A 132,688-nucleotide genomic window follows, 5' to 3' on the forward strand; every position below is an offset into this window, starting at 1 on the left:
CTAAGACCAACAATTAATAAATGGGAATCCATGAAAATGAAAAGTTTCTGTAAGGCAAATGACACTGTCAATCAGACAAAGAGACCAGTCATAATGCTTATTATATAGTATTTTTTGACAAAGGATACTGCCATTCAGACAACATAGATGCCTACAGAATGGGAAAATATTTTTACCAACTCCACCCATATCTAACAGAGGGCTAATAACCAAAATATATAAAGAACTCAAGAAAATAGACATCAACAAACCAAATAATGCAATTAAAAATGAGGTACAGATCTAAACAGAGAATTCTCAATACAGGAATTTCAAATGTCTGAGACATACTTAAAGAAATGTCCAACATCCTTAGCTATCAGGGAAATGCAAATCAGAATGACTTTGAGATTCCATCTTACACCTGTCAGAACTGCTTAGATTAACAACATAAGTGATAGCTCATACTGGAGAGAATGTTGAGCATGGGGAACACTCCTCCATTGGTAGCGGGATTGCAAACTTGTACAGCCACTATGGAAATCAATATGACAGTTCCTCAAAAATTTGGGAATCGTTCTACCTCAAGATCCAGCTGTACCACTCTTAAGCATATATCCAAAGGACACTCCATCCTACAAGGACACTTGCTCAACTATGTTCATTTTGGCTTTATTCATAATAGTCAGAAATTGGAAACAATGGATGTCCCTCAGCTGAAGAGTGGGTAAAGAAAATGTGGCACATTTACACAATGAATATTACTCAGCTGTTTAACAAAAAAGATGACATCATGAAATTTGCAGGCAAATGGATGCAACTAGAAAAAAATCATCCTGAGTGAGGTAACTCAGACTCAGAAAGACAAATATGGTATGTACTCATTCATAAGTGGATATCAGCTGTTAAGTAAATGAAAAGCTACAATCCACAGACCCAAAGAGGTTGGGTAAAGAGGACAGCTCTATGTGGAAAGCATGGATCTCTCTGGGAAGGGGAAATAGAATAGATTCTGCAGGTGAACTAGGGGTGGGGTGGAGACAGGAGCTGGAGGGATCAGATGGGGAGGGATGGAGGGAGAGATGGCTGGAATTAGGGAACCTTTGGGGGGAGGTGTGGAAACCTAGTGCAGTGGAAACTTCCTGGAATCTCTGAAGGTGAGCCTAATGAGGACACCTAGTCATGGGGATATGGAGTTTCAACAGGTCATCTCTTATCACCAGGTGAGACTTCCAGTGGCTAGAATGAGTTGTGTTCAGTTGAATTGCTGGCCAAGGGTGCCCCATGGAAAAACCCAAATAACTCAGGCTGTTGCTAAGACAAAAGAATGGTGCCCCATTGCCAAGTATATTGACGCAACTCATTGAACATGGAGAAGTTGAGGTGATACCTGCATGGAGCCCCTACATTCTAGTCTCTTTGGTGTGGAAAGGTACTATGCAGACTACAGAAAGGGAAACATGAAAACCAATCCAGCCACAAAACCTTTGACCTACAATATGTCCTGCCTACAAAATAAGTTAAGGCAATGATGGCACAGAACTTTTGGAAGTAGCAAACCAGTCTGATTGACTTAAGACCCACTCCAGGAGAAGGAATCCATCTCAGAAACTGCTTGTATAACCAAGAACCTGAGACTTGTAGTCCAAAAACCTAGGGTAAAATCCAACATGACTGGAAAAAAAAAGTGTCAGTAAAATGACTCTTAATGGTGTTTTTGCTATACTCATAGATCAGCACCTTATCCAGTCATCACCAGAGAGGTAGTAGATGGGAACAGATACAGAGACCCACAGCCAGACATTTTGTGGAAAGAGTCCAAATGAGAAGTCCCTATCAAATCCTTCCTTTCAGAGCTCAGGGAATCCCTTGAAAGGGGAAGTGGAAAGATTGTAAGAGCCAGGAGAACAAGGCCCTCTGAATCAGCTAAACAAGGTGCATATGAGCTCACAAAGACAGAAGCAGCAAGCACAGGGCCTACACGGGTCTGCACCAGGGACTCTGTAAATATCTTAGGGCTATTAACTTAGTATTTTTATGGGACTCTTGACTGTGCAAAGTGGGTCTCTGATTCTTGTGCCTGCTCTTGGGACTCTTTTTCTTCTGTTGGGTTGCCGTGTCCAACTTAGCTATGATCTTTGTTTGATATGATCTTTAATATAATCTTTGTTTCATCTTATATTTTATTTTGTCATGTTTGGTTGTTGTCTCTTTGAAGCCTGTTCTTTTCTAATGAGAGATGGAAAAGGAGCGGATCCAGAGGAAGGGAAGGTTGGGATTAACTGAGAGGAGTGGAGTGAGGGGAAACTATAATCAGGATATATTATATGAGTAAATAATCTATTTTCAATAAGAGGGGAAAAAGAATAACTGTCTAGAAACCACTGTCCAATGGAATACCACACATTTGAGAATATTTGAGCAGCACAAACTGATGTTAAGAATTTTTTTTAAAAGCACACAAAGTTGGGGGAATAGAGAAGATGTAGTAGATCTGGAAAGAATTAGGATGAGTGATTGTGATCAAAACACACTGTACTAAAATTCTCAAGAAATTAAAAAATCTTTTTCAGAAGAATAAGGACCTGGGAGTGAGAAAATCCAGTATACAAATCACAACTATTCCACTTGTGAACTAGGTGTCTTCTATAAGTTAACTTCTTTTACTTTCACTTCTTTTGTTTTGTTGTTGTCCTTTTGTTTTTCACTTATCCAGTGTTTGTGTGTGTGTGTGTGTGTGTGTGTGTGTGTGTGTGTGTGTGTGTGTGTTCATGTATGTGGAGGCCAGAGATTGACATTAGGTGCCCTTCTCAACTAGTTTCCCATCTTACTTTTGGGACAGTATCTCTCATTGAACCTGGAGCTCACCAAATATCTACACTGGCTGAACACCACACCCTAAGGATCTACTTGTCTCTACCTCCCCATAATGAGGATGGGCACTTCACCATGCCCAATTTCTTACATGGATGGTGGAGAGATTAACTCAGGTCTTCATGTTTGTACAACTGAACAATCTCAACAACCCCTGTGCCTTCATCAATCCATTCCCACGAGTACCTACTTCATGTGTCAGCTACGAATTTTAAATGCATATGTTATACAGTTTTGCTGCATCATAAATTCTCAATAAATCTTATAAATGTGTTCAAAAGAGAGGGTCCAAGAAGAATGAGAAAAATTACTCCACTACTATATTTAAACAGATGCCTCATCAAGATCAATGAAAATGAGAGAACTGTTGCTGCCAAGTTGATTATCTTAACTCCCAACTGGGGATGCCAACAATGTTGCCAGTAGCAACAACCAGTTCTTTTCCAAGCTGTCTAGAGTCTAGTAAGAGCTGATGTCACTATCCCCTTATGACTGCTCACAATTAAAGGGGCCTTTGAGTCACCTCCTCAGACAAACCAGTGAGTAAAGAATTGTAGATGCAGACTCCCAGTTATTCAGAAATCCTAAATCACAACTACAGATGGGACAAGGTCAGAACTCAGAGGTGTATGGACATAACTACCTTTTGATCAAATGCCCTGGATATGAGATGACTCCATGTACAAGAACTACAAAAATAATAAAAATTCTTGTTCTTTTTATTCTCATTAGAAATATTTTCTAGATGTTTTAGTAACCTATTGAGCAATAAATAACTAAAGAAGAAGGCTTAAGAGATGGTTTGACATTTAAGACTCTTAAGAACCTAGGCATGATTCACTATGTGCTCACAACATCTGTAACTCCAATTGCATGGGATTTGTTGACTCTTCTGACCTCCGTGGATTCCTGTATACATTAAGGCATAGAGAGACACATTAAAAAAATAAGTAAGTAAATAAATATTTTTAGAAGAATTTATAGGGAGGATCATACAAGCCAACTCTGACCAAAGCTGAGAAATGCAAATACAAGCAGAACAAAGAACGACCATGCCTCTTACCTTGGAAACAAAAGAAAGAGCTGCTGTTCACATGGGACAATGCCCATTCACCCAAAGTGGACATCAGGGGAAGCCAGCTCCTCTTGCTAACTGTTCTTCCCAGCCCTTCTGCTCATAGAGTGTAGCTTTCCAAAGTACTAAGAACTTGATTCTCGAGTGGGAGAAGTAAGTGTTGAGGAGAAATATGTACCTCAATCCCTGCAGTCTAACCAGCTCTGTCTTCACCCTGGTTTTCAGGTGATCCAGCCACTTTCAGCCTTGGGTACTTAATTCAGGCCCATATTTACCTTGCTTTCACCAGAAGATCTACAGATTGTGGAGACAAGGCTCATCTGAAAGAAAATGCAGCAATTTTAACCTGCAGTTCTTATGAATAATAAATACCCAGGCTCATGCTGTGGTAGGGTCCTGAGTAGAAACCTGAGCCAAGAGGCAGGCATAGTTTCCTTTATAGCTTTTAAATATTTAGATACATGGTATGTGGACCTCCATTTGTTTAGTCTTGCCCTGTAAATGTTAAAGGAAAGTACTCACTGAAGACACCCTTTCTTGGATGCACTGTTAAGGACTGATTCTGGACCACCAATGACTGTATACCTGAAACAAGAAGAAAACGAGTGTGAGATGCTGATGGTTTTCTCAGGCCAATATGAGCCATCTCCATTTAAAGGCTACCCTTTGAAACAATCATCTTGCTATTTACAGCAGTAAGCCTTCCCTTTGTTGGCAGACAGATTAGAGTTGCTGTCTTTGTCTTTATTGACCCTGTATGAGGACATGTGGATGCGTATCATCTGCAGAGGAAGTAAGTCAACTATCAAGATCAAAATCTACTTGGAGGTAGCCAGGACATAAATTCATACTGAAACAATTTCGACAGCTTTGTTTACATGATCAAATCTATTTTCTTTCTAAGTATAAGTTAGCTTTAGGAGAAATACCAGGGGATATTAATATACACGCTCAAAAACAAATGCTGACAGCGGGCAGTGGGGGAAGAGAGAAACAAATCAATACATCTAAAATAAATACCTACCTTGAAGCTGCAAAAAGTCTGTGACTGTCAGTGTAATTGTTTGGTCAATGCAGCACAATCCAGACAACTTAACTGTCGGAAATTATTCTTCAAGAAGGTCATTCCGAAAATGAGATCCTGCCAGTAGGCTGAACAACCCTTCAAGCTGCAGTTACTTAGGTGAGTTCCAAAAGAAGATCAGAGTGGAACCAGATATGAGAAGGTAATTGGCCAAGATCCAGAGATGTAATTGGCCAAGACAGAAAGAACACTTGTAGAGAAAAAAAAATGTGAATTTGAGAACATTGTTCAAAATAATTTTCATGAGTTTTGTCCTAATAAAGGGCTTTTAATGATTATTTTAATGAGGCTGTTTTGCTTTAGTTTTCCTCAGTTTGACAGCTTTTTTAATCCAAAATAAAAGATTAGTGAATGTGCTGGGTTCTGGTATCAGACATAAATAACATGAGCCCCTAACTTCAGGGACTCCCTAGTCTATTCAGAAATGAAGCTAACACATCCATAAGCAATTAGACTCTAATTATTAGAGAGATAAGAGTCTGTTTTACTCCAAAGTAAGGGCATTGTATTAGTTCCTTTACATGTGGCTATGAGAAAATACCAAAAGGACACAACTGAGGAAAAGTTTATTTTGGCTCACAGAAGATACAATCCATCATAGTTGGGAAGGCATGCCAGCAGGAGCTTCAGGAAGTTGCTTATTGTCATAAAGCAGAGAAAGAGAGATACATGGAGGTCCTCGGTTCCTTTCCTCCTTTTTATTCCATTTAGGATTCCAGACCATGGAACAGTGCCACCCACAGTTAAGGCGGGACTTCTCATTTCAATTAACCTAATCTAAAAATGCTCTCAGATATACCAAGATATTTGTCTCCTAAGAGAACATGTCAAGTTGATAGTCAATATTAACTACCACAGGGTTCTGAATTGATCTAGAGTCTCATCATATTATAATATGATCATATTATATATTATATAATCATATTATATAATATTATACCATTAGTATATTATTATATTTTCATATATAATATATAAGTATATTATATTCTCATCATATTATAATATGGTTACCATATTATAATACCATATTGATCTAAGTATTTTTATGTTGCAGTATGATCAACCAGCCCTCCTCTCTCCATCTCAAACAAGAGCTTTTATCAGAAAGAGACAGAGAAATTAAAACTTTAATCAGAACTAACAAATCAAGTTGATACCACCCCTTTCCCTTAGGTATGGAAGAGACTGTTTAGTAGTAATCAGTAAGGAGAGGCAAGAAAAGCCAAATGTGGCTGAGCCCAGTCCTAAGGGAGCCTATAATTCAGAAGATCCATGATCAAACCCAGTTAACAAAGGAAATATTCTTCTTCAATGAAGAATTTGCAAAATTCTGGGTAAGTGGGTAAAAAAAATAATGTTTATGTTTGTAAGTTCTGCTTCTTCTTTGGTGACTTTGTAAGGAAAACTAGAAAGGTCCAGGTATTATCTTTATAGACACCACCTCCTGTTCAAAACGCTTTTATGACCACAGTGTCAATATACATCCAATTTGTAAACTACAAGAAAATACAAACTTGGAAATTCCAAGGTATTATCCTCCATTGTCAGAGTTTTCTAAGGTAGGGGAGCTTATGAGCCTGAGAAACTTAAAAAGGTGCTATTTGAAACAGCAGGTCACAGAAAGGTGAGTCAGTTCAGAAGCAAACATCAGGGAAAGGTTCACTTTGCTCACCTAGGCATGGTTCCCTGGGAAGGGATACCTGTGTTATCTGGAATGTCAGTCTTTATCCTCCCCTTCACTCTGATGAATCTTGGAGATGTGCTTGATTCATTAGTAAGGAATTTGTGCATGTGCCCTGAGATTCTTTTTATTATTATTTTGTTTATCTATTTTTGTTTGTTTGTTTAAAATAAATTTCCCCCTCCCTCCCCTTCTTTCAACCCCCATCTCCACCCCCATCCACTCTTCAGAGAGGGTAAGGCCTCCCTTGGGCAGTCAACAAAGTCTGGCATACCAAGTTGGGGCAGGGCCTAGCCCCTCCCCCCTACATAAAGGCTGAGCAAGATATCCCTCCATAGGAAATGGGCTCCAAAAAGCCAGTTCATTAACCTAGGGTAAGTCCTGGTCTCACTGCCAGGGGCTCCACAAACAGATCAAGCCACACAACCGTCACCCCCATTCAGAGGGCCTAGTTTGGTCCCATACAGGTTCCCCAGCTGTCAGTCCAGAGTCCATGAACTCCCCCTAGCTTAGGTCAGCTGTCTGTGGTTTTTCCCATCATGATCTTGACACCCACCCTCCTTGCTCATTTGATCTCTCCTTCCTCTCTTCAAATGATCTCAAGGAGCTAAGCCCAGTGCTTGGCTCTGGATCACTGTATCTGCTTCCATCAGTTACTGGATATAGGTTTTATGATTCCTTAAAGTTCTAAGTGTTTGGGATGGCAACAGTAGACAGGGCAAGTGGCCAATCCTCCCTGTTGTCATGAAAGCTTGAGAGGGCTGTGGTCACATGATGATTGTGATGGCTATTCTTGATTGTCAACTTTACTACATCTGAACTTAACCAAAGTTCCAAGCAGCTGGGCACCTCTGTGAGGGATTTTTTTTTTCTTGATTGTATCATCTGAGGTAAGAAGATCCACCTTAGATCTGAGCCACACTACCTGGTGTCAGTCTACATAAAGGACATGAAAGAAGGAAGAACTTGTTCTTTGCCTGCTTGTCCTCACTCCACTGGCAAATTCATTCCTTTACTGGTATTAAAGCATATGTCTTCTGATTCTGGAATATACAGAAAACCACTTGAGAGGTTCATCCTTGTGGACCAAACAACTATTGGATTCTTGGACTTTCCATCAAGATACCATTGTTGGAATAGTTAGACCACAGCCTACAAGCCCCTCTAATAAATCTGATAGATAGATAGATAGATAGATAGATAGATAGATAGATAGATAGATAGATAGATAGATAGACAGAGAGATAGACAGAGACATAGGTGGATTGATGAATGGGTGGACAGATAGCTTCATTTTATCAGTTCTGTTTCTCTAGAGAACCCTGACTACTACCAATGTTTATTGACTGGATGCTTTGTCAATTGAGACTAATTGGATAATAACAGTAGAAAATGATACTTTATTATATTAGTTAAAACTCAAGATGGTCAAAGCATGGATTGGAAATCTTCAGAACAATCTCCTTTTGTGACTGAAAAGTGAGAATCTCCTGACTCATCAATTTTTCACTGAGGTTTATGCAAATGTCAACATTTAGGATATATTCATGAAAATATCTCTTTTAACACTCCATTTACCCAATTACTAGATATGGAGATACTAGCAAGCAATCCCTGAATATGCTGGATTTGACTGTCACAAGTCATGTCATAATCAGGAGCCGTGTTATCTTGGTATCTCCCAACTGCTCACTTGTCACCACCCTAATCCCATGCTAGAAGCCACAGAAATTTGTAAGTTCTCAATTGCTAAATACTGTAGATTAGTCTGTGACTGTATTCTGCCCTTCCCTAAACTCCAGGCTTTGGTCTACTTTAAAAAATTATTTAGTATTGCTCTTCTCTGTAACCCTAGAAATCAGTGAATGAACTTTCTGAGGACCTTATATGCTTCCCACTAGTTACTGCAGGTTTCAGGAATCAGTAATTTATCAGCAGGCCATTTTCTGACTATTTCACATGCCACAAGGACATAGCCAGTTCCTGTTAGTGCTCAAGATCTCAGGATCTTGGTCAGTCCTGACCAAGTGATTTCCCAGCTAATCGACAAGTGGTAGTTTCTGCTTTTTTGCAAGAAATAATTGGCTTACTAAAATGTCAGGCAATCTGCTTCCTTAAAGACAGCAATCATGATAAGTATTCTATGTCTAGCAGTCCATTTAATGCTCATGTAAGTGAGAGGGTGTGTATATGATGTGTGTGTGTGTGTGTGTGTGTGTGTGTGTGTGTGTGTGTGTGTGTGTGCATGTGTGTGAGGTGCTGGACACTGAACATACCAGACAAGTACTCTAACAACTGTGCTTTACTCCCAGTCCTTTAGTACTATTGTTTCTATTTTATAGAGATGAAAACTCTGAGGTTCAGAGAGGTATGACATCATAATTGAAATATAAGCCTCCTAGACTTTTACAATTTTTAAATAGATGTCTAATCAATTGCTCTACTATAAATATAAAGTTTTGTGCATTTGTAAGTCTGTCTTAATCATCACAAAGAATTAATAATTAAAAATATAGATTACTTTCAATTAGGAAAAATGATAAATGTTCTTACTGCTAAAATTTCTACAAACTACTGGCATATTTATTGATGAACTATTTAAGAGTTTAGAATGTAGGTAGGGGACAGAGGTAATGGCATATTAACTGCAAACACACTCTGCCCTGAGTGATGCATGAAGAATGACTTAGAAAGGGGTAATGCTATGAAACAACAACTTTTGGGGGTGAACCACAGCTGCATTCATGCTACCTCTGAGGGAAGATTTGACAAGATAGTTATTTTGCCTTTTCTCTTTCCTAAACCTTCTACTGCACTAACCTTTTCTATATTCAAGAGACTTGTCTCTGACACAAATCGAGACAAACACAAAACCTAAATTTCAAACACAAGAGCATAAGACAAGGAGTGTGCAGAGGCATTTTCCTGGGACTGGAATGTCGTGATTATGAGATTCAGTCTTTAAGATGTAATGTGTCAGAGATGAGCACTGTATTCTATGTGGGAAGGATATCCAGGTACCCCATATTGAGTTTTATTTTGATGTGTTTGTTACTTGTGGGATCTACAAAGTACAGGCTCCTGCATAGGGATCTCCTTTGCCTAGTTTAAGGGTGATTCTCTTCCTGAGGTAATAGTTGGCCACTAAAGGTATTATTACTTTTGATGTTCTTCCTGGGGATGACACCATTGTCAAGTCATGGAAGCATCTCTGCAGCGATGTACAATTGAAACCTAAATCATGTGACCCACCACACACACACACACACACACACACACACACACACACACACTACACATATACATATGCTTCTTTCCAAATTCTATAAACAACTCTTAAATCAAAATATATTAATTTGTTTTTCTCCTAATTTAATCAAGACTTGCATTATTTAAAGAGGTTAAAAGGTGACTGCTCTGTTGATCAATGAAGGCCAATTGCAACATTACTTCTAGTGCCACCACTCTGTCATTTGGATCATCCTAATTACAAGTAGAGTTCAGAAGCTCTGTGTGACTAGAAAAATAAAATCACAACAGAAACATAAAGCTTGAATAAAAGATCCATTAGAAAAATGTGCTTTCAAATTGATGATAAATGTCTCACTCATCACTTTTATTGCCAGATTCAAATGATTAACAGATGGTTTTAGCAATTAATTTGCATTCAGCACTTAAGTACCAAGCAGTTAACATGCATCCAGTGCATTCTCTGGTACTTTCTCAATCAAATAAATGTGGGTTTAAATAATCGACACTGTTTTCCTCCCAAAGATCTGCCTTAAATTAATGTTTTTCTTCATCATACATTTCTACTTCTCCTTCTTCATCTCCTCTTTCTTCTTTACTTTTGAAATAATGTTTTAAATAGTCAAAATCCTTTTGGGCTCTCTTCCAGCACAGGGAAGTGAACAGTGAATAATTATAGCATACTGCTTTAGATATGATATGCCAAAGCCTTTGTAGATGCATGTATAGTAGTATTTCTTGAATGTACATAGTAATATTCAGTCAAGTTCAAACAGGAGAAGTAAAATGCTATGGAATGCACTTGATTTTTATATCAAAATAGCCATGGCATGAAATTCTACCTAAGCAATGGTTATGTGGTATTAAAGACCCTCATTAAATTTCTGAAACTTGGTGCTTCATTGAAAAGATATAGACAATTAATACATGTGTGTTAGGTTATTTTAATGAGTAAAGAAGGCAAAAAATACAAATTATACAGCACAACAACTTTCCCATTTCAAATGTCAATTTATATTTCAATCTGAGTGAGACCATAACTGGTGAAATATTATGGTTGGCTGTGTCTATGGGGGGCATTTTTGGAAAAGACTTGGATTTGTTCACTAGTTCAAGTAAAGAATGTGGGAGAGCATCATCTAATCCATTGAGAGGCAAAAAAAAAACAGAAAATAAAGGCAAAGAGTTCCTACTGCAATGCATCCATCTTCCTCCTCAGTCATCAGAGCTCTGAAGGACTCCAGAGATTACACCACAGGCCCCTCTGTTTCTCTGGTTCTCTGGTATCAAACTTCAAAGATTAACCTGTTAACCCCATCCCATCCCCCACCCCCTACCCCCATGCATCCTTTCTCAGGCCTCAGACTCCAGAAATTATACCACTGGCCCCTCTGATTCTCAAGCCTTCCTTCAGGCTGAATTACACTATCTACTCCCCTGGTTCTCTAGTTTGCAGACAAAAATCATGGGGCTTAAGCTCTATAATTATATGAGTCATTTTCCACAATAATCTTATCTATCTATGCCTATTGGTCTCTTGTACAGAGAACCACGACTAATACACTTATGGTGAATATTTTAAAGGCCACTGGAGTTACTTACTATGACAAGTGGCTACACCCTGCCACTTGTGTAATTCCCTCAACTAATGTTTCATACCTCTGTATGAAGAAGGTTCTAGAAGGCATCTGATACAGCTACCCATTAAAGCCATGAAAATTGATGTGGAGAGGGAGCATCTAAACTCAGTGTCCTGCTTCTTGGGCATTGATATGAATACTAGCTCACCACTGGAAGTAACATTCATTTCCATTCAAAAAAATTTTTGTAACTAATTTTTTAATTTTATGTGTATGAGTATTTTGCCTATATGTATGTCTCTGTGCCCTTGCATATCTGATGGCCAAGGGAGGCCAAAATAGGAATGAGATTCCCTGAAATTAGAATTATAAATGATTTTGAGCTACCAGGTGAATGCTGGGAGTAGAACTAGAGACCGCTGTTGTAGATTAATCTTTTTGTAAACTGTGAAGATGTATTACTCTGATTGGTTTAATAAAAAGCTGAACAGCCAACAGCTAGGCAGAATTTTCAGGGCAGAGAGGACTCTGGGAAGAAGAAGGGCAGAGATGCCATGAGATGCAAAGTCTACAGACACTATGGAGATGAAGCAATAAAGCCAGGAGACAGAAGTAAGTTAATAGAAATGGGTTAATTTTAGTTATAAAAGTTAGTTAGAAACAAGCCTAAGCTATAGAGATTAATAATAAACCTCTGATTTGGGAGTTGGTGGGTCAGAAAAATCTGCCTACAAATAGCATCCAATGTATTGCCACATAAGACATGAGAAAGCTTTTTTAAAAATGTTCCAAACACACAAAAATGGAGGCAGACTTGGCTTCCTAGTCATGCAGTCTCTCATGCGATCTGTGATACAGAAATGCATCTCCCGGCTACTGCCTTCAGGCAGCATGCCATGAGCTAAGCTGCAAGGTGGTTTTAGGTTGTGCTGGTGCAGGCAGAAAAGGTTACAGATACACAGTAAAGCAGGTTCAGATGAAAATCAAAAAACAAAACAAAACCTCTAAACAGGTTACAGTCTGTTTAACAACATGCATAGGCTTAAGGAAAAAAATGAGAAAATGGGTATAGATAGTCATAGAAAAAAATAGTTGATAAATAATAAGATAAAGTCTTTAAAGAGAAAATAAAATAATATAAAGGGGATAAGCCACGTAGAGATGGAAAATACACAGGAAGTCTGGATCCTGTATGGTATTATACTTACTTTAAATTTTTTGATTGTTGATGAGCAAACAATAGCTGCTGAGAGACACAGGATAATGGAAACTACTCAATTAAACCAACCTATATATTTTTTAAATGTCTTAACTTCAAAATTGAAGTCAAAAAATCTATTGCTTTGTAAAAGAGGTTATGCTTTTTTTTCCACACAAAAAAAGGCTGTGGATTCATTTAAGTTTAAAAAGGATCAGGTTTGACTGAGGGGGACCCCCTGAAAATCCTGGCTACAGACATAAAGAAATAAGCCTAGAAAAAATTACAAGACAGGTGATGTATGTTTTACCTGCTCAAACAGAAAACAGAACAATCATCTTTGGCTGGCTTGTGCACAAGTACACAGTCCATACTTGTGGTAATGCAAATGTGCATGTTACCTTTGGAAGTTTATGTGTTTTCAGAGCAAGGGTACCAGACACTAATGAAAACAGGTGGCCTGGGTGATCCAGCCTCTCAGAATGCCTCTGTTGCAGTTTCCTCAGAGTTCTGCATCCAGAACAGCTTCAAGGCTGCTGGCTGAGATGGGAGACCTCACAGACTATTCTAACCAGAACTTGACCATTATCCTAATTTTCTCAGTGTCCCCCAAAGATTCCAGAACTCCCAAACAACAGGAAGCAGTCTAGGAAACACAATGCCCACATTTCCAAGAGACGGGCTGAGTGGTTTTTGCTTATTCTATGGTTTGTGGATGTTTGTCATTGTTTAGGGGGCATATAGGAATATAGGATAAAAAGACAACGATTAACTTTAAGTATTTTACATTAGTATAGATTTTGGCATATTGATACAAATTGAAAGTTATTTTTGTTATACTCAATGTATGTTTCTACATTTGTTTGGGGTACTGTGTTTATGCATCTCATTTTAAAATGTAATATATAATTAAGAAATGCAGGTTAGTAGTCATCTATAACAATCAAACATAGTCATATTAGATATGTTTTCAAGGCCATACAAAGATATATTTTAGATAGATAGATGATCTTCAAACACTTCAAAGACCTACAGAATATGGCATTTAAAATGTTTTAATAACATAAGTCTTTGAATGACAATGAGATATGTCTGCTCCTGGTTGCACCAATTTACTTTAAAAAAGGATGATGGGCATTGAAGAACCTCTAATTGGAGTTTACCTTCTTTATGGCAAAAGCTATCCATTCATGCAAAAAAAACTGCTCTTGTCTTGACTGTTGACAATATGCTGTCCGAACTGGACAAGCAGGACACAAAGGGAAAAGACTGTTAAACTTTGCCAAGATAAGGTGGGATAGTCCTTCAAAATTTCTGCTTCACATAAGAGTCTGCCAGATATTATATACCTGTAGACTGAAGATTGGATGCCCCAATGTTGCAGAAGAACTTTGGGTGACTGTCCAGGAAGCCAGATGCTTCTGTCATTTCTATAGTTTTGGAAGTTGCTTATACTGCACTTCCTGTTTACTCAGGTAATATTATCTCCTTCTGGGGTCTTTGATGGAGTTGAAGACTAGGTAGGTATAGTTGTAGTTTTCCTTAGTTATGATAGAAGGTAAATTCAATACAGAGCTTTGGACTCATCAAAATAGAATAAATAATGTAGTATTTTCTCAAAATATGCCAAATACAAATGGACTCAACATTATAAATGCAATTTTTACCTGAAAATTTTCTTATTGTATATAGTTTTACTGTTAGAGTTAAAGTCTTTCCTTTTTATTTAAAGAAAAAGAGGGAAATGTAGACTAATCTTTTTGTACACTGTGAAGATGCAATACTCTGGTTTAATAAAAAGCTGATCAGCCAATGGTTAGGCAGGATTTTCAGGACAGGGAGGACTCTGGGAAGAAGAAGGGCAGAGATGCCATGTGACACAGAACAAGCTATATGGGCACTATAGAGATGAGGTAATAAAGCCATGGGCAGAAAGTAAATTAATAGAAATTGGTTAATTTAAGTTATAAGAGCTAGTTAGAAACAAGCCTAAGCTGTTGGCTGAGCTTTCATAATTAATAATAAGTCTCTGTGTTGTGATTTGGGAGCTGACTGGCAGGACAGAGAAAGACTTGCTATAGCCCTCTCCAAGAGAACTATTGAGCCATCCCTCCAGCTCCTCAAAATATTTTAAAATTTTTAAAATTTATTTGGTGTCCAGGCACATACACTCATGTGGAGGTTAGACATCAACATATAGGGAGTCAGTGTCCTCCACTATGTGAGTCTCAGCAATCAAACTCAGGTGGTAGAGCCTGGCAATGCATATCTGTACCCATTGAGCCATCTAACTGGTCCCTCAAAACAGTTTTTTTTTCTTTATCTTGGAACTCTCTGCACATGGAAAATATTGTGACTGCCTAGTCTGTTTTGCCTTTGGGTCTGCAGAATGCTAAAAAGGCAGCTTTTAACACACCATTACACAATGTCTCGTGCTAGCGCTTCCATCTTCAAGAATAAAGAACTTGCCCCCAAATGTCAGAGGTCTGTTGATAGTCTTCAACTATCAAGAGATGCCTCAACTGATGAATCCCCCACTTTACAACCCTTGTCCAAACAACTCCAGTCACCCTACAGGAGACAGACTTATTCAATGACCTCCTGTGAAGCCACTAAGTTTTAGTTGTGTGTCCCTTATGTTAAATAATTTACTACATGTATTCTTCTACTTTAAATGGTCTCTAGATTACAAATCATACCTAACACAACATAATGGTATGTAAGCAGTTGTGTTATTTAAGGAATGATGACAATAAAAGGTCAGTATGGATATAGTTTTTAAAATATTTTTAATCTACAGTTCAGTAAACCCACAACTTAGATACAGAGACCATGTACATCCAACTGTGTGTACAATGTCTGATTAGCATGAAGATAAAGGCCCAGCATCCTTCATCCCAAGGCCGACAATTTAGGAGGCCATCTCAACTTTAGACCTCCCAGGGGTGTGAAGAGACCTTTATCAACTGTGCTTCATAGTCAAAGTTCTCTTTCTGTTATCTCATTTCTTTTTGTTCCGTTCCCTAAATGACCCACAGGGCAGTCTTTAATGGCCTAGCCTGCTGGCATCTGGTACAACAGATGGAAGATTCTCTAATGAGAATCTCACCGACAAAAGGAAAAGCCTAAAGATAGTGATAGCAAGGGCCCCTTGATGAAAGTTTAAGTAGACATCTTTCTAATAAAGCTCACAGGAAGCCCTACCCAAATGCACAGAGTTTGTAATTAGAGGTTGTTTTTAATTGCTCACTCTTACATGTTAATGATCAACAACAATCATCAAACATATGAAACAGAAAAATAAAAGACAGACACTAAGGCTTATAAAAATCAACAGCTTATTATGGAAATGATCCATACCTGAAGATAAAACCAGAATAAAAAAATCAGTATATGTGAAAAGATAAAAGAAGTCACTGCATCCATTAAAAAGGGATATTAAAAATAAAGGAGGTGGACATGTGGTGCATGCCTTTAATCCCAACACTTGGGAGGCAGAGGAAGGAAGAGCTTTGTGAGTTCCAGGACATCTGTGACTACATAGAAAAACCCTGTCTCCAAAAAATAAAAAAAATGAAGAAGACAATGATGACCATGAAAATGGCAAATAATTTTGCTAAAAATATACATGTATAATAAAAATGAAAGTAAAGGGAAGGTTGGAGCAATGGCCCAGCAGGTAAAAATACTGATTTATTTTTTAGAAGACCTAGGTTCAATCACCAGCACCCACATGGCAGCTCACAACTGTCTGTAACTCCAGCCCAAGGGACCACACCTTCTTCTGGCTTCTGCAGGCACTGCACGTAACATGGTGCACAGATATACATGCAGAGAAAACACCCATACACACTAAATAACAAAATATTTTTAAATAAAATGAAATGGAATGATTAAACATTATAACAATTAGAAATTTTGAAAGATGGTGACAGTAATTTTAACATCTCAGTTCAGGATTAGAACACAAAGTTGGGGGTCTATGTCAAAAGGCAAGAGAGAAAGAGAATAATCAAAAATCAAAAGCCTTTCTGATTTAGCATAAGCACAAATATTAGGAGTTCTGGAGTGGGAGAATAACATGCATGAAGGACACTCTAGAACTAGAGAACATTTCAAAAACATAGTTTTTATATTTTTAAGGTGTCACTAAAATGGTTAAAAATGGACCAATACCAAATAAAATCAACAAGAAATCTCAGAGCTCTGAGAATAAAGAAGCACTAAAGGTCCTTCCCAAGTTTCATATATAAATACCCTAAAGGGCATGTACACGTTTCTTTCAAGGAAAAACAGTGTGCTGGAGAGTTTTATGTCAACTTGACACAAGCTAAAGTCATCTGAGAGCCAGGACCCTCGATTAAGAAAAAAAAACCCATCCAACGACTCAGGGATCTGGATGCAGAGATCCATGGCTAGGCCCCGGGTGGAGCTCTGGGAGTCCAATTAGCGAGAAAGAAGAGGGTTTATATGAGGGAGAATTGTTGAGACCAAGGTTGGATAAAGCACAGGGACAAATAGTCAAATGAATGGAAACACATGAACTATGAACCAATGGCTGAGGGGTCCCCAACTGGATCAGGCCCTCTGAATGGGTGAGACAGTTGATTGGCTTGATCTGTTTGGGAGGCACCCAAGCAGTGGGACCGGGTCCTGTGCTCATTGCATGAGTTGGCTGTTTGAAACCTAAGGCCTATGCAGGGTCGCTTGGCTCGGCCTGGGAGGAGGGGACTGGACCTGCCTGGACTGAGTCTACCAGGTTGATCTCAGTCCTCGGGGGAGGCTTCGCCCTGGAGGAGGTGGAAATGGGGGGTGGGCTGGGGGAAGGTGAGGGGGGCCGGAAGGGGGAGAACAAGGGAATCCGTGGCTGATATGTAGAACTGAATTGTATTGCAAAATTTAAAAAAAAAAAAGTGATTAAAAAAAAAAGAAAATGCTTACATAAAATTAGGCAGTAGGCAAGCCTGCAAAGTATTGTCTTAACTAGTGATTGATGGGGTCCAGCCCATTGTAGGCTTTTCAGTCCCTGAGCTCAAGAACTTGGGTCTCTGAGGCTTCCTCCATGATGAAATACCTTTTGTTCTTGAACTGGAAGTTGAAGCGCCCATTGTGGGTGGTACTATTCCTGGACTAATAGTCCTTGGTTCTATAAGAAAGCAGGCTGAGAAAACCATGGGGAACAAGCCAGTAAGCAGCACTCCACCATAGCCACTGAAACAGCTCCTGTCTCCAGGGTCTTGCCCTGCTTGAATTGCTGTCCTGACTTCCTTTAATAATGAACTATGATGTGGAAGCATAAACTAATTAAACCCTTTCTTCCCCCAGGTTGCTTTACTCATGGTGTTTCATCAAAGCTACGACAATCCTAAGATAGAAAGACCTCTCAGGAAAGCTATAACAGAGCATCAGCTTGAGTCTATTGGGAGAGTTATTTCCCATGGAGAATTCTACACCCTACCTACCATTAAAATAAACCTTGAACAAGCTGTGTCAGACCCTGGCTATCTTAGTTAGGATTTTATTGATGTGAAGAGACACTATGACCATGGCAACTCTTATAAAGGAAAAGCATATCATTGGAGCTAGCTTACAGTTTAAAGATTTAATCCATTATTGTCATGGTGGGTGGCATGGCTGCATGCAGGCAGACACGGTGCTGGAGAAGGAGTTGAGAATTCTACATCTTGATCTGCAGGCAGCAGAAGCAACTGTGGATTACACTGAGCATAGCTTGAGCAAAGGACACCTCAAAGCCCACCCCCACAGTGACACACTTCCTCCAACAAGGCCACAACAACTCCAAAGAGGCCACACCTCCTAATAACACCACTTCCTTTGGGGGCTATTTTCTTTCAAACCACCACACTGACCAAGGAATTGTTGGTTTCCCTGAGGCTTGCTGAAACCCTAAGCTCCTTCCTGGGTTGAAACTCTAGGCCCATCCCTTTCACTGCCATTGCCTAACTCAAGTCACTCATTATCATCCGAATCCTGATACCCAAAGCAAGGCAGTTTCTAAAGATGAAACAGCCTGTCTGAACAAACAATTCCAAGATGCAGCTGCATTTAACTTCCCCATTCTCCAAAGCCCATATACAAATTCCAAGTATTCCCTCTAGTAAGTTTCGCTTTTACAGTGGGAGTGTCTGCCCCTCACTGTTTGAAATAAACAGTCTCTTCCCTTGAGGTCAGACTAGTCTCTTCCTGCCTTCTGTCTCTTTATGCAGCCTTGGAAATCTAACACTTACCAAGTCCCCTCTAGCACAGGCTGTAATTAATACTAATCTACTTTCATCTATTATGTGTGAAGTTGGAAAAAACTTATTTGGCATTCAATGCTTCAAATTATTTCCTTCCGATACACTTTTCTTTATGCAGCCTTTACAGAACATATGAGTTTTGAAGAATACAATAACAAGAAGAGAAATCAATGCATGATTACATATATGCCTCCCATACCTAGAAACCAAGGAGATCTCCAGGGTGGTAGAGGAAGAAATCCCAGATGACTACTCATAGCAAGCATGGACTTCATAAGATGAGAGTCTGAAGTGAACATCTTTAAGACAAAAACTGATAGAAACACCTGATGTATTTTAATATGTCAGGAAGGATATTTACTCAGTTTGGTGTGATTGAGAGATGAAATTATAAATATTTAAAATTTAAACAAGTAAAAACTAAAACTAAAACCTTTACTAACTACACACAAAACAATAACCAGTTTGACAGGAAAGGAAGGTTATTTTTGTTCTTTACCTCTGAAGAAAAGTTGGCATAGTAATAATTTAAAAAAAGACTGAAGGGCTAAAGGGGGGTGTGTGTGTGTGTGTGTGTGTGTGTGTGTGTGTGTGTGTGTGTGTGTGTGTGCCAGAAAAGAGATATGTAAAAGAGACCTAAAGTCTCATGCTATAAGAAACCTCAGAAGTTATCTTCAGGCAGGAGATCCTGGGATGTTGACAGTATGGTTCATGACAAGACCAAAGGCATGCGCTTCAACTTCCGGTTCAAGTGCAAAAGCTATTTCATCATGGAGGAAGCCTCAGAGACCCAAGTCCTTGAGCTCAGGGCCTGAAAAGTCTACAGTTCTAAATTGAAGACAGGAAATTAGTGTTCCCCAGTTTCCAGAGGGAAGATTTGTTCTCTCTGAGTCACCAGCAATTGGGTGGCACCCACTCACATTAGAGGTAACTCTTCCCCATGTAGCCACTCCAAAGCAAATGCTGCCTGGTGTGTGAACACCGTCAAAGACATAGCCAAAGTGCGTTTGGGTTTTGATCCTTAATCCAGTCAAGTTCTCACTTAAATTTAGCCATTACAAATGGTTTCCGCCCAAACCTAGCATGTTTTCAGGGTCAACATCTCAATCCATGTCATTGTCATGCACCCAAAAGATGAAATCAGAAATCTGTGACTCATCCTCTGTACCTCCAACTCTCTTCCTGTCAATCCACATCCTGCCAATAGCAGAGTCTTTTGATTTAGCCATCTGTATTGATAGAAAGTACTTCTCTCCATTCACACTAGTATAATCCACAGGTCTTTTTACAGGCTGCTGTGTTCTTTTCTTTCCTCATCTTTTTTGCTGATTTCTAATCACCATGGAGGTCTGTTTATTCATCACAACTACAAACACATACTGTTTGGTGAAGGAAATGCAAATCAAGAGAGCAAAAACATAATGCCTCATATCTACTACATGGGCTACTATCAAAAGTGCAATACAAGACCAGGTGGTGATGGTACACACCTTTAATTCCAGCACTCAGGAGGCAGAGGTGGGCAGATCTCTATGAGTCTGAAGCCAGTCTGGTCTACAGAGTGGGTTCCAGAGCAGCCAATGATACACCCAGAGAAACCCTGCCTCAAAAAAAAAAAAAAAAAAAAGTACAGTACATACATGCTAGTGGGGTCATGAAGAAATGAGAGAACATTGTATAGTGCTAGTGGCAAGGTTAATTTGTGCACCTATTATGGTTCAAAAAACTAAAAATAAGCTATCATACTATCATAATGATCCAGCCATTCCACTACTGGATATAAATACAGAGAAAATGAAATTGAGTCTGTAAAAGAGACACCAGCTCTCCCATGTTCATTGAAGCTTTATTCATGGCAGGCAAGGTCTAGAAACACTTTAAGTGTCCATTGATAGATGAATGGATAAAGAATGTATAATTACACAACTGAATAATAATCAGCCACAAAAAGGAAACCCTGCCACTTGTGATATAATAGATAAACTTGGAGGAGTTTATGTCAGGTAAAATAAGCTTGGTAGAAAAAGACAAATGCCTTGTGGTCACTCTCATATGTGGACTCTTAAAAAGTTGATTTCATGGAAGCAGACAGCAGAATGATGGTTACTAGGAATCAGGTAGCTGGTGAGGGGGTTTCTAAAGATGTTAATCAAAAGATAAAATTTCCATTAGGAGGAATAAGTTCTACACAGCTGTTGTACAATGTGATCTATGGCTAGTAGTTAGTAATTATATTGTGTTCTTCAAAAAGGCTAAGAGAGTGGATGCGAAATATTCTTAGCACAAAAATGGTAACTATTTAAGGTAATGCACACATTAATTGTCTAGATATAATCATTCTATATGTATACATATTTCAAAACATCCTGTTATATACATTGGACACACAGTTTTACCTATAATTTTTTTAACAAAATACAATGAAATATCATAAACTAGTGATAAAAAGAAATATTAGCAAAACATCTCTAGAAGTATCAACAAAAAGTCTTTTTTGGTCCACTCCAGGCTAGGTTTAGAATACTCTAGGATATTCTTATTACTGCAATTGCCATTTAAACCATTATGTTTAAATATTAATTGCTATATTATTAGCTATATAATGACTAGCTCCCAAATGCAAATATGAGCCTCCAAAGGACATGAATAAAATGTTTTATTTAACACTATAGATACATATACAAAACAAATATTTATTTAATGAATAAATGAACAAATTAATAAAATAATTTGGTGTTCTTACTTCCCATCATCTTATTTTGTTAATTTTTTGTTGAGAAATAAGGCCTTTTGCCATAATAATACAACAAAAGTAGTCATGAGATAGTGACATTACCAAGAAAAAGCTTAGCTTGCCTCTGGGGTGAGGGAGTAAATCCAAGAGGTAGAGCATTTTAGTAACCTCAAACACATCCTTTAAAAATGTAAAAAGATGAGCTATACAAAAGAGATTTCTGGGGAACCATGGAAGACTGAGATGAACCCAAAGAGAAACAAACGAATATTTGACACCATGCACCAGACTGAGGACAGGAATTATGGTGGGCTACAGATAAGACTGGGCTATTTAAGTAATGAACTATACAACCCAAGCCTTTCCAAATGTTCTGTGCATTATTCCAGAAGCATATATGATTTTTATAGCCTCCTTAGCCAGGAGAACTTCAAGTCTGGGTCCAGTTTCCCTATCTCATAATTCCAGAAATGCTAAATAATTGTTCCCCCCAGGTGAACAGCATTTTGCCTCCAAAACTGAATATACTACCCTTTGGACAACAATGCCTGCTCTCTGTAGATCTAAATTCAAACATCATTCAGAGCCAGCTCAAACACTGGACCTCTTCTGAGGATTCCCCCCAGGTCTTCCAGGCAAAGCCAGTTTTGCTCTGGTTCCAAGACCACACAGTGTCAAACTGATTCTTTTTCCAGTGATTGGTGCCAGTTTGTGCTAGTTATAATAGTGTGGTTATTTTTTCACATTTTAACGTTTAATTAGCATACAAAGTATTAGATACATTATGTCATTTTCAAGTACAATTTGTTTTCCTCTGTCTTCAGTTCCCCCTCCACCTTTCTCCTTTACCTCCCTGAGTCCTACCTCCTCCTGCAATGTCTCTTCACTTTCACGTCACATGTGTCCTTTTGCCCCTGCCCCCCATCTTGTGGTGTGGTGTGGTGTGTGTGTGTGTGTGTGTGTGTGTGTGTGTGTGTGTGTGTGTGTGTGTGATTTGTGTGCATGCAGGGGGGGCCAGATGAAAATGCCCTGGAGCTGGAGTTACAGGTGGTTGTAAGCTGCCCAATGTAGTTGCTAGGAATCTCTGAAAGAACAGCTTTCTAACCACTGGCCAGACTCTGTAGCACCTCATTTCACTTTTTAAATTAAGGTATTTGGCCCACTTTTAGTTGGCTTTTGTGCAGGATGAAAGAAATAATTCCAATTTTTGTTCTTCTGTAGGGGGATACCCAGTTTTGCCAGTGCCATTTGTTAAGTAGGTGGTCTACTGTATGCTTTGCACACATTTGACGATATAAGGTAGCCATGCATTATGCGTTTACTTCTGAGACCTCTCCTTTATTCTATTGGTCTACCTGTCTTTGCTAAACCCATAGGAAGCTGCCTTTGTTACTGTAGTTCTCTAGTGTAATTTGGGGTCAGTTATTGTGATGCCTCCACCTGTGTTCTTTCCCCTTAAAATGGGTTTGTCTATTAATGATCTGTGTGTGTGTGTGTGTGTGTGTGTGTGTTCTTGGATTGTATTTCTAGTTCTTTGAATAACATCATTAGAATTTTTCTGGGAATTGTATTGACTCTATATATTTATTTTGGTAATAGAGCCATTTTAATGATGTAAATTCTACCAATCACATTTGTTTCTCTTTTATGTCACAATGTTTTCACTGTAGATATCTTTCACTTCCTTTGTTAGGTCTGTTCCTAGGTTCTCTGGGGCCTGTTTTTGTTTGGGGGATTGTTGTCTGGTTGCCTGCATTTATGTTTTGTTTGTTACTTATGGTGAATGGGATTTCTTTCTGTTTTCTTTCTCTGTGAGTTTATTATTAGCATATATGAAAGCTACTGATTGTAGTATGTTTGTTTTGTACCTTGCAACTTTACTGAAAATGTTCATTGTATCTAAGAGTTTCCTGGAAAATTCCACATATTACTTTAAAGACAGAATCATGCCATCTAGAAATAAGGGTAATTTGACCTCTTCATCTCCTATTCTTATCCCTTTTAGTTTTTTCTCTTTTTTATTATTTTAGCTAGGACTTCAAATATTTTATTTAATAAGAGTGATGAGAGTGGACATCTTTGTCTCATTCTCAGTTTTAGAAGAAATGCTCTCAGTTTTCCCCATAGTTTAGTGTTAGCTATAGATTTCATATATATGGCCATTATCACTTTGCTGTATCTCTATTTATTCCTAACTTCTCAAGAACGTTTATCATAGAAGCATGCTGAGCTTTGTCAAATGCCTTTTCTTCATCTATATGACCATGTGTGTGATTTCTGCCCTTAAATTTCTATACATAGTGTATTATATTCATGCATTTGCATACTAAACCAACTTTGCATCTCTAGATGAAACCTACTTTTTCATGCTGTATGATCTTCTTAATGTTTTCATAAATTCAGTCTGTGAATATTTGAGGACTTTTGCAACTTTGTTCATTAATTTTCTTTGCTAATATATTTACTAATGGCACATGTTTATGAGATACAGAAAGGTTTGGGTTTACAGTTGCACTATTCACAGAAGCTAAGAAATTGAACCAGCCTACATATCCATCACCAGATGAGTGGATAAAGAAAAGGTAGTAAATATAAGCCATGAGTCTTATTTAGCCATAAACAAGAATGAAATCATGACATTTGTAGGAAAATAGATAAAACTGAATGTCATTATGTTGAGTAAAATAAGCTAGCCTCAGAAATACCTCCATCTTTTATGTAATATGCAGTATCTAGGTGTGTAGGGGATGCTGTAACTAAAAAGAGGGTCATGAAAGGAAAAGAAGAGATCTTGGTGGGTTAATATAATACATGTGTCATAAAGGCAAAAATGGGGCTATTGGGGGATAAAGAAGGGAACCTGCATGAAGTAGACTGGAAGATAGAGAGGGCAGCTGGAGAAGGGAATAAATCAGAACAAAGAATTATGAAGATACCATTTTCTGTATGAAGATGCTATTGCTTTTTTGTTAGCTTTAAAACTGATTTTAAAAAGAAAACAGGATAATAAAATTCATTGCTTTGTATGTTAAATTGATTTAAAAATAAGTTTTAAATAGAACAAATTTGGATGATTAATTATAGAGCCAATTGTAGTAGTGGATATTGAAAAGAGGCTCATTTGAAAAGATGGTTTCTGTTGGATGCTTCCCTGATTCTCCAAGGTGCAGCTCCACAGAATATGAAATCACCCTGATTAACTGAATTGAATCAAAATGACTTTTAATATTTTTTATTCTGTGAAATAAAAATATAATTAAACCATTTTCCCTCTTGCCTTTCTTCCCTCCAACCCTTTCCATGCACCACCACCCACTCTTTGTTCTTTCTCCCTCTCAAATTCATGGCCTCTTTTTATTTAATGATTGTTACACACACAGGCACACACACACACACACACACACACACACACACACACACACTCCTAAACATATAGTTACAACCTGCTCTCAGCATTCCTCAGTTGCCTGTAGTTCTTTCTGTAGTGTTGAGGCCCTGGGAGATTTCCTCCTTCTGTGTTAGCATGTCTACTGATGAAACTGACTTCTTTTTAAAGATTTATTTATTTATTTATTTATTTATTTATTTATTTATTTATTTGTATGTATGTATTTTTTCTGAATGAGTTTATGTGCAGTGCATTCATGCAGGAACCCAAGGAAGCCAGAAAAGGGCATCAGATCCCCTAGAACTAGGATTACAGTTATTTATGAGCCACCTGAACCGGGATTGTCTGCAAAACCATTAAGTGCTCATAAGAGCTGAGCTGTCTCTGAAGCCCCTACCTAAATTTAGCTCTTAATGCAACTGACTCTACAACACTCAGGCAACTCCAGTAAAGATACCAATAAAACAGGTGACAGTGGCATAGAGATAAAGGAAAACTAGCTAATGCTCTGTCTTTCTACAAAGAATTATTAAACATATACATTGAGCTGGGGCTATGGAGATGTTAAGCTTGGTTCCTTCCCTCAAGCCGTATCTAACAAAAACACATGATTCTCCAGTCACCCACAATTCATGCAATGATAATCCACATGGGTTTGTATTTCCAACTCTTTGCTTTCATTCATCCAGAATTCCACTGTTCAAACATCTACTCACCTTCTGAGCTACCATGTGGTGATATTTTATTTGTGCTGAAATGTGGTGATATTTTATTTATGCTTTAATAAATAAAGCTTGCCTAGAGATCAGAGGAAAAAGCAAGCCATTTTAAGTAAACAAAGAAGTCAGGCAATGGTAGCACACACCCTTACTACTATCACTTGACAGACAGGGATCTGTCTGGATCTCTGTGAGTTCAAGGCCACACTGGAAACAAAGCCAGGCGTGGTGGCACATGCCTTAAATTCCAAAACTAGTTAACCATGGAGGTATGGAGGTCTAATGTAGCTGGGCGGAGAGAGCAAATCAGATGGCAGAACAGTAATGCCTGTGAGTACACAGGAAGCCGTGGCATTTAGAAGCTGCAGAGTTGGTGAGGTAAGGTTGGCTGGTGGCTTTCCCTATTTCCCTGATCTCTCTAAGGTTATCTTTTGAAATGCACTTAGATTCTGGGGAGTGATATCAGCAACATAATAGCTTTCTATCACAATCCTTCCATTTTAAAAATCAATACAAACAATTATCAACATATAAGAATTCCTTCGCAGGGATGTAAGGCTCCAGATGACATGTTATAGCACACCATTAGATAATACAGTTTGAGAACAGATGAGTGGAAATTGGCAAGAAAAAATATTTCACTTTATCTACATGACTGCTCCTCCAAGACAGAATAGCTCACTGCCAAGAAAGGTCTCTCAACCTGTGAATTTTCTTATAGAGGAAGAAATAGTTTAGTGTGTGAGTGTTTAGCTGCCCCATCCAGGAGGGGTAATGCCAAGGGACTCCATTCTTTTTCATTCCACAAAGAATGATCACAGCTGAGTGACTGAAAAAGGCTAGAAACAGGGGGAAGAGAATGTGCAGAACACACTAACCACTCCATAGATTCCATTGGGAGTCTCAGTACATGCCCTTTGGAATAGCTTTTCTGCAGAATCCCCACTTGTCTCTGAACACTCCAAAGCTCCATGCACCACTCTTTCTTCAAGGCGGCTTCATGACTGTGCCTCTGACCAGCTGTGTTTCACAATCAACTCAACAATCTCACTCACGGGAATTGAGTCCCTTGATAACAAGGACTATAATTTGCTGTTGATGTAGCTCGATGGTTGAATGCTACTGAGAATGCACAAGACCAAGGGTTCGATCCTCAGCAAGAAGGAAGGATGGATGGGTGGAAGGAAGGAAGAGAGGAAGAGAGGAAGGGAGGAAGGGAGGAAGGAAGGAAGGAAGGAAGGGAGGAAGGAAGGAAGGAAGGTAATTTCTGTATTAAAGTATAGATGTAATATTTATCAGCAGCAGCCAGTACAGACTGACTCCCACACCCACAGTAAATAGCTTAGTGTGTGTGTTTAGCTCCTTTTAACAGACAAAATTTAGAACTTCACATAATGATATCAAGCTTTCATATTGCATGTCAGATTTGATTAGATAGGCTACTTGGTGTGCCATCTTGGAATGATTCTACAGCTGGATCCATGCTGAGTAAGAAACCAAGTCATGGTGGATTTTCTCTATCTGGGAAGCCAACAAGAAAAAAAAAAGGAAATGTATGCTTGCATTTTCCATGTCTCCCACTGCGTTCTCTCCTGCTACAGCAGTGGGAAATTATCTACATACCTCCACTAATATGCAAATGCACATACACATGTGCCTACATACACACATGCAAACAGAGGGAAAAGGGACAGTTTTCCCAGCACCCTCAAATCAAAACTCAGCAAAGGTTACAAATAGCTCTCAGGAGCCCTCAAGAATGAGGAAAGTGATTTTTTTTCCCAATTTTACTCCTTGTTGTACCACCCAGCTAGTGTACAGCTGGCCCACTATACCAATTGCCCAGTAAACACTTTATAAATGAAAGAATGCAGTTGGCATTGTACCTTTCTATTGATATTTTGTGTATATGGTCTAAATTTAGATGTTTTAAGTAACTTGAGAAACTCCAGAAACATAAGCAGTGTTTGTCATACTGTCTGGGGGTGGGGGGCACAGACAGAGTGAGTACCCAACTAAAAGACAGACCTACCCACAGAATTCTGAGAACACTTTTGTGCCTTTGTTCATGTTTTCTCCCTAGACTGGGAAAGCAGTCCACTTCATCTTCGTGGAGAAAACTCAGATCCACCCCGTTTCATGATGGAATCTTTCTCAATTTGCAAGCCGAGTATTCTATGTCCTCATAGCTTGGTGAGGACTTGTGAACTTCGCAAGGAGCTCCTGTCTCCAACCCCAAGTCAGATAAAATCTGTTTAAATGAAGGCAATTCTTCTTTAAAATGGTTCCTTTTTTTTTTTTCCTTTCAAAGGTACAAGATGCATTAGATACATTCCCGAACATGATTAGGACAAAAGAAAGCCAACTAAAAGCTTTTACACGATGCCTTTTCATCACAGCATGGCAGAGAATAAAATCAGTTCTCGCTATTCCTCAGACAGACAGCCCTTTTCTGCCTCCTGGGTTCTGTAACTTTCAGTTCCTCCCGTTGTTATAAACCATGACACAGCATGTTACTCACAAAAGAAAATTACTTTTTCGAAGGAGACACTGAAGCTGCCCTTGAGAAGGCGATGCCTCCCATTTGTGAAGGTCAGCCTGCTGAGGGCAAAATCGTAAGGATGTCTTCTCAAATAAGGCAATCTTTGCAAGCATCCCAGGGAGCATCTATCACCTGTGTTCAGACTGTGCATAAAACCCTTCATTAGAACTGCTGCATCCAACCAGAGCCCATCAATGATCAGGAAAGAGGAGAGGGAGTAGCTATGGTCTAATTAGAGCCAAACCAGTCAGTGAGTAGTTCTCAGAGTTCTAAAACTCCCATAAGAAGATAGGAACCTGGTGCTGTCCAAAAGAAGAATGAGAAATGCTAGCTTTGTAATTTCTTGAGTGGCTTGATTTCACCACTATTATATTGACATCTCTATCTCCCTAGAGTACATAACTCATTACACTACAAAATACAAAGCAGAATTTTTGTTTTCATCCAAAAGGAGTTGTTCAAGTATTGAAGGGCTCTCTCAAACTCTCTTGTTCCTCTGTCATCATCTAATGACCCTAGTCATAGGACATACTCGACCTTAATACAATCCAAAAAGAAGAAGACCACATGAGAACAGGAAGAAGCAAAGTGCTAGAGAGGCCCACAGAAATCCACAAAGATACCCCCACAACAGACTGCTGGCAGTGGTCGAGAGACAGCCCGAACTGACCTACTCTGGTGATGGGATGGCCAAACACCCTAATTGTCGTGCTAGAAACCCCATCCAACTACTGAGGGATCTGGATGCAGAGATCCATGGCTAGGCCCCGGGTGGAGCTCTGGGAGTCCAATTAGCGAGAATGAGGAGGGTTTATATGAGCGAGAATTGTTGAGACCAAGGTTGGATAAAGCACAGGGACAAACAGCCAAATGGATGGAAACACATGAACTATGAACCGATGGCTGAGGGGTCACCAACTGAATCAGGCCCTATGAATGGGTGAGACAGGTGATTGACTTGATCTGTTTGGGAGGCACCCAAGCAGTGGGACCGGGTCCTGTGCTCATTGCATGAGTTGGCTGTTTGAAACCTGGAGCCTATCTATGCAGGGTCGCTTGGCTTGGCCTGGGAGGAGGGGACTGGACCTGCCTGGACTGAGTCTACCAGGCTGATCTCAGTCCGCAGGGGAGACTTTGCCCTGGAGGAGGTGGGAATGGGGGGTGGGCTGGGGGGAAGGTGAGCGGGGCCAGAGGGGGGAGAACAAGGGAATCCGTGGCTGATATGTAGAACTGAATTGTACTGCAAAATAAAAATAAAAAATAAATAAATAAATAAATAAAAAAGAATATTAGTTTTCTATATTAGCCTTAAATTTTAAAAATAAATCTTCAGAGAAGTGTGTGGTTTCATGGGCTGGGACGCAGTAACAGGATCCTATAGACATTTATGTATCCATTGTCTCTGCTTATCTAGAATATATCTGGGTTGAAGCTAAACGGCTGTCCATTTTATGAGTACAGAAGTTCATTCACTACTGGCCATGTGAGTTGCTCAGTGTTAGAGAATTAAGCATTCACCCTTTCAGCAGTTAAAGTAGCTACATGAGAAATAATACCTAAACAAAATGTACATAGCATGGGCATATAAAGCCTAAGTATACATGCATAGTAGTGAGGAAGACTCAAATGGTCAACAGACATGCCCAGTCTAATAACATAGATGTGGATGAGGACACCAAGTCCAGGGAAGTTCAACACTCCAGCAAATGTGAGGCTCATGACTTCACACCCAAGAAGGATTAAGTCTGGGAACTGAAGACCTTTAGTACATGAACCCCAGCTGTATTAGAAAAGTACAGACTGACCCCCTTAATCCTCTCTCGATGGTGAACCTATTCACTCCACCTGATGAGCTTGTCAAAATGATACCATCAGGGGCTAGGAAAATGGATCAACAGTTAAGAGCACTTGTTGATCTTGCATAGAACCTAAATTCAGTTCCCAGCACTCACAAAGCAAATTACAACTATCTGTAATTCCACTTCCACATCAGGAATCTGATGCCCTCTTCTGACCTCCATGGGCAGTAGGCATGCACATGGTACATATATATACATGCAGGCAAACACTCATACACATAAAAATAAACCTTTTTTAAAAAGTATCATAAATAGATTTAAGTGTGTACTTAGTGTTATCCCATACTCATGAGTATTCGCTGAGTTCCTATAACTGTAAGACATTCTGCTAATCTCTTAAATTCTAGAGACAGTAGCCACCTTGAAAGAATTCACAGATTAAGTGAAAACACAGAAAGCAAAGAAATGCTTAAGATGGGTGATGAATGCAATCTTAGGGTATGTAGAACACCAGTAATTGTCAGCATTCTCTAACCCAACGTGCAGATTTAAAGGGATTGTCATGGAGGAATTAGTTCAAAGATTCTCTTTTCTATTTGAATGTTACATTTGAGTGTGTTACCTGGATACTAAACAATGTGTATGAATGAATGAAAAGTGTGGGGAATGCTTGACAGAAATTATTAGCATGAGAAAGGGCAAAGCTGAGAAAAGGACACTGGAAATGATGATCAGTTCTGTGTGATTGGAAAACAATATATAAATGTGTAAAAAGAAAGGGAAGGCCATAAGGCAAGAAAGGAAGGTGTGTGTCAGTACACAGAAGGCCTTGCATGCCTATGTTAGTGATACTGGACTTCAGTTAATGGAAATTGAGAAGAATTTGATCCCCAATGGTTAGTGCAATAATCAGGTATTTAAATAAAACATTATGTATTCTTACCTCTTTAGACTCATACCACACTACATAGTATATTAATTTAGAAAATGAATGGACTTTTCTAATGCATTTTACCATCCCTAGAGTGGGAATCATAGTATCTTATGAAATTTTGTGAGAATTAAATGAGATAAAACATTTAAATGTGATGTGGTCTTAACTCAAACTCAGTACAAATATATAGGGCTCTAAACAATTGTAACTGCTACCTATTCTATTATGTTTATTACATAATAAGGCAGCTTTGAGAGGAAGGTTTATTAACAAAGAACCCCTTTTTCATCATCCTGTGATATTGGATGAAAACATAAATCAACACACCATTCTTTCCTACAGTTTCATCTGTAGGTCATCTTTATGTGCTAAAGCAGGGTATCAAATACTTGTTGCATACACATGCTGGCTAGTTTTATGTCAGCACGACACAAGCTAGAGTCATTTAGGAAAACGGAGTCTCACTGAGAAAATGCCCCAATCAGACTGTCCAGTAGGAAAGCCTGTGGTATATTTTCATGACTGATGATTGATGTACGAGAGCCTAGTTCACTACAAGCAGTACCACACCTGGGCTGGTGGTCCTAGATGCTATAAGTAAGCAGGCCAAATAAGCCATGAGAAGCAAGCCAGTAAGAAGCATTCCTCCATAGCCTCTGCATCAGCTCCTGCCTCCAGGTATCTGTCTTGAGTTCCTGCCTTGACTTTCTTTGATGATGAACTGTGATGTATAAACCAAATAAACCCTTTCCTCCCCAAGTTGTTTATGATCCTGGTATTTTATCATAACAATAAAACCCTACCTGAGATGATATGAGAATTGACTGAATGAAAGACTTAATTTGATTGAAAATTCAAAGAAAAGGGCATCAAGGTCACAAAGATAGTATCACCAAAGACATTTCTGATTCTTTACCCTTTCTCCATGTCTTCCATCATTACATCACAGTTGCCAATTCTTTAGCAGTCTTAATTACAGACATAGCCATTTGTCTTCAAATATCACAGCTCCGTGAAATCTGTGCATCAATAAATACAGCTCAAAAGCCGTCTGCCACACTGGCAGGGAGTTAATTGCTTCTGTGGTTAAATCAAATGTGGCCATTGTTTACCTTTAGGGGGAATGAAATCTCAAGGTCCCCAACTGTCTAGGGGTTTCCTATAAAGTCATAATTAAGATACCATAGTTTGAGGACTTGGAGTCATGCCCTAAAATATCCACACTTTGATTAGCTCTCTGTGTCCAGAGAGTAGCAAATCAAATTTCCAAGGTGAGACAGAAAATCAATTCTACATTTCAAAAGAGACATTTTCTTTGTGTCAACCATCATTCCTTTATCTATTTCTCTTTTTAGAAAACACTTTTGGGATTTGATATATTGGTCAGATATTTGGTCAGAGGAGGGATGGAATGGGAGGAAATAGAGGGGGGAGAAATAGCATCTACTCTCAAGAATAACAGAAGAAGCAAACAGTTTGAAAGATTCAAAGCATATGTAAGAGCATTACGACAAATATATGATTCTGTACATGTGGTCTCAAAGAATGGTGGATTAATTCAGCTACAAGACAAAGGTCAGGAGAAGCACAAAGAGGTGAAACTTGAGCTGAATCTTAAGGTAGAAATCTATGTGTGTGGCAGTCATGAATGGGAATTAAGGCAGGAAAATCTTGTCACACATATATAGCAGAAAAGAATAAATGGGCAGAAGCATGTTGAAAGAAAAGATTTCTCAAGAGACCATTGTACATTTTGGTAAGGATGGTAGATGAGGTAAGGATGTCTGGGGAGGAAGGGAGTCCAATTCACAGAATATCTTGTGTTGGGATCACTGATGATCTTCAAACACAAAAATGCCAAGCTCAAGCCCTTTTTGGGAAAAGTCATCTTGTCTGCTCATGGATAATTTGAAAGGAAAGAAACTTAGGGAAGAAAGACTCACTAAGGGACAGACTTGCTGAGAAGCAGAGGTAGAGACTCACAGACTGGGCAGGCACTAATGAGAATGGCGATTCCAAGTGCATCCAAGCGCATCTCTGTGGGACAATAATAAGGCTTTAGGTTACTTCTGACAATTAACAACACGTTAAACAGTTATAAAGATGGGGTCATGAATTTGAGAGGAAGTTCTGATTTTCACTGACCATCCAGATTATGGCTGGAATTATGATATTTCACAGCTTGTCCTGTGCGGAGAGGAACAAGCTCGGGAAATCCGAGCCTTAGGACCTGGTTTCTGTTCTTACTGGTGCTTTTCCTCCTGGTTTTGCCTTGAGTTGGAAACATCAGCAGGCATCTTTGGATACATTCCACCTTTTCATCATGTTAAAGCAGTTGTACTCAGTTTTTTTGATAAATGATCAGCTTATGAGACTGGCATGTTGGGGATCCGTGGGGATGGGAATGGGAGGGATCTAGTCGGGGAGGGAAAGAGGGATGGTGGGACCTCTGGGTCTAGAGGAGAGAGACCACTAGAATTGAGGGGAGAGTTTGAGAGGGGGTGGAAACCTAGTGCAGTGGAAACTTCCTGGAATCTATGAGAGTAAACCTAGCTAGGACTCCTAGTAATGGAAGATATGAAGTCTGAACTGTTCACCTTTTGTAACCAGGCAAGACACAAAGCGGTCGAACTGGGCCACCAACCCAGCCACAAAACTTTCAACCTACAACTTGTCCTGCTTACAAGATGTCCTGAGGCAATGGTGGCTCAGAACTTGTGGGAGTGTCCAACCGATGGCTGCTCTAACTTAAGGCCCACACAAGAGGGAGCCCAAGCCCAATACTGCCTGGATGGCCAGGAACTGGAAGCTGGATTGCCTAGAAACCTAGGGTAGAACCAAACACAACTGGGGGAAAAAAAGCCAATGAAATGATTCCTAATGATATTCTGCTATACTCATAGATTGGTGCCTAGCCCAGTTGTCATCAGAGAAGCTTCATCAAGCAGCTGATGGGATCAGATTCAGGGACCCAGAGCCGAATATTAAGCAGATCTCAGGGAACCCTGCGGAAGATGGGGAGGAAGGATTGTAGGATCCAGAGGGGTCAAGGACACTACAGGAACAAAGCCCACAGAATCAACCAAGCAGGACTCATAGGGGCTCACAGAGACTGAAACAGCCACTATGGAGCCTGCATGGGTCTGAGCTAGGCCTTCTGAATATATGTTATTGTTGTTTAGCTTGGGGTTTTTTGTGGGACTTAGTGGGATCAAGGGTATCTCTGACACTTTTGCCTGCTCTTGGGACTCTTTTCCTCCTACTGGGTTGCCTCATCCAGCCTTGATAAGAGGGCTTGTGCCTATTTTTTTTTCTTGCATCTTGTTATGCTATGCTGGGTTGATATCCCTGGGAGGCCTGTTTTTTCTGAAGTTGGAAATGGAGGAGCAGTGATCTGGGGAAGAGGGGAGGAGAGGGGAGGAACTTGGAGGAGTGGAGGGAGGGGAAACTGCAGTCAGGATATAATGTATGAGAGAAGAATAAATAAAAAGGAAAATGGCCATCCCAAATAACATACACACAAATAACATTATGTGGACTGAGTAGGTTATATTTAGGAATATATATGATATACATATATGCATCAATAACACTTAATGAAAACAGAGACCATCATTTGAAAGAGAGTGGGGAGAGATATATGGGCAGGTTCAGAGGGAAGAAAGGAAGGGAGAATGTTGTAATTATATTATTATCTCAAATTTGCTTTTAAATATGAAAAAGAAAATTGTGAGTTTCTACAGTCAAGTAAGAGTACTGGGTTTCAGCAATGTATCATTGTATAATTATGTAAGGAAAAATAAGGTGTTGAAATAAAACTAACAAACACCCACCCATACATACATACACACACAAATGACCAGAGGTCCAAGAGTGGAACCTACTCTCCTACTTTACCCTTTACTTTTTTGTTATGAGGTTTTGTTCATTTCTCCCTACTTTCAACTCAGTATAAACTCTGTGAGGTTATGATGTCATTAATTTAATTCATTCAGCATCTACAACAGTATTGGGCATGCACTAAGTGATTATATATATAGAGAGAGAGACAGATAAATAGATACAGATATGTAGATAGATATAGGTATACATATGAATTTATACAGATAAATTCATATAGATAGATGACAGATGAATAGATAGATAAATTTATATCTATCCATTAGATAAATTTATCTATCTATCCATTCATCAATCTATCTATATATCCTGATCAGGACCCACATATCCTCTCATTTTATAGATTCCATATTTAACCTTGGAAAATGATCAGCCATTATTTTTTCTTCTAAATGCCTCAATTTTAATATTGCCATCAGTTTGATTATATTGGAATCTCTTATTAACATTTCTCAACCTCTTTTTCTCCAACTCTGTCTTGTAATTCATTATTTCTTTCTTTGTCTGTCAACCAAATAAACGCCTTATTTACAGGAGATCTTTTTTCAGTTTCTAAATATTTATTTTGATTCTGTTTCAAATCTACCATAATCAACCTGTTTGTGTCTTGGTCTCTTTACCTCTTAAATCTTTTGTATCTTTGATCTTTTTAATCTATCTATTTTAGCATCCTTTCAGATTGTTCTGTTATTTCTATTTCTAGAAGTAACATTTCGTTTATTTGTTAATGCTTGTATCACTTTCTGCTTTCCCTCGTGGCAATGACATTTTCTTAAACAGTTTCTCACTCTATAGCTCAAACTGTCCTGGAATTCACTAAGGTAGCCCAAGCTAACCTCAAATTCATGGGGATCCCTCCAGCTCAGTCTCCCAGCTGCAAGAATTATGGATGTAAGCCATCACACCTGGCTTCTTTGTGGGATTTTTTTATATGTGACTGTCAGACCATCTTCTACAGGAGTCCAGCTGCACTTGAACAATCTCCGCAGTATGTGTTACACTTGCCTCTTTTAGCTTCAAAGGCACTGGCTCTAGACTCACTGTTGTTTTAACTCTTTTGATCTGTCTGTCTGTCTTTCTAAATAAACCCAGAACATTTATTGTATCAGTGACCATCAGTGATCATCAACAGGCCGGGCAGTGGTGGCGCATGCCTTTAATCCCAGCACTCGGGAGGCAGAGCCAGGCGGATCTCTGTGAGTTCGAGGCCAGCCTGGGCTACTAAGTGAGTTTCAGGAAAGGCACAAAGCTACACAGAGAAACCCTGTCTCAAAAAACCAAAAAAAAAAAAAAAAAATTCATCAACAGGATGCAGCATCAACAGGATGCTTCAACAGCTGCCCTCTTGGATTTAGGTGTTGTTTCTGAATGAAATCTGTGCCTGAATCTGTGACAGCCGTGGCACTCTAGTCAGACTTTCTCTTGGAGCATGATAAAGTGTCTGGAAACTGTAACTGAAGGAAATATTGAATAATGAAATGATGCTTCATTTAGAGAAGACTCCAAGCACTGCCATCAAATACTTAAACTCCAATAAATAAACTCAGATTCATCATGGATCAACCTTAGATTTTTTAAAAAATAGCATCATCCACCCCCAACTTCTCATCTGTACAGTGAGGAAATAGAATTGCATGAATGGTCCACGAAAATTTCTGTTCTTTTCTTACCTATGGCAATGAGGTTGGTTTTCTCAGGCGATCGATCTGTGGGAATATTTGGATAACATTCACCTCCCTCATCTCATCTGCACTCAAAATAATGTGTTGTTTGTTTTCCTCCACTAAGAAAGCAGATCTCATACCCAGGCTTCCATGACCCAATTTTAAATCACAAATTATATGACAGAAATGTCTAAATGACAAAACATTAAGAAATGATAATAGTTTGGGAGTCACAACAAGCCCACCTTCCTGACTGTCTTTTTGCACATCATTTAAGAAGCCTAAACAAGTTTCCTTATCTATAAAATGGAATGATCATACATGCCTTATGTATTTCATTATTATTCAGTTTTAAAGCCAATATAAACATATCTGACATATGGCAGGCATTCAATAAATGTTATTTAAATCCAAAATTAAGCAAATATTCTCTGTTGACAAAGGATGAAATGGTGTCTATGACAACAGGATATAATTTAATCCTTCCAACATGTTATACTGTTATGACTTAACATTGAAAAATGTTTTCTAATCCCATCACAATCTGCATGCATTCCAAAGTCTGGTGATGAATTATTTTTATGCAAGATACAGTTATCTGAATTACTCCAACACCTTGGACATCTCTCAGAGATTATTTTTCCTTGATTTGCTAAAAATCATGGGTAATCAACTCCCAGCCTCATAAATATTTAACAAAAAAAAAATTGGTATCCTTTGTGGTAACCAGTGTTTCTTCCAACAGATCCCTGGCCTCCCTCATTATCTCTCAGCCCAGAGGGATCTCAGCCCCTCACAGTTCTGCTATCACACCAGAGATATATTTTATGAGCTGACATCTAGGCATCCATCTCCGGACATCTGAAATGATCTTAGGTTGGTAAACAATACAACGAGATTCATTAAAAGTTTCTGACTCACAAATACTCCAAGAAAACTTCTTCTATTTTTCTGGTAAGTTTTATTTCCTGGGTTCTTTTGTCCTGAGTATTTCAATCTGATAAAGTTACTTTTGTTCTGAACAAAAGAAAATTAAAATCATGGACACTCTTCAGGTCCTAGAGGTAACTGTTAATAGAATACTGAGGAATAGATCAGAAGTATTAAAGAGAAACAAATTGTCCCAGTATAGAATACAATAGTTATTTAAAAGTGAGTAGGAACTTGGGTTTTGAAATTAGACTCAGTTCAATCCCAGAGTCTTCCACTCTGGAGTACAGTGAATTACAACAAGCTGAGTATGTACCTAACCTTCAATTTTACACCTCAAATGAACAAGAAACAGAGTCTTTCTATATACGGCCAGAAGGGAGAAAGGAAATTCTAGAACCCCTTCAGTAGTGTAAAGTACATTAAAGTCTGACTCTAGAGACATCAAAAACAGCCTCAGGAAAAAATAGAAGGGGTAAAGTAATATGTCCTTTTGTCAGAGATAGGGTAGATAGAGAGAAGCATGGGTTCTTATTTTTTGTAACTTATGCTGAACTTACCTGGAAAACAAAAGTACGTTACAATAATAAAATATATTATAACTGAGATGCTGATATAGGCCACAGAACTAATGATATAAGCCTGTGACAGACAAAGGAGCCATGTGATAATACATTTTACGCCATAAGCATTGACACTGGGTGGGAGACCATGATATGTTTTGCATATGAACATGTGTGTCCTTGTCTCATTTCATCTTTATTATGCTATAAGCATGTACAGTTCATTTAAAACCCACCAGGAAGATTTTATAATATGATGACCATTTCATAGATGACATCTTAGCCTGAAAGTATAAACTGAGATGAGGGCTTATGAAACCATCCACAATAGTTACAGCTAGAATAAAGAAGTGACCAAAAGAACATGAAGCAGTAAGTATGTAAGGATTCCATAGATGTGAGGTCAGTACTTTTGACAAAGAGTGTCATGCCAAAGTGACCCAAACTGAGAAGGGAAGATGGCAACTAGGCAAATATTGATTCCACACCAGGTCTTTATTTGTTTCTTAAATAAGAAAGAAGTTGAAGACAAAAAAGGCAAGTTATTCAGATACACATTCATAGATGCATGAATCTTCCAGCCTCCTCAGCCTCAGCTATTATCATCTCCTCATCCCTCATGCTTGCTTTCCTCAGGGTATTTGGGCAGCATGCCCAAGTTCACCAGCTGGTAACTCCAGCAAGAGGGACATCAAATCCCAGGTTCTCAACAACATTTCATACTGCATTTCTGCTGCTTGCATTCCAGAAAGCTAAGAATTCATGTGTGAACTCATAGCTTTGTGCCTCCTGGTTAGCAGGAATCCAAGAAGAAGCATTTCCAAGTATGCAATTGGTGGTGGTCCTGGCCTAGGATCCAGCCTGGATTCTAGTCCTGAATATCTCTAATTCACTGTGAAGTTGGACCTTCCATGTACTCTTTTGCTCCAGGATTTAGTTTCCTAGTGTTTTGATTATATAACTGAAACAAATATTTTCCAATATCCCTTCCAAATATAACAATCTATGCATTTAAGATTATTATTTAAAAAAAAAACAGACCACATTGTTTCCATTTTCTTTCCTTATTGTCCTTTGAGTACATTGCCTTTTGTAACAAAATACTCAGTAAATCAACTTAAGGGAAAAAGGCTTTCTTTTGTTTACAGGTTCACAGATTTGAGCCACAGTCATCACCTGGCACCATTCATTACTTTCATGCCTGTGGTAAGGCATGAACATTATGGTATAAGGGCATGGTGCTAATTTCACAACTAGATACCACCACTTACTTTGAACTGCCTTCCTACAATCCCATCCAATAATGAATCTATCAATAGAGTAAGCTATTAGTGTGTTAGTTTCATCGTGCGTCAACTGTTAAGTCCATCAGTGACAACCAAGCATTTAAAACCCAAGACTTTGACAGGAGGTACATGTGATAACCAATCTATAACATTTTCTTTCAGAATAAGGACAAGTAGAATCTAGATTAAACAGAAAACCATGAGACCAAGCTCCAAATGTCTGGTTTGCCATGTTCAGAATATCTGTGTACATTGCAAATAAAGGTAACTTGGATGAGGCCAATAGATCCTGGTAATTAGATCATTCCAAATCTGAAACTAGTCCCATAAGCTCATTTCCAAATATAGAGAGTTGTCCAAGGATAGCACATTGTCATAATCTTCCACAGGCACATGGGTTTTATTTATTTATTTATTTATTTATTTTTTGGTTTTTTGAGACAGGGTTTCTCTGTGTAGCTTTGCGCCTTTCCTGGGACTCACTTGGTAGCCCAGGCTGGCCTCGAACTCACAGAGATCCACCTGGCTCTGCCTCCCGAGTGCTGGGATTAAAGGCGTGCGCCACCACCGCCCGGCGGCACATGGGTTTTAAACACAGAGAAAACCATGCCTAAGGTCCTCATCTTACAAATGAGATCCATGAGACTCAAAAGGGTCTACTTAGTGAAATTTGAATCCCTGTTCCAGGACCCTGACTGGTGATTTTTTTATATTATATTATTTCATTGAGGAACAAGATTGTTGAAAAAAAGACTAAACTTGGAATTGAAACTTTGGATTTGAGTCCTGGTTACTGTTATTTTTGAATTACCTATTCTTTATCACATGTGAAATAGTGCATGGAATATTTGTATGGAAGTACAAATAACTAAAACTTATACATAGTGAAGCCAGTGATAAATGCTGTCACATCTTACTCCTCAGGAGAGTGAATTAGATTTGTTTTAAGCAACTCATGTGAACATATTATATAAAATGAGTGATATGGAAATAGAATTGCTTTATCTTTCAATATCAAAATAAAGACCTTTCAGATAAGCTTGCAATAGATGACAGACACTATTACTTTCCATCTAGTGGACAATTTGTGGCACTATTTATGTTCTTAAACTACAAGCACCTCTGAATCCAGAATGGAAGTCCTGGATATACACATTCATTGGGGCTTGAAAACAAATCTATTCTACCTAGACTACCAGAAAATACACTACATATATAGTAAATATCCTGAAATAAACAGCCTACATGACAGCTATTACCTCTGAATATATTCAACTGAGCCAGCTATCTCCTGAAAATGTCCTAGAAATATGAAGGCTGCCTAAAATACTGCTAAGTATTTCACAGAAATCAAACTAAACTACATTGATTCTACAGAAAAGTCATACTCCTGTAATGTTTCTGAAAAACAATTATGAAAATATTTACTAATTAATATTGAATTAGGTAGAAAGGGAAAATTAAACACTCTTGATGGCTGAATGACAAGCACTGGTGGATATCTGAATGCTAAGCAATGGTATATCTGAATGCTAAGCACTGGTAGATATCTGAATGCTAAGCACTGGTAGATATCTGAATGCTAAGCACTGGTAGATATCTGAATACTAAGCACTGGTATGTATCTGAATGCTAAGCACTGGTAGCTATCTGAATGCTAAGCACTGGTAGATATCTGAATGCTAAACACTGGTAGATATCTGAATGCTAAACACTGGTAGGTATCTGAATGCTAAGTACTGGTAGGTATCTGAATGCTAAGCACTGGTAGATATCTGAATGCTAAGCACTGGTAGATATCTGAATGCTAAACACTGGTAGATATCTGAATGCTAAACACTGGTAGGTATCCAATGGGGATTACTTTCCTTAAGTAATTAATTTCCATTTAACCCTATTATTATCCCCATTTCAGACAAGACATAAAGTACCGCCTAAGTCATTGCTTAAAAATTTTAGAGTCAAGTTCAGGTTCATTTTACTATTGCATATAATCATCCCATTAGAAAACACACAATCTGACAGGCACTGTAGGAAATATCTTACTAAAGAGTCCAGTCTAAAAGCCACAGTTATAGATGCAAACCCTCAGAACAGCTTCTAGGAATTCAGGAGTAAATTTGGGTAATTAGATTGTTTTTCTTCTTTTACAATAAAAAGTTAATCACACATTGATGTTAAAAGAACAGTTTTAAAAAAAAAAACTTTTTTTTTTACAAATAGCATACCTAAGATTAAAATACAAATTTTCTGAGCCCTTTGCTTATCTCAGCAAATTCTGTCTCAAGAGAATCTAAACCAGAATTCAGATACCTGGATAGTAATAATAGATTTTTTTTCATCTATTACAACAAAACATCATAGACTGGGGTTGGAGAAGCTCAACGCCAAGGCACTGGCAATATCTGATGAGAGTCGTTTTCTCTTTCCTGGATGGTAGCACCCTCTCACCCCATGCGGTGGAAGAGGCTAGCTAGCTCTCTGAGGTTTCTTTCATGAGGATACTGGATTACCTTCTGTGGATGTGACAGAATACCCTGACAAAAAGCAGCTAAGGAAAAAGTTACATTTTGTCTTACCATTCCAGAGGGGACACAGTCCATCATGGAGCAGAAGGCATGACAACAGACAGGAAAACATCCTCAAGTACAGGAATCTGCCTCATCACATTTGTCTTCATCCAAGTACAGGAAGCAGAGATAGAGCAAGAACAAGAAGTGGAGCCAAGCTATAAACCCTCAAAGCCTGGCCCCAGTGACATACCTCCTCCAGCAGGCTCCGCCTCCTAAAGGTTCCATAACCTTCTGAGACAGCACCATCAACTGGGGACCAAGCATCCAACTACATGAGCTTACCCAAAACACTTTTTCATTCAAGCCAGCACAGACACTAATTCCATTCATGAAGGCTCCTCATGAGCAATTTAATTACCTCCCAAAAGTCCCAAAGCCTAATGCCAACACCTTCGAATTAGGATTTCAATGTATGACTTTTTTGGGGGACACAAATATTCACACTACATATCTCCAAAAAAAGAAAGCTCCTTACTTATTGAGAAAGACTAAAACATTTCCAATGTATCAAACCCAGAATGGAACCCTCAAATAAGCTGATATCATGATGAGAAGAAGAAAGAAATAATTATCTGTTGTTTTCTAATTTCCCATCTATAAAATATGTATTAGCCATTTGATGCAAACACCTCAGATCAAAAAAAAAGGAAAAACAACTGTATTCACTGGGCCATTAAGGTTTTGGGTTGTTGTTGTTTATTATAATAATGATACTTTGGGAACTGATTTTCTTTAAATACACACACACACACACACACACACACACACACACACACACACACAGAAAATCCTTAAAGGAAAAGTTGTGTGTGCAAAGATATTCACTGTAATGCCATTTAAGCAGTCAAACACTGAAAAACTTACAAATCCAACAGTAGGGAAATTGTTAAATGAACTGTAATATACCAATCAGATAGTATTTCTATAATTTTTAAGGTAAAATAATTTTAAGCACTAGATATATTAATCTATAAAGCTTATTGTAAATTTTTCTAAATTCCATGTCTTGCAAAAATAATATGTAAAAAAGTCTGGAAAGAACATTAAGGTGATAATTGTCAATATAAACAGGTGGCAGAATTATAGACAAGCTTTTGTGCTCCTTTTTAATTTCTAGGGGTTTTTTTATAAATTATTTTAAGAAGAGCTATGTAGTACTCACTTCAGCGGCACATTTACAAAAATTGGAATGATACTGAGAAGATTAGCATGGCCCATGCCCAAGGATGACACAAAAATTCATGAAGTGTTACATATTTTTATAAAACAATTACATACTTAAAAGTGAAAATAGAATCAATAAAGAAAACTGAGTGAAATCTGGAAATGAAAAATTTAGAAGATCAAACTGGAACCTCAGAGGCAAGCCTTTACCTACAGAATACAAGAGATGGAAGAGAAAAATCTCAGGCATTGATGACAAGGTAGAAGAAATGAATACCTCAGTCAAAGAAAATGTTAAACCTTCCTTTTTAAATTTCAGGAAATCAAGGACAATATGAAAACACAAAATCTACAAACAATAGGTGTTATGATATGGCTCGTGAGAGGCCTTGGTGGGTCGGGCCAAGGTGCCTCGGTGGGTAAGGGAGACACGCCATGCAGACACGGCAGTGGGCTGCGGTGTGGAGCGGTGGAAAGTCACTCACACCATGTAGACACATGTCTATGTGGAAAGTTTATTTGGGGGCAAGGGGAGAGGGAATAGAGGGAGGGAGAAATGAGGGAGAAAAGAGAGGGAGAAAGGAGAGAGAGAGAGGGTATAGAGAGAAAGAGGGAGGGAGAGGAAGAGTTTTCTTTTAAAGGGGACTTTATATAAGATGATGTCAGGACCATGGGCGGGGCCTAACAATAGGAATAGAAGAAAGAGAAAATACCACTCAGGTCAAAGGCACAGAAAATATTTTCAACAGAATCATAGAAGAAAATTTAGTTAACTTAAAGAAGGAGATTGTGGAGGCCCAAATTACTCAAGGTCAGAGAATCTGAGCTTGTTTTACCCAGCAGGGCTGTATAAGGAGATGATTTGACCACGGGTGTGGTTCCCAGGTGTTTGGAAGGGTCTACACTTGGCTTTGTAGTATGCTTCGATCTTGCAAGGGGGGGGGTCTTTTGCTCCTCTCCTTAGCATGTTACAAAAAGCCCTTTTGAATAAAGGACGAGGCTATTGGGTATTGATCCAGGCCCTCCCAAAGCTATCCTGTGTTTCTGTCTTTCTTTGCATCATCTAGGTTCTCTCTTTCTATCTGATATTTCCTCATTCCTCTCTCCTCCACCTAAGAGCCCTTCAAAAGGTGGGAGCTGGACTCCCACAAGAGATGCCTGTTGTCTCAGTTAGGGTTTCTATTGCTGCAATAAAACACCACAACCAAAAAAGGAAGTTGGGGGAGAAAGGGTTTATTTGGCTCATGTTTCCACATTACAGTTTATCATCAAAGAAAGTCTGGACACTCAAACACATCAGGAACCTGGAGGCAGGGGCTGACACAGAGGCCATGGAGGAGTGCTGTTTACTGGTTTGCTCCCCATAGCTTGCTCACTTTCTTATAGAACCCATAACCACCAGCCCAGGGATGGTCCTACACACAATAGGCTAGACCCTCCCCACTCAATCACTAATTAAGAAAATGCCTTATGGCCAGATCTTATGGATGCATTTTCTCAATTGAGGTTCTCTCCTTTCTAGTAATTTTAGCTTGTTTCAAGTTGCCATTAAAAAAAAATAAAAATAAAAACTAGCCAACACATCTGTCAAGGCACAAAAAGTATACAGAACAGACAAACAGACTAGACAAGAAAAGAAAATCCCCTCAACACCTAATAATCCAAATGCTAAATGTTCAGAAAAAAGAAGGAGTATTTAAAACTGCAAGGAGGAAAAGCAAGTAACATATAAAGGCAGACCTATTAGACTTACACCTGACTCGATAGAGACCCTGAAAGCCAGAAAGGTCAAAACATATGTGTTGCAGACAAGAGATGCCAACGCAGAATACTATACTCAGAAAAACTTTCAAGCACAATATTGAGATAATAAGACATTCCATGATAAAAGCAAATGTAAGCAGTATTTATCTACAAATCCAGGCCTACTCAAGGTGCTAGAAGGAAAACTTCAACCTGATGAAAGTAACCATGCCCAAGAAAACAAGGAATACATAATACCAGACCAGCAAATCAAAAGAAGGAGGAAAACAAACCACCACAATGAAATAACATGAACCAGCAATCGCTGTTCATTAATATCTCTTAACACCAATGGTCTCAGTTCCCCAATAAAAGGCACAGACTAACATAATGGAGGTGAAAACAGGATCCATCTTTCTGCTGTATCCAAAAGCACATATTAACATAGACATCACCTCAGGGTAAAAGGATGGAAAAACATATTCCAAGCAAATGGACCTAAGAAGCGAGCAGGTCTTATGTTTTTATGGGATTCCTGAGTGAGCAAATCAGTGGTCTCTGTGCCTATATCTGCTTCTCATGCCTTTTTTTTATTCTTTTCCTTCTATTTGTTCTGTCCTATTCCTATGTGTTTGTTTTGTCTTATATTATTTTATTTTATCTTACTATTATCCCTTAGGTGCCTGTTTGTTTGCCAACAAGAGATAGAAAGGGGTTGCTCTGAATAGGAGGAGACATGGGGAGGACCTGGGAGGAGTAAAGAGAGGGGAAACATAAGCAGGATATAGTGTATAAAAACAATACCATTTTCAGTAAAAGAAAAAAATTTAAAAAGAGCCTTGCATTACTCTACACTGTTTTCTTTTATCCAAATAGCAGAAACAGACATTTACAATCTCCTTGGAGAACCCATGATTCTTTCTAATCCACTGTGTGGAAGTTCTTGTAATTGATCTTTGTCGTTCAATTCAGTGTCCCTGCATTTACAGATCTGCTTTCATCCATTGTAATGTAGATAAACGAGGCATGAGTTCACCTATTGACACTATCTTGACACCTATGCACATCAGCACTTTGGTTATTTGATTAACATGTCAGCTGGGTTTGAGAAAACTAAGAACTTGCTATAAAAAGTGATTTCCTCTTCTAATTTTCACAGACATACAGAACACTGGGCTCAGAATTAAGAGGCCAAGAATATATTCAAGTCAAGTTCTATATCCCACTAGCTATATGAATCATTTGGTCCCTGTGAGCCTAGTTGTTCTCAACAGATGAAGTAGAAAGGTCAGACTCACATACCTCAAACAGCTAGGGCATGGATTTTCTGAGAGGCAAATATGTCCTTGCAGTTTCAGGCTTGGGTACCAAAGCCAAGAATAGCTTTTCAGGTGTTTAAAAGTAATTTTTGAAAAACTGATATTTACTCAACATTGTACCAAGCACTGCAGTTAGCATTTTATATGTGTCAGTCATCTACATAAATTACATATAAAGCATGCACTGTTACAAATGCTGGGGCATTCTAAGTCTAGAGAATACCTAAGAGGCAACATAATTGTCTGACCTTGGAGGGATAACATAACTGAGGGCCAAGAAAAATATGAATCAGATAATCTTATGTTATATATATCTTAATGTGAAATAGAGATATCCTTCACAGGCTCATGTTTTGACTACATATGGTATCATTTTGAGAGGCTGTGGGACATTCAGTAGGTAAGGCCTAGGTGATGAAAGGTCATAGGTTCCAGTCTTACTCCCTGCTTCCTGGTCTTCTGTGCTAGGAACAGATCCTCCCACATTCTGGCCCAGCCATGCCTTTCCTGTCATGATGGGCTGAAATTCTCTGAATGAACACAAACTACTCCAGAAAAAAAAAAAAAGATACTAAAAGTAGTGTCACTGTTTTGACAAAATTTAATCAAGTGGTTCTTAGGCCTTTGAAAATTTTTATAGTAGAAATTTGGCAAAGTTTGTAGAGACTTATAGAATCCTTACAATTCTATAGGCAGAACTCAACAGGGATAGTGTTAGAAGTTTTGAAGACAAAAATACCCATAGAATTGCAGACAGTAAACAGGACTCATGAGGTTTTCTATGGGAGCAAGCACACTATTGGGAAAAGGAGCAGAGACCCATTTAAAACTGCAGGGAAAGATTATATGTACTAAACAGTTATGATCAGCACAAGAGTAAGACAATAGAACGGGAGCCCTGGGGACACTTCATGAATTGTCTAGTCCCTTCCCATCATAGACTCTGGGGTGTCCATCTACAGATACATTGGAACCACTTTCCTTTAGTAAAGGGGTAGAGAGGTCAGACCTAAGGGAGGATTTCCCCAGTTCAATAACCGCTGGATTTCAGGAGCTACTGTAGCCACAGTATAACTGAAGTTCAACTACTACTCAACCTAGTTAAACAACTTGGTGACATTCACATTGTTGTGTGACAAAACTTTCTGAGGAGATGCAACACACACATCTACGCACCCCAGACAGAGATTGAAGGGACACTAGCCCACTGGAGCTCTCCCCCATTCCTTCTGCCATGCTAAAAACCATTAGATTACATTCCTAAAGCTAGCCACTAAAGTCTATTCCCTTATTTAGCCACTTCTTCTTCCTAAGGGTGAAAAACAAAGTCCAGAAATCAAAAGCCCACTTTGGTTCACCAAATTAATATACCCAATTAAAAATACACACCTCAGCCGGGCGGTGGTGGCACACACCTTTAATTCCAGCACTAGGGAGGCAGAGCCAGGCAGATCTCTGTGAGTTCAAGGCCAGCCTGGCTACCAAGTGAGTTCCAGGAGAGGCGCAAAACTACACAGAGAAACCCTGTCTCGAAAAACCAAAAAAAAAAAAAAAAAAAAAAGTACACACCTCGTCTTAACACAGGGTTTCCCCCTTTACCTTTATAAATCACTATTTGCTTATGTGCCACATCTATCTCTTCCCTATCCAGAGGGAGTCCTTTGTCCCTCAGGACAAATATCCCTGCTCCTTTCCCTTGTCCCCTTCCCCTTCTCCCTGGTCCCCTAACTCCTTTACTACCGCATCCTAGCCCAGTCTAACACAGACTTCCCCTTTTCTTCACCTTAAAAATTAGATCTTCGCCGGGCGGTGGTGGCGCACGCCTTTAATCCCAGCACTCGGGAGGCAGAGCCAGGCGGATCTCTGTGAGTTCAAGGCCAGCCTGGGCTACCGAGTGAGTTCCAGGAAAGGTGCAAAGCTACACAGAGAAACCCTGTCTCGAAAAAAAAAAAAAAAATTAGACCTTCAAGGTCATCTGCTGCTGTTTTCTGCCTGGGTCAGAAAGTTAAAGAGCCTATGAAAACAGGTGTTTGGGTGTGGTTTGTGACTAACCTGGGAGGAAGCCCCCACTGTTCAGGGTTCTCCTTCAGGGATCCCAGGACAGACTAAAGTACAGATACCATCAAAATCCAACGTGGTGAACCAATGAGTTTTATTGTGGTTACTTACAGAGCAGAAATTACTCAAAAGACCGCTACATCACCAAAGACAACCTCCACATGAGTAACAGCTCACAAAATCTGGGAACCTCAAGCACACTGCATGACCTGCAGGCATCTCAACAGGCTGGGAAGAGCCCTTTCAGCTGCTTCAGGTGGTCTGAACCTCTTCCAGGCAGCTCTGCTGGTTTCTGCTTCTTCCAGGCATCTTCTTTGCAGCCTGACTTCTCTGAGAGGGACTCTCCTATTTTACTGTTTACTCTGGCAGGGAGGGGGCTAGTGAATCTGGTCAGTTTCAGGAACTTTCTGAAGCTATTTTGAGTTGTTTACCACTCTGCTTAAAGAACTTCCTTGCAGAATGCAAAGTTTCAATCTCAGATGAAACTTTTACACAACACAAGTGGTGCTTGTTTTGTATCCATGCATAAAGAAAAACTTACGAAGTTATGAGAGCTTGAACCAAGATTTCCATGGAAATCCTGTGAGGACAGGCAATATGTATATACATATGTGTTCCTAAATGTAACCTCTTCCGTTCCTATAAAGTTACATGTATGTGTGTTTTCAGGGCTGACAATTTGACACTAGACCTCCAAGTGGTGTGTTTCTCCCTGGGGAAGACTATCTCTCTGGTTCCCAGCTTCCTTCCATCTCCTATAGTTCCTTGTGTGAGGTTAAGGCCTTGTGGTCCACCTTCTTTTGCTAACTTTTCTTCCTCCCTTTTACTGTTTGAATGTTTACCCAATGCCATTGCATATGTATGGAAATATAAAACTTTCTTTTTGATTTTTCAACGGCTTGCAACTTGAGTCTTAAAAGAGATGCTAGACTTGGAATTTTGAACCAGGTTAAAACTGCTAAGGCTCTGAGGAGTCTCAAAATTGGACTTAATGTATTTTTCCAGTATAAGATGGCAATGAGCCTTTGGGGAAACCAAAACAGAACGTTAGGATTTGAATCTGAAACGTCCATCGGAGACTCATGTTTTGAACACTTTATGTAGCTATTTTGAGAGGCTGGGAGCATTTAGGAGGTGGTTCTTCACTTGCAAAAGTAAGTCACTGACAGTGGTTTAGAAGGCTATAACCCAGACCCTGCATCTGACCTAGTTCTCTCTTCTGGTACAACATGCTGCAAACAAATCTACCACATACTTCCACCACCATGCCTACCTCATGATGGACAGAAATCCTATTTAAAAGATGAGTCAAAATAAATATTTCCTTTCTTAAAATGTTTCTGTCAGGTACTAAAGGCAAAGAAACAAAAATTCTAGTTAATGCAGCCTATTAAAATGATGAGAAATTGCTGTGGGATGTCCTGTATACTATAAATATATGTTGCTATGGTTGATTGATAAATAAAACGCTGATTGGCCAGTAGCCAGGCAGGAAGGACAGTGTAGGTGGAACAAGGAAGAGGAGAATTCTGAGAGGTGAAAGGCTGAGGCAGAGAGATACTGCCAGCTGCTGCCATGAGGAACAAGGTGTAAAGTACCAGTAAGCCACGAGCCACATGGCAGGGTATAGATTAATAGAAATGGGTTAATTTAAGATATAAGAACTAGATAGCAAGAAGCCTGAGCCATTAGGCCAAACAGTTTAAATAATATAAGCGTCTGTGTGTTTATTTGAGTCTGAGTCGCTGCCGGCCCAGGAGGGACTGGAGATAACTCCAGCTACAAGAAATGTAAAAGTAGAATTAGATAGAGTTTCTGGATGCAGCATGGGTATAGAGGAGATTTACACTGTGTGGTCTTGGCTGGGCATCACAACGACATTTGAGCAAATCCTTGGAGAACTGGTTATACAGATATTTGGGAGAAGAATATTTCACACAAAGGAAAGGACTAGAATACAGGTGGGTATTGTTTATTTTGGATTCACTTGTTCGCTTGTTGTGATCTTTATTATTTTGTTCTTTGACAATTTTGCATATGTATATAGTATATGCTGGTAACTCTCTTCCAACATCCTCTCTTACTTCTGTCTCATCCACCACCTACCCGTCCACAATCTTTGTTGTTTTCCCAAACTCATGGCCTTTGGTTTTGCTTTATGGGCCACTTAGTTTAACCAGGACTGACGGTATTAACTGTTGGATGAGACTATCCACTGGAACCTTGTGGGGACACCAGTGGGTATACAACTGAAGGCAATGATCCCCACTCTCCAGTCCAGCAGTGAGTAGTGCTCCCCCAGCTCTACACACACCTTACTGTCTTCTGTAGACTGAGTGCTGTGGGGTTGTGATTTCAATGGCTGTGTCTTGCCCAGAAGATGGCATTTAGCAGCCCTTCTTCATTTCTTCCTGTCCTTACATTCTTTCCATCCTCTCGTCTACAGTGTTCTGTGAGCCTTCGAGGTAATGATACAAATGTTTGTTTGTAGCTGTGCACTCAACCGTAGCTTATTCTCAACATCTTATAAGTCAACATATTAACCACTGTTCACTGGAAAGAGCAGCTTCTCTGATGAAGGCTGAAAGCAGCATTTGTCCACGGTCATAAGCACAAATATTTGGAAGATATAGCTGAACAGCAGTGTTTGGTTCCCCCCTCAGCCCATGATATCCCCCAGTGTAGGTTTTTGACCAAGTTTACAGTGCCAGGCATCAATTCCTCCCTGTGGAGTAGGCCCCAGATCCAATCAGAGAGCAGTTTAGTACCTCCATAACAGTAGTGCCAGTACCTCACAAATGGGCACATCTTGCTGGCCAAATTGTTCTCATTGTGTGTAGGGCTCACAACTGAGTAGGCTACAGTTTTTTAGACATGTTTATAAAAGACTGTCAAAAAATGGAGTACTCTGAGAAGGAATCTGATCTTATATGACCTTATCAAAGGCTTGGAGAAAACTGGGAAGGTTTGGGAGCATTTAAGTAGAGGAATACATAGTTGGACTTCTATGTGAATGTAAGCACTCCAGGTAACTTATTGAAGAGAAAGCATATGAGCTAGGGAAACACTCGTGAAATGAGTGTGGAAACTGCTGTGAAAGGAGCAGCCGAGCTTAAATGCGGACTGCTGACAGAATGGTGAGGAGTGGTTGGGTTCTGTGATTATTGTCATAGAATTTGCCAATGGAATGAATGTGGGATACTTAAGTGAATAGTCAAGAATGACAATATATACAATTGAAGGAACTCTAACCAGCCCGAGCATGGCAAGGCCTTGCCCTTCTCCCCATTCCCTCTGCTTTGCTAAAAATAGTTAGATTACATTCCTAAAGCTAGCCGCCAAGGTCTAGTCCCTTATTTGGCCACTTCCTCGTCTTGAGGCTGACTCCCAAGATCCAGCTATCAAAGTATTGAAGTCCAGCAATCTAAAGGCCCCTTTAGCTGCCCTAATTAACATGCCCACTTAAAATTAAACACCTCATCCTAATCCGGGATTTCCTCTTTTACCTTTATAAACCAACACTTTCCTTTGGGCCATGTCCATCTCCTCTCTATCCAGAGGCTTTGTCATCCCCTGCCCCCTCTCACTTGTTCCCTTCCCCTTCTTCTCTCTCATCCTCTGTCTCCTGTCTTTGTCTCTTATTCCCTGCCCATTGTCCCTCTGGGGCAAATAAATCTCCATGGTGCTGAGATAAATAAATAAATCTCTTGGTGTCCTGAGCCAATACTGATCCTTTCAACAATGAATATTAGTCAGTCATAAAAGGAGTGGTATTGGGCCATTCTGATCTGAGTGGCCTGTGTACCTGGAGCCATGGTGTCATTCCAGCCAGGGTTGCTGCTGAAGTCCATGTCTGGATCCATGGCCCTACAGCAGCCAGGGTCTGAGTTGATGTCCATGATTCCTGTTACCATCAAAGGCCAGTAGGATAACTGGGGTGTGGTTGGCCACCTGAGACCACGTCAGTGTCCAAGGCCCATGCTGCTGCCGGGGCCTACTGATCTGGGTCGCTGGTGCTGCTTCCTGGGGCCATGAAGACATACTGGCCCAGGCCACTTTCTAGGGCCATATCTAGGTTCATGGCCCTGCAGTGGCCAGGGTCTGGGGTGATGTCCATGGCTTCTGTTACCACCAAAGCCTCGCAGATGCCCAGCATCTGGTCAGCCACCTAAGGCCATGTTGGTGCCCAAGGACCATCCTTCCATCAGAGCCATACTGATCCTGGTGGACTGTACTGCCACTGGGGCCATCATGATGTCTGGATCCAGGCTACTGCTGAGGGCCATGTCTGGGTACCTGGTCCTACTGCAGCTGGGGTCTGTGGTGGTGTCTGAGGCTTGTGTTAGCACAGGGGATCATTGGAACCATGCTGTGGTGAGCCAGCCCTGCCCTTCACTGGCCTTGGGATAGCTGGCCCTGCCCCTCAATGGATACTACAGCAGTAGAGCTGGCCCCATCCCTCAGAGAAGAATGGGCCCCTGCACTAAGGAAAGATGACCCTACCCCTCACCACAGTGCACCTCTCCTGGGCAGCACATTAGACCTGACCCTGTAGTAAGAGATGTAAGTGAGCCGACCCTGAGGGGTGTGAGAGCAGGAGAGCTGACCCTGCCCTCCCTCATCTGCCATGTGGTAGCATGGATGAAAGAAAGATGTCACCCCCCCTCACCCACTGCCACCTGCAGCAGATGAAAGAGCCGGCCCCTCACCAGCTGCAGCACACAGGAGAGCAGACCCTGCTCCCAACCTGGACAGCACACTAGAGCTGACTCTGTTGTGGGAGGGGAGGGGGACAGGTGAGCCAGTCTTGAGGATCTGAGAACAGAAGAACTGACCCCACCCCCTCCCCTCATATGCCCCCTATAACAATCGGGACAGAGGGCCCTACACCTCACCTGAGTGAAACAGTAGAGCTGGCCCTGGTGGTGTGCATGTGGGTGAGCTGGAACCAAGGGCTTGAGAGTAGAATAGCTAGCCTTGCTCCTTGCTGCAGGCTGCATCCGGTGAGCTAGCTGGGGCAGTGCTGGAGAGTTTGCCCAGGTAGTGACAATAAGGGAAAGCTGGCAGGCTGACCAACCTAACTACCACCCAGGCCCAGAACCAGGGCCATGGGTTGACCCACCCCAACATCTACCTCATCTATGAACTGTTGGAGCAGGTGAAGGGGAGTAACATGTCCTGTGTCATGGAGATCCAAAACAGCAGGATCTCCTTGACACAGGACAACAGGATATCCAAAAGGGGCCCCAGTGAGAGCCCATTATTAGTAGTGTAGCAGAAGCCAGAGCAATGACTCATAGCAATGAACAAGTAAAGATGAATGAACTAAAGGGTAAACTGTGCGACTCTATAGGTCACACTACAGCTTCCACAACAAAATTCTGTTTTGTTTCTTTGTTTTGTTTGGGTTTTGGTTTTTCTTCTAAATTTGGTTTTCTTTTGTGGGGGAGATTGCAAGAGCAGAGGTCAGATGAGAGGGGACAGGGAGATAGTGGGATCAGCATGCATGATGTGAAATCCACAAAGAATCAATAAAGGTTACAAAAAAAGGAGTGGTTTTGTATCCTGTAATATATAGCAAAATACATGGAACTGAAAGATATTTGTGTTAATTGAAACAAATTAGACAAAGACAAATATGATATGTTCTGTCTCTTATGTAGAGTTATAAAAATGTCAATTTGAGTGTAGATTAATGATCACTAGAAGATGTGAAGAGGGATGGGGAAAACAGAGGGGCATTAGATAAAAGGTATCAAAATACAGACAGAAATCCTAAGTTCTAGTGCTCTGGGGCACAATGTTATAACGATAGCTCATGATACCTATTCTATATTCTTATGAATAACTAGAGAAAAGGAACTCAAAGGCTCCAAACACAAAATAATGAAGTGTTGATGGAAATGTTAACTAACCTGATCCAACCAGTTCATATCACATTGAAATACCACACTGGACCTCTTCAATATGTACATCATACAGCAATTGATTTGTTATGTTTTAGGAGATACAAAATGGTAACTGCTCACTCTAAATTGGTCATTATACAAAGTATGTCATATTATCATACTAAAGTCTATAAATATCTACTATTAAAATAATTAAAAATCAACATTTAGAGGGTGAGAAAAACCAAGGCTTAGGGGGTGATAATAAATAGTAACTCATAAATGGCCTATTTTTAAGAAGCACGGTTGAAACCCAATGTTGTGTCTCCACAGCACATGTTCACTCCAGTGTACTGTATTGGTCTAAATGAAGAACAAATAAAAGGCTCAGCCAAATTTAGGAAACTCCATGAGTAATCAAGTGAAAAAACAGAGTCTGCTGTCCAAGAACGTCTACAGAGGGATTCAGAACAACATGTCACTTGATCAGGCTTGCTCACCCGAGCCTTAATCACATTAAGTACCTGCCATTACATTTTGACAAGACAGCAGGCCTGGCTACTCTCTGTTGCACACATAGTGTGGCATCTGGCACATGGCTGGCTCTTGAGAGGGTGAAGATTGTGTTCTACACTACATGGGAGGCACCCCATGCACTCTGCAGCAGCTACAACCCTGTAGTAAGTAAACCATTCCCTTAGCATCAACAATTCACCCACATGAGGGCAACAGTACCAGAACAGCTGTGACACATAAACCAGACGGTATCATTTAGGCACTATCAGGCTTCCTAGAATGTTGGAAGTAGAAATAAGCATCATAGCAGTTTCTTGTAAAGGGCATTTCAGTCTGAAGAACATTGGCATTTGTTGTTGTATATGACTTTCACAGAAACCTCAAGAGTTAGAGGTTCATAAAGATTGATGGTTCATCCAAGACCCACTGCTAGCAAATGAAAAAGCATGTACTCAAACCTATGTCTGGTGCCTTCTTTTTCCTCTTAAAGAAAAATAATCAAACCCATGCTTTTTAGTGTTCGATCCTTTCTGTGTATCCCAAGACAATGCGAGTAAATTGTCTGAGTGGAGCCCCAAGGTGTCAAGAACCAGCAGGATATGCAACCCAACTACAGAATCTACACGTGATTATTTGGGGGTTTTTTTATTAGTTCATTGAAATTTTCATTCAATATGTTTTGATCATTTTCATACCCTTCCCCCAATTTCCCCCAGATCCACCCCACTTCCTTAACCATCTGTGGTGGTTTGAATAAAAATGGCTCCTATGGGCTCAAAGGGAATGCCACTGTTAAGTGGTGTGGCCTTGTGGGAGTAGGTATGACTTTGCTGGAGGAAATGATCACTAGAGATGGGCTTTGAGATTTCAGACGCTCAAGCCAGGCTTAGTGGCTCATTGTCTCTTCCTGCTGCCTGCAGATCCAGATGTAGAACTCTCATCTCCTTCTCTAACACCATGTCTGCCTGCATGCCACCATGTTTCTGAACATGATGATAATGGACTAAACCTGTGAACTGTAAGCCAGCCCCAGTCAAATGTTTTGCATTATAAGAGTTGCTGTAGTGCTGGGCACTGGTGGCGCACGCCTTTAATCCCAGCACTCGGGAGGCAGAACTAGGCAGATCTTTGTGAGGCCAGCCTGGTCTACAAAGCGAGTTCCAGGAAAGGCGCAAAGCTACACAGAGAAACCCTGTCTCGAAAAACCAAAAAAAAAAAAAAAAAAGAGTTGCTGTGCTCATGGTGTCTCTTCACAGCAATAGAAACCCTAAGACACCACCCACCTGTGGAAAATTCCTTGAAAACACGTGAATGGCAGATGAAAGTTGAACCCAGAGGCCCTTCATACACTAGACATAGAGCCACTCAGATGCATTCTTACTGTTCTTGAACATGTAGCTTCTCCTTCAACGAGCCATGCTGCCTGAGTGTGTCCTCACAGTTGCCTCACCCTTCAGTGACTTATTTACCTGGAATGTTGTCCTCCCTAATTCCTGCAAATCCTTTAATGTCTAGTTCCTTCCCCTGCTGATTAGGCTCACATTGATTCTTCTCATTAGGAAAATCATTACTGTATTTATGTCACAATTTTAACTAGTCAGTGTTTAGTCTGGCATGGTTAACTCTCTCATATATATGCATTCTGAATTTTCAGACTCTTCCATTACCTCCTGAAGGATTGGAGTCATGTATTACATTCTTATACATTATCTGCCACATGGCATGTGCTACACACATGTGACCAGAGATATGGGCCTATTAGACTTGTAAGTCCTTTTATATTAACTTATATCCTATGATCCTGAAACTGTACCCATTAGGACCAGGTATAGCGAAAACTATGAAGAAGCTGTTTTGTAGAGCCCAGCCACTACAAAGGACAAGGAATCATGAACTGATCTCCTTGGATTTAGAACAAGCCATGAAGTCTCTATATAAGTCATCAAGCCCATACTCTCCATCTTGATTTAATTTATTTATCTTTTTATCATTATAGCTACTAGATACAATGACTCCATGGAGTCATATATGGAATATAGCATGACATGCTGCTAAGGCCTCAGGTGTAGCTCACACTGTCAGTGCCCTGCTCAATATCTCCTCAGATGCCTCACTACTTACAAACCATGCCAACTTCTTTTTCTTCTTAGAGATCTGCATGCAGGTTGACAGAACCTACATGGAATTTCATACACAGGCAAAAAGTGCCCTTACACCTTGAACATGGGAAAGAGAGAGGAAGAGCCCTTATCCAGTGACTACAGATACCCTAGGCCACTCTGCATTGACTGGAGGAAAAATGCTGGAACATTTGTTTTCGATGTTTCCCAGGACACTTATTAAGCAACGGTTGCCTAGGGTGCAAACTGGCTTGGTAATTCGAGTTAAGGTTCTGACTGCTCTTTCTTATACTACTTTCCCCCTCCACATTCTATCCATCTTCCAGTTAACTACATTTGAATCCTTAACTAGAGATCTAGTTCTGGAGACCGAAACCAAAATATCATCCTAACACACCTGGAAATAAGTGTCCTTAGATACAGGTTTTTGTCAGTATGAATGCTCAGGGAGGTATAGCTAAATAACACGTGCCAACCTCCATGCCTATAAAAGAAAAAGAGGTACATCAAGATATACTTAAAATACATTATCTCTGCTGTCACAGAGCTAAATTATCTGTGGAGCAATAACATGTGTGTTCATCTCCCTCTCAGGAATGCCTTGCACCTGTTTCTTGCAGGTAAGGAGAACAAATCCTTGATGCATCCTGTAGTAGTGCAGGAGCAAAAATCCTTGATGCATCCTGTAGTAGTGCAGGAGCAAAAATCCTTGATGCATCCTGTAGTAGTGCAGGAGCAAAAATCCTTGATGCATCCTATAGTAGTTCCAGGACATCTTTTTCACCCAATCCTTCTCCTGATTGATATCTATGCTTGTTCAAGTTCTGAGTTTGCTACACGACACATCTTTCAGAAGCCTGCTATGGTTCTTTCCATTTTTCTTCAAAGTATAATTTCACTTCCCCTGCCATGATACCAACTGCCTATTTTATAATTGCTGCTTTCTATATTTTCTACTACTCCTTAGGTTTGGTGGAACCAGGAACCATGTTTCATCTTTGTGTTTACCCTCAAAATATAACAAAAGGTCTGGCATAGAGTGAATGCCCAAAGAATAGCACTGCATGAGTGAACACGTAAACAAGTGGGAGTTCTGAGTAGCCATCTTAATCCTGATCATGGATTATGACCTAGAATCATGTTTTCTTCCACTTCCCAGCATGACAGCCCCAAATCTATAGGATGGTTATTTTACAAAGAACCACTGAGATCATGTATCATAATAAGAAAGTTCAGACCCAATACATTCCAAAGCCAAGATTTAGAAAACCTGTGTTCTATTTCAGATAAGTAACCTTCAACAAGTTTCATATTAACAATCTCTAAATTCATACTTATCACCCTGCATAAAACTCAACTCCAAATGGATCAAGGATATCAACATAAAACTAGATACATTGATCCTGATAGAAGATTAAGTGGGGAATAACCTTGAATTCATTGGCACAGGAAAAGACTTTCTAGACAGAACACTGTTAGAACAGGCACTAAGATCAACAATCAATAAATGGAGCCTCAGGAAACTGAAATGCTTCTGTATGGCAAAAGACACCATCATTTGGACAAAGCAGCAGGCTACAAAATGGAAAAAATATCTTTACCAACTACATGTCTAATAGATGGCTAATATCTAAAATATATAGACTCAAAACCTGGATATCAAGAAAACAAATAACCCAATTGAAAACTGGAGAGTAGATGTAAGCAGAGTTCAAAAGAGGAAACACAGATGACTGAGAAACACTAAAGAAATGTTCAACATCCTTAGTCATCTGGAAAATATAAATCAAAACTGCTTTGGTATTTCATCTTACATCAGTTAGAATTGCCAAGATCAATAAATTAAAGACAGCTTATGCTGGCAAGGATGTGGGGTAAGGGTAACCCTCATCCATTGCTGGTGGGGCTGTAAAGTTGTACCACCACTATATAAAACAGTGTGGCTATTCCTCAGGAAGCTGGGAATACATCTACCTAAAGATCCACCCACATTACTCTTGAGGATATACCCAAAGAACTCTACATCTTGCTACAGAGACACTTGTTCAGTCGTGTTCATTGCTACTCTATCCATAATAGCCAGAAACTGGAAATAATCTAGATGTCCATCAACAGAAGAATGGATAAAGAAATGTTATAGATTTACACAATGGAATATTATTTGGCTGTTAAACGGATAGAGATAGAAAAAAATAGCCTGAGTGAGGTAACCCAGACCCCCAAAAAAGAAAAATATGGTATGTATTTGTTTATAGGTGGATGTTAGCTGTTAAGTCTTGTAAGTAGGCTACCACAGAGGTTAGGTATAGAGTAAGGGACTATCAGGGAGGGAAAGGTCTCTGTAGGAAAGAGAAATAGTACAGTTATGGATGAATCAGTGTGGTGGTTTGAAAGAAAATGGCCCCCAAAGGGAATGGCACTATTAGGTGTGGCCTTGTTGGAGGAAGTGTGTCACTGTGGGAGTGGGCTTTGAGGTCTTCTTTGTTCAAGCTACAGTCAGTGCAACACACAGTTGCTTCCTATTGTCTGAGGATCAAAATGTAAACTCTCAGCTCCTTCTCCAGCACCATGTCTGCCTCCATGCCACCTACCACAACCATAATAGACTAAACCTCTGAACTGTAAGCCAACCCAATTGAATGTTTTCCATCATAAGAATTGTGGTCTTGGTGTCTCTTCACAGTGATAGAAACCCTAACTAAGACAAGCAGGGCAGGAGAAAACTGGAACAGGAGGATCAAATGGGGATGGGAAGGGGAGAGAGGGTAAGGGAGAGAATATGGGAAGGGACAGCTAAAATGAAGGACATTTGATGGGTCATATGGAAACCTACCTAATACAGTACAAGCTTTTTAAAATATGTACATATATGAAAGAAATATAAATTAGAATCATCAAAAAACAGGGAGATAATGCCCCAACTAGACATCTTTTGTCAGCAAATGGAACCTCCAGTGCCAGGAATCAATTCATCTAAATGAATTATTGGCCAAATGGGCCCCATGGAAACCCCCAAACAACCCAGGCTATTGCCAAAATTATTAGTTGCTCTCTACAAAGTGATGGTAAGACCCAATTGCTGAAGACAACATCTACATAACTCAGTGAACATGGAGAAGTCAAACTGATGCTTATCTAGAGCCTTCATCTCTAGTGACCAGTGTTCATGGTATGAGAAGGTACTCAGCACAGTCCCAGAGGATAAAGGCAAACACCAACCCAGCTACAAACCCTTTGATCTATAACAGTGACCTGCCTGCAAGATACACTAGTACAATAGTGGCACAAAAGTTGTGGGACTTACCAGCCACTACATAGTTGGAATTAAGGCCTGCTCCCTAATATGGAACCCATGCCTGACAATGCCTGGGTGGCCAAGAACCTGAGGCTAGATTGTCATGAACCTAGAGGGAAACCAAATACTTCTTCTAATGGAACATAGTGGTAAAATGACTCCTAACAACATTCTGCTACACTTGTGGATCAGTATCTTGCTCAGGCATCATCAGAGAATCTTCCTACTTCAGTATACATAGAGAACAAACATAGAGACCCACAGCTTGACAATGTGCAGAGAGTGAGAGACCTTGGAACAGTCAGTCTATGAGTCGAGCCTCCAACAATTCTCTTCCCAGAGGCCTCGGGGAACTCTACAGGAAAAGTGGTTGGAAGAATTTAAGAGCCGCGGGGATGGAAGACACCAAGGAAACAAAGCCTCTAGACACAATAAGACTGATGCACATATGATCACAGAGACTGAGGCAGCATGTACAGATGGAGTCTAAGCTAGATAGGTCCCCATGCTGAGAGGAGAAGTAGACATAGCCTGTATCCCTAACCCAGAAGCTATCTCCAATTGATAACCATACACAAAGAAATTAGTTTTCTCTCAGAATGTCTCACTGGGTATACAATCACACTTAAGGGCAGGTCCCATGACCAATAGTAAATGGCCAACACAAAATGAACTCAATGGTAATTGCAGGTTTGGGGTTTTGTTTGTTTGTGTGGTGGGTTGTATGTTTTGTTTTGTCTCACATGCTTTGTCTGGGAGCTAATTTTTCCTTACAGATATCTTGCTTATCTATTATGGTTTACAATTTTGTTGAGTGTGTGTTCTGTGTGGATGTGCAGACGTGTTCGTCTCAGCATCTGGATGTGTTTTTGTGCTTTTTCTTTGACTCCTTTTTTACTGCTGTTTGTTTTTTCCTATTCTGGTTTGTTTCTGCTTTAATTATTATTTTAGATGCCTGCGTGTATTCTAATAAGAGAGAGAAAAAAGGGTTGTGGACTTGGATGGATGGGGAAGAGTGAAGAATCTGGAAAGAGTTGGGGGAAAGGAAACCGTAATCAGAATATACTATATGAAAAAAATCTAATTTCAATTAAAAAAAAAATCTCAAAGATGAGATCTACAACAATTTCCCTGTTTCTGAAAATGGAATGATAAAGTTACTTCAACTGCTTCAAAGACCGGTTTCCCTCCTTTTGATGTGCGCTGACCACCTACTGTGTGCCAGGCCTTCTGCAAAGGACAAAATTAGGCGTCAGACTATGCCTCTATGGAGCTTGTGTTAGTGAGACCTAATGAGACAATCTAATAAGATCTAATATATCTGGTAGAGGAAACTGGTACTCAGAAATGTGTTTCCTGCTCAAGTTCACACAGCTAATTAACAGGTTAGCCAAACCTCAAAAACTGCCTTCCCATAGCTTCCTTTATGGTAATCTCTATACTGGTAGTCTGCCAGTATAAGGATAGTAGGCTCCTGCCCTTACTTTAGATCTTAATATAGATTTGTATGACTGTCTATAACCTGCTTTCGGCAGCACGCAAGGTGCTGTGGCCAAAACTAGATAAATAACAATGGAATCAGAATGGCAGGCACTCAACGTGTCTTGGGCATATTGAGTCAATTTTGTTTCAACAAATTTGGTTTCAGAAGACTTGGACAGCGAAGTCCAGATAACTGTACGACTTTGGGCACTCCAGCTGTATCCAATCAGTTCATTCCATCCCATCTAATAAGCTTGTATTGCCTGCCTGTGATGGCTGGGTACCGTACTAGGACAGATGCCTCGAAAATGAACCCGGGTGACGAAAGAATATTTGCATGCTGCCAATCTGAAGCGAAAGCAGAAGCTGTGACAACTCTGGCGCTTGGAGAGTAGCTAGTCAGTGTTGCTGGGTTAGTGAACGCTCACATTCCGGTTATTATTCATTTACATATGCAAAAGAGCAAATGTTCCGAGTCACAGAGATGTTCATTTGAGTCCTGGCTGTGCTCATGATTGGTGGATGTGACTTTGAATGGGTAGCATAACCCTCCTGAGTCTCTATTTTTTTTGTATCTAGAACTACCCCTTTTTTATAAAGAGTCTCTCGAACATTTACATGCACCAAAGTTTTAAAAAGAAAGTTAGATGTTGGTGATGACCACAGGCACTACTAAATAACAGATTTTAAGCATATACTTATTTCTTCTTCCAGGATTCTTGGGTTCTGGTCCTAGGAGTTTAGACAGTACAAAATCTTGTCTTGTGGCTTTGAATAGTCCCTTCAGCCCTCCAAGGCTTAGTTTATTTATCTATAAAATGGAGGCAACGATTGGAGCTTACTCACATAATTACTACTGTGAAAACTAAATAAAAGTATTTGCTCAAAAGTTCTCTCTTAGAACCATCTATAAGCTGGGTACCCAGTTAAGGACACTTCATCTGTGATGATTTTTCCTGCTATTCCACTCCAGTACATTAGTGTCAGCAGACTCACAGCTCACTGTAGCCTTGCCAGCAGGGCCTTCCCGTTCACATCTATCACACCAGAGCAAAGACAGTGAGAGAATGATCTCTTTGACCGCTAGTCCTAAGCCCACCCAATTGCAAAGAAAACTCCCTGTGCTCGACTCGAGATCATGGAAAGAACAGGGATCCCCTGGAGTCTTCTTTAACTAAGAGACTCAACACAGACTCTCCTGGCAGAACTCACAGTTAAGTGTATGGGGGAAGCGCCACCTACTGGAAGATTCTGAATCTGCATCCAGGTCTCCAGAGCCATAGGTAGACTTGAGCCCAAAAGCTAACAACGTGGCTGATCTTGTAATACCACCTACTGAGAGGCATGTGCTATCACAGACTCTTCAGTTCCAGAGGCAATGCCATCTGGTTCTGTATCCCAGAAAATGAATCATTCATTACGTTCACATTTTGTACTACAACTATCAAGGCAGATAAATGCATTACCTTCTTCTAACAGTAAGCAATAAGATACTTTATGATCAATATGTCTATCTCTAGGAAGCCTGGAATATGGAAAGTATAATGCAAAGGTTTTGTCTGGACTTCAATTGAAATCCTAGGATTTAAAATCCACTGGCATTTTGGGTGACTATTTACATCTTCACAATGAAGATGATGATGATGATCTCCATAATTTTTAGAAAGAATTGAGCTGAATGCTATGTGCAAAGAACCTGGAAATGAATACATGCTTCCTCATTTCTCCCCTGACTAGCATGAAGCAGTGTGTGGTCACTGTGTAGAAAGTCTTCTTACCCACTTCAAGGAAGGCTGGTGTTGAAAGTCATTTTACAGCCCAGTTTTCAAAAAGCTTTCAAGTTCTAAAGAGCATCTCCCTTTACAGTGTGATAAGTGGTACTTTTCTGAGGCAAACTAAAAGTGTATTTCTTAAGGTTCTGCTGTCTTCTGCAGCATTTGATGGAGGATCTTTTATACATTCGTAATAGAAATAAGCCAGATTGTAGTGTTTTTTTTATTGCAAAGTATGTACTGAGTTAATGGTCAAAATTGCATAGGATGAGTTAAACATAATTGTGTTCTACTAACAAATATGAGTATTTCTTATGTGATATCAGGTCCTTCTCTTGATTGGGTCAGCAGAAAAGGCAGCCTAATCAACAAATAGCATTGGAATCGCTCTGTGGCTTTTTATAAAAGTGAATTGGGCTATATTCTTTTGTTGCTTCTTATGATGATATAATTTCTAAAGGTATTTTTAAGTACATTATTCTATTTTTAATAATATTTCATCTTATTTTGAATGGAAGACAAAACAACATAGCACATACATTTTCAAAAGATTTATATATGCCATAAGTTTACGTTTTTCTTTTACTCATTAGACAAATTTATTTTTACTTTACATTCACACAATTAAACATGCTAATATGCAATTTAGAGAAAGTTCCAGATTATGGGACATTAAACTAAACATCATTAACACTCATTAAACATTGTGTTACATTTATAAATAATAATGAGAATAAAGCTCTAACTTAATTGAAGACAAATGGTTAAACACAGAGCTGAGACAACCTGTGCCAACTCAGTGTTTGAGAATTTTATCTTCTGTCTTTCCCTCCCATATTCTATAATTACACTTCTAGTTGAAAGGACATAAGAAATTGGTGATAGACAAACCTTTTGAGAGAGACACATTGAGGGATCTCTTTGTTCATGAGAAAGATAGGTGTTTAATACTTAAATTCTATCCTGTTAATTTTATAAAATCTCATAAATCTATAATTTTTTAATGATGGTAATGATGATGGAGGCTTCCTGTCTGGGTGTTGGGACAATAGTTGGCAAATTTTTGTTTCCTTTATTGTTTTTGTTTTAAACAAAAAGAATTTCATAAAAAATTGTAATTCACTTTAAAATTAAAAGAGAATTAGCCGGTCATGCTGGCACATGCCTGTAATCCCAGAATTCAGGCAGTGAGGGCAAGGAGATCAGAACTCCAAGACCAGCTTTGGCTACAAAGCGTATTTAAGACCAGCCTGGGTTGCATGAGACCCTCAGAACATCAAACAAAAAATAGAATAACAGATCTGATAGACAAGTATGGACTAACAAATAGCTCCTTGCTTATGGTAATTTGACATAATTTTTCTATTTCAAACAAAGTGAAATTGATACATATTCACTAGAAACAGTAGAAACAAAACTGAAGTTTGTTCTTTCCCTGGTGAGTGATAAGGCATGCGATATTGTCCTTGGTGCTGGGCAGTGACTTCCTCCCACTGGTCCCCCTCAACCGTGTGATCATGAAGGTATACAATAATGCACAGTGTAACGTATTTCTATAATGTTCAATAGGCCAGGCAGGTTAAACATATTTACAACCTAAGTTGATATGTTCAATTTATGGTGGATTTATAAGAGCATAACTCCACTGTCAATTGAGGAGTATCTGTAGTTTTATAATATTGAAGTGGACATTTTTCAAACATGACATAATACCCACAACCTCAGGCTGGAGAGATGGCTCAGTGGTTAAGACACCGACTGCTCTTCCAAAGAACCCAGGGTCAATTCCCAGCACGCACACAGTAGCTAACAACCATCTGTAACTCCTGTTTCAGGGGGTCTGAATGAATCTGAGGGCACTGTACACACACAGTGCACAGATATATTCACAGGCAGAATACTCATTTTTTTAAATAAAGGTAAATACAGTTCAAAAAACAATTTAACTCCAGAACCTCTAAAGTAAAAGCATTAATCCAAATTCATAAAAACAAAGTTAAATGAATACAAAATGCTTAGGAGTATATTGGCTCTGCATTTGCTAGACAGCAGGCTAATTTCATTACTGTAAGGTGAGTTTCACAAATCAATAAGGAAAAACTATACAACTCAATAGAAATACTAATGCCCAATAAATAGATTTTTAGCATGCTTCATCACATTCATAATTAAGAAGATACAAATCAAATAACGCTGGGATGCTAATTTACATCCTTGTTAGTTTGGCAAAATATTTAAGGCTTAGTGGTTTTCACTGTTCTCAAAGATGAGGAAAAACAGAACTAGTCACACATACTGTAACATGATTAAAATTGGTCCACATTTTTAAAGGTCTGTTTAGGGATGGCTGCACCCCAGGTGTCACCTTGTCCCCTGACAGTTAAAAGAAGTAATTGTGCCAGTGCACAATTAATTTAGCAAGCCAGAGTTTCTTGAGGATAGTTACAGGAGTACGGCTGAGGGGTTACTTATAGGAAGATGCATAACTCACAGGGAGCTGTGTCACCTGAAAGCCACCCAGCTAGGTGACAATCAAGTGAAAATCCCAGCATCTCTTTGTTCACACATCCCGCTGCTGCTGTGGTTTAAGTGTGTGCCTCAAAACTCATTTGTCAAAGGCTGGGGGTGTAGCCCAATACAAGAACCTTTGCCTTGGTTCAGTCTCTCATCTGTCGAAATTCAGCCACTAGTGTGATATTAACAGGTGGGGTATTTAGGAGCTTGTTAAGTGGAAGATTTGAATTCAAGGTCAGCTTCAGCCAGTCAGTGATCCAGGCCACCACAAAGCATGTGATCTGTCCCCACAACCTTTCTGCTTCCTACTCCAACTCCGTCATTTGGCAACACTAAATGCTCAGTCAACTCCTGCTCACGAGTATCTTGGCTTGGCTTCCCTGTCTCTTGCCTCGTCATTCCCACCAGTTATCCATGCCCAGACTCATGTTCTGATGACTTAGTTTAAGAAGTATCCTGCAGAGAGGCAGAATGGTTCATGTCCTGTGGAGAGAGACAGATCTGAAGAAGCGAAAGTGGTGAGGAACAGACTGATGTGAGTGGCCTGCTTGCCACCTAGGGTCAAGGAAATGTTCAGGTCTGAACTGTACCCAAGGACTGGAGCTGGAGTTTTCTCCAGTCCCGCTGGGCCCACAGCCGCTCAGACCCAAATAAACACACAGATGCTTATATTAATTAAAACTGTTTGGCCTAATGGCTCAGGTTTCTTGCTAGCTAGATCTTACACTTAAATTAACCCATAATTCTTATTTATGTTTAGCCACGTGGCTTGGTACCTTTTCCCAGTTCTGACTTCACATCTTGCTTCCTCTATGTCTGGCGACTCCTGACCCAGCCTTCCTGTTCCCAGAATTCTCCTCTCTCTCTGTCCTGCCTATACTATACTTCCTGCCTGGCTACTGGCCAATCAGCGTTTTATTTATCAACCAAATCAGAGCAACACATTCACAGCATACAGAGCGATATCCACAGCAAAGGACCATGTCTGGGTCCATGGCCCAACCACAACCAGGGTCTGTGTTGATGTCTGTGGCTCCTGTTACTGCCGAAGGTCATGCAGATGCCCAGGGTCAGGGCTGGCACCTGAGGCCATGTTGGTGTTCAAGGATTATGCCGCCACTGCCAGGGCCATACAGATCTGAGTGCCCCATGCTACCACCTAGGGCCATGGTTAACCTTCAAGCTTCTGCCAAGGGCCATGTCTGAGTCCATTGCCCTGCCACTGAGTCCATGGCCCTGCTGCAGCCACAGTCTGTGTTGATGTCCAGGGCTCCTGTTACCACCAAAAATCATGATGATGCCTGGGGTCTGGGCCACCACATGTGGCCACATTCGTTTCCTAGGGCCATGCCACCACAGGGACCATCCTGATCTGAATGTCCTATACTTTTGTCTGGGAACAAGGAGACATCAGGGCCTGAGCCACAGCTGAGGACCATGTCTGGGTCCATGGCCCTACTACAGCCAGGGTCAGTGTTGATGTCCATGACTCCTGTTACCATCAAAGGTCATGCAAAGGCCAGAGGTCTGAGCAGACATGTGAGGCCAGGTTGGTGTCCAATGGCCAAACTGCAGCCAGGGCAATGCCAATCAGAGTAGGCTGTACTGCTACCCAGGAGCAAGCTGTCATCCAGGCATGAGCTGCTGCTGAGGGCCATGTCTGGGTCTGTGGCCCTACCATAGCCAGGGTCTTTGTTGATATCCACAGCTACCATCACTATCAAAGACTGTATGATTGTCCGAGTTCTGGGCCACCATCTGGGACCATGTTGGAGTCCAAGGGATTACATAGCTGCTGAGCTCATGCTGATCTGAGAAGCCTGCACTGCCATCAGAAGTCATTGCAACGTCTGGGCCCAAGTTGCTGCTTATGGCTATGTCTGGGTCCATGGTCCTGTTGCAGCTGGTGTACTGACGTCCGTTGTCCATGTTACCACAGAGGCCCATGTGAACCATGTGGTGAACCATGTGCTGAAGTACAAGGGCTATGCCGAGCTGGCCCCACACCTCATAGGAAAGCTGGACACTTTACTTGGGAAAGCTTGCCCCACCACTCACCACGGGAGTCAGAGAGCTGATTCCACCCCTCACCTGAGGGGGCCAGTCCCAGGGGCCCAGTCAGACCAACTTAGCTGCCACCCAGACACTCATCCAAAGCTTTGAGTTGGCATTCCCCAACATCTACCCCACCTACGACCTGCTGGCGCATGTGAAGGAACCGATCCTATCGGACCACAACCACAGGATCTCTGTGACTCAGGGCAACAGCAGGATATCTGAGAGGAGTTTCAGTGGGAGTTCAGGATTGATGGTGTACCAGAAGCCAGAGGCCTTGAACCTGACCAACAGTGCATTACACAATGAACATTTGCGAGTAAAGCTGTTTGGACAAAAGGATATACTGCGTGATACACCACAGTTCCAGTGCCAGTGAGATGAATGAAGAGGCAATGGAGAAGCAGGAAAGACAGAGGAGCAGAGTGTTTTTTATTTGTTTACTTACTTTTTATTTGTTTGGTTTTGGTTTTTTTGTTTTTGTGTTTGTGTTTTTTGGTTTTTTTGCTTGTTTTAATACTCTTATTCGTATTTTGTGATTTTTTTATTTTTTTATTTTTATTTTACTTTTTTTTTTAATTTTTCCTTTGTAGGGGGGATGCTACAGGGGTGAAGAGCAGATATGGAAGGACTGGGAAATGAGTGGGATTGGGGTGCATGGTGTGAAATTCCCAAAGAATCAATAAAAAATTATGTTTAAAAAAGAAGAAGTATAACTCCAGTGAGCATTCCCCATGCTTGTTCCCATCAACACAGATTTTTGTGTCTTCCTTGTTCTCCTATAATCTGTGCCTGTACATCAGTATTAGGACCATACTCTCTGATTTTATGTGTCTGGTATGTGTCCCCATCTCATGAGTTCCATGAGGATATTGTGTCCATCTTTGCTCCCTAGGCAGACAGGTCAAGATCAAACATAGTATACACTCTCAAGAATTTTTGAAAACTATTTTTTTAATCATTAACATTTACTGTGGTAGTTTAAATGTAATTGGCACCCATAACCTCATAAAAGTGACACTATTAGGAGGTGTAGCTTTGTTGGAGTGGGTATGTCCTTGTTGGAGGAAGTGTGTCACTGTGGGGGTGGGCTTTGAGGTTTCCTATGCTCAGGGTACCACCCAGTGTGTCAGTCCACTTCCTGTTGCCTGCAAGATGTAGCACTCTCAGTTACTGCTCCAGCACCAATCTGCCTGCAAGCCACCATGCTCCCCATCATTAGGAGAATGGACTGAACCTCTGAAACTGTAAGTGAGCCATCCCAATTAAATGTTTCCTTTATGAGAGTTGCCTTGATCATGGTGTCTCTTCGCAGCAATAAAAAACTAAGACGTTTACCGAGCCCTACAATATGCCATGAATTGATCTTAGCCATTTGTACTCATTGGCTGCCACTCATCAAGCAGGCCTATGATACATAAACGTTACTAATTCTCCCAGCTAGGAGTGCATTTAAAGGCACAGCGGGAGTAAGTCATTTGTCTAAATTCTGAGCATCTGAGAAGCAGTAAAGAGCAAATAGAGACATGGGTGTGACTCTAGATCCACGGGCTCACCACTCTGCTGTAACTGCTTCTCAAACACAGTACTAACTGCCACCTTCTGAAACTTATTCCATATCCTCCCAGCATCTTCAATCACTTCTTAACCTGAGTTGGGTTTCTAACAGCCAAGGTACTCAAATTTTGCAAGCTGCATAGGGGTACCATTTCCTTAATCTATCAAAACTTCCCATGCAAAGCCTAGAGGCCAGAAGCTGGCATTTAGGAATTTTGAAAGAAAGGAGAAAAGGGGGAGAGATTTAGAGAAGGGAGGAGGGGAGAGTGAAGGAGAGGAGGAGAAGGAGAGATACAAAAAAGGAAGAGGCAGCTTTGCCATCTGATACCTCCTTTATTACTGCCAACATGGACTGCACTGCACATACACAGACACACAGAGACACAGAAACACACACACACACACACACACACACACACACACACACACACACACACACACACACACACACCTGCATGTCACCTCTTCAAAGTATTTCAGTTGTGAGAGGAAAACTTGAAAACAGCATCTCATCTTTCTTATTGCTTTTCTTTATTAAGACAATAAGATGATTCTACTTTCTTACTGCTGAAATTTGAGCTGTATAAAAGCACATCAAAACTGGTACTATACTGCCATCTTTTGTTCAGTGTCCATTATTCCATCCAGGTTCAGCCACACAAACAGGACAGCAGTAAGACCTCCCTGTATCAGTCTAACGAGAGTTAACAGTGCTCTCTCTCTCTCTCTCTCTCTCTCTCTCTCACACACACACACACACACACACACACACACACACACACACACACACACACACACACTGTTATGTGGCCTCACTCCTCTACAGTGAAGAATCCATCTCCTGTTGCTGGTCTCTCTGAGGGAAAGGTGCCTCACCCAGGGTCATGCCATCCAGGGTGACAGACGTAGTGACATTGATAAGGAGGTGTAAAAGCCTGCCTAACCCAAGACACAGCTGAAGGGCCGTTCCCACTCCAGAGCTCCTCAGGTACTAACTCAGCTGGAGCTGTCCTTGTTGGGTCTGTAATGAGGCTCTTCTCCTGCTGTCTAATCGAATCCAGTCCCTCTTTTCCACAAGTGTCAGTACTGAGGCACCCCCAAAGTCATTCATACGCCATATGCAATCTCAGAATTGTCTTCTCCAGTGCTACCTCTGCTGCCCAAGTGCCCCTGTTGACTCTCCCAGTCAAGGAATGTTCGTTAACCAGAAGATCTATTTCTCTATTTTAATGATCAAAATCCCAAATTAATCCAAGTGTAACTCTTTATCTTGTCAACAACACATGATGAAAGTTAACCAGTCAATAACAAACCAGAGTCCTTTTTGAAGTCCTTCTCGTAGCTTTCAAACACTGAACAAACATCTGGATCACATAACTTTAGAGTGTATCGATTTCATAAGGCCTGTTACTCATAGAGAAAGGCATGGCTGTTTCCCCAGCTAAATTTGAATGGTACATTTGAACATTTAAGTTAAAGGAAGAAAAACTTTTCTCATGGCAGCATGGTCTTTCTAATTTTTTTTTTACTACTTGTTGGTTTTAACACCTTTTCCATCACTGTAGCAACTAATTGCATTCCTGATTGAGGGTGTGTGTGTGTGTGTGTGTGTGTGTGTGTGTGTGTGTGTGTGTGTGTGTTCAGAACCAAAATCTTGATATCTTATTCAAATTCACAGATGCTGGGAGTTCTCTCCATCCATCTTTCTATGTGAACTCTTTGAATTTTCTTTAGTGCACTTCAGTATTGTTGTGTCAGCATCTTCATTCTTGACCAACCTGAAAGCTACCAACATTGTAAAGACTTCACATGTCACCTAGAGGGGACAAGAAAGTCTATTATTCAGAAGGCATGAATGTGGGCACCAGCAGCTCTGAACATCCAACAAGTGCAGACTATAGAGCTATCATGCCATATACTGGATACACACATTTCTTCTTTTAAAAGTTTTTATTAGTGTATATTCCCTGTACAAAGTGATGGGTCTCATGATATTTCCATACAAGTATATAATTTATTTTGAACATGTGTACCCCAATACCTTACCCTCTTCTGCACTCTCCCCCTTCCTGCTGGTCCCCTTTCCTTTTCCAAATAATCTTCCTTCTGCTTTCTTGTCATGTATATAACATGATATCTAAATCCTACGTATGAGTATATAGTATATAACATGATATCTAAATCCTATGTATGAGAGAAAACATGCTACTTGTGTTTCTGAGTCTTGCTTCTTTGATTAAAATGATGTTCTCCAGTTCCATTCATTTTTTTCTGCAAATTACCTAATTTAATGACGTACAAATGGATAAAACTCCATTGTGCACATTTTCTTTATTCAATGGTGTGTTGATGGACACTTCAGTTGATTCCTTATCTTGGTTATTGTGAATAGTGCAATAAGAATAGATGTGCAGGTTCCTCTATGGCACTCTTAGAACTCTCCAGGTATAGCCCCAGAAGTTGGACAGCTGGATTATATGCCAGTTCTAGTCTTAGCTTTTTAAGCAACGTCCATACTTATTTGCACTAATTTATATTTCTATTAATAGTGTAAGGTTTCCTTCCAGTATTTGTTGCTTTTTAAATTATAGGCCTTTTGATTGAGGTGGAAATGAAATCTCACCATGGTCTTAATTTGCATTTCCCTTATGGATAACGGTGTTGACTGTCTTTCCTGCTTTCATTGACTGCCTGTATTTCTTGAGAGCTGTCTGATCATTGCATTAGCCCACTGAATAACTGAAATGTTGGTTTTCCTGATGTTTAATTTTTGAGTTCTTTATGTCTTATAGATGCTAATCCTCTGGTCAGATATACAGATGGCAAGTATTTTCTTCCATTTTGGAGATGTCACTCTGTTATGGTGATTGCTTCCTTTGCTACGAGGAGGCTTCTTAATCTGGTGTGTTCCCAGTTACCAACACTCGCAATGGTTAGTTATGTGAGCTGTTGGATTCTTTTTCAGAAAGTGCTTGCTTTTTCCTGTATCTTGAAGTGCTGTCCTCTAGTGCATTTGGCCTTTTGGGTCATGCATTAAGCTTGCTGACTCATTTTAAATTGATGCTTGTATAAAGTAAGAGAAAGAGACTCGATCCCATCCTTCTATATATGGATATCCAGTTTTCCCAGCACCAGTTATTGAAAAAGAAAAAGGTTGTCTTTTTTTCCACAGGTTTGACATCTTTGTCAAAAACCAGGTGGCTGTGACTGCATTGGTTCCTTTATGGGTCCTCTGTTCTATCCCACGATCTCCATGTGCTGTTTTTGTTCCTGGGACTCTAGTGGAAGTGGAAAGCAGACATTGCTCTGGTGATCTGAGATCTTTTGTGCTTTTGCATGAGTTTTAGGTTAATGTCTGTATTTATGACTTCCCAGCATCCCCTTGATTTCCACATCTCTTCTGCTACTCTAGCCATGTTGTTCTCAGTGCAGTTTTTCATGTCTGCATATGACCCTAACACCAAACTGGAGAGATCAAACCTAACAAAATATGCTTGGCCTTCACAGTTCTTGAAGGAAAACACACAGTATATCCTACAAAGAAACAGATGTGTAATGAAGAGATAGTGGTTTTGTCACACTGTGGCCAAGTCACTCACTTCTCAGGGCCATCTTCATTTGTAACAAGACATCATAGTAGTCATTTGATGACCTATAGTTTGGGTGCAAGGCTTGCCTTTACTTTTCCTTATTTCTCTCAACCACTCTATATGGTAATAATTTATTTCCATCTTACACACAAGAAAATGGTGTCTCAAAGAGATTAGGCAATTTATTCAAAGTCATCCTGCCAGAAAATGTCTTCTTTCCCTACAACTACTACCCTTAATTTCACCACACAAGTTTCTTGAAGGGGCATAGTAAAGACTTCTCCTATTTCAATGTCTGAGTATCATATACACTCAGTTCTAGAAGAGAATGAAGCTAGCTGGATGTGGTGTGTACACTTATTGAGCCCTAGGTACTTGGGAAGCTGAGGCAGGAGGATCCCTTGGTATCACTTTAAATCAGGACAAGAGAGGAAAGAGAGCAATAATCCAAACTGTTTCATTTCTTTTCTCTCTCTCTCTCTCTCTCTCTCTCTCTCTCTCTCTCTCTCTCTCTCTCTTTTCTCTAGCTTTCCCTTCCTCTGTCCCTCTCCTACTTTTAAGCTACCTGAAGGAAATGGCTTGATTAGGAAATCAACATCCTTTATCTAACATTGACTTAAACTCTTTTAATGAACTTACTTGCTTTATAATCCAAACTTTCTCAGCCATGTCTTCTTCTATCATGTAGAACAAATCCTTTTTCCAAGAACCTCTGTCTGGACAGTTATGGAGAAAATAAACTTCTATTGCACTGAATCATTATGCATATAAATCATGTTGTGAACAGAATCTAGCCTAAACAAACTAATCTTTCTTTACTGAACTAAATACATTTATTAATTGTTTGCAGAATAAAGCAACTCTTAGAGAATGTCTATAATATGAGGTAGAATGGTATGTAGATAGGTAATGATAAGTAGAGATAGTTATACATGACAAGCATACATGACAAAATGATATTTTCAACTTAATGCATGTTGTCACATCACATGTGTGCTTTTAACATCCCTGAGCTTATTTTATATTGACTCAGTGGACTAAGATTCATAGAAGTTATGGAATTTGAACAGCACAAAATTAGTACTGGAAACTGAACACAAATTTAACTGTTGTTTCATAACCCACAATCTGTAAATGACACCGTGTTTCCTTTTATGGTGAAGGGAACAAGTGATTGACAGGGAGCTAGCATTTCAATGGGGCCTGGGACAAGAAGGGTGGTGTTGTGCTTCAGATATGGTGCCCCTCCCAGAGGTCCACTCCTTGAAGGCTTGGTCCCTGGTGCAACCAATGTTCAGAAGAGGGGCTTTGAAGGAAGTGATTGGGTCATAAGATTTTGTTTTCATCAATGGATTAATCCTTTGCTGGCCTGAAAATCTGAAAAGACTCATGGGAGGTGGTGAAGCTGTGGAATGTGGTAAATAAGTCCAGGGTCCCTGGAAAAAGATAGCTCTTGTCTCTGGCCCTGTTCTGTCTATCTATCTACCTATCTATCTATCTATCTGTCTGTCTGTCTGTCTATCCATCCATCCATCCATCCATCCATCCATCTATCTCTATCTCTAGCTCCCCTTCCTCCTCACTGTGAAGTAAACAACTTCTTCCCATGATGCCCTGTCTCACCAGCTCAGAAGCAGCATAGGCAAATGACCACAGATAGAAGCCCCTGGAACTGCGAACCAATGCTAACCCTTCCTTCTTTCAGTTGTTTGTGCCCGGTGTTTGGACACAGTGATGGGAAAGCTGACCGCCACAGATGCACAAAACAAGTAAAAGTAAAAAAGGCCATCCAGAGCATCCCATCGTTAGACATTTATTCAAAGTAAGTTTTGTAAAGTGACCTACAGCTAAAAATTGGAAAATAAGGCTCATTTAATTCATAAAGCCACTTTCTAGAGAGCTAATTAATATTCTTGCTTTGAGCATTCATTTTCTCTCTTCTTTCAGGTATACAAGTCATTGTGATGATGGGTCCAGCCACCATCTGTCTCTGTATTTACAGCTGCCAAAACCAAGGGTTGATGCTCTTAGCAGAGTGAGGACACTTTAGTATCAGCAGTTGGCTTTAGTACCCTTATGTACAACACACCAATCAAAGGGACTAATTAGACTCCAGTTGGAGCCCAATGGGATTTATTAAAGGAAAATCTTGTAAAACATTTCATCCCACACCATGTATTTGGATAATCCAGAAGAACTGTTTAATTAGGGGATTAAGAGCTCATTGAAGTATATTCCAGAACAGAATAGTTTCCAACAAAACTACATAAGGATCACAGTCCAGAGGGGTGGAGGGCATTCCCAGCATCATCAGCCCTCCTTTTTCATGGGCAGATGGCAGCAGCAATTGACTTCTTTAATTATCTAAGTCTAAACACATAAAAATAGCTTCCATTGGATCTTTCCTGCCATATTATTGATTGATTAAGCCATACCAATAATTATAAATCTCAGTTTCCCCTCTAAGCATTGAAAACTGTGTCATTAGGGACCTCAGTTCCCTAACAAAAATCCATGCCCTAGGTCAGTCTTGAAGTGGAGGTTTGTGTAGTCCCTTCCAGATTGTGAATAAGGCACAAACTGGATTACAGCTGTTAGCCCCAACTCAGTATCTAGTACATGGTGGAATAGTGAAAGAATACATTTGAAAGGATTTCAGTTTCTTTGTATGGATCATATGTCCAAGGCTTCAAAACTGTATCTGTAAACAACATTGGAGGCACAGTAACATTCAAAATCCAAATTTCAGCTGGGTGCAGTGGCACATGCCTGTAATCCCAGAACTCTAAGAGTTAATGGCAGGAAGATCATAAATTTAAGACTATATAGTAAAACTCATTACCCCTCCCTCCCCACGGAATAAATTCAAATTCCATTCTTTCCTACCTCTGCTTTTGTATGAAGACTACGTTCCAGCACAGTATGTCTAATAACACACAGAACATGTCTTATCCAGTAGTTAGAAGCAAAACCAGAAACCAGCATGTGAGTCTCACAATCTCTCCACCCTTCATACTCATTTCTTCCCTTTCCAAGGAACAAAGAACCAGAGGGGACTGGATAAGGAGACAAAACTAGTCTAGCAGAGACCTCCTTGCTGGTTCACATTTCTCTATCCAGGTATTTCTTTCCCTTAAGGTAGAGAATCCTCAGGCCCCTGAGCAAACAAAACTTCAGTTGAACCAGCCATCCAGGTGAGCAGACAGCAATGGTTCTCAAGCTAAACCAGGTGTTTCTCAAGCTAGAAGATCATCATAAACAATGGTTTATGAAGTCAGAGTTGGAAGCACTCTGGATGTCCATCAGGTAAAATGTGACAGAGGCCCACCTTGGAGTAGAGCAATAAGAAGCAACAGCCAGTACGAGCACAGAACAACACAAGTAAGTTTTTGAAATATAAGTTTAGGAGTAAGGGGACAGGGATGAAACAGGATGATAGGATGTATAGTACAAGGCCAATTTGTGGATAAAAGCATGTACACACAAAATAATACACACTTTACCAAATACACACTAAGAAGAATACATATTAAGCATGCATATGATTATGGAGAATGAGGGATGAAATTACAATAACTGTGTGAATGAATGGATAGAAACACACATACACACACACACACACACACACACACACACACACACACACACACACGTATACACAGGAGCAAAGAGTTGCAGAAGCCAATGATGACAATGTGCCACAGTATGAGGAATGCCGTTACTTCAACACTATACTCTGAAGATACAAGTTAAAAGAAGACAAAAAAATTTCAGTGATGAATCATTTAGAGGAAAATGCAAAGGGACTAGATGTGTGAAAGAGACATGTTACTGCATTTAATTTTATTTTCTCAAGTGCAACATAGTTCGGGTTAAGTAAAACAAGTTTCAAAACTGTCAACACTGTGATTCAAAATTCAAAATTTCTGGATGCATTTAAGTTACCTGGAGGGCCTCACCATCCCAGAACTTCTAATATGCTGGATCTAGGGTAGGTCTGAATTATACATTTTTTAACAAGTCCTTTGGTGACACAAATGCTTGCTGGTCAGGAGCCAAACTTTAAGAACAATGATTTTCACGATTATTATTAGCTGGCAAACCTACTTAGATGGAGTTACCCACATAGAATGGGGCCTCCCTGAATTACAAATTGGGAAGCATAGGGCAGGCAGGGAATTTCCTTTGCAATTTGGGGTATTTTCTCTTCCTGTCATAACTTACATTCAAGATACTTGTTGCATTGGAATGAAGTGAATACATACCATTAAGTAAAAAAGACAGAAACTTGTTTCTCCCCAAGCCGTCTCCATAGAACCTTCCAGTGTCATGAAAGCTAGACAACAGGAAAAGAAGCTTTCTGGTCAGTAGCACAAGGATTTCTCCATGTTCAGTGACCAAAGAACGTAGTGTCGCCGGGCGGTGTTGGCGCACGCCTTTAATCCCAGCACTTGGGAGGCAGAGCCAGGCGGATCTCTGTGAGTTCAAGGCCAGCCTGGGCTACCGAGTGAGTTCCAGGAAAGGCACAAAGCTACACAGAGAAACCCTGTCTCAAAAAACCAAAAAAAAAAAAAAAAAAAAAAAAAAAGAACGTAGTGTCTTCAGCAATAGAGTCTTACCATCGCGTTCTGGTGGGCAACCCAAAGCAATGGAAATGGCATGTATTGTTTTCAAGGACTCTGGCACTCTTCCGACCATCAACTCCAAGGGAGGTGCTCCACATCTCCTCCCCTAAGGGCTCAGAAGCAACCCAGAAGGGGGCACTGTAGGAGCCAATAACCAGAGAGGACTCCTGGAGAACAGCATCTTCTGAATATGATGGGGTCATTACACATGTGGTGAACTCATGGCAGTTGTGGTTGCCTGCACAGGACATGCACAAGATCAAGCCAATCAGCACTCCAGCCTGGGGTCAGAAGGGGCTCAGGAGGCCTTATCCCTATCTGAGGCATTATTGACAGTGGATACCTTCTGTGGAAGGGAGAGTCACTTTCTCAAGGGGGACAGTCCCATGTAGATTGCCTAGTTTCCAGTGTATAGCCCTATACCTGTGGTGGGGGGGACACTAATTGGACTCAGTGGTTTATAAAGAAAATAAAAGGGTATGAAGTTAGAAAGGAAACATCACAAGAAGGTCAGAAAGAAATTGATTGAGAGTGGGGGGTGTTAAATGTGATCAAAATACATTGTATACATGTATGAAATTCTCAAAGATAATAGATAAATAAAATAAAAAAAATTTAAAGGCAGCAATGAAGAAAATAAAAAAGCGTATCTCTCTTTCAGGTAAGATTACCCTTAAAGATTTCAGACTTTGGATATAGTGATCAAAAACACACAAAGCAAATGACGTTATGTCTTAACCATGCCATAACCAGGCCCTGTCCTAGAAAATCTGTGAGATACAAATTATATTAAGACAGCCCTCAATTCCACATGATATCAGTAACATCAGCCATGTGCTCACTATGGGTCAGGCACTATAGATGTCCTACATGGACCAACTCATTTAATCCTCTTAATTATGGAAATATTTCTATTATCCTTATTTTTCAGGCAAGGAAACAAATATAGAGAGGGAAAATATTCATACAACTGATAAATCAGGAGTCACATTTTTTAATATAAGCAATCCAAGGCCACCCCCTGCTTTGTCTGAATCATATTGATATAATTTACCAGACTTCATCCTCGGCACCTCTGGAACCATACATCCTCATTCTTCACAGGTCATGACTGTAAAATTCCTTCCTTTCCCTTGGGGTTATCTCAAATATACACAATAATATCTTTCCAGAATATATGGAGAATGCAAAAATGATGACTTCTCACCAAATAGGTCTTCCTAGGCCAACACCAGAAACTTCAGCATGAAGTAGACAGTGTGTTCAAAGAGAAACTGGAAAGAGTTTTACAGAAAGGCTAGTTAGTGCTGGGCAGTGGTAGCACACGCCTTTAATCCCAGCACTCGGGAGGCAGAGGCAGGCGGATCTCTGCAAGTTTGAGGCCAGTCTGGTCTCCAAAAGCGAGTTCCAGGAAAGGCGTAAAGCTGTTGCTGTGGGATGTTTTGTATGTTACATGTGTTGCTTGATTGGGTAATAAATAAAACACTGATTGGCCAGTAGCCAGGCAAGAAGTATAGGTGGGACAAAGAGAAGAGAATTGGGGTAAGTGGAAGGCTGAGGCAGAGAGACCTGCCAGTCACCGCCATGACAAGCAAGATATAAGGTACCAGTAAGCCACGAGTCACATGGCAACTTATGGATTAATAGAAATGGGTTAATTTAAGATAGAAGAAGTAGATAACAAGAAGCCTGCCACAGCCATACAGTTTATAAGTAATATAAGCATCTGTGTGTTTATTTTATAAATGGGCTGTCGGACTGCTGGGGCTTGGTGGGACCCAGAGAGAAAATTCTCCAGCTACAAATGGTGCCCAACGTGGGGCAAGAGTTTCCACCTAAAACCTAAAAAAAAAGATTCTAAAACAGAGCTAAAAACAGTTCCTCGTTGTCTCTCAAGTTAGTGGCAGCCTGCATGTTTGTGCTACTATATACTATCATGGGTTTCTGGCGTGTGTGCTCGACCTACAGTATGGCAGGAATGAGGCCTCTACAAGTTTTGTTTTGCTAGTACAAAACAAAAAAAGAGGTTTCTAGACTACATGCTGCTTTGATCGAAGCATAGACCCACTATTTCTGAGAGTTGATGGCTCCCAGAGCTGGCAGAAATGTACCACCGCCATGTTGGGAAGCTAAAGTGGGCGGAGCCAACAGCCACAGCTCCGTTTCAGTCTTAGAATACTACAGTTTAAAACAATAGGTTCACAATAAAACTGATTTAAATAAAATAGTTTACAATGTATATAAAAATGTGCACAGGCTTGAAAGAGAGAAAAAAAGGAATATATACAGTTATATAAACAAATAAATAGTTTTTAAAAATAAAGTCTTTAAAGAAACAGTAAAGGTAATACAAAAAATAAGCCACGTAAAGATGGCTATCACACAGAAAATCTGGATTGTGTTCTCTTTGATATTTGTAACTAAAAAAAATTTTTGATTGTAAAAGCTGTTGAGTTATGACAAAATGTGTATTTTAAAGGTACCTTGACTTCAAAATTTGGATGTAAGGATATGTTGCTTTGGAAAGGAGGCTCTGCTTTTGTTTCTACAGAAAGCCAGAGGCTATGGATTTGTTCCAGATTAAGATACATCAGGTTTAACCAGCCAAGACCCCCTGAAAGGTCTCCGATGACACCATGGCCCAGATGATCCAACATCCAGATCAGATTCAAGGCAACTGGCTCAGACGATACACCCTCATGGACTACTCCATGATCCTAAAATTTTCTTTATGTCCCCATAAGATACAGCGCCCCCCTCCAGCAAGAAGTAGTAAGAAAAGCTACACTCAAATTCCCAAATATACCAAGCTGGCTTTGGAGATAAAATTGCCTCATTCCTTCTCTAAACCCAGACATATTGCTTTAAAAAAAATGGTTAAGAGATTCTTGTATCCCAGATCAAAAGAGCCCTCTGATGTGGGACCGAGAAAAACCAATATTTTTATTTAAAACAGGTTAATTATAAATGCAATCTCTTTCTAAAAAAGAAAAGGGGATATGATATAGAGCTATAAAATATAGAGATGATAAGATAAAAGGGTAGATTAATGAACCTACTTTTAAAGAGCAACAACTTGTTTAAAATGTTTTACATTGGTATAGATTTTAGTCTATTGATACAAATTTAAACTTAATTTTGTTATACTGTGTGTGTATATACATATATATATATATATATATATATATTTCTGTTCTCGTTTGAGGTATTATGTTTATGTAACTCATTTAGATTGTAAAGGATAATTAAAAATACAGATTAATAATTAGTCTTCTATGATAGTCAAACTTGTAACATGTTAGTTAAGTTTTCTAGGTATACATAGATATATTTCAGATAGATAGGTAATCTTCAAATACTTCAAAGACCTACAAAATATGGCATTTAAAATGTTTTAAAAATTTAGACTTTTTGACAGTGAGACATGTCTGCTCCTGGCAACACCAGTTTATTTCAGATAATTGGGATGGGCATCAAAGACACTCTGTATGGAGTTTATCTTCACCTTGGCAAAAATAGCCATTTGGGCAACAAACTATTCTTGCCTGGACTGCTTGATCAACTGAACATACAGGACCCATAGAAAGATGACCACTAAACTTTACTTAACAAAATGGTCCTTCAGGTTCTTGCTTTGCAGAGGAAATTGCCGGACACTCTACAGGACACTGAGAAAAATGATCAAAAGACTCTAGCCCTGTGGGCTGAAGACAGATGCCCCAACTTTACAAAGAAACATTAGATGACTGTCCAGGCCGCTAGCTGTCTCTCTCTACCCTACAAGACTCCTGAAAGTTGCTTACATCCTTCTCTCGTTTCTCAGGTAATATTATATCCTTCTGAGGTCTTTGATGTAATTAAAGCTAGATAGTTACAATTTTCCTTAGTTATGATAAAAGATAAATTAGATATAAAACCTTAAACTCACAAATATAAGATAGATAGGATATCTTCTTTAATTTTGCCAAATAAACTAGTCATTATAAATAGACTAGATATCATAACTATAATTCTTGCTTAATAATTGTTTTGTTATCTGTAATTTTACTATGCAAAAGTTAAAACCTTCCTTTTAGAAAAAAAGAAAAGGTGAAGTGCTGTGGGATGTTCTGTATGTTACATGTGTTGCTTGATTGGGTAATAAATAAAACACTGATTGGCCAGTAGCCAGGCAAGAAGTATAGGTGGGACAAAGAGAAGAGAATTGGGGTAAGTGGAAGGCTGAGGCGGAGAGACCTGCCAGCCGCCGCCATGACAAGCAAGATGTAAGGTACTAGTAAGCCAGGAGCCACGTGGCAACTTATAGATTAATAGAAATGGGTTAATTTAAGATAGAAGAAGTAGATAACAAGAAGCCTGCCACACCCATACAGTTTATAAGCAATATAAGCATCTGTGTGTTTATTTTATAAATGGGCTGTTGGACTGCCAGGGCTTGGCGGAACCTGGAGAGAAAACTCTTCAGCTACACCCTGTCTCAAAAAACCAAAAAGAAAAGAAAGAAAGAAAGGCTAATTAGTTACAGATCATACAATACAGAAGTATGGGAAGCAGTAATGGACGTGAAGACCCGGGAATTAGCAACAGTAGAAAGCATTGGCACCCTGGGCATGAGGAAGCAAGAAGAGAGAGAGACCTTGTTAAATGATCTGCAACAGAACAGGAGCCACTGTGAATGGGCACCAAACAGGAACTGCTGTCTGTGGTAGACAGAATTTCTAGGAATGACTTCGAGTCCACCTTCTAATCCCAGGACCTTTGACTGTAGAGAGCTATCATTGCTGGGACCAAGTTCTATTTCATCAACCTACTGATAGTTAAAAGGGAGATTGTCCAAGCATGTCTATTCTAACTCCAAAGAATTTTTAAAAAAATCAAATAACTTTCTCCATCTGGTAACAGGAATCTGAGAGAAGAAGCCAAATAATTCAAACTGGAGGCTTGATGTGATGCTTCTGGTCCTTGGAAGATTGAAGAGGCATAGAAACACAGCAGCTTCCAGAAGCAGTGAGCACCCTGCTGCTGACATATGGCTGAGAATCCCAGCTCTCAGCCAGTCCTGCACTCAGAAGAACTGGAACTCTGCCAGTGAGCTTAGAAATGGATCACCAACTCACCGTCAGCCACCAGATAAAAAGTTTAACTCTACCAGGACTTTCAATGAGTTTTTGATGACAATGAACATAGAACTCACCTGAATTCACCCTTCCGCCCTCTGTAAATGTGAAGTAATGGGTGTTATTTTAGGCCACTGAATGTGTTCATTTGTTTTAATGATAGAAACCCACATACAACCAAAGAGGGCCTGACTGTGGCCAGAATAGAGATGAGCATGGAGACAGAAATAAGCACCATGGGGCTGGGAAGATGCCTTGGCAATTGTCTTCATTAAGGTCACCACTGCTGTGATGAAACACCGTGACCAAGAGCAATGTGGGAAGGAAAGAGTTTGCTTGGCTTACCTATACCGAGTCACAGTCCATTGAAGGAAGCCAAAGCAGGAACTCAAGCCAGCAAGGAAACCGAGGCAGGACCTGATGCAGAAGCCATGGAGAAGTACTGCTTACTGGCTTGATCTTCATGGCTTGCTCAGTGTGCTTTTTTAAAGAACCTAGGGCCACCAACCCAGGGGTGTCCTCATACACAATGGGCTGGGCCCTTCTCAGTCAATTAAGAAAATGCCCTACAGGCATGTCTGCTTAGGGAGGACATTTTCTCAGTTGAGGTTCCCTCCTCACAGATGACTTGAGCTTGTGTCAAGTTGATGTAAAACTAGCCAGGACAGTGAGTACAAGTGCTTCAATGTGAAGACCTAGGTTTTCGTCCTGTCTTTGTTAGGATTTTTATTGCTGTAAAGAGACGCCTTGACCATTGCAACTCTTATTAGAAAACATTTAATTGAGGAGGCTTGCTTACAGTTTCAGAAGTTAAATCCATTATCATCATGGTGGGGAGCATGGCAGCATGCAGACAAACCTGGTACTGGAGTAGTAGTTGTCCTACATCTTGCAGGCAACAGAAAGTCAACTAACTATGACACTGAGAGAAGCTTAAACAAAAGCCCTCAAAGCCCACCCCTACAGTGACACACTTCCTAATAATGCCACTCCCTTTGGAGGCCATTTTCTTTCAAACCACCACAAATCCCCAGAATCCACATAAAAGCTAGAAGTGTAGCACAGGATCTACGATCCCAGCACTTCTACAAAGATGAGAGGCAGACAAGAGGGTCACTGGGAGGTCAGGGACCAGCTAGACATGCAGTTGGAGAAGAAAAACAACCCTGTCACAAGCAAGGGTGGAGGGAAGGAGCACCACCTGAGGCTGTCCTCCAGCATCGACACTTATGCCATGTCTACATCCACACACACACACACACACACACACACACACACACACACACACACACGTACATAATAAATACACAAATGAAATAAGCACCCCATTTCTACTTCCTCCTATTCTGCACTCTACTCTGTGGCCACACACTTACCCTGCCATTGATGTCAGCCATGGACAGAAGTCCCCTGGAACATGTAAATCTCAAGCACCTAGATATACTCTAAGCCCACAGATGAACTTGGATTTTGTGGATATTAAGCTTATAACTTTAGACCCACCTCAGGAAAAAGACTATCAGAAGCAGGCAAAAGTCTATTTAAAATGTAAAGAGAATTCACAGTAAATTATAAAACCTATTAATGCCACAAATATCACAAAAGCCTGAAACGTATTTCAATACTTTCATTTTTATTAACTAACAGCTCTTAATATGCTTCATTCTGACTTTGGCTCTGTTACTTCTAACTGTTCCTTCATATGACAAAACTTTTGTAGTGTTTTCTTTTTGTCATATGTGGATGCATGTGGTGTCCACACATGTGTGTGCATGTTTACACATGTGTGGGCATGTAGCTAGAGTTTTTCTGGTCCTGCCTGGCCCACAGTCAGGACAAATCTCTCTAACCCGCCAGTCCCACAGTGCCTCAGACTCAACCAAGTAAACACACAGAGACTTATATTGCTTACAAACTGTATGGTTGTAGCAGGCTTCTTGTTATCTATTTCTTCTATCTTAAACTAACCCATTTCTATTAATCTATATTTTGCCACGTGGCTTGTGGCTTACCGGTACCTTACATCTTCCTTGTCCTGGCGGTGGCTGGCAGTGTCTCTCTCTGCCTTCCTGTTCTCTCAATTCTCCTCTCTGTTAGTCCCGCCTAAACTTCCTGCCTGGCTACTGGCCAATCAGTGTTTTATTTATCAATCAATCATCCACAGCATGGGCATGTGCAAGTGAATGTGTGTGCATGTGGAGTGTGGGAGGTATGGGAGGAGTGTGTGTGTGTGTGTGTGTGTGTGTGTGTGTGTGTGTGTGTGTGTGTGTGTAGGCTTGAGGTTGATGTGTCTTCCTGAGTCACTCTCCAATTTATATTTTGAGGCAGGCTCTTTCTAAGAGAACTCACACTTTCAACTAGTCTGACTACCCAGCTTGTTTCTGGGATTATCTGTTTTTATTTTTGGCAGGGACCCCCATACTCACCTGGCTTTTACATGAGTTCTGAGGATTAAAACCCTGGCCCTCACACTTGACCCATCAAGGCAACCCTCCAGCCACCCATGATATTATTTCCTACAGAAATAATGGAAAATCAAGTCAGACTTTTGTCTAGGATGGTCGGTGAATTATCCCCTCCCCATATCTAAAAAAAGAAAAAGGGGTCAATGGAGGATAGGGGATGAGGGATGAGAACATAAGGGAATGGGATGGTAGAGCTGGAACATGGATGGAGTGGGAAAGCAGTGAAAGAGATATCATGATGGAGGGAGATATCATTGGGATAGAGAGAAACCCAGTGCTAGGGAAGGTGCCAGGAATCCCCAAGGATGACCCCAGCTTAGACTACTAGAAATAGTGGAGAGGGTGCCTAAACTGAACTGCTTGCTCCAGTGATCAGATCAGTGAATACCCTAACTATCATCACAGGGCTTTTCTCCAATGACTGATGGAAGCAGATGCGGAGATCCACAGTCAAACACCAGGCAGAGCTCCAGGAGTCCAGTAGGAGAGAGAGAGGGGGGAGGAATTCTATGAGCAAGTGCATCAGGATCGTGATGGGGAAACCTGCAGAGACGACCAAATCAAATTAGTGGGAACTCATGAAAGTTGGATCAATGGCTGTGGAGCCTGCATGGGACTGGACTAAGCCCTCTGCATGGGGAGACAATTGTGTAGCTTGATTTGCTTGCAGGACCCCCTGGCAGTAGGATCAGAATCCATCCCTGGAGCATGAGGGGGCTTTTTGGAGCCCATTACCTATGATGAGACACCTCGTGCAGCCTTGAGGCAGGGGGAAGGGCTTAGACTTGCCTCTACTGAATGTGCCTCCCCATGGGAGGCCTTGCCTTCTTGTTTGGGGGTGTGGTTAGGGAGGCTCTGGGGGAGCAGGAAGAGGGGGATTCTTGATCGGTGTGTAAAATAAATGAAAAAATGTTCTTAATAAAAAAAGATGACATCAAGTCACATAAGAAAAAAAAGAAAAGAAAAAGGTGTAGTGGGTAGCTGTTCCAGCTTTGACTCTGAAGCACTGTCCCCAGTGAGGCAGCAGGTAACTGCCACACCTGCCTATGACCTGCCCTGGGGCATGGCCAAGATGGGACCCTTTAAGACACGATGTATATGTGCCAGCTCTCTTGGCTCCTCATGATCCTGGATGCTGGATTGCAGACCAAGTCAGAGTTCTCCATTGAACCATGCTGGACTACACCTCATCTCTCCCGGATCCTGTAATGATCCTTTATTGGTTGTAAGTTACCCCTGAAAGAATCCACAAGGTTGACCCCACCTTGGTCTGCTGGCAGTGGTCCAGAGGGTGCTTGGACTGGTCTACTCTGGTGACCAGCCTAGCAAATAACCTAACTGTCATCATAGAGCCTTTGTCCAGTCACAGATGGAGGCAGATACAGAGATCCAAGGCCAGGCACCAGGCTGAGCTCCGGGAATCCAATTGATGAGAGAGAGGAGAGATACTGCAGGTGAGGGACATCGAGATCACGATGGGAGGATGTACAGAGATGACCGGCCACATTGTTGGAAGCCCATGAACTGTGGACTGGTGGCTGTGGAGCCCCCATGGGACTGGACTAGGCCCTCTGGATACGGAAGATGGTTGTTTGACTCAAACTGTTTGGGGGGCACCAAGGCAGGGGGATCGGGATCTGTCCCTGGTCTATGGGCAGGCTTCTGGAAACCAGTGCCTGTAGTGTGACACCTTGCACAGTCTTGGTGCAGTGGGAAGAGGCTTGGACCTGCCTAGGCTCAGTGTGCTGGGCTCTGCTGACTCCCCATGGGAGACCTCAATTTGGGGGATGTGGGAATGCGGGGTGGCTTGGGAAAGAGGGCTGGGGGGTGGGAGGAGGGAGGAGGGGGGTTGTGGATAGTATGTGGAGTGAATAGAAAATTTCTTAATAAAGAAAAATGAAAAAAAAGTTACCCCTGAAGTAAACCTCTTTTAATTACCAGATAAACTACGTGGAATTGCTTCATTAATTGCCACTATAAAAAGGATCTGTTTTCACCTTTGCGGCTTATTGTCAATAATAGCATGGAATTTTTGTAGCGCTGGTAGTAAATGTGGTTAAACCCCTATCACTTTCTTTCATGGTGGAAGGATAAAATTTCAATGGATTTCTAGATTTCTTCTGCGGCCGAGAGTCTCAAGCTACTCTTAAATGGGCTGTACTCATTCAGTCTGCCCGCGGTCTCACTGGAGTGATGTGTTGGAAGGAGTTTGTTACCTTTTCAATGTCAGAATTTTTATGTTAAATTGACAGTAAATTTAAGTCACTCTTGGTGTTTTCACTCCACAACAGTAAGTAGAATAACACATCGTCCAATTAAGCTAAATATCACTGTTGGAACTGCTTCTCTTCTTATGAGTTATTGCTTTGAGTATGACTAAAAAAACATGTTACAACTCACTTCTTGAAGTCAGAATATTTGTTGTTCATTTTACATTTTTGTGTATGGCTTTCTTTGTTGTTTCATAAATAACTAGATTTAAAGTGACTTCCAAATCAGACATCTCCAATTTTACCTTCATTTTATTAAAATGTACCAACATTTGGAGATGCAGTCTAAATGATATGCTCAAGCTTTATCAATTAAGTCATTCACATCACAAACCAGAGGAGTGATGTAAAATAGATTGAGGATCCGATAGACTTCAAAGTCAGCAAGTCTATTGCTGACAAGAGAAATTCAGTAAGAGTAAAAGCTGACTCTCTACTTATAATTTTATGTGTCTAAAGGTCTAGAAGAAACTGTAAGACTCCCTCTGTGTCCATGAGTTTCAAGCTTATTTCTCCTTGCCTCCATTTTCTCTGCACCAGGCACTGTGAACAGACCCACAAGACAACCCCAGGCCCTACGTCTTCTCACAACTGTTACAGTGGTGTAGAACCATTTCGTGAAACCAAAAGAGCTGGTGACCATTTATTTAACTCCACATGGAAGGGATCAAAAATCACAAGGGTAAAACAAAGTTCAAACTAAAGGTATCTGGACTCAACTTCCCATTATCCAGATCCCTGTGGCCTGTCCAATATCATCCAACACAAAGTGAAAAGAGATATGGGAGGAAGGAGAAAGTGGTCCTGACAAATTGCACATGATTTAAAACTTACTTTTGTACATTTCACAAAATGTAGCTGTTAGAACACAATGCCAGAAGATGGCACAAATACACCCAAAGACACACCAACTCAAGACCTCAGAAATGCCTCTGCAACTGAGGGTCCCTGAAGACAGTACACTGTTGCTTCATGGGAAGGTCTACCTCTCACCCTCACTGTTCAGTTAATTAGCATTGGTTCAGGCAACTCTAGATGCTGTAACAAATAAATACAAAAGACGGATGATAGATAGAAGACTGTAGATTCCTTGCTATCCATAAAGTCCAAAGGAAGCATTCTTCACTGACTGGCAGCCCTCCTCTAAGATGTTGGAGACCGTGTCCATTACCTTTATATTGTTGTGACCACAATAACTGAGAAACAGCCTAAGAGTGGAAAGATTTACTGTGGCCCCCTGTTTCAGTGAATTCATTAGAGTAGGAGGGAAGGCAGAGCAGTGAGAGTATGCAGCATAGTCTATTTACGACTCAGGGCACAAAAGAAGGAAAAATGGCGGCCCAGACCAAAGGTTATCTTCAACCTTCCAAGGCTCACCCATAGTGGCTCACTTCCTCTAACTATTTCCAACCTCCTAAAAGCTCCATGGCTTCCCAAAATAGTTCCGTCCGCAAGGGGATCAAACACTCAAAACATGAGCCTGTGGAGAGACCTTTCAAATTCAAACCACAAGAAACAGATTCCTCCCATCTTGTGGTCCAACTTCAACACGTGAATTCAAAGACTACAGTGTCCATTTGTACCAAACCAGCGAAGAACAAAGAGACTGGTGGGTGGAAAGGAGCAGAGATATAAGTTGTCCAAACCTGCGGGGAAGAGTGTCATTCCCATTCCCATTCTAGCACCTCAATTCAGATACACAGAGGTGGTTCAGCATAAACCAGAGTCTGTGGAAGTCGTAGCTCAGATCTGCACCCCTTCCTCCAGAATCCCTCTGAAAACTAGGGTTCCAAAAAGAGAAGATGGACAGGTATATTAATCCCTGTTTAGTGGTTTCCAGGGGGGAACCTATTTAGCAACTGAAGGAAAAAAATAAACAATTACAAAACAAGCAAGCCATGTTTGTATCACCCACAGATAAGTCAAGACGCCGGACAAGCGATGAAGTCATTTTCTTGTGTGACCACAAGATGGCTCTTTTGGGCTTTGGATTCCCCGAGTTTTGCTCGGCCCTCCTCTGCAGTGAAGCAGCATGAAAGGATTTTCCAGTCGCCTAAGCAGAGATATAAATGGCCCTATTCTTCTAACCCTCGCTCAAAGAATTGATCTGGGTCTGCTTCCACCTCGGAGAGATTGGTAACCTGGAGAACAAGAGAAGTCAGTGCGGTTAAGCTAAGCACGAGAGAGCCTGTTGAAAGCACACACTACGGGAGAGAAGCCTGGCCACAGCTCCAGCTCTGCGCTGGAATGCTCAGCGGAGCATAGCTTCGTGCTACCTCTGTTTCATTTCCTGTGGAATGGATACATAAGGCTTCTCTAATGCCTTTCTCCAGCTTATCTAGGTGTGGTCACAAATATCTCTACTTTAGTTTGATGGCATCCAAGTGAGGTCCCACCGCATGTGGAAAACGAAAAAAGACTAAAACGAGAAATAATTTGCCAAGGCAAGTCAGTCAGTCGCCATTGTCCTGTGATGAATTTTATCAAACTCGCAGTGTTCTGACTTCTTCGTTTCTCACTAAGCACACATAAGCAGGATGAGTACTGGCCTCACTAGGGTCACTGTATATTCACTGCCTACATGGGGAGAACCGAGACTCAGAGGGAAGTAACATTTCCATTTGGGGAACAGTAAGGGTATATATAATTTACATTGCTGAATTTCCTCTTAAAATTAGCTCTTTAACATTAACATTGTGACTATCATTCAATTATATTTTCCCCCACTTGCTATCAGATTCACTGACTAAATATTTATTTTCAAGTGTTCTGAAAAAAATTCCTTTCCCTCTCTCCTTTTGAATATGATCCCATAATTTCGGCCCATGTCAAAATCAGCCCTAACTTTAAAAAAAAAAATAGAGATGGAGGATCCAATGTTAAGAAAGTAAGCAAGCACTCCAGCATATCTCTGCAAGAAACATCTGGGCAGAGCAGTGGTGCAAAGCTGTGTTCTCCAGGGTGGTCCAGCTGCAGAAGATGGGCATGGACCAGGGGCTGTTTGTCCAGCCTTCTCACCTCACATTCATGAAACACACAAACTGAAGACCATTCTCCTCACCAAGATAGGATCTAGCTCTAAACTTTCAGATCAGCCAAAGGAAGTCAAAAATATTACTGATGGGGAGCTGAGGAGAAGGCTCAACTTTTAAGAGCACTGGCTGCTCTTCCAAAAGATCCGCATTGGATTCCCAGAGCCCATGTGTTAGCCCTCAACCATCTGTGACTCCAGTTCCAGGGAATCTGATGCCCTCTTCCGACCTCCATAGTCACTTCTGTGGTGAACAAACATACATTTGATCAAAGCACTCATACACATAAAATAAAATAATAAATCTAAAACCATTTTTTTTAATTTCTCAGAGGAAATACATCAGCAATTGAAAGCCAGTTGTGAGCCAGTTGTGAGGCATGGAGTCTGATATGACTAATCAGACAACAGCACACAAACCTTTGACATCACCTGAATTCAAAATAAATTCACAGTTGAAATGTAGCTTTAGGAGTGGAAATATCAATAGGTGGTAGAGTGATTGCTTAGCACATGTAAGGCCCTAAGTTCAATTATCAGCCCTGAAAGCTGGGGGTGGTGTGTATTTCATCCCCTGACTATGTGACTGCCAGGTCCTGTACTATTTATCAGTGTCTTGCACAAAGCATTAGTGAAGAGTGTTAGAAGGTAGTTGCATTTTGGGTCAAGAGCACTGATGCTCAGAGTGTCGAGTAGCTGATACTGAGCATCCCTGAGTGGGTTACTTCCAGATCTTAGGTCTTAGAAGCAATAATACCAGCTCCTGGGAACCTATTCCATACCTGATGCTTGACAGTAGCTACATCCATAACTCCTTCGGAAAATCAGAAAATGCTTTTAGCATCACTTTCCAGGTGGTGCTTTGACAAAGTTAGCAACTCCACAAAGCGGCCGCAGTAGGAAACAGCAGAAACAGAGCCGGGCCCTCGCCCACTGCAATGTGATCACTCGGGTCTGGGCTGCTGCTGAGACTGCTTCATTTCCCGCTGCTGTCCAACTCACTCCCAGCACTTGGTGTGTGGCAATTTACAGGCGGGCAGGGGAACCCACTCTGCCCAGACTCTCAGAGAGGATAATAATTGAAGCCGTGCTGCCTCACTTCCTGTTTCCTCCCCATCATTGTACAGACAAGAATGGGTTTTCTTACAATGTTCTGGCAACAACCCATGACCGGGACCTGTGCCAATACGACTCAGATTCCGTCTGAGTTCTGGGCTACTGTTCAAACGTGTCCTGAGTCTCTCTGGGCCACTTTTATCCCCTGCGCTACTTTGAAATCCTGTCGTTAAGGACGAGAATTAAGAGATCGAAGTCAGAGCAGCACTGGACACCCAGAACTTGGAAGCCCTGAGGCTCGAAGAACAAAGCTGACCACCCAGGATCCGGCGGCGCTCGAGGGAGGCCTGCTCCGCTCCAGAAAGACCAGACAGAGTCTCCTCCGTGCTGGGAGGGGTGCCCCACTCCTGCCCAGCGGCAGCAGCCCTTTGTTGGGGGGGGGGGGGGGGGGGCGCGGCGGTTGTTTTGTCTTCCAGAGCAAAACCTCACTCCCACCGGCACTCCTTTACAAGCCCAGTTCATCTGAAGGGACCAGTTAGTCACGGATTCCAAGTTATTGAGGAGAGGCGGCACGTTTTTAGTAACAGAGCTTCCCCGGCCCTTTAAATCCTGAGAGGAATACCCCAGGGCATCTAGTTCTTCCTGTCTGGGTGCACGTGGGGAGGAGGCACTGGGAAGTCCAAGGCTCTTTTTCAGCTTTCTGATCGATCCTCTTTGGACACCAGTGGCACTAATAATAGTCACTCTTCAAAGTCGATCTTTACAGAACGCCGGGCACTCACTCGGTCTATAGATCTAAGGCAGTTGTAACTCCCTGGGGTGTCTTTGCTGCCATTTGACAGAGGAAGAACATGGAGTTCTGGTTTAGTGATACCTCCTGCCCAAGGACACACCCCTGGGGACCCCAGTGGTGACACAGATGTCCATCAACATCCAGATCCCTTTACCAGGGTAGCCAGGACCCACACACAACAGTAGAGGACTCTTCATAGAAAGAGCTGACAGACTCAGTTTGTCAGAATCAGGAAGTAAACCGCAATGACTTAGGACCAAGGAGCCTGAGAATCCAGGGAAAGGATCTAAAATAAACATTGAGTGTCTCAATTCGACCCCAGAAATAAAGAGGAATAGTGGTGGTTCTGAGTCCTGGTGGTGTCGGGCCTCAGAACCTATCCTGGCCCAGAATACCTGAGGCCTGACCCCGAAAGAGACTGGTTTTCCGCAACTCATGCTGGGGCCTCTGCAACAAGTGAGATTTGCAGTGTTCGCTGGTCTGCTTTTCTGGGTGTGACAAGTTTGCCAGGGTGGCTTTCGAGACTATCACTAGCTACACAATGTCTATTTCAGTCAGAGGATTCCTGGAGTTGGTGAGGTGACACATGGCAGTAGCTTGTTCCTTTGTCTCTCTGATCTTTCAGCACTTACCCCAATATCTGGCTCTGGGTTTTTTATTAAGACCATTTAGGAGTTTGGGTTACAACTTAAGGCTTGTAAGTTGGACCTTTTGTGATTTTTGGATAGCACAAGTCAGTCTTCCAGCATTGGATAAATTCTGTCACTACATAAAGAAATTCCAGGGAGAGGCTTTAACTCAGAAAGATGGTAGCAGGTGAAGCTAAATGTATGCTCAGAAGGCAAGTGCCCTGTTGAATAAGCAAACCTGGCCTGTTTACAGGAGCAAGAAGTGGTTCCTGCCTCACACTGGCCAGTTTGGACCAACAGCATTAAATCTCTGCAAATGGCTGTTCTGCCCCCCCCCCCCCGCTTCTCCATAGGATGTATGGCTGCTCTGCCCCCCCTGCTTCTCCATGGGATGTATGGCTGCTCTGCCCATCCTCTCTTCTCCATGGGATGTATGGCTGCTCTGCCCATCCCCACTTCTCCATAGGATGTATGGCTGCTCTGCCCTCCTCTCTTACCCATAGGATGTATGGCTGCTCTTGCACTTTCATCACACACTAGGTACGTTCCTTTATCCATCTTTCCCATCATCATATCCCTAGCATTTAGCAGTGCCTACTCTCAGTAGGTGGCTTTATGGAGATGTATAAAAGGAAAGAGGGATGGTATAGCTCTTGGGAGGTTTCCATAACATGTTTCGTCAGACTGGTGATCCTGGGATCTCATTCATGCCTTACCTTCAAAATCTATTATTCGGTGCTAGAGCTATGTGTCATTGGCCCATCTGCCCACTAAGTTATAAGCTACCTGAGTTAGGAACTGTATTATTCTCATCTTACTCAGCTTCATACCTGGGCACACAAGGGAAGGGCACATAGAAGTTCTATAAACAATCTTTGAATGAGCAACTGAATTAATGCTACACATGGATGAATCTCCTCACCCAGGCAGTTTCCCTCATCAGAAAACATACTCTCTCCAAGTAATCATTTAAACATGCACAAGAGAGTGTGACCAGATTTTCATGTCGAAAGTGGCAACCTTGGCCACAAAGATGTGATTAAAGTAGCATGTGGTCATTTTCCATAAGATAACTTGACAATTCTTTATTACTTTTTCTACTCTGAGAAAAATTACGTTATTTTTGCATCATTGACAAAAAAATCAAAGCATAATGTTCTTAACTCCACTAATTTTGAATTTAACCAAAACTAACTCGTGAGAAATGAAAGCTCTTGTTTGGTAGGTATTAATACCAATGATCCATTTTGATCCTGCCAATGCCTCAGAACTTATCACACCTAGTATGAAATGAAGTAAACGTAGCATGGCTACATAAGTCTGTTTTATGCAGAAGAATGTTTGTGATGCAATAAATAGGATGAGTTTTTACTTGACATTGTCATCTTAGGGTGCATTTCTTCATTTTCCTAAAGCTTTTATATCAATACATTTGAAAACTGGGTGGCTTGAAATCTTAGAAATGTACTGTCTTAAAGTTCTGGAAGCTGCAAGTCTGAACTTAAGGTTTGGTCAAGACCATGCTCTCTAACACCTCCATGATTTTCAGGGTCTTGGTGTGAGCTAGTCATCCTTGGTGTTTCTTGACTAATAGATGCAGATGTCTTTTCTTTGTGTCTCTTCAAAGCATCTTTTGCTCGCTCTCTCTCTCTCTCTCTCTCTCTCTTCTCTCTCTCTCTCCTCTTCTCTCTCTCCCTCTCTCTCTCTCTTCTCTCTCTCTCTCTCTCTCTCTCTCTCTCTCTCTCTCGCTTGCTCGCTTGCTCTGTGTGTATGTGTGAGTGTGTGTGTGTGTGTCCAAATTTCCCTTTCATAGATATTCCAGTCATCGTGGATTAGCTTCTACCCTAATGGACTTCATTTTACCTTTATTATCTATGTAAATACCCTACATCCAAATAGTGGCACATCCTGAGGAGTTATTTTTTCAGCATATCTTTTAGGGGATATAATTATATCCATAAAATTTTCATTACTGGTAAGTGGGTGGGGATAGATTTCCTTTAGTAGGCATATAGACAATTTGTTTGCTTTTCATCCTTGTCTTTCTTTCCCAATTTCTCCACTAGCACCAAAGTCTATGGGAAAATGAATATTATATTTAATTTGAAATGCATTTCTAGAAACAGTATCTTTTAAAATTATTTGTATCATTTACTTATTAGTTAAACTTTCTTTGTGACACCTCTTTGATTTTTTTAATATATTCTTCATTCACACATTGACATGGAATAAATTATTCCATGTACTTGTCGTCTGAGGTACACATCTCAACTTTAAATTCACTGTAGGAAGAGAGTCTGGTGGATTCACAGAGGAAAGTTGTGGCCACACCAAACAGACAGGGTAAATAATTAAAAACATATCACCAATATCTTCTCTGCCTGCCACAAATGTACTGTGCCTTTGGGTTCTCTACAATTATTCATATGGTTGTTACATCCATAGATAACTCCTTCCACAAGTTAATTCCTTCCTACAGAAGGGGGCTTCTCTTCCACAATATGTCCTCAACAAATGCCGTTTTTACAAGACTTAGGTCAGGCTCAAATGAGGAGAATGAATGGGAAGTCTCTTACAATTATAAAATTCATCCAGGAATCATCGATCATGCATTGTTGCTGTCCAATTCCAAAAGCAATAAGAACTGCAGAGGCCCCCAGTAAAGAAGGCAGAGGGCTGACAACTACTTTAAAAAGTCTAATCAATTGCTACAAAATAATCTTGGCATTGGATAAAAGATTAGAGAGCAAGTGCTTAGTAGATCCAGCAAAAATTTTTAGGAGAGGGGACATCGATGTTAAGAAGAAAGCAGAGAAATCAGGAGAGTGTATTCGGGGGTTAAGTGGTGGCGGAAGTAAACTCACAGAGTTCAGTAAATTCATGGATCTGGAGCAGTCAAGCAACTCTGAATACTAATAAATTTTCTTAAACGTAAGGTCTCTTTAGGGGAGTCATGGATGAGGCTAAAGGTGATGGCAGAAGCTACACCTATAAGCAAAGACTTTGAAGTTGACAAAGGAAGCAACAGGAAGCCAGCCATTCAAGAATTTGAAGGAAAAATAGTTACAGCTGGGATGCTTTGCTTGAAATCTCCTTAGCAGGGAATGGAGAAGATGGACAGGAGGATTGCCATCCCAGAGAGCAAGAAAGTCATTAAGAGATCAATGGAGTAGGTCATGTGACAAGTACTGAGGGTTCAAACTAAGGAAGTGTCACTAGCAGAGTGGAGGAGACAGGACAGGCTAGAATTTAAGTCAGTACCTTTCAAACTGAAAATCCAACCCATTAATTACTGTGCAATAACCCTGGCACCTAGACCACCAAGGAGGCAGTGGACTTCATTCTAAGGAACACTAACCACGTTTAGGAATAAAATGAAAAGAAAATATCTGAGTCCTATAACTCCTTGGCAAGAGCCTAAGCTTTGTTTTTTTGGGTTTTTTTGTTTGTTTGTTTTGTTTTAAAATCATTATTAAAATACAGAAATACATCTTAATATAGATAATGACCTAGTAACACTTCAATTCTTAAGTACAAGAACATACAAACATGAATTCATATAAATGTGGATATGTGTATATTGAGCACGATGTCAAATCATGAAACAAAATATTTATACTAACTTAGCTGGCCTCAGTAGCCATTTGGATGGATGGGGAAAAGGCTACAAAGAAATAGTGTGGGTTATAGTTGACTATGACTAGTCAGTTTGAGTAAATGGTCAATTTCAAACATAGAGTTTGGGGAGTTAAGGAGTCCCCAGAACATACTGTATAGAGAGTATGTAAGTAACTGTCTAATGTGGAGGGAAAGAAGCTGTAAGTACAAGACTGGGTCAGGGTGGTGTTCGTCAGAACACACAGAACAGAGGAAGGTGTGGCGAAAAGCTACCATCTCCCAGGAAGAATGCAAGGAGTGGAAAGAATAAAGGGCAGACAAAAGAACTCTGAAGAACACCAACGAGCAAGGGTTCCAGTGAGGAGAGGAGATAAGGGCACAAGGTTAAGGAAAAAATGAGGTCCCGTAATCATATGGTGGATGTTTAGGGAAATGGAGCATCTCTATTCATATGTAGGACAGAAAGCAAGAAAACTGAATTCTGGTGGGGCCTTAGTGGGAGCAGTTCCTGGGAAATGATGAGCAGAGGCAGAATAGATGTGGATTTAGGGATTTCTTGGTGTGTGCAACTTGCAGTCTTAAACCTGGGCAATCCCTGGAAAACTAGGGATCAATGTTGATCACACTAGACTCAAAATAATAAAAATTCAAATAGCCTACTGAGGTAGAGGCAAATGGTGTGGGCTCTTCCCCAAGAGACTTGACTCTTAAGAGAAGATGGTAGATTGGTACTTAAAGGGGAAAAGTTAAGATTTTCACTCAAGTATTCCTCTCCCCTTGTGATTTTTTAACTTATGCTAAAAATGTATTTCCAGAAGGTGAGGGGGAAATGAGGAAATAGAAAGGCTGGTGTCCACAGAATACAAACACTAAACGGACTGATGTCTTCTCATTGAGTGAGGGCGGGCAGGACCCCGGGCCACAAGGGTAGGATGAGGGTCCTGATAATGGCAGGGAGAAGCTGAAAGGGGTACAGAAAAAGGGAGACTGAAGCCCAAGGGTGTCTGTCTATCTGTCAGGAGCCAGTGCTGTGATAATGGCTATGTGGCAGCCTGAAGGAGGATGGACAGAGCTGGGACATTATGAAGTTTCAGGATGACACTTGAAACTCATTCCAGGAAAATCAAGAATGACCAGCTGAAGAGGAAATAAAGAATATGTGTTCTAGCCGGGGCGGTGGTTGCGGCACGCCTTTAATCCCAGCACTCGGGAGGCAGAGCCAGGCGGATCTCTGTGAGTTCGAGGCCAGCCTGGTCTCCAAAGCGAGTTCCAGGAAAGGCGCAAAGCTACACAGAGAAACCCTGTCTCGAAAAACCAAAAAAAAAAAAAAAAAAAAAAAAAAGAATATGTGTTCTACATACACAATTATCATTACCAACTAAATACGGTCCCAAGCTTGTCCAGTAATACAATTACAAGTACATTATACTCCTTGAGAAATACCTTTCATTGCACTTAAAAAATAATTCCCTTATGGATAATTATATGGCTACAGAAGAGATAAAATACAGACTTTAAAATGACTGAAAGGACACATGTCCACCTTTGGCAGGGATACTATGAGTGTCACTTACTGTCCGGGCAGTGCATGACATAGAGGATTCAGATAAACTCAGATTGGAAGGGAGCATGAAAACAAGAGGAATCAGGTGGGGAAATGGGGTGGGGGGATGCTATGTCAGGATCCAGTACACACAGAAGCCTGGAAAACAAGGACAGTTTAACGTAATGCCAGGCCTGGGCTATCAAAATACTGTCCCCCTCCCTCTTGGTGGGCTTCTATAAACACCTTATGACAGATTATTACAATCCTCTGTGATAGATTATCTCCAGTTTGTCAATGGGGAAACCACAATCCCATACAGTTAATGAACCAGGGCTGGTAAATAAACAATACTAAGATGTAACTAAGTTAACTGATTTAACCCTTCCCTTAGCCCTTTTTGTTATTTACCAAAAATAATAAGGAAAATAACAACACCTAAATTCGGACCTCTATCAAAATTAAATAAGATATATATAAAATAAATAAGATAATAAATAAGATTCATGTGAAAGCGCTAGACACCCCCACAGACACTGAGATTATATTTGTCTAGCAAAATAATTCTCAACTAGTAGTAATTTTGCACCTGAGGGCACATGTGACAATGGGGATAGATTTTATTATCACGACCAGCAAAGTACCACTGGCATCTAATACACAAGCCCAGGCTGCTAGTGAACATTTGGCCGTGCACAAGCCAGGAAGCAAAGTGAAGGATTGTACCCAAAATTTCAACAGCACTAAGAATTAGGAACCTCTGCTACAGGTTTAGTGCAAGGGCTGGGAACCCCATGTGTACAAATCATAGCAAAACTTTACAAATGGCAGGCAGGTCTTGGTGTCCAGGTACTCACGGATCTGGACCACCACTTGCTTTCAATGAGTTAGTGTTTTACCAATATGAGCCTCGGCTTTTAGAGGATCAACTGGTAACTGCCCCTACCACCACCACCTTGGGAAAGAAAATCAGTAAACTGATGCTTTGCTCCACACCTGGCACATAGAAACATGTGGTGTTGGTATTATTATCATGAATGGAAGGCATAATAAACATGGTTCTGATCAAAAGAGAGCTTGTTCTTACTAAACTTGGTAAGGAGAAAGAAGAGAATGAAGAAACACCACAGTGACCGCAAACCTTATGAACAGCTACGGTGTTACTATCTGACTGTGAAATTCTACCCTAGGTTATTCTCACTGTAAAACAACTTAGAGAAGTTACATGGCTGTTGAGTAATGTACTGTTAACACAGTGAAATTAATCACCTTTTATCACTGTGAAGGAATTCAGAAGCCAGGTTTCTGGAGTTGGAAGGTTCTTTGCATGGTCACTGCTCTGTCTCCTGCAAAGTTTTCTTTAAAAAAGTTTGGCTCAGAAGAAAGTGATTTTATAATAGCATTTGGAGCCCTACCCACCATTGCCTCGTACATCTTTTTTTAACCATTTCTTTCCAGTGCTTTTGATTTTTGCAGACATTGGACCTGGCTTTTTAATCCCTGGCAGTCACACTGATTTTTCCTTCTCCCATGTAGCTATTCTGACAATCTGTCTCGGCTACCTTGCGCAGCAGCAGCAGCAGCAGCAGCAGCAGCAGCAGCAGCAGCAGCAGCGTTCAGTCTGCAGACATCTTCCACTCCGTTTATGAGTGTTGATCTCTTCTTGCATTCTTACCTGTGGGTCTGTACTCAGCAGCCTCCTCTCTTGCCTCCAACTGCTCACTTCCCACAGGGGCTTTCTTCCTCTGGCCCTCAATCATCCTGATGGTGCTGGGAACCCTCTCAGCCACATTCATGACTGGTTAAACTATTTCTCTGACTCCCCCTACACACACACACACACACACACACACACACACACACACACACACACACACACACACACACACTTGAAGTCTCCATCCAGGCCCCATCAGATTCCATTGTCAGACGGGTTATAAAGAGAATGGAAAATCCCCTTTGGAAACATTGTGCCCTCCACCATTCCCTGTCATGGTGAGGTACAAGGATTGAGGAAGATCCAGTAGGTAGGGGCTGAGTAGCAAGAATGTGAGATACCGGGATGTGGGACACAGGGATGTGGCTGGAAAAGAGATAGTAAAGCTGTATAGCTATCTTAAGCCCCAAACAAAACATGAAATGTGAGAATAACATGTTCAGTGGTCTCCAGTGCAGAAGCCACTTACATGCTTATAAAGATACACACATACCCACAGGCCCAGCAATGCATCGGGCTCAAGACATTTTTGTGTATTTCACTTTTGAGCCACCCAAACAGCAGCCAAGTTAGAACTGGAGAAAGGTTGTCATTCTCTGTTGTAATAAGGAAACTTAGGATCAAAGAGGCTATAACCTGTCTCCCTTACCCCACCCCCCACCCAAAATGGTTGGTAAAGGGAAAGGGGGGAAAGAGACATGGGTCTCTAGACTTGCCAGGTGTTTTCTCCTAACTCAGAGATTTAGGACAACCAAAGGTAGTAAACAGAAATAGAGAGCAGTGAGCGGCTAGAGCAAGAGAGAAGGGGTAAGCCGTGTACGGGTTACAGCAGAAAGAAAGAGATGGGGCAAGTGTGTGTGGCAAGCGGGGGTGAGGTGGGGGCTCTCAAGAATGAAAGAATAAAATCACACTCAGAGCTTGGGGATAATGCTCAGTGGTAGAGCACTTTGCCTAGCGTGTTGGAAGCCTTTGGTTCAATAGCCAGCACCGTGAAAAAAATAGTTGTAATGGCACCATCAGCCCCCACCCACCACCCTACTCCAAAAAAAGGGGGGAGGAGGAAGGGAGGCCAGCAATGGGATAAGGTCTTACCAGCACCCAACCCCCACCTGCAGGGTCCACAGCAAAGCTGAGAGATCTGTGAAAACACTAAGACTAAGAAAACACTCAACTCAATGACCACATATCTCTGTTCCGATTCTTTCAATATAGGCTTTAATTCATAACGTACTGGGTGGGGGGGGCACCAGGGCACTGCTTTAAAGGGGTAATGACATTAAACACACTGACCTTGGCTGAACTGAGATGGCAGGTGGCTACAAAAGCCCTGTCTTGTTCTTGACCCGTCCATCATCCCACCCGATTATTCCCCAAACCCTGTCTCGGGCTTTGGAGGCTCTTCTGGTCCAAGTAAGACTCTAACGGCCACTTAGAAAGAAAGAAAAGAAAATCTGAGACTGTTTAAATCAACTCCCAACTCCTCTTCATCTCTTTTCCTGAAGGTTTTTTTTTTTAATTAGATGAATTGTGGTTTGTTTGTTTGTTTTTAATCCCATTTCGTCTTCACGTGCGTTTCCACATCACTCCACTCAGGAGAGACCCACAGTGGCACGCAGCTCCCAGCAGTCATAAAGGAGACGAAGGGTACCTCGCAGTCAGTCTGGGTGCGCCCCATCTTCCCCAGACGCCCCTTCCCACACCCCGTCCGGTCTCCAGAGGCTGGGGGTAAACCGCGCGGCTGTAGCCGGCGCTGTAATCATAGGACACCTGATGGGGCGGCGGCAGCGCGCAATCTGGGAAGAAGGGGGAAGAAAGAGGTCAAGGCTGGTGTGTCCTCCCCACCTGGAGAGTCCAAGGCAGTGGGGTACAGGAAGCGCACAGGCTCGTTCAAGGTCACGCCGCAGCGAACGCCAGCCAGGGGAGGCTTCTTGGTCTGAGGACAGCTCGGGGCGCTCCAGGGCTCGGGGTATAGTAGGTTCCCCACCATCGCTGGCGGCCTCAAAGGGGCCAGACTCCGGCTCCAAGGGTCCCCGTAGGACTGTGGCTCCCGCGGGGAACGCGTCCAGAGGCTCCGCGGCCAGTATGGCGCCCGAGTCGGTGCCAGCGCCGAAGTCCGGCGCCAGCAACTCGAAGAACTCCATGGCCTCCGCCCCTTTCTCTAGGTCACCCAGGCTCATGCCCTGGCCCGAGGGGCCGCAGCCGCAGCCGCCGCCACTGCTGCCGCTGCCACCCACTCGGGACGGCTCAGTGAAGAAAGACGGGGGCAGGTTGCGGGCGCGCAGAGGAACCTTCCTAGTCCCAGGGGCCGCTGAGTTCCCCACGGTGCCGGCCCCGTCGCCCGCAGCGCTTGCTGCTCCGAGGCCCGGGACAGGCACGGCCACCGCACCGCCTGCGGGCTCTGCGCCCCCGGGGACGTGGTGCAGAGAGTCGAAAAGAGCAGCCAGGCTCCGGCTCTGCAGGCTGGCGGCAGCCGCAGCCTGCGTCGCCTCCCTCCTCGGGGTGGCCTTGCAGTGCGCCGGAGCCGCGACGGTCGGGGCTCCCGGGGCGCCCGGAGGCCGCTTCGCTGGAGCGTCTGCCGCGCTCGGGGATGGCGGTCCCGGAGGCGCGGTGCCCATGAGGCCGCTGCAGCGCTTGATCTGCTTCTGCAGGTACTTGCGGTGGTTCACCTTCCGCTTGGACTTGCCTGGCTTGTCCAGCGCCAGCTTGATGTTGCTGGACGCCGAGTCTATGAAGCTGAGCAGGTCGCGGGTGGCCTCGCGGACGTCCCCGCCCTCTGATCCGGACAGCAGCGCTCCCGCGGGCGCCCCGCTCTCATCGTCCTCGAAACAGCAGCCCTTGTCCAAACTTCCGAAGGCGCTCACCAGCCCGTCCGCGGAACCTCCAAAACCGAAGGGGATGAAGGGGTGCGAGCTGAGCAGCGCAGCCTGCACCGCCATCGCCGCGGCTCCTGAGCTGTCCGCAGCGGGGCCCGTCTGCTCCCGGGCCGCTCCCACCCAGGCGCGGCGCTATCTGCTCGCTCCGGCCCGAGCTCCCGGCTCAGCCTCCCGGGGGAGCTCATTAGATCTTGTAAGCCAGAGGCGGAGGGTGGGAGAGCGAGGCGACCGCCCCGGTAGCGGAGGGGAGGGACTTGCTTAGCGAGGCTTGGGGGGCGGGGCAAGGGGGGCGATGAACTCGGGCTTTTCTAGTTTTCCCCAGCTTTCTCAAGCCTTAACCCTTTCTTTTCTCTGTTTCCCGGGGCATTTGTTTTGACTGGCCTCAACCGCCAGGGGTGAGGAGAAAGCCTGTGTTCAAACCCCAGCTCAGCCCCTGTAAAACCACATCCTGGCCCTGGACTGGGTGCCTAAGGCAAAGTAGAAGTAAGGCCACAAACCTGGGTTTCCATCCCAGCTCTGGAAGCAGTGTGGTCCACCAGCTTCCCGCTCCTGGATGCTTGCCCTGAGTCAGTCTATGCTTCATCACCTGTCCAACATCTTCGTGTACTGCGTGGTTTTGTCACCATTCAACAAAAGAAACTGGACTTCTGAGAAGTTCAGAGAATTGGCCACAGCCACATCTAGCCCAGTCAGACAACGCCATTTGCAAACTGATTGATTAATCTGTGCACTTTGTTGGTTTCGTCTTTCTGAAGATGGGAGGGAAATTGTGTTTCTTCCAACTCTACTTCTGAGTCAAAGATTCTGGTCAGTTTCTCTGGGACCCTCAAGTTCTTACTTCTACTGCTTGATTGATAGAAGTTAATACTAGCTTAAAGTAAACTGAAGCCAGCATTTGGCCCAAAAGGCAAACGAGAAAGCCAGCTCTTGATGGAGAGAGAGCCCTCTCCCTCACCACTCTCAGCCCCTTAGTTTTCCTCTGTCCTACCTCTCAAGTCATATAGATTGTCCTTCCACATTTCCATTGTATTTAGTGATCACGTTGAAATTCCCTCAGACACACTTTTAACCAAAGATTCATTCCTCTTGGGACAGAGAAAATGAACAACACGGTCCAGCATGAAAAGTTATTGATAAAAAGATTTGGGTGCTGTTTTAAGCCTTACCATTCAATTGCCTTGTAACTGGAACTGAAAGCCTTGCTCTTCTGAGCCCATGGCTTTGGACCAACCAGCTCATCATGCTTTGCTTTGATTAGCTTACTCATGTTAAATACAGGCGAGGCTGCCCACCTCACTGGGCACATACAGCATTTATTATACAAGAAGCGGCCTGTGGAGATGACTGCACTCCTTGACGTATCTTCTCCGTCACAGGTGTGCATGAGAACTAATGGATGCCACAATAGGAAAGCCCTGTGCACGTGACAGAGTTCTCTTAGTTATCATGGTGTAGGGCACTGAAGAGGTACACCAAAGTCTTCTTTTCAAGTCTCGTTTTTCGGCAGCAATAACAGAAACATGTTGGAGCATACATATACCCCTACCAAAGAAGACAAGCTTTATTTAAGCAATGGGAATAGACACTTACTCAAACCCATAAAGCTGAGTCAAACTTTGTGTTTTAATCCAAGCTGGCTCCGTGGTCATGTACCTTTCATTCAGGTTCAGACAGTGATGTTCGTGATCAGTTAGAGACACCCAAAGTCCAGAAGAGATGCCAAAAGTTTAATTAAAAATACCCAGGGGCCAACTGCACAAGATTCTACACTAGGAAGTCCGAAAGAAACCTAAGTTCTAATATAATCATATTTAAAATAAATGGACTATGAAGATTCATCTGTAAAAGTCTTTCATTTCTAGACAGTTGGAATCATACACATCAAGGCTAATTTTCCATATCATTTTCATTCCTCATCTGAGAAATGAGAATACTCCTAACTATTCCCATAGGTTTTGAGAGGGTTATGTGACACAGTAGGCAAAGGTAACTGGCGAGTCTTCCTCTTCTCCTGGTACGGTGAAGGCTGTCTCGCTTCCTCGTCTGGCATAAAATAGTGGCCCAATGAACTCCATGTTCTTGATTCCTTATGTCCAACCCATTCTATTCCAACATAGCAGATTATAAAATCAGCACCATTTGTCCTTGGTCCCCAGCCAAGCACCTAGTCCCAAGTGTAAGAGAGCAGCTGTGCTTGTGAGTTACACGAACTTTTAAAAGGGCAGTGGACTAGGGTGGAAGAAGTGCTGAAATGACACCCAAAGGCTAACACTGGTGTCCAATCTTGCCTTTATTATCTGACAGTACAAGACTTCTCCCATGGACTCTAACCTATAAAATAAAAATAGCATGAGAACTGTTTGGTGAAAACTCAACAAGACAATAGAAGTGAAAGTCTTTTGACAACTATATGTGTAGAAAAGTAAACTCTTTATAACTTTTTAAGATTCACAATGCTGACATCTATGCCCATCTAGTCACATACTCATTTGGCAGAAAAATATTGACACTCACCCTTGGCTGTGCATATAATGAAGTTAATACTGGGAATGCAGAGGTAAGAAGCTTTGATTCCAGCTCTTTCTAATGGAAAGGTAGATATGCACATGAGTCATTGTAGTTTATGACCTAAGTAAATTAAAGGCACCAGTGTTGATGGGATAAAAGGACCCTCAAGTTTGCCCAAAGAAGATAAGCTGTTTACAAAGACAGGGTAGTATTGGAGCAAAGACTTAAATGATATGCCTGAGTATTTCAGGCAAATATGCCCTATCTCTCTGAGAGAACAGCCCAGTGACAGGAGTAAATGAAAGCAATGATGTTTATGGAAAACAAGCAACAGAGAATAACTTTTGCTTGAATTACTCTATTTCTGAACCCAAAGGAAGTCCTTAGGGCTTAAACTACCCAGCGACATTATCCAGACCTAGGCTCACTCATGGCCTCAGTCGCTTTTTCCCTACATCTGCTTTCTTTTCTGGAAAAGTCCTATCTGGGATGAAATTGGTTTTAGTTGAGCCAGTGGCTCACTCCTGCCAAGCCCCTCAGCCCCTCCTCCTACCCCCTGAGTGAAAGTATTCACTTGATGGCTTTGACATCAATACATTTCACTTCCTATAGAGCCTAGGGACTCAGCTCCCGCCTCTGCACCAGGGGATCTGCAGATCTCCAATGGAGAGCTCTTTCCTCCTGGTGATGCCTAATGCTGAGCAAGTGGGATTAGTCTCCTTGGGAACCGAGCCCCCCAGGGGCTCAAGAGCTGAACTCGCCCCAAACCATTTGGGAGAATTGAGATTTCATATTGTTCTTTTACACAAGGATTTCAGGACATTACTGAAACAAAAGCCCACCTGAGAGCTGCCTCCTTTCTGTGGGTAAATATAGCAGCACGATCAAAAGCTGACTTACTTATTTTGTTTTCCCTCTTTTTAACTTTAATCATATTCCCTGCAGGACAATCTCAGTCCTCAGAGATGTCAGGAATGCACATTCATAATGAAAGAAATACTTATGCATCTTTTTTTCTCTTCCCAAACCAATTTCCTGTCACTGGTTAATTGGGAAATCTCAAATAAAGCAATTTAATTCCTCACACAATTTATAAGGTATCATTTTCATCCTAACACAATGTTCCCTAACAAATATTACATACACAGACCCAATGTGTCTTTTGCCTTGTTTCTCACCCAACCCCACCCCACACCCCACCCTACCCCGTAAACCTTCTACCAACACAACATCTCAACTTCTGGTTTAAAATATGAAATGCTGGGCAAGGGAAATGGCTCAGTGGATAAAGGTTCTTGCCACCAAGCCTGGACCCAACTTCCATCTCTAAGATCCACATCATAGAAGGAAAGCACCAGCTCTTTCAAGTTGTCTTGTGACGGCTACATAGGTGTCATGGCACATACACACACACACACACACACACACACACACACACACACACGCACGCACACACGCACACACGCACACACGCACACACATGCACAAATAAATGTAAAACACAAGTCAAAAAATATGAGGTGTTAGTTTTCCCATCTATCATTATGTCATAGGTCACTCCAAAATTTAGCAGCTCAAAACAATAGCCATGTTATCATAGTTTGAAATGTTACAGATCAGTCATTTGACTAGGTGAAGCATCTGGTCTATGAGACATTGGACTGACCTAGAGGATCCAAATTGACATCTTTCATAGGCTGGTTCCTGTACCAACACACACTGGTGTTTCCAGCATTCTGATCTAAGAAGACTCTGATTTCTTAGAAAGAAATGTAGGCAGTCTCAGAGAAGATGCCCCAAGAGGCTCATGAGGCATCTGCCAGGTTTCTAGTCCTAGAATCCCCAGGATGCCACTCTCACTGTTTTTTATTGGTTGAGCAAGTGATTGGGGCTAGCACTAATTTAAGGGATGGGACATTAGCTTCTACCCTTCTGGTAAAGAAATAAGAAAGAATTTGTGTATCTCTTGAGTCCTTTTAGTCATTAGCAGTCACCATCCCCCATCTTTTTTACTTTGTTAAAGAAACTGAGTTGTTGCCTTGTCAACTGCCTCTCACTCCCTACTTGTCACTGGGTGTATATACAGAGATTTGATTGCTATTTAGTCTCAGAACATAACATTCTGTCATTTACAAAATCGCAAATGAACCTGGAGAACACTGTGCTTAGTGAAATAAGTCAGGCATAGGACATACTGTATAACATCACTTCATTTCATTTAATTTTGGTTTGATTTTACAGAGCTGAGGGTTGAAACCTGGAGCTTTACACTGATATATATCACAAATTTCCAGTTTTGTGGGTCGTAAGCATACATCACCATGGCCAGCTTAATCTCATTTGTATGTAATCTTACAAGAGAAAAACAAAAATCAAACTCATACACATGCAGTAGAATGGTAGTTACCAGAGAGCCCAATAGAGATATGTTGTGGGCCAGGGATGTTCACTAAAATGTACCAAGCTGTTGGGCATGTGGTGCATGCCTATAATCCCAGCGCTTGTGAGGCTGAGACAAAGAGTATCTCAAGTTTGAAGCCAGCCTGGGATACAAATGAGTTTTAGGCCAGCTGTATCTTCAGATTATGACCCTGCCCTTAAAAACTACAAAATAAAACAAATACAGTGTCAGACAAGAAGAGTGAATTCTTGACATCAACTTTATACCATGATGAATATAGTCAATAATAAAGCATTATAGATTTTAAAATGAGTAAATTTCAGATATTCTCACCATAAAAAAAAAAACATGGAATGGTATGCTAGTTAACTTGGTTTAATCATTCCACAATGACTAACTATACCAAAACACAGCATTAGTGCCTTACAATGCAATTATTATTTGTCAAATAAAATTTTAAAATAAAATAATTTCAACTATAGAAATATTGTTAAAAGAGTGAACCTTAAAATATATATATATTATGTGTAAGTTTATTTGTATATATCTCTGAATATGCGTGTGTGTGTGTGTGTTTCTGAAAACTTAGATGAAAAATTCCCTACATGATCAGAGATGGATACCAGCTCTCCAAAAATAGAGTCAGCAATTGAGAAATAACCCTTCACTGCTCACACTTCCAAGTCAGTTTTATTGATTGTCACAAAATCCTAATTCAGGTGAGGCTCAAGCTGTTTAGCAAACACTTATCACCTCAAATGCTAACACAATTAAATTCTCAGTTTTCCAGCTTAAAACCCTCCAGATCACACCAACTGGTCATCCAATACCTAATGGTCAGCCCTGATGACATCATACGAGATACATTTCACAAACTGAGCAGGTTGTATCTATGTATTTGCGAATATATATGTATATACATATACGTGTGCATAGGTATATAACAATTAATATAAAAGACTATGAATTTGAAAGAGAAGAATGAGGAGGTATATGGGTACATTTGGAGGGAAAAAAGCAAAGGAGGAAATGACGTGACAATATTATAATTTAAAAAATAAGAGACATATATATTTTTTAATCCTTTCCTAACAGAGTTCAGCCCTGCTCTGACACTAGTCTGGCCACAACATCCTGTTCGTCAGCTTCCCGTTCTCACTCAGGTCCCAAGGTGCAAACTGTAACACAGAGGAATGTCAGCTGAGACAAAGGAAGTAGCTAGACGACCAATGCAGGTGTGGTGATTTGAAAGAAAATGCCCCCCAAAGGGAGCAGCACCACTAGAAGGTGTGGCCTTGTGGGAGGAACTGTGTCACTGTGGGGGCGGGCTTTGAGGTCTTTTCCTCAAGCTTCACTCAGTATGACAGCCAGTCAACTTCCTGTTGTCTCTGAGTCAAGATGTAGGACTCTCAGCTCCAGCACCACGTCGTTTGCACACTGCCATGCTCCCCATCATGATGATAATGTACTGAACCTCTAAAACTGTAAGCGAGCCCCCTCAATTAAATGTTTTCATTTATAAGAGCTGCCATAGGAATGGTGTCTCTTCACAGCAGTAAAAGCCTAACTATGACAGTGGGAATCTTCATACAGATCTGAAGACTGAGAAAAGCCTGCATCGGGGTGAGATGGACAAAGAACATTTCCGGTGAGGACAAAGCCACTCAGAATACACTACACAGAGGAGAGAGATAAGTGTATGTAAAGGACAATTAGATGCTGTGTGGAAAATGGCTTGCATGGGTAGGAGTGACAAGAGAGGAGGAGGTCATAGCTGGATTGTAGAGTTTGAATGTCATAATACAAATCCTTAGTATATAAACATTGTCGCCCGGTAGGGAGACAATGGGGGATTTCATGAACAGAAAATGATTGTTGAGTTTTTTTGGTTTTATTTTGTGCAATGGAATGGAATATGATTTATTATTAAAAAGTACAAAGCACAAATGCAATAACATAAATTAATCTCAAAAATATTAAATGGGACAAGTATGATGCATGGAACCAGAATAGCAGTTGCCTACAGGATTGACTGAGAGAGATCACAGAAGAACCTTCATATTGGGAGAAGTGTTTTGTATCCTCATTGGGTTTACAGATGTGTATTAGTCCATTTTTGCTACTAGGCTACTTTATGAAAAGGATTATTTAGAGGTGCAAGGTATGGGGAACTCATCTGTTCATGGTCATTAAAAAATATTTTATTGTATTGTATGTGTCTGTGTGAGATGTATGTGTGTACCCATGTGTGTTATTACATGTTCTTGTGCATACATGTAGGTCAGAAATGGGGCATCAGATTCCACAGGGCTAAAGGTTGCCAGATGCCCATCTTGTTAGGTAGGGTGCTAACTCCAGTCCTGACCTCAATAAGTGCTCTTAACTGATGAGCCATTTCTCTAGCCCTGTGGCCTTCTCACTGTCAAAGTCCCAAAGTGGTACAGGGCATTCCATGGCTAGAGATGAAGAACATATCTATGTATACATGATACCCCATTCCACCTCTCTCTCTGTGTGTCTCTCTCTGTGTCTCTGTCTGTGTGTGTGTGTGTGTGTGTGTGTGTGTGTGTGTGTGTGTGTGTGTGCATGTGTGTGTGTGGTTTCTGGTCATTCTCTCTCTTCTTATAAAGCCACCAAGGATGGCTTTCAATCATGGGGCTCCATCCTAATGACTTTAACCTAATCCTAATCACTTCCTATGCCCCCATCTTTGCCTCTAAACATCAGAGTCAGATCATTTCCAGCCTCACAATAGGGATTGCATTGCATTTCCACATATTAAGCCATGGAGGGCTCTCAAGCCATAGCAGAAGTCAAATCTGTCCACTTAAGTCCAGCATGCTGGTCTTTATAAATCACACATAGAAAAGAAAGAAACTTCAGTTTCTCATCAGTATAAATTGTACCAACAGGGGAAAGGGCTGAAAGTCAACCTGCCCTTCATTCTTTCGTCCTCCTCTGTTCTAATTCATCAGGTTTTGATCCATAGAGTGAGTGGCTCTTCTACTGCAGACTCAAGAAGAGGAGAACAAGACAGAGCTGAAGGCTTTGATTACTGAATAATGATTCTCCTTCTTCCCGGAAACGAGGGGAATTATACAAGTCCTTCTGCAGGGCATCCTCTTTTGCTCAGATGTTATTCAAATTCTTCGGGACACTAGATTCTGGTTGCATTGATGTGGAGTGGCATCTGTCAGAACAAAGCTGAAGTCTGCTGTGAGCACACAGAGGTTTGCAGCAAAACGTAAGAATGTGAGCAGGAAGCACCCAGCGCTGAGGTAAGGCCTGGCCGCTGGAGCAGCCCAACAGCTCAATATCCGGTGCACCAGACAGAACTACTTAAAGACCTAGATCCTATTATACGAGGTTGAATTCATTCAATTAAACAGCTTAAGCAGCTCCGACCAGCCACTGGAACACATCTCTGCAGACTGCTAAAACAATGGCTTGAGGGACATTTGAGGTTTACTTTCTCTTGTGGGAGGCCAGCTGGAGTGGCCCAGCACACAGCTACGCTGGGGAGGGTGGGCAATGCATAATTGCATTAAGCTTGCCTGTTCTTTCAGGGGAGCACTTCCTGAGTACATCGAGGGAGGGAGGAAATGAGTTCAAAGAGAGCACTTTTGAGTCTTAGGACACCACACTTCTGCTTTAAGTCCTCTCCTCTAAGCCTTCAAGCCACTCGTGAGAAGAGGATGTGAATGTAGACTCCCCTGTCCATGGCTACTTTTACTGTCCTGTTCTTGATCTTTCTTCGTGATTATCAAATTGTCTTTCACCAAACAAGCATAACATTTAAAACAGCAAATGTGCATCGGGTTATATTTCTATAAAACTGAACCCAAGAACCACAATTCCACAGCTCTTTCTAAGACTTCTATCCTACATTTAAAGCCCATATTAAATTCTCAACTCTTTTTCAAAAGCCTCCTACATTCTCCTACTATTCTCAAGCGGTTGGGTCTCCCTCCCTCATACTTTGATATTTTACCTTTATGTCTTCTGTAGCCATTCTTTATTCCCTCGTGTATTCACTAACAAGCCTGCATCAAGTGTTCAGCTTACATTTGAAGCAGTTCTGAACACTTACACATACCCCTTTACCCTTTTAACAGCACTTTCCGGTAGATAACTTCTCTACTCACTGGAGAAGCCTAGCCTCTCAGAAGTTGGCTGCTTGCCAAGGGTCAGACAACTGGTAGCAGCAGTGTTTAGTTTCAACCTCAAATCCTCTACTTCCAGATCTCTGCTACCTTCAGTTCTGCCCCCGTGCTATTTAACTATTTCTAGCACTTATTTCTACTGGTGATGTGGGATGTGCCAGGCTCTGCCTTAAGCACCAAGTATTCACACAGCACTCAGTATTAGTCCTAAGGATCTAGACATGTTTCAATTATCTATAGTGTCACTGTTCAGCTGACATTCACTACAGACCTGCTACTTCCTAAATATACCGTGCACTGGACAAGGACAAACGACATACATAGGCTTCCCATTCCCAGGACACTGTTCTATAGACACACGAGAAAATTGTCCCTGGACTACCTGAGAGAAAGAGAGAGAATAGTTCACTATGCTGGGAAATTCCTATAAGACTTTGAAGAAGAAGGGGGAGGGGGAGGAATAGGAGGACGGGAGGAGAGGGGCTGTTAAATGCATTAAATTGTAAAGTTGAAAAATAATGAGAGTTTTGATAAAGGATGTTTCCTCACGGTGTCACCATGAACAACAGTGTGAAAGTACGAAATCACAGAGTAGTAACCCAATCCTGAAGGTGGAGAAGAAAGTTGAAATGCCATTCTCTAATTTCAACAGCTTATTTCAGATACAGTAACCAACAAAGTATGATATAGTGACTGAATAGACAAAGGCATCAATGTAACATGATAGAGTTCAGAAACAAACGTGTGTGTGTGTGTGTGTGTGTGTGTGTGTGTGTGCGTGTGTGTGTGTGTGCTGAATAGGAAATGTCTCCCATAGCCTCATGTGTCTGAACACTTGGTCTCCATTGGTCTCCAGCTGGTGATGTTGTCTTGGAAGGTTGTGGAACCTCTGGGAAATGGTGCCTTACTGGAGGAAGTGGATCACTGAAGATGGGCCTTGAGGTTTTATAACCCAGGCCCACTTGTTGTTCCCTCTCTACTTCCTGTCTGTCACAGAAATGTGGTCACTGGCTCCTTGTTCCTGCTGTCAGGCCCTCCCCATCATGTTGAACTGTATGCCTCTGAAACTATAAGCCAGCAGGAACCCTTCCCCCATAAATGGCTTTTACCAGAGCGTTTTATTTCAGCAACAGAAAAAGTAACCAAGATTTTGACAGAGAATTGTTATCTGAAATACACAAAGGGCTCTTAAAACTCAAAAGGATTATTGTGAACAGCTCAGTTGTTCAAAAGGAGCACATTCCTCACCAAAGATACAGGAGATGCAAATAAAAATCTAGAAAGATGTGTAGTATCTTTCTTTGGATCTATTGTGATTTCAAACAGTGATAAGATGCCACTGTATAGCTCTTATAATGGCCACAATCCCCAAGACACCAAATGCTAAAGAGGATGTGAAGTGACAGGAACTTGTTGGAAGACAGTTTGGATGTTTCTTACAAAGCTAGCCACACTCTTACAATCCAACAATTGCTGTTTGCTACTTACATAAAGGGACTGGGAATTAATTCATTTCCACATAAAACTTGTTCATGAATTCTTACAGCACCTTTATCCACAGTTTACAAAATTGAGAATCAACTAACTTAATGTTCACGAGATGAATGGTTAAATATGAAAATATGTGAAGGAACTTTAAATGCGTTCTGCTAAGTTAATGAAACTACTCCAAAAACACCATATACTATAAGATTCCATCTGTATGGGCTCTGAAAAGTGGAAACCTAGGAAAGAAGTAAGAAGATCAATAATTGAGAACAAAAAATTTCTAGAGCTGGAAAAATACACTGTATGTTACCGGACATGAGGGAATATGTCACTGACATTTTTCCCCAAAGAGTTTTAGGTTAAATCATGGACTTGGAAAGGGATTGTTATGGTTTGAATGTAAAATGTGTCCCCCACAGAATCATGTCCCCAGCTGTGGTGCTGTTTTGGAACATTGTGGAACTACAGGACAGCCTGCCAGGTAGACATGGGCAACAGGGAGTTTGCCTTGAGAGCTATAGCCTAGTCCTACATACTATCCTTTCTCTGCTTCCTGATCAACCAAGATGTGAATAGCCGCTCCACAGTTCCTGTCATTACGGACAGAGCTTTCCCATTGCCATGCCCCCCCCATAATGATAGATTAGCATCCCCTCATACTGGGAGCCCAAACAAGCCTCCCCTCCTTTAAGTTGTTTCTGTCAGATACATGGTTATACTGATGGAAAAGTACTAATTAAGGATGATGGTACTGAGGGACATTCTTCGTGTATAAGTGTATGTGTGTTTCAGGGGGTGGGGGTTCTCTGTCTCTATGACTTCCTTTTTTTATTTTTTACTTCTTATTGATCCTTTGTGGAATTCACATCATGCACCCCAATCCCACTCATCTCCCCATCCCTTCATATCTGCCCTCTGCCCTTGCAACTTACCCGCCCCCAAAAATAAAAACAAAATTTTTAAAAATCTCATCATTGAATCTATAGTATGTTTCAGTGAGTCCTACAGTATACTCTTTAGATCATACATCTTTATTTGCAAATGTCCATTGCATTGGTCTAGTTCAAGGCCTCTGGCTTCTGTTACACTATCAATATTGGATCCTCACTGGGACTCCTCTTGGCTATCCTGTTGTTGCCCTGTGTCATGGAGATCCTACAGCTTTGGGTCTACAGGACTGGCCCCTTTATATGCTCCAGCAGTTCATAGATGGAGTGGATGTTGGAGTGGGCCAACTCATAGCCCTAGATCTGGACCTGGGTGGTAGCTGAGTTGGTCAGCCCACCAGCTCTCCTGCATCCTCACCAACAGGGAGAGCTCTCCAGCACTGCCTTGACTAGCTCACCCAATGCCACAGGCAACAAGGGGCAGGACCAGTTCTCCTGCTCTCACACCCTAGAGGATGGCTCACCCACACACATACCACCAGGGCCAGCTCTACTATGGTGCCTAGTGGAGGTGCAGGTCCTGTTCTCCCAAGAGCTGCAGCTGGTGAGGGGCAGGCCCACTCTCATGCTCCCTAAGGCCAGCTCTCCTGCCTGCCACAGGCAACAACAAAGGGCAAGGGGGAAAAGTATCTCTCCATTGAGGATGCCTTCCTCTTAATTATGTTATAAATATAAAACTTCCCTGAGACATGAAGCCTTTTTTGAAAGTAGCACACACACACACACACACACACACACACACACACACACACACACACACACACATACACACATACACACAACTATAAAGGGTGCCTTGAACACTTAGACTTGATCCTACAAACACAAAGAGCCATTGAAGATTCCTAGTGAAAGGTCTTATTTCTTTTCCTATTCCATGGCATCTACCTGTAGCTAGAGTTTTTCTCTCCAGGTCCTGCCAAGCACCGGCAGTTCCGTAGCCCACTTATAAAATAAACACACAGACTCTTATATTATTTAAACTGTTTGGCCTAATGGCTCAGGCTTCTATCTAGCTGTTCTTATATCTAAAATTAACCCATTTCTATTAATCTATAAGTTGCTACATGGCTTGTGGCTTACCAGTATCTTTACATGTTGCTTGTCATGGTGGCTGCTGGCAGAGTCTCCTGACTCAGCCTTCCTATTCCCAGAATTCTCTTCTCTGTTGTCCCACCTATACTTCCTGCCTGGCTACTGGCCAATCAGCATTTTATTTATACAGAGTGATATCCACAGCATGTACCACACTGCCTTGCTTTGGTAGCACCTTCCTGGAACGACAGAATTGCTCTTCCCACCCCCAACCTGATGCTATGCTCTGTTTATATAGGAAAAAATATATCCCCTTCAGCCCCCCCCCCCCCAGCTCTCCTGTGTAACAGTTTTCTTGCCAGCCCCTCTTCCAAAGCGTATGAGCAGCCTTTCTCTTTGCACCGAAGCCAACTGCTTCCTCCGTGTTGTCGTAGCCCTGCGGATCCTGCGAGCTCCTCTTTGCAGTACAAAAGTCATTTAAGGTCTGGTTCCATGGAAGAAGCACTAGACCAGAAGACTCCTGAACCAGGGCTCATATCCCCACTCTGAGCGCCTAGAATGTAATCTTGACTACAGTCGCAACTATAAAATAGATAAACAGTCCTTCTTCCCTTCCCTTCCAGCCTTAAGCGTGTCTAATTTTAAATGCACGGCCATCACGCCCTTCGCAGAGTCCGGAGTCCTGCCTTAGCGTGTGGCTGTTGGACGCTTTGTTCTCCCTGACTTCGCCGCCCATTTCTGCCTTCTCCTTCCCTGTTCTAAGAGGTTGGCCAGGAATGTTTGCCCTTCCACTTTTGGAGAATTTTGTGTTGCTCAGCTAGAAGCAGAAACCACTAAAGCAGACCCTCTTTGCCTTGGGAATCATGAAGGTGCTGAGAACGATGAGCTACCTTTCTCAGCTGGCATCCAGAGAAAAAGGAGTGAGTACTTTTCAGAAAACAGACGGAGGTTAGGAATGGAGACCTTCTTTCATAGGACAGCAATGCAGTCAGTCTTCTGAAAAAGAAGATTTTAGGAAGAAATGTAACAATGATAATAACTACCCACTATCCTTGACACACAGCCATGAAGAGGGATGTGGCCCTGTGGCATAGTCAACCTATACCACCACGAAATCCAGGAAGAAATGCAGCCTCCCTTTTCTCTATAACAGAGGCCCTTATCAATCCCGATAACTCCGCACTGAGCCCAAATGAGCCTAGAACCCTTCTCAACATACAGTTTCTTGCCTTCGTTACTCCATTAGTGTGGACCCTTAACCTGAAAACTTTTTTTTTCTTTTATCACAGTGAGCTTTGTAACAAAACCAAGGAATAGTGGATACTGTGTCATTTCCCTCTGAGCACTAAAACGTTCATCTCCCAGACGCTCAGCCTACTAGCTGCTGCTGGCTCACCAGCAAACTCCTCCCTCAACAAGCATTGATCTCAGTTCATAGAAATCACCTTGCTCAAAGTCATACCTCCCTCACAACCTGAGAGGGTTAAAAAGCCATATGTTTCCTCTCTCAATGTAGGTTAAATCGGAAAAGCGATCCCAACCCCCAAGCTAGAGTAGCTGAGACTGATCGCAGATTCCAGTTCTTCCAGTCAGTCCAGACTTCCTCAGTCCCCTGCAGATATATCCTCCAACTCCTCTTCCATCAGTCTGTATACACATCTATTCCTGGTTCATTTCTAGGGAGAGCAAAAAAAAACAAACAGGAAGTAAATGCTGAGTTTAGCTTCCTAACTTTGACCTTAGGAACAGAACGTGAGTCAGTTCACATATATTTCTTAATCCTACAGTAAACTGAAATTGACTGAAATATCAAAGGAAAAAATACATGTTGTTGATTCTTTATAATCAGCAAAATGCAAGCTCCCTCTCTGGGCTCCAGTGGCAATACCAGGCTAAGGAATCAGGGTTGCTACCTGGGTCCTAGGTTCCTCAGCAGTAAATGGAGCAAGCGCTGTCAGGAAGACAGCAGAGCTGAACTTCTGCTATGCTCTGCCACTGACTCACTGGAATGTAGACAAGTCATTTCTTTAGTCTAGGTGTATACACATTTACAGATAAAGCATGGGGATTATCAGGAAAATTACCCCAGAACTAGAAAGACAGAAAGATGTATCCCACACTCTTTCAATGTTATACTGATACTAAGCCACCAAGGGGCTACTGCAGGGATGTGATTTGTCTTACAGTTGCTAATATTGAAAGTCTCTAACATAGTAAAACTAATGCATAGCAGATAGCTTCATTTAGTACTTATGTAAATAATTTCTTTCCATGGAAAGATAACCACAAAAATATATAGCTGATTTTTATATAACCCAATAAACATATAGTAACATTATATATGTATATATATATATATATCATGTCTATATGTATATACAGTCAGTGTGTGTGTGTGTGTGTGTGTGTGTGTGTGTGTGTGTGTATAAACACACACATATACTGGCTACTTTTCACAGATGGGTTCCAGAGAGTCAAGAATAACAAGACTGAGATGGACCTCTTACCTGATGGCATACACATATGTATATATAACGTATCAGTCATGTGTATGGATTATTAAATGCTTTTTGAACAAATCCTAACAGTTGAATGGAATGGCAAATAGAATGGTATCTCTTATATGTAGCTTCTATTTGCCTTTGAGTCATAATACTTTACTTTCTTGAAAATCATACTTCAACAGTTCATCCACTCCATAACGCTGTAGGAAAACCAATCCACACACCCATCTGGAGAATTCAGGATCCCCAGGAATGAATGTCTTATGAAGGTTCTGAGGAGTCACTGATGTGGAGATCCTTTGACCATTCTGACCTTCGTCACAGCCAAGCTTGGTGAGAACTCTGCCGAGGTTTCCTACAGGAAGTTATGTGCTCTCAGAGCTCTACCGCTGAAAACGGGTGCTTCCTTATCACCCTCCTCACATAGCAAGGGGTCTCTTCTGCCTGTATTTCAACATACATCACCTGTGTCCAGCACACAGTGCTCAACGTATACTCCAAGAAATTAAAAGCTTTCATTATTCACAGGGACTAAAATGTGAATATTTCCAAAGGATCAAATCTATTTATCAAACCTCACTTCAGAGTCCTGGCAAGGGCAGTCATGTCACAGCCAGATAGACCTTTATTCCATCCCGTCATTGCTATTTAGTGGCTAATTAGCATTGTAACCTTGAACTGGAGAAGAAAGCATACAAGCCTCAGTTTCCTCCTCCATCATATGCAAATAACCCTCCCAGGCTCATTATAAGGATTAAAGTTTAAAAAGTGTGCAAAGGCACTTAGCAGAGGGCCTAGCCCAAAGCCACCCCCACTGGCAATGGCTTTCCTTCCCCCCAGAGGACTTGGAGAGCTTTGAGCCTTGGCTGTGCTGCAGTGTCGCCCCACCCCCACTCCAGCCGCCGTGATCAAGGGATGGGAAAATAACTCTGTTCAAGCAGGTGTCACTGTTCTAAACCTACAGTCTCATTTCCTGATCGTGTCTTAATCTGCTCGTCGGTGGTGAGAGTTGATTTCTAGGACATTCTTATATCAGTGGGAATTTCTGCCCTTGGCTGACAGGCATTATGGGCTGGCTTTGACATACAGCCCTACAGGGCCTGAACAGCGCCTATTCTTTGCCGGCCCTGAAAGGAAGCTTTGTGCCAAGGATTCATTAAACTGCACCGCACAGCCCCTTCATAAATGGGGCTCAATAATGAACAGTCGATTTAACTGGAAAAGCTGCTGGAGCTGTTAAATTAAAGGAAAATAAAGTGCACTTTGGGCTCAGTCTGCCAGAAGAAATGGTGACCTAAAAGGAAAATCTTCATTTTTATTGAATTGCAGATTTTTAAAAAAAAAAAAAGTCTAAAATGTCCAGGAAGTTTCCTTGTGACAAGCAGCGTGACATAGAAGCTCCAAATGCAGCTTAAGATGGTTCTTGCTTTTGTTCATCCCGGAGTGAGTCTTAGCCTCTTAGAGGTTGCAAGGCAATGATCTAATATTGAGACTGACTGTGAGGGAACTCTGCAATATTCCACAAGGAGATTTTATATATGTATATAATGTATACATATATGTATACACACACATACACACACACACATATATATACATATATATGTATATATATATATATATATATATGCATCTTAGTCAACTGTAGTCTTCCTTTTCATTTCTTGAACATTCTAAGGAACAAGAACCATTCTTTTCAGTTTGTTCACTGTTCAGGAGGGTATGACATTTCCTTTAGAGGAAATCCAGTTGTTTCTTCTCACTTTGCAGCTCTGAAGTACACTTGATTTGGGTTTTTTGCTCTGCAATCTGTCTTTGGGGATTTGAGGTTTTCAGAAACAAAGATTGTTCTCTTCACCTCTTCAATTTTTTCTAGGCTATGTAATTGCAGCATGGAAAGGTCGAATTTCTGACAGATGATAAAATCGTGGTTTCAAATAACAGTCTTGTGGAAGAAGTGGAATTCACCATACTTTGGCAGATAGAATATAGTCCCGTGGTGACTCTCGGGTTTTCTTGGTGCCATGAGTCCCATTTAACACACACCTGTATCCTTTGCGTGTTTTCAAATCTTCGGCTAGGTTTTCCTTCTGGTTATGCTACAGATTTTACTGCCCCATTAATGTCCTCTTTTGCTTCTCATCTTTTAGCCTCTTCTTACTGCCAAAAATGGCAAGTGTTCATCGCAGGGGATTTAAAGAGAAATCTGAGGAACAATATGAAAATTAAATAAATGCCACTTCCGATCTCTTTGTTCAAAGTCACTGGAATCCAAATACAAATTTTCATTTGCAAATCTGTACAGAAAAATCCAAAAACTTCCTTTCCACAAAGTTTTAGGTTTTCTTTAGAAAAACAGCTTCATTTTATTCTTACTCTCAGCCATTGGTTTAATTTTTTAACATGCAAGTAGGTAAATCAAATTTACCATGAAAATATTGTGAGGTTGAGCAAAATAAATGTGTACAAATCCTTTTTGAAGAGAGTAACTATGGTGACTCACTAATGGGCATTGTTCTCTCCATTTTCTGTCACTACTGAGTCATAGCTGACCAGTATAAATCGTGGGCTTTCTACATGATATAGTCCTGGGTTCATAATAAAACGGCTCAACTTCGGGGAGACTTTGCCCAGTGTGAGCCTTGACGGTTGTCAAGATCCTCATCTACACCAGAGCAACACATGATATTTTATTTCACCTTCCCTTGAAAACTGCCAACCCAGAATGACTATGCCATCCTGTGTGGCTTCTGCACACCTGACTACAGTGTGACATTCAGCTTTAGGAATGAATATTCATTAGGAAATATATACATGACTGAACCAAGCTCTGCACTATTCACCAGCCATCCCATGACTTATCCCTTCATAAATAATTAACCTGTTCAGAAGACCTTTAGCTTTATACAGCGCAACATAAGAGATATTTCCAGATCCACACTAAGTGGACCACAGTCCAGATAAAGACCACAAATTAAGGAATGATGATATGTTGAAGCCTATGTGGAAGAAAATGACTAGGAAAGTGATAATGATTAAAGTTAAACCACATGGGGCTTGAGAGATGGCTTAGCAGTTAAGAGCACTGGCTGTTCTTCCAGAGGACCCAGGTTCAATTCCCAGTACCCACATGGCATCACACAACTGTCTATAACTCCAATTCCAAGGGACTCTTACAACCTCATAAAGACATACTTGTAGGCAAAACACCAATGTACTAAAAATAAAAATTTTGAAAGTTGAATAAAATGAAAATAAATTAAGCAACAGAAGCAAGGATGCTGTCACTAAATGGGTGGGTACTTTTTTCTTACTGATTTGTAATTTTACTGAGGAGGAATAAAAAGATGCATCTCAGTGTCTGGCAAAGTATGACAGACAGTTAATAGATATTTGAAATAAAAATAAAGGGAGAAAAAAGGAATCCAAGGGAGAAAAGGAAGAATATGGGACTATGAAGTAATTACTTTAAGCCAGGAAAATTCAGGAATGGCATGATGGTTTTCATCAAGTAATGAAAAAACATGAGAAAAGGTTAGAGAAAGAGATAGAATTAATCATTTAGAAATCAAATACTTCAACTGGGAGCCATGAATAAAAACCTATAAGGAGAGAAATCTTTTATCAACATCATGAAGAAATTGCCCAGAGCTGTCTAAAAAGGAGATGGGCCATCCTGAAGACAGTGACTTTTTCAAATTGAAGGTGACCTGGCATTAGTTAGAGACCATACTCCAGATATTTTTGTGGAAATGACATAAGCGTCAGAGAACAAATGGACTCTGTTTCTTTGGTGTCTGACATGTGAGACATACTTTTCAGGTATATAGTGTTCTCTCTGCTCGTTCCTTTCCATTGGGCCTTCAAAGTGATACATGCCCTGACATTTTAAAAGGCTAAAGGAAGAATACACAGGAAGGCCTCCTACAGCTTACGTAGTTCTAGATAAAGTTTAATATCACACTACCAAACTGCAAACAAAATACTCTGAGGTCTCAGCTCCAAGAAAGATGGAGCAGACAAAGTCCTTCCTACTGAGTACATTATAAAACCATGCAGGGACCATCAAGGTGAGAAAGAGTATATAGCAGCAGATGGGTTAAAGGAGAAAGATCAGAATTTCCACCAGGTTAGCAGTAAACTTGCATGTCTTTCACATCTAACAGCTTCAGCATGGACCCAGGAACATCATGCCATTGCTGAATTTTTCCAGGTTGAAGTTATTCCTTCAAGGTCCCATATTCTTCCTTTTCTCTCTTTGTTTTCCTTTCTGCTCCCTTTACTTTTACTTCCAAACAGGAAGCAAGAAGTGATGTGGACTGAGAGCACCAGGAAAAGGCTTCATTCTGTGGCTTGAGGACCATCTCATGTGGAGAGTACAGGAAGCCCCACTTTTCCTATTTCCTTCCCACTTTTAGCACACATACTATTATCAAAAAATTTGTAACAAGTAAAACAGGATGTGGAGAAAATCTCCTAGATATTGTTTGGTGGGAGTACAAATTAGTACAGCCCAAATAGTAATGTGTTTTCTCAAGAAAGTAAATACAGAACTGCATATGTCTGCAGTCTCACAGCCAGGTGGATATCCAAAAGATACACAATCATATGCATTGTAATGCTATTCTGGAATCAACCCAAAGAGTCACTGGTGGAAGAATGAATAAAGAAAATGTGAAACACTTTTCAGATTTTTATAAAAAGAAAGTTCCATCATTTGAGACAATGATAATCTACCTAGAAGATGTTTATTCTAGGAGAAGAAAGTCAGGCATTAAAAAAGTCAAATATTGCCTGATCTCACCTTTCTAGGAAATCTACTTTAATTCCTAAAAACAGAGAATAGAATAGTGATGTCATAGTTTGTGAAAGTGTAAGGAGAGGTGGGAAGATGTTGATCCAAGGACAGAAAATTTTATTTAGACTTGATAAAATGTTCTTAAGATTTATTATGCACAATGGTGGCTATAGTTATTTCCCCCTTTTATTAACCATAGATTCTTTTCTCATACAACATAATCTACTCCTCCCAGTTCTTTTCCACCTCTTCTCCTATCCAGATACACCCCCTTTCTGTCTCTCATGAGGAAAAGAACAGACTTCTAAGAGATACCAACAAAACATAACAATATAAAATATAAGATAAAGTAAAAAACCATCATATCGAAGTTGAACAAGCCAAGCTAACAGAAAAATAGAAGAACCTCAAAAGAAGACACAAGAATCAAGGACACACTTGTTTAAACATTCAGGAGTCCCACAAAATTACTAAGCTGAAAGCTATAGTATATATGCAGAGGACCTGGTGCAGATCCATGTAGGCCTTATGCATGCTGCTTCAGTCTCTGTGAATTTGTATGAACTTTGATCAGTTGTTTCAGAAGGCCTTGTTCTCCTGATGCCCTGTGTCCCCTTTGTCTCCCCAACTCCTTCTGCCCCCTCCCCAGGGTTCCCTGAGCTCGTAGGGGAGGTATTTGATGGAGACATCTCATTTAGAGCTGTGTTCTCCAAGGTTTCTCTGCATAATGTCTGGATGTGGGTCTCTGTATTTGTTCCCATCTGCTGCAGCAGGAAGCCTCTCTGATGATAGCTGAATGAGGGACCAATCTATGAGTATAGCAAAATATCATTAGGAGTCATTTTACTGTTACTTTTTTTTAGAGTGGTAGTTTTTGGTTTTACCCTAGGACTCTGGGCTACCTACACACTGGTTCTTGGTCACCCAAACAGTATCAGGTTCCATCTCATGAGTGGGCCTTAAGTAAAATCAGACATTGGTTGGTTATTCCCACAAGGACTCTGCCACCATTGTCGTAGCATATTTTGCAGGCAGGACAGATTGTAAGTAGAACAAAAATTGCATGGTTGAGTTTTTGTTTACTTTTCTCTTTTGGTAGTAATCAGAGTACCTTTCCCTGTCATGGACACTAGAATATGGAGGTGAAGATTGTATTAGGCACATGGTAACTATAGTTGATGTATTATGTACTTGAACTTTCTTACAGGGTAGAGTCCTTCCATTCTCACTGCAGTAAGAGTTCTGAGGTGATGCAGATGCTAATTAGCTTGATTTAATCCTTTCATGATGCATACATAATGTAAAATATCAGTTTGTAGCATTAGTTTCAAATATAGACTTTAGATGATGGTAATGTATGTCAGTGTAAGTTAATCAGTTGTAAGACAGCACCACTCCATTAGAGGATACTGATACTGAGAAAGCCTTGTGTCTGAGCAGAGGGTCTAAGGTCTTAAAGTAGTTCCTGCTGAGTCATACTGTGAACCAAAAAAAAAAAAAAAAACTGCTCTAAAAGTTAAAGTAATATTTGACTTTTTTGTGCCTGACTTGCTTCTCCTAGAATAAACATCTTCCAGATAGATTCACATTGTCTGAAATTTTTTTGAAAGAAATCTGAAAAGTATTTTAAAAGTTTGTTAAAAGCATACAAAAAATTTGGAGAACCCTACAAAAAAAGTCAGTTTTATACTATAATATAAAATTACACATGCTACATTCTATGTATAGATTCCAGGCATAAGATAAATATACATACATATGTATATGTAATGCATATATATGCACATATAATTTCCTAAAGCTAAGGCTTTGATATACAACAGAAACTCAGTTTTCTCACCTGATTAGCCACTTAGATGCCTGTACTGAATGAGTAGCAAAACCAAGTAGAAAGATGCAGTACTCGGATTGGCTATATGGCTATACATTCTACTTGACCAAGGAAGAATCTGTTCATCTAGATTTCACCTTTATCAGCCACCGGCTCTGTGAACCTCCTCTGCCTGTCATGGGAAAGGAGTCCACAGAGCTCCTGAAGAAGTTCAAGGTACAGGCATCTAAAGAAGACCATGGCCCTCCTCTCTGTAACCAGATGGAGATAAGGTAGCCAAGGAAACCAGGTAAGAGGTCCTAATGGGGGCTAAAGCAGCATCCCCCAAACTCTGTCCTCATTCATATATTTCTGTCAACACATACAGTTCTGTCAACAACTTCGCATGAAATCCCCAGGCATAGACAAAATGCTGACTCATCATTTAGACAGTGTAAGAGGAGCACCCTCAAGACCAGTGATCACTAACAGTCGTCTAGACCCTCATCAGTACATCCTTTACTCCCCACATTTCTGTCAGCATTCCAGTTTTTTAAAACCTCACCAGCGTTGACCCTGAAGTTACATCATAGCATTCTAGGCTTTCTCAAGCCTTTCCAAATTCTTCCTATGAGACAATTCCAAAGACCTCTAAGTCTCATATTTAGGTGTACTCACAGAAACAACCCACTTCTCAGCACCAATTTTTCTGTCATCTTTCCATGTTGTGACAAAATACTTCAGATAAGCGACTTATAAGGAGAAACATGTATTTCATCTCATTATTTTAGTGGTCTCGTTGTAGACTACTATGCTATGTAGGACACAGTACAGCATAGCAAGGGTATACAGCAGAAAAGAATACTTACCTCATGGTGGCCAGAAAGCAAAGAGACAAAGGAGGAGCGAGAGTCTCAACATCCCTTCAAAGGGATGCCCTCAGTGACTTAATTTCCTTTCACTAGGTCACAGTTTCCAAGAGTTCCATCACTTCCTGATGGCAGCATGAAGAACCAAGCTTTTAACAAAGGCATCTCTGATGGGTTCAAAACTCCAAACCATGGTAAAAGGTTGTAAGGAACTACCAAGAAAGCCTACATGAGGTGAGAAAAAGACTCAGGAGCCATCCCTGGGTGCAGCTGCTGGATTTAAACTGTGGAGTGAGAAAGAAGATTTGGGGGAGGAGGGGGGGAAATTTCAGATGTGCGAAGAATGATAAGACTGTAAATATGTGAGTCTTAACGTGATTAGGAAACTCATAGGCTCCCAAACCTTGGTAGAGAAGGAGCAAAAGCCCATTCTATTTGTAACATCAGCACCAGGCAGAACGTGCCTCTACTGCCTGAGAGCACTATTTCTGTATTCATTCCTCCCCGTTCCTTGTCTCACATTTTATCTCCCTCCTCATGACAAACTCTCGTCCTGTGTCACCAGCACACAGCCCTGAGGTCACCCTGTCCACTTCATCAATGAAGCAATGAGCCTCCTCAACTTCCCATGACAGTCTCTTCTTACTCTGTCTCCAGATGCCTTCAATAGTGAGAGATAGGAATTATTATTTCTCTTTTCCGTTCCTTTCATCTCTGGTTCTCTAACATATAATAGAAGGTAAAAGGAAGGGAACCTAGAAATAAAGGTTACAAAAGCACAAATAGATTATTCGAGAGCCTGGGAAAAGTATATAATTTAACATTTTTATTTGCTAAGTACCAGGCAGTATTGTAGGCAATTTTACTTGTATTTATTGGCCCAGGACTACAGGTGTGTCGGGGATGTGTACACACGTATGTACACATACATGAGTGCAGGAGTACGTGTGATAGAGGTAGAAGAATCTCTCAGGTGATGACAAAAAAATTACAGGATTTAGAATCTCAAGAAGGTATACAGTAAGAATGGCAGAAGTAGTGGGAACAGAGCGGGTGGGGAGGGGCTGGGAGGAGAGGAGGGAGGGAAAACTGGGGCCAGCAGGTAAAATAAATAAATAAATAATTTTATTAAAAAGAAAAAAGTGTAGATAGGGATTACAATGGTTTAGTCGTGGCTGTAGGTTTTCCTTAAAGATCCATGACTTCACTTGATCCACTCGCTGACCGAGTCTTAGGTCCAATCAGAGAGCTTTGATTTACTAACAATGTACACACGCCACTGCGGCACCCTGAACGTTACCGGGTCATACTGGTCGACGCTGTGTTTCATAGGTATTATAACTGAGCAGGACTATTGGTTGCTTCCCTTCTTTGGATGCTTGCACAGTGCCTTCTGGTAGCATGAGAACTAGTCCTCAGGGAAGAGGCATCAGGTCAGTTCCCGCTCAGAGGCTTCTGGGCCCTACATCTGAAGTGCATGGTGTCTTCAATGACAGGCGCTCACCTTCCACCTCTGAGGGGAAAACAACGGCAATAGAATAGTCCGTAATGTTTGGGGAGTCTCTTAGAGGACCCTGACCAATAACTCAGAAGGGGACTTTCACATGGCTGGTGTTGGGATTTTTGTTAGTTGTTCTGGGACAGAGCATTGCCAACCCTGATGGGAAATTTCATTTCAACTTATAAGAATGGATAGATAGACAGATAGATAGATAGATAGATAGATAGATAGATAGATAGATAGATAGATAGATAGATACCAACTTATATATAAGTATTTTCGGTAGACAGTTAATAGTGTGATTTCTTGTGACATTTTCAGACTTCTTCCCGTTATTTTACCCTCCCTTGTTCTTCTTCTGTATTTCTCCGCCTCTTCCCTGCCGAATTACAGCCCCTCCCTTCCCGTTTCTCCTTTTAGGTCACTAGTGCCCTGCTAGTCTCTCCATTCTCCCTTCCCATGGATTCTCTCTCTCTCTCTCTCTCTCTCTCTCTGTGTGTGTGTGTGTGTGTGTGTGTGTGTGTGTGTGTGTGTGTGTGTGTGTGTGTGGTTTCATTTTGTTTTGGTATTTTTATCTTACTAATTTTCCTTTTCTTTAGCTTAGTTCGATTTTAGTGTTTTATTTTTAGTTGTTATCCTTTTTTTTGAGAAAGAGAAACTAACAGGAAGTTGGGTAGGTAGGGAGGTGGGAAGGATCTGGGAGGAATGAGGAGGGGAAAATATGATAAAATATACTGTGTGTAAAACATTTAATAAAATTCAAAGTATTTACTAAATCATTAATAAAGAGAAAAGGAGGATTAAAAAAGAATGGCAAAAGTAGATGTGTGTGGCCCTATTTTCACATCACTTGACAAAGAAAATGTTCCTAATCCTACTCCATCAGCTTTCCCACTGTACCATCTTGGCAGTTTCTCAGCAGAGCTGTCCATCTCTCTAATTTCACACCATCTGAGACCCTATGTGAACACTCTCCTGACAGAAAAGACAGTGTTTAGCTTGAAAAGGCTGTCATACGTTTCCCGAAATTCTGTAGTTACGCTTTTCAAGTGGTCCCCAACTTCCTATTCCTAATAAGAAGTTAGCTACTGAAGTCATATGTCAAAGGCACAAATCAGAGAACATCTCATTCTCCCCATCGCCTCTCTTCACTCCTTTATTTTTGAAGTCCTAGGATTGAATGTCCCCTTAAGCCTTGCTCCCCAAAGACCCTGTTTTCTCCTAATTCAGGCCTACCCCTCTCCTATTTCCAATATCTCTAAACTTTTTTGTTCTATGTGTGTGTGAAAGTCAGAAAATAAGGATCCATCATTTAGTCATTTTCAGACATTGTCCTCTAAACTTTGGAAGGGTGAAAAAAAAACTAGCCGTTTGTCTATACACACCCTGGCCTCAGTCCTTCCTGACTTCATATCTGTTATCTTCTCTCTTTTCAGGAGTGTTTCAAATCACAGGGCCACATGAACCTGTGGTGGCTCTGGTGGGTGGTGAATCAGAGCTACCCTGCTTCCTCTACCCAGTCAGAGTCTAAGCACGTGTGGAGAAACAGGCCCCATTCCCTCTCCTCCCAGGTGGTACACCTGTACGAAGGTGGGGAGGACCAACTTGAAGAAGTCGTGCAGGAATATTCAGGAAGAGGAAAACTTGTGAAAGATGTTGGCTAGGAAGGGATTGTGGTTCTCAAGATGCTCAGTGTCCAGCCGTCCTCTGATAATGGCCTGTATTGCTGTAGATTCCAACACAGCTCTTCTATATTGATACACTGCTTGAATTGAAAGAGGCAGGTAAAGGCCCAGCCTTCTGCCTAACATAGAGTGTTGTGTTAGTTGCTTTTCTATTACTCTGATTAAACACCATGATCAAGGAAATTTGTGAAAGAAAATATTTAGTTGGCCTTTAATATGTGAGCAATTGTTACACGGTAAACAAGAGCATTTTCCTTTCAAATGTGCAGAATTGGGATAGCACTAATGATGAAAAAGTAGGAAGATTGGCTGCAAACGTGAAATTTTGTAGTCGATAGAAGTAAGAGAACTTGTCATTAACTGATAGCTGAAAACGGGCATTTATATATTCCAATTGTATTCTCTTATTGATAAATCTAAGACATTTTAATAGGAAAGGATACTGAATTTTATCTGAAGACAAGGTCTTAAGTAGCTGAGGCCAGCTTCCCACTCACTACACAGCTAAGGATGACACTGAACTTCTGATCCTCCAGCCTCTACCTCCTGGGTGCTGGAACTATAGGCCTGTATTACCATGCTCAGTTTTATGGGGTACTGATGATCAAAACTCACAGACTTGCCTCTGACTCCCAAGTGCTTAGAATAAAGGTGTGCACACCACATCCAGTTATATTTTTGGTTTTAAATAGGTGAACGCAAAATCAAGAAGAGAAAAAGAATATATAGAGAGCCAAAAATCTTTATGTGTTAGGGGCCGGAGAGATGGCTCAAAGGTCAAGACCCCTGGCTGTTCTTTCAGATGACCCCAGTTCAATTCCCAGCACCCTCATGTCAGCTCACAACTGTCTATAACTCCAGTTCTAGGAAATCTGGCACCCTCACACAGACATACATGTAGGCAAAACACCAATGAACACACAATTTTGAAAAAGTATTAAAAGAAAGAAAAAAACTTTGCATATTAATCTAGATTTAGTTAATTTAGATACAGTAGATATTTGTTCTTCTTGGTTTTCTAGCAGTTGACACATGAGATGGACTTCCTATGGGGTGAGGCTTTTGTCACCATCACTCATTCATGAACCACCTTCTCATCAATCCCACACTTACTCCTTCCCTGTCTCACCATCACTCATTCATGAACCACCTTCTCATCAATCCCACACTTACTCCTTCCCTGTCTCACCATCACTCATTCATGAACCACCTTCTCATCAATCCCACATTTACTCCTTCCCTGTCTGGAACAGTCACATCTTCCAAACAGAAGTGGCATCTCAAAGCCCCTGCCAGGTATGTCAATTAAGTTCAAAATGGAAAATGCTCTTTGATAGCTGTGCCTTTGGTTTCCAATGAGTGAGTTCCTACTAAAGTAAGTAGCATGTAAAAGGTAGAACAGTTAGTAGACAGTAGATACACAGAAGCAGCAGATAGATAGCAAAACATCAAATCAGTCACTCACAACATCTAACACCAATGACTATGGACGTCCTGCTGTAACTGTCTTGCTGGAGTGGCCGATACAGAGATTCCTGGGCAGACCCTCTCCACAGATGAGCTGCCACCTCCCATTCCCAATGAAGGTATTTTGTTATTGTTAATATTATGTATTGAACAATGGTAACCTCTATTTAAAGTAACTTGTCTTCTAACTGTTCTGGAGGATGCAGTGTTTCCACTCTCGGGCTGTTTTGCTGTTCTCCTTCTCCCTGACAGAGAGTACAGGATCATCTTGCCCCAGCGCAGACAGTTATGGAGGATACTTGGAAAACACACTGGTGTCTGGGACAAGAGAGCCCTCTGCACTCAATGGGTCCACATTCAAAAGAGTTTAAGCAGCACAAGACACTTTTCCTACATGATGTGTGTTGCAGTCACACAGTTGGAATCACACAATGTATAAATTTCCATCACGGTCTTCATTCAGCAAGCCATTCAGTGTCCTTGTGTCTTTGTACAGTTCATTTCCTTTATTGTTAGATAATATTCCATTTTATGGATATACCCCAGTGTGTTTATCCATTCACCTACTGAAGGAAATCTCTGTTCTTACAACAGTTTACAATTATGAATAAAACAACTGTAAAATTCATGTGCTGGGTTCGAAGGCAGAAATTGTCATTGAATCAATATCTAGGAGCTAAATTGCTGAGTAATATGGTAAATTTGTAACTCTCTGTTTAGCTTTGTGAAAAGAAAAAAATTTTAAAAATTAAAAAAAAACCTGACAGACTTCCACGTGGCAAATGAGAGTTGTTTCACATCTTTTCCTGCATTTGGTTTTGATTTTGTTTGTTTGTTTGTTTGTTTGTTTGTTGAGACGGGGTTTCTTTGGTAGCACTGGCTGTCCTGGAACTCAATCTGTAGAGCAGGCTGGCCTTGAACTCACAGAGATCCACCTGCCTCTGTCTCCCCTTTTCCTGCATTTGGTATTGTCTGTGTTTCCAATTTTAGCCGTTCTCATAGTTGCTTTAACTGGCAATTACTTACTATGCTATGTTGCATATTTTTCTTTTTAAAAATTGATTTATTGTTCGTTTTGTGCTTGAGTGATCTGGGGAGGAAAGTGCATGCAAGCCATGATATGCCTGTAGAGCCCAGTGGACAGCTTTGTGGACTTGGTTCTTTCTTTCTACCTCTAACGCGATTGATCTGGGGATTGAACTCAGGTCACTAGGCTACGAAGCAGATGATTCAATATGAGCCATTTCCAGTGCCCAGATATTGAAGTTTCTATATGCTTACTTGCACTTTGTGTATCTTTGGAGATATATGTTCAAATCTTTTGCTCATTTTGTGACTGGGTTGTCTGTTTTCTTATTGTTGAGAATTAAGAAGTTTGTGATATATTTTAGATATAACTTCTTTATCAGGTATGTGGCTTTCAGGTGTTTTCTCAGTATGTGACTTCTCTGTTAATTTTTTTTCTGGTGTGTGTACATGTTTGTGTGCGTATGTGTGTATGGGTGAGTACATATGTATGCATGCATGTGCATGAGGAGACCAAAGGTCAACCTTAATTGTTATATCTCAGGAACCATCCCCATTGTTCTTTGAGACAGTCTCGATGGGCCTATAACTTAAAAATTAGGCTAGGTTAGCGGGCCAGCAATCCCCAAGGATATACCTGCCTGTGCCTTGTTAGCAGTGGGATTACATAGTCCACCACTACCCGGCATTTTTAGATGGGTCTGGCACAAAACTCAGATTCTCATGTTCACACGGCAAGTACTTTATGAATTGATATTTCCCCAGCCCTCTATCAGCTCTCTTCACAGTCTTTTTAAGAAAAGATATGCTAAAATATTTAATGTCGTCTAAATTGTGTGGGTGTGTTTTGGTTTTGGTTACATTTTTGGTTTTGAGACAGAATTTCTCTGTGTAGCTCTGGCTGTCCTGGAACTCGCTCTGTAGACCAGGCTAGTCTGGAACTCACTGAGATCCACCTGCCTCTGCCCCCACCCTCGAGTGCTGGAATTAAAGGTGTGCGCCACCACCGCCCAGCACTTTAGTCACTATCAGGATCTATAGGGAGATGGCTTCACCATTAAGAGCACTGGCCACTCTTTCACAGGTCCTTGTTCCATCCCCAGCACCCACATGGTGGCTCCCAATGGTCTGTGACTCTGCTTACGAGTACTCTGATGCCCTTTTCTGACCTCGGAGGGCAACAAGCATGTTAAGTGGAGTGCAGACATACATGCAGGCAATATGCCCATACACATAATTTTTAAAAAAACTCATTGTCAAACCAAAGATCACCGAGTTTTCTCTCTTGCTATTTTTTAGAAATTGCATAATTATGGAAATCATATTTATGTCCATGATTCAAGTTGAGTTAAATTTTGTGAAAGGTTTAGGGTCTATAAACATAAATTTTTGTATATTGAGATTAGCTATTCTAAGACCATTTATTGAAAATAAAAATTCTTTTTTCTCACTGAATTGAAAATACACTGGTCTCTTGGTACCCACGGAGGCACGGTTCTAGAATCTCTCACCTTATATAAAAACCCATGGACATACAAGTCTTTCAGATAAAAATGACATAGTTTTAGATAAAATACAGGGGAAAAGTCTAAGTATGTTCAATAGAGCTACAGAGGGCTGTTGTTTTTTCTGAGAGAAAAAAAGTTTTGAGACAGATTCTT

At 41.1% G+C, this 132,688-nt stretch overlaps 1 protein-coding gene, 1 long non-coding RNA gene and 1 other non-coding gene across 3 annotated transcripts; 1 reads left to right on the forward strand and 2 right to left on the reverse strand.

Moving 5' to 3' along the window:
* Window positions 1-3,940: 3,940 nt before the first annotated feature.
* On the reverse strand, window positions 3,941-100,005 carry LOC128095318 (uncharacterized). The gene is made up of 3 exons (XR_008213214.1): window positions 99,911-100,005; window positions 4,451-4,513; window positions 3,941-4,248 (listed from the first exon to the last, which is right to left on the reverse strand). It is a non-coding gene; the product is annotated as an uncharacterized LOC128095318 (long non-coding RNA).
* Window positions 43,170-43,276, forward strand: LOC128095728 (U6 spliceosomal RNA). Its single transcript, XR_008213340.1, has one exon. It is a non-coding gene; the product is annotated as a U6 spliceosomal RNA (small nuclear RNA).
* A 1,145-nt stretch (window positions 100,006-101,150) lies between the features above and the next one.
* On the reverse strand, window positions 101,151-103,008 carry Fam181b (family with sequence similarity 181 member B). The gene is given in 4 exon segments (XM_052761722.1): window positions 101,151-101,676; window positions 101,678-101,761; window positions 101,763-101,949; window positions 101,951-103,008. Coding segments are annotated over 4 exon segments (1,278 nt in total). The 5' UTR covers window positions 102,889-103,008; the 3' UTR covers window positions 101,151-101,607.
* Window positions 103,009-132,688: the final 29,680 nt, after the last annotated feature.

This window comes from Peromyscus californicus, unplaced genomic scaffold (genome assembly GCF_007827085.1).
Source record: "Peromyscus californicus insignis strain IS unplaced genomic scaffold, ASM782708v3 Scaffold_4__1_contigs__length_199733344, whole genome shotgun sequence".
Taxonomy (NCBI): Eukaryota; Metazoa; Chordata; class Mammalia; order Rodentia; family Cricetidae; genus Peromyscus; species Peromyscus californicus.